Genomic DNA, 144179 nt, shown 5'->3' on the forward strand with positions numbered 1-144179 from the left:
AAATGAAAAGTGGAATAAAAAGTTTCCCAGATGAAAAAGGCTAAAAGAATACATTTACAGCAAACCAGCATTACAAGACATGCTATAGAGACTGCTTTAACAAAATGAAGAAAAAGAGAGGAAAACAGGTACAAAGGGAAAAAATCACAATGAGTAAATACCTATTAACAATAACCTTAAATGTACATGGATTAAATGCTCCATAACAAAGACGTAGTGTAGTGGATGTATACAAAAACATGGCCCACATATATGCTGTCTACAAGAGACCCACCTCAGAACAAAATATCTACACTACTGAAAATGAAGGGATAGAAAAATTATTTTAAGCAAATGACGTGAAAAAAAAGCTGGAGTAGCAATACTTATATCAGACAAAATAGATACCAACAAAGACTATAAAAAGAGACAAAGAAAGATATTTCATAATACTTAAGAGAACATTCCATCAAGAAGCTATAACCCTTGTAAACATATAAGCAACCAACATAGGAGCACCCAAATATATAAGGATAATCTTGGAAGATCACAAGAAGAATATTAACAGAAACACACTCATAGTAGAGGATTTTAACACCCCATTGTAAAAAATGGACAGATCTTCAAAGCAACGGAACACCAAGGATATTGAAGCATTGAACAACACTCTAGACCAAATGGACTTAATTGATATATGTGGAACTTTCCACACCAAAGAAGTAAAATATGTATTATTTTCAAGAGCACATGGAACATTTCAAAGATAGACCACATGGCAGGACACAAAACAAGCCTCAACAAATTCAATAAAATTAAAATTATATCAAGCAGATTCTCAGATCACAACAGCTTGAAACTGGAAAACAACCACGAGTGAAAAAATAATTCAAATTGATACAGAATGAATAACATGCTATTAAATAATAAATGGGTTAACAATGACATCAAGAAAAAAATAAAAAAGTTTCTGAAAACAAATGATGATGAACACACAACAGCCCAAAACCTATGCGACACAGCGAAGGAAGTCCTGAGAGAGAAGTTTATAGTAATACAGGCCTACCTAAAAAGGATAGAAGAATCTCGAATAAAAAATCGAACCCAACAGCTACAGGAACTAGAGGAACAACAACAAACAAAGCTCGGAGTGAGAAGAAGGAAGAAAGAAAATTATGAAGATCAGAGCAGAATTAAATGACAGAGAGATTAAACAAACAATTCAAAAAATCAATAAAACCAGGACCTGGTCCTGTGAAAAGATAAACAAAATCAACAAGACTTTCACCAGGCTCATCAAGAAAAAAAGAGAGAGGACCCAAGTAAACAGAATCAGAAATGAAAGAGGAGAAATCACAACTGATATCACAGAAATACAAAGGATTGTAGGAAATTAATATGAACAACTATATGACAAAAAACTTGACAACCTGAGTGAAATGGAAAAATTTCTGGAAACATCATTTTCCAAAACTGAATCAAGAAGAAGCAGAAAGCCTTACAGACCAATAAAAACTAATGAAATTGAAGCAGTAATAAAAATACTTCCAACACACAAAAGCCTTGGACCAGGTGGCTTCACAGACAAATTTCAAAACATTTAGGAAAGAACTAATTCCTGTCCTTCGCAAACTATTCCAAAAAATCCAAGAGTAGTGAAGACTCCCAATCTCTTTCTATGAGGCCAGTATTACTCTAGTTCCAAAACAAGGTCAAGAGCTAATAAAGGCCCAACACTGATGAACATAGATGCAAAAATCCTGAACAAAATATTGGCAAACAGGATTCAGAAACACATTAAAAAGGTCATACAACACGATCAAGTGGAATTCATCCCAGGGGTGCAAGGATGTATAATATTTGCATATCAATAAATGTCATACACCACATAAACAAAATGAAACACAAAAAGCACACGATCATATCAATAGATGCTGAAAAAGCATTTGACAAAGTAAACACCCACTTATGATGAAAACAGCAGGGTAGGAATAGAAGGGGCATACCTAAACATAATAAAGGCCATACATGAGAAATCTGAAGCCAATATCTTATTCAATGGGCAAAAACTGAGAGCATTCCCCCTGAGATCAGGAAAAAGATAAGGATGCCCACTCTCTCCACTCCTATTCAACATAGTTTTGGAAGTTCTAGCCACAGCAATCAGACAAGAAAAAGAAATAAAAGGCATCCAAATTGGAAAAGAGGAAGTAAAACTGTCATTATTTGCAGATGACATGATAGTACATGCATACATAGAAAACCCTACAGACTCCACTAAAAACTACTCTACCTAATAAGTGAGTTTGGAAAACTAGCAGGGTACAAAGTCAATATTCAGAAATCAAAGGCACTTCTGTACAACAACGACAAAATATTAGAGGTAGAAACTAGAAAAAAAAAATCCCACCTGCTATAGCAACAAGGAAAATAAAGTACTTAGGAATAAATTTAACCAAGGAGGTAAAAGACCTGTACTCAGAACACTACATAACACTGAAGAAAGAAATAAAGGAAGATACAAATAAATGAAAGCATATACCATGTTCATAGATGGGAGGAATCAACATCATTAAAATGCCCATACTTCCCAAAGCAATTTAGAAATTCAACAAAATCCCTATTAAAATATTCGTGACATATTTCACAGACCTAGGACAAATACTTTAAAATGTTATAAGGAAGAAAAACAAACAAACGAAACAAACAAGCAAACAAACAAACAAAAAACAACCCAAATGACCACAGCAATCTTGAGAAGAACAAAGTATGAGGAATCACAATACCTGATATCACACTACACGACACAAAGCCACTGTAATCAAAATAGACTGGTACTGGCATAAGATCACACATATACATCAATGGAATTGAATAGAGCCCAGGAATAAACCCAGGTCTAAATGGACAACTAATATTTGACAAAGGGTGAAGGAATGTAAAGTACAGTGAGAAGAGCCTCTTCACGAAATGGTGCTGGGAGAACTGGACAGGGACATGCAAAGAAAATGAAGCTAGACCACCAACTTACACCACACACCAGAATAAAATCAAGATGGATCAAAGACTTAAATGTAAGCTGTGACACCATAAAAGTTCTAGAGGAAAACACTGGCAGAAAAATTTCAGATATTCCACTTAGCAATATTATGCCAGAATATCTCCTAGGGCGAAAGAAATAAACAAAAGAACAAACAAATGGGACTACCTTAAACTAAAGAGTTTATGCTCAGCAAAAGAAAACATCAGGAAGATGAAAATGGGAAAACGTATTTGCCAATGATTCTTCAGACAAGGGTTTGATCTCCAAAATATATTAAAAAGTTATATGACTCAACACGTAGAAGACAATGCAATTTAAAAAGGGGGAAAGGATCTGAACAAACACTTCTCCAAAGAGGATATACACAGGGTCCATAGGCATATGAAAGAATGCTCAACATCACTAGAGAGATGCAAATTAAAACTACAATGAGATACCACCTCACAATGGTGAGAATGGCCATCATCAACAAATCAACAAAGAAGTGCTGATGAGGATTTTGAGAAAAGGTCACCTTGGTGCACTCTTGGTGGGAATGCAGATGGTGCAGCCACTATGGAAAACAGTATGGAATTTCATAAACTAAAAATGGAACTGTCTTTTGATCCAGCAATTCCATTGCTAGAATTATATCCAAAGAATCCTGAAACACAAATTCAAAAGAACCTATGCACCCCTGTGTTCATAGCAGCGCTGTTTACAATAGCCAAGTGCTGGAAACAGCGTAAGTGCCCGTCTGTAGATGAGTGGGTCAAAAAACCGTGGTACATTTACACAATGGAGTACTATGCAGCAGAAAACAAGAAGGAACTCCTACCACTTGTGACAACATGGATGGAACTTGAGAGCGTTGTGCTTAGCAAAAATAGGCCAGACAGCTAAAGACAAATACCATGTGATCCCACCTAATACAGGAACCTAATGAACAAAACAAACAAATGAGCAAAATAGAACCAAAGGCATGGAAACAAGGAACAGACTAACAGTGACTAGGTGGGGGAAGGGGAGGGACAAGTGGGGAAAGAAGGCGAAGGGCCTAGTCAAGGAACTAGTACAAATGATCCATGGACATGGACAATGAGGTGAAAATTGGCTGTGGGAGAGGAGTGGATAAAGTGAGTGGGGGAGCAATTGGGGAAAAAGTGGGACAACTGTAATAGAAAAGCAATAAATTACATATATATAAAAAGAACAGCAGAGGGCTGATGCCCACCCTGGTTGTCTATGTATCACGGGGACTTTTTGCCCTGCCTAAAGATGGTGGTCAAAAGAAGGTAAAAGACACTGGGTAACTTGCAAAAACTTTGGACACTAACACACCATAGGAAAGGCTGAAAATGGGGTCCCACAGTAAATTCTGGGCCAAGCATTTTAAATGAGAGTGGGCTAAAAGAGAAGTAACCATGATATCTGGAGTGGGAAAGGAGGTCTGCTGGAAAGTTGAAAGTAAGGTTCAGTGAGTCGCCAGAGTTGGCAGTGTGGCTTGGGACCTGCCTGGGGACCTGGATTTGAGTCTGCCTGCAGAAGATGGCAACAGAGCTGACAGAGCTGTGGGGGCCTGCCTAACCACCTGGATTCATACGATATGCTTGGAGCTGAACTGGGACTGGGAATGCCGAGCTGCAGACTTCTGTTGTTTTGAAAGACAGTACCTCTTAGTGGCATATTCTGAAACTGGCCAGGTTTGGCAAAGGAAGGTTAGACTATGTGTTTTTTTTTTTTTTTTTTTTTTTTTGTTTTTTTTTTGTTTTTGGTACTTTTAAAGGACTTAGCAGCAGAAATATGCCACTATTCTAAATCTTTAAATAAAGAAACCCTTTCAATTTTTAACTGAACTCTTGCACTGGGAGCCATGCTACATGGTGACAGGCAATAAAACCCACAGCTGTTCCAGAACAGCATTGGCAGAGTTCTGTAACAATATTGTATTCTTGGACTTGAACTGTTGTTTCTACTCCTTGTTGGATAAAACTCTTTTTTAAAAGTTCAAAATTTTGATATAGGCATTAATTATCTCATGATAGTTATTGGTGTCATTTCCTGGGCATTGATATCAGACTTGTGAAAAGGAAAAACTCTTGTTCTTTTAAATAAGTTAAATTGCCTGTGTATGTGAATATAAATTGTTTTGTTGTTAAATGCTCTAGTAGAAAGGATGAGTTACTATAAAACCTCAAAAAATATTTTATGCAAAATGTCAGTAAAAAGTAATGCTACAAATTATTTAATATCCTTTTAAAAACAGTTATACTGAGGAGATAAGTGGAGAACTTTTTAATTCAAATTGTTTTGGGTATGGATGTTCTTTCAATAAATTGTAAACTTTTCAGTTATTTGACTGAAAAACACTTGCTTAAAAAATGTTTGAGAGTCCAAGATGATGTCACACTAGGTGGAAGTGATACTCATCTCCTCAGAATAAAATGAGTTATAAATAAATTATAGAAAGACAAACCTGAACAACAAACTGAAGACCAAATGAAGAGAAATACTATAACTAGCTATTTACAGAAGAAGCCAAATGGAAACTGCTGGGAAGGACCAAGACATAAAAAGGACTGGCCCTGTACCCACATGTTGTGGCTGAGGATCAGAAGAGGTATCACAACTGCAAAGGTTTCCCTTGAAATGTGAGATCTCAATTTTATGGGGGTCTCCCTGTACTAAAGCACACAACATCTTGCTGTAAATTCAACTGCAGATTTTGTCCTCCTGGTGAGACAAATGCAAGCATTCCTAAAACAGCTAACACACAAAATCTCATTTGCAGGTCACTTACCATGGGCATGGCAAGAACAGCAGCTCATAGGGAATCAGGACCATACCAGGAGACATTGAATTGTGCGGCCTTAAACAGATAACTGGAGGAACAGTCACCAATGTCCCTGTGTTGAGATTCTCTCCCACACTGCCCATATACATCATTTTACTTGATTGGGTATTGCCTTCCACATGTTATCAGTGTGAAGAACTACACAATTTCCACCCTGCCTGCTTCCTCAGTTCCTACCTTGCTAAGCTCATACTTGGCCATGGATTGTGCTGATGGTGAGCAGCCTGGTTGCGCAATGCAGGATTTCCTGAAAAATTCAGGAAATTCTGGGCGAGCTCAAAATAGTCTAGAGACAAACGGGGAGGTACTCTATTGTGGGGTTTTGACAGAGGACTTTTTCTTCTGTATCCAGAACCAGCACACCCAGTGGCCGGAGATATCAGGGCATAACCCAATTAGCTCCAAAAGTGGCTCACTCAAAGGGAAGTTTTGGCAGCTCCTGCCCAGCAAATTGTACATGTTTGGGTCATTTCTTCCAGTCAGCCAGCCTGAAAGATGACTCAACTAATGAGAAGGTGAATAACAACCAATACTTAACTACAATGGGGTAACTTATAAATAATATACAAGGGACATTCCAGGAGGATGCCAACTGGGTGACCACAAAAGCTGTGTCACTGAATCCCATAGGACATCTATTACATGACAGGGAGACATAGAAGATGTACCTTATACATAGAAACAAGCACAGAGAGGCAGCCAAAATGGGAAGGCAAAACTATATGCCCAAATATTAACTGAAGTCTCCAGAAAAATAAACAAAACAAATGGTTGTAAGCAATTTATCAGAAACAGAGTTCAAAGTAATTGTTATAAGGATGCTAATTTAAAAAGCCGAGAGAGAACTTAGAGATAGTAAGAATACAAAAGGACCAAAAAACAGTAAAAAGGTCATGAATGGAGAACACAACATCTGACATGAAAACATACTAGGAGGAATCAAAACGTATTAGATAAAGCAGAGGCTCAAATCAGCCATTAGGATGGCAAGGAGCAAAAAACACCCAATCAGGACAGCAAAAAGGAAAAAAAAAAAAATTAGTTTCTGAGATAAAATGAGCTTTAAAATGCCTGCACCATATATGTTACAGAAAGAGAAGAAAGAACAATATATTGAGAACATACCATCTTTTTCACTCCATAAGATGCACGGACATTTCCCCCCAACTTTGGGGGTGGGGGGAGTGCATCTTATGGGGCGAATATTGCGTCACAGACCATGATGTGTATTGCTTGACCTGTCAGTGGCGGCGACAGCTGTTAGAAGAGGAAGCAGTGGGCCCAGGCAAAACCCCTGGGGTCCCACTTTACTGCTGAATCTCAGGGCATCTGCTCAGTATGAATATAGCGAAGAAACTGATATCAGTGATTGTGAGCAACTGAGCTTCATAAATTCTGACACTAGCCATGATGAGTTATTGGGGTTCCCAGAAAAATAGAGGAGTATTGAACCTTAAAGTCTCTCCTCATTTGTTAATGACAGTGATGATGGTTCTTAATACCACTGTTGACTGCTGTTCACTACGTGGTTGAAATATTATATTTTATTAAATATTTTAGGATGCCATTTGGTTCAGATTTTTTTTTTTCTTGTTCTCCTCTAACCCTAGGTGCATCTTATGGTCAGGTGCTTCTTAATAGTGTAAAAAATATAGTTATAAAAAATATAACGACTAAAAATTTACAAACCAAATGAAGAAAAAGACACACGGGTCCAGAAAACATAAGTGAGGCCCTCAAAAAGATGAAATTAAAGATGCCCACACCAAGACCCATCATAGTTAAAATCCCAAAGGTTAAAGACAAGGAGAGTAGCAAGAGATAGAGAGTTAATAAATTACAAAGGACATTCTATATGACTGTCAGCTGATTTCTGAACAGAAACATTTCAAGCTGGAAAGAATTGGTATAAAATACTTAAAGGAATGAAAAGCAAGAACCTACAACCAAGACTACTTTACCCAGCAAAGAATCATTTAAAATTTAAGATGAAATGGAGTTCCAGACAATAAAAATATGAAGTAACTAATTATAACCAAACCAATATTACAGTAACTGTCAAAGAGACTCTTTTGAAAGAAAAAAGAACGTAAGTGTTAATAAAATGGCAAGAACTATGTTCCTATCAATAATTATTTTAAACGTAAAGAGAAAGGTGCTACAATAGAAATAAAAAAGAGTAGCTGAATAAATACGATCCATATATATGCCATCTACAAGAGATATTGTTACAGAGTGGGGGTCTCCGAAAATCTCTAGATCCTGTGGGTTGGGGGATGGGGAAAAGGGAACAGCTTTTGTAGGGACTAAACACCTCACTGGCTCTGTAGAGTACAGCATCAAAGTCAGAGGGCCAGAGACCCAGATATCATCCGGCTGTGAAAAGTAGTGGAGTTTGTTTGCCAGGGAGAGATGGCTGGAGATGCACAGAACCCTTTAAAAGGCAACACACAAAATATTGTTTGCAGCCACTTACCCGGCACTCTGGCAAAGGGGAGCAGAATGGACTAGATACCCAGGAGGAGAGTTTGGGGATAGTGACTTTGGGGAGAGAACCGAGGGAGCAACTGAGGAATATCTGTGCTGAATCATCCCCTATACTGCAGAAGTCATCTTGCTTAGGCACACCACTCCCTTCCAACTTGCATCAGCCTGAGGAGAAGCAACAGCCCCGCCCACAAAACCCTGGTAGTCTCCAACAGGCTGCCTTGGCCCAGACTCGGACATAATCTGACGTCACCTGGGACAGATCCAGAGAGAGAAAACAGTGGTAAAACTAAAACCTACTCAAATTCCACCACTGTATTGTTAAAGATATGCATTATTTTCTTTCCTACACAGCTTTGTAACATCCATTTCCTTCCTTCAACTTTGTGCGTTTTAAAACACTAGCTTTATTATAGTTTATTTCAAATCACATCTAAGGCAGGACCCATTTTGCTTTCTTATTTCTTATTATCTTTTAAAAATACTATCTTCTCCCTTGCTACAACTTGTTTCCATTCCATGCTCTTACTATTTCTCCCCTTTCCAGCCCCTCAAAGTCATTTTTGTTGTCACTAGTCATCTCATACTTTCTCCCGTTTTAAAAACACAGTAATCTCTCACTTATCGCGGGTATTAAGTTCTAGACACCCCCGCAATAGGTGAAAATCCACGAAGTAGGAACCTTACATTTATTTTAGTACAGTGTGAAGTATTTTATTTTGATTTAATATTCTTTTAATGTTAGAATCACTTATTATATATTTTAATATATTTTTTGAAAAATTTTAGGCAGAACTCATTAAAATCATAAATGCTACTCATATAAATACATATACAGTACCACAAAATCCCACGATGTAGCAAAGAATCCGCGATAAGTAATTAAATATAATATTTTTTTAAATCCTGCAATACAGTGAGGCTGTGATAAGTGAACCGTGATCAGTCTTTGCTCATTGGTTGTGGACATGGTTGTTGTTGCATTTCTTCTCTTTTATTCCTAGATCTTCACTATTTTTTATTTCAAATCTCAAATTTTACCATTCCCTCTCCTACCCCACTTTGCCTTCCTCCAGACCTTTCATTTTATCAGTTTAAATATGAATTCTTCCCTGTCTTAGCCTGGGTTTGATTCCCCACTCTCATTATTCCATCTCCCTCTATTGTCTCAGAATAACTTCCCTTTTCTCTAGAAACCTCTTAAGCTTTTCTTTATTTCTTTTTTCCCTACTGTTCCCCTCCCACCTATATTAATCTTTGTTCATTGGTTGTCCATAGTGCTGTGGTGGATCTTTTTCTCCCATTTGGTTCCTGTTTTTCTTTTCATTTTATTTTAGTTCTCTCTCTCTCTTTACTTCATTGTGCTTCCTCTCCCTTTTATTTATGATGCAACTTTTACTGTCTCTCAAAGCCTTGTACCAACTTGCTACTTTTACTATTACTCCTCCATCTCCTCTCAAAATTTTTCTTTCAGTCACTCATCTCATATTTGTTTATTCTTTCTTATAAAGTCTTAATGTATTTACACTGTCATTACTACTGGCTCATTTGCTGTTGAATGTGTAATTATCGGTAGAGATTATTTTTCACATGTGGATTTCTTTCATGGGCTGTTTGGTTTGGTAGTTAAATGGATAAGAAAACATGACCCACACATATGCTGACTACAAGAGACCCACTGAAGAACAAAAGAGCTACAGAGACTGAAAATGAAGGGCTGGAAAAAGTACTTCAAACAAATGGAAAATTTTTTTTAGGGTAGCAATGTTTTTATGTGACAAAATACACTTATAAACAAAGGCCATAACAATATAAATACAAGGTCACTACATAATACTTATGACTGTAGTCCAACAAGAGAATCTAATACTTGTAAACAAATATGCACCCAACATAGGACTACCTAAATACAAAAGGAAATCTTGGAGGACTTCGAGAAGATATCAACAGCAACACAGGCATTGTAGGAGATTGTAACACCCCATTGTCAATAATGAATAGATCTTTGAAACAAAGAGTCATCAAGGATATCATGACATCAATGAACTCTAGATCAAATGGAATTAATTGATATATAAGAAGATTTCACTTTAAAGGAGAAAAAATACCACATTCTTTTCAAATGTACATAGAACATTTTCAAAGACAGAATACATGGTAAGAGTCAAAACAAGCCTCAACAAATTCAAAAATTGAAATTATATCAAAAGTCAACATCTTGGATGACAATGGTTTGAAACTAAAAACCATCCTCGAGGAAAAAACTCAAAAACTTCCAAATACCTTGAAATGTATGGGGCTTTCGACTAAGATGGAGGCCTAGACAGACTCGCTGGGTCTCCCTCCACAACTAAGAAGGAATACAACTACCACAAAACTATAGAGACAACCAGTAGTTCCAGAAAATTGAGCTGCAGGAAAGTCCAACAAAGATATGAAGAAATACTCATCCAGACAGGTAGGAGGGGTGGAGCCAGGGCAGAGAGAAAGCAGTGTGGTGGACATAGTAGCGGCATCAGTGGCAGGGCAGTGAAGTCACGTGTTTTTTTAAAAAAGGGGAGGGACACCTGGGGAGCACTCCCAGTTCTTCACCAGACCCCACAGCTCACAGTCCCAGAGCCAGGGAAAATCAAGCCTCATTGCTTCTGACTGTGCAGACCAGTGGAGGTTGGGGTGGAGGCAGAAACTCTCGGTCTCTCAGCAGAATCCACGTATTTAAAAGGCCCCCATGGTCCTAGAACATCCACAGACCTACCTACTCTGGAACAACAGCAAAGGCAGCAGCAAGAGAGGTGCCAGTCCCATACAGAAGTGAGAGAAGTGCCTGGAAAAGGGGCAAGTGCTGGGCAAGCGGCATTGTTCCCTCTCAGACCCCTCCCCCACATACAGTGCCACAACGTGGAGAAACAGGTTGCCCTGTACTGACGAATCCCTAAGGCTCTGCCCCTTACAACGTAACAGGAGTGGCAGCTCTACCTAAGACATAGAGGCAAAAAAACACAGGAGCCTGTCAAGATGAGGAGACAGAGAAGTATGGCCCAAAAAGAGAAAAGGATCAAGGTTCCAGTGGGAGAACCAAGCAACAAGGAGATAGCCAACCTAACAGATGAGAAGCCAGTCAACCTAACAGACGCAGAATTCAAAACACTAGTGATAAAGATGCTCACAGGCTTGACAGATAGGCTTGAGTACGGCAAACGCATAAGGGAAGAAGTGAAGGCTATGCTAAATGAAATGAAGGAAAATCCACACAAAACCAATGGTGAAAGCAAGGAAACTGGGGTTCAAATCAATCATTTGAAACATAAGGAAGAAAAAACAGTCAACCGGTACAGAATGAGGAAAAAAGAATTGAAAAAAATGAGGAGAGGCTTAGGAATCTCTGGGACAACTTTAAACATGTCAACATCTGAATCATATGGGTGCCAGAAGGAGAAGAGGAAGAGCAAGGAATTGAGAGCTTGTGTGGAAAAATAATGAAGAAAAACTTCCCAAATTTGGGAAAGGAAAGAGACATACAATTCCAGGAAGCACATAGAGTCCCAAACGAGCTAGACCTAACGAGGATCCCACCAAGGCACATAATAATTAAAATGCCAAAGGTGAAATATAAAGAATCTTAAAAGCAGCAAGAGAAAAGCAGAGAGTTAGCTACAAAGGGGTGCCTATAGGACTATCAGCTGATTTCTCAGAGGACACTTTGCAGGCAGGAAGGGACTGGCAAGCAGTATTCAATATGATGAAAAGCAACTTACAACCAAGATCACTCTATGCAGCAAACCTATCACTTAGAGTGGAAGGGCAGATGAAGTGCTTCCCAGAGAAGATAAAGCTAAGAAGCTCATCATCACCAAGCCTTTATTATATGAAATGTTAAAGGGACTTATTTAAGAAAAAGAAAATCAACACTATGAACATTAAAGTGACAACAAACTCACAACTATCAACAACTAAATCTAAAAAATAAAAACAAAATCCGAGGAAGCAAGTGAGAATAGAAACAGAATCACAGGTATAGGGATCATTTGGAGGGTTATCAGCTGGGAGGGGAAGGGGGAGAAATGGGGAAATGGTGCAGGGATTAAGAAGCATAATCGATTGCTACAAAATAGACAGGGGGAAGTTAAGAATAATATAGGAAAGGGTGACGTCAAAGAACTTAGGCCCTGGCTGCTGTGGCTCAGTGGATTGAGCATCAGCCTGTGAACCAAGTGTGGCTGGTTCGATTCCCAGTCAGGGCACATGACTAGGTTACACACCAGGTCCCCAGTTGGGGGCACATGAGAGGCAACTGCACATTGATGTTTCTCTCCCTCTCTTTCTCCTTTCCCTTCTCTCTAAAAACAGATAAATAAAAATTAAAATAAAATAAAATAAAAAAGTAACCCTGCTAAAAAAACTTTTTAAAAAGGGATCTTATATGCACGACCCATGGACATGAACTAAGGGGGGGTGGGATTGCTGGGGGAAGGAGGGTACTGGGCAGAGGGGACCAAAGGGGAAAAAAATAGCAACAACATAATCAATAAAACATACTCTAAAAAATTAATAGATTAACAATGAGATCAAGGAAGAAATCAAAAAATAGAAGAAATAAATGTAAAAGAACTCACAACAACCCAAACCTATGGAACACAGAGAACGCAGTCCTGAGAGGGAGGTTCATAGCAATACATGCCTACCTGGAGAAAAAAGAAAGAAAATCTCATTAAACAACCTAACCAGATGTCTGCAAGAACTAGAGGAACAACAAGCAAAGCTTAAGAGTAGAAGGAATGAAGTAATCAAGATCAAAGCAGTATCAAATGACATAGGGACCAAAAACAATTCAGAAGATAAATGAATGCAGAAGCTAATTCTTTATAAAGATGGGGAAGAAATTGAAATACCTGTATCCAGAGTCATCAAGAAAAAAAGAGAGGCCTCAAATAGATAAAATCAGAAATGAAAGAATAAATTTACAACTGATATCACAGTAATACAAAGGATTTTAAGAAATTACTATAAACAACAATATGTCAAGAATTGGAACACTTGGATGAAATGGATAAATTACTAATAATGAATCAAGAAGTAGAAAGCCTGAATAGACCAATAACAATAAGTGAAATTGAAGCAAAATTAAAAACCTGCCAGCACACAAAAGCCCTGGACTTGATGACTTCACAGGTGAATTTTTCTAAACACTTAAGGAAGATTTAACTCCTTTTCTTCAAATTATTCCAAAAAAAATTCAAGGACAGAAAAGACTCCCAAACTCTTCTTATGAGGCCAGTATCATCCTAATTGCAAAATCAGGTCAAGACAAAATAGAGTAAGAAAACTGCAGGCCAATATCTCTGATGAACATAGATGCTAAAATCCTCAACAAACCATTGGCAATCTGGATTCAGCAATACTTTAAAAGATCATAAACATGACCAAGTGCCATTCCTCCTAGGGATGCAAAAATGGTACAATATTCACACATACACACACACACACACACACACACACACACACACACATATATATAAATATATATATATATATATATATATATATATATATATGTAATACACCACATAAACAAAATGGACAAAAATAACACAATAATATCAATAGATGTGAGAACAGCATTGATAAATTCAAGTACCTATTTATTATTAAAACATTCAGTAAAGTGGGAATAGAGGGAGCATACCTCAATATACTTAAGTCCATATACAAGAAGCCTACAGCTAACACTACAGGCACCGGACAAAAACTAAAAGCTATCCCCATAAGATCAGGAACAAGACAAGGTTATTTGCTTTCACTACACTTATTCAACATTGTACTGCAAGTTCTTGCCACAGCAACAAGAAAAAGAAATAAAAGACACCAAACTGAAAATAAGGAAGGAAAATTGCCATTATTTGCAGACAACATGATAGTGCATTAGATAATCCTAGTCTCCACCAAAAACCTACTCAACTTAAAAAGTGAATTCAGCAAAATAGTGGGGCACAAAGTCAATAATCAGAAATCAAGGGCATTTTGTACACCAACAATGAAATATCAGAAAGAGATACTAGGGGAAAGAATCCCATTTACTACAGCAACAAGAAAAATAAAGTACTAGAAATGTACACTAAACCAAGGTAATAAAAAAACCTATACCCAGAAAACTACAGAACACTATAGAAAGAAATTAAGGAAGGTATAAATACAGCATATACCATGTTCATGGACTGGTAGGTTTAATATCATTAAATCTATAGATTCAACACAATTCCTAATAAATACCAACGACATATTTCACATATCTAGAACAATTATTTCAAAAATATATGTGGAACCCAAAGAGCCTCAGCAATTTTGAGAAAGAAGGACAAAGTAGGAAGGATCATAAAACCTACATCAAGCTACAGTACAAGGCCACCGTAGTTAAAACAGTCTGGTACTGACATATAACACACACATATCTCAATGGAACCGAATAGAGAGCCCAGAAATAAACCCAAGTCCCTACGGTCAATTAATATTTGACAAAGGGGGCAGGAGCATACAATGGCATAAAAATATTCTCTTCAATAAATGGTGTTGGGAGAACTGGACAGGTAACATGCAAAAAAATGAAACTAGGTGGCCAACTTATATCAGCCACCAAAATCAACTCAAAATGGATAAAAGAGTTAAATACAAGTTGTGACAATACAAAAGTCCTAGAGGGAAATGTAGGCGGTAAAATTTCAAATAGTCAACCTAATAATGTAACACTATATATCTCTTAGTGCATGGGAAATAAAGAAATGGTAGTACATCACATTAAAAAGTCTCTGCACAGCTAAAGAAACCATCACCAAATGAAAAGGAAATTGACTATATGAGAGAACATATTTGCCAATGATACCTCAGACAAGGTTTGATCTCCAAAATAAATGAAGAACTCATACAACTCAATACCATGAAGATAAACAATTCAACTAAAAATGGGCAAAGGATCTAAACAAACACTTCTCCAAGGAGGACATACAGAGGGCCCATCAGCATATGAAAGAATGCTCAACATCACTAGCCATCAGAGAGATGCAAATTAAAACCACAATGACTTCCGACCAAGATAGAGGCTTAGACTGACATGCTCTGTCTTCCTCTACAACTAAGTAGAAATACAACTACCTCAAAACCAAAGATAACCAGAAATTCCAGAAAATAAAACTACATGGAAGCCCAACATATGAAGTTACAAACCAGCCATGCTCATCTGGACAGTTAGGAGGGGCGAAATCGGAATCAGGACAAAAAGGCCAGGCTGAGCTGTTCATTGTAGGAGCGGGGACAGTGGCGAGACTGTGAGAAACGCCAGGGGAGCAATCCTGGCTGCAGTCGAGACCCAGCAGCTCGCTATTCCAATGCTGGGGAAGGCAGACCCCCTCCACCCCCGCATTGCCTTGGACGGTGAGGCCGTGGGGAAGGAGCCTCCCGGTTTCTCAGCAGAGAGTAATGGCAGGAATCCATCTTGGACCCCCTCCCCACACAAAGCGCCACAGGGCAGTGAAAAGGGTCGCCGGTCGCCAGGTAGTGACGAGTGCACAGGGCGCTGCCCCCTACAGCCCACCCAGGAAACAAAGCTAAACAGAAAACTGAGAGGATGAAGCAGACCATGATCGAAATCCCGGTGACACAGCTCACCAGGCAGCAGATGAGGAACGTAAACGATGAGCAAATAAGAAATCTTTCTGAGGCTCAATTCAGAGCTATAGTCATAAGGTTGCTTACAGAACTAACAAAAGATTTGGAACAAGATGGGGAAGGAATGAAAGCTAGTCATACTCAAACAAGTGGTGAGGAAATAAAAACCAGATATCAAATCAACAAATCGGAACACAGGGAAGGAACAAACAGTCAACCAGTGCAGAAAGAGGAAACAAAAAGGAATGAACACGAGGAGAGACTCAGAAACCTCTGGGACAGCTATAAGTGAATGAACGTTTGAATTATAGGATTGCCAGAGGGCAAAGAAGAACTAGAAATTTAAAAAAAAAAAAAAAGTGAAAAAATAATGAAGTAGAACTTCCCTAACTTGAGGGAGGAAATACACTTACAGGTCCAGGAAGCACAAAGAGTTCCAGAAAAACTGGGTCCAGGGAGAACCACTCCAAGACACATTATAATCAAATTGTCAAAAATTAAAGATAAAGAAAGAATCTTAAAAGCAGCAAGAGAGAAGAAGAGAATTATGTACAAAGGGGTCCCAATTAGACTATCAGCTGATTTCTCAAAGGAGACCCTGCAGACAAGAAGGGACTGGCAAGAAATATTCAAAGTAATGAGAATCAAAAACCTACAGCCACGAATACTCTATCCAGCGAAGCTGTCATTCAGAATAGAAGGGCAGAGAAAGTGCTTCCAGGACAAAGTAAAACTGAAGGAGTTCATCAGATCCAAACCACTATTATATGACATGTTAAAGGGACTGGTTTAGAAGGAGGATCAAAATTATGAACATTAAAATGAAAACTGCATCACAACAACCAACAACAGAAGCTAGGAAATCAAAACAAAGGCAAACTAAGTAGGCAACAAGAGGGGGAAAAGAAGCATAGTAGGAGGGAGTGGAGTAGATAGGAAGAAATTGAGAAGAATGATATGCACAACCAATGGACATGGACTAAAAGGGGGGGACAACTGGAGGGCGGGGGGTCACTGGGTGGAGGGGAACAGAGGGAAAAGAAATTGAGACAACTGTAACAGTATAATCAATAAAAGAAATAAGGAAAAACAAACCACAATGAGATACCATCTCACACTGGTCAGAATGGCCATCACTAACAAATCAACAAACAAGTGCTGGTGAGGATGTAGAGAAAAGGGAACCCTAGTGACTGTTGGTGGGAATATAGACTGGTGTAACCACTGTGGAAAACTATGGATTTTACTCATAAAACTAAAAATGGAACTGCCTTTTGACCCAGTGATTTCACTGCTGGGAATATAGCCTAAGAATCCCAAATCTCCAATTCAAAAGAACTTATGTACCCCTATGTTCATAGGGATGCTAGTTATAAGAGTCAAGTGCTGGAAACAGCCTAACCGCCCATCTGTAGATAAGTGGATCAAAAAACGGTGGCACATTTACACAATGGAATACTGTATATGGAACAAGAAACTCTTTTCACTACAGCATGGATGGAACTGGAGAGTATTACACTAAGTGAAATATGTCAGTCAGTAAAGAACAAATACCATTTGATCTCACCTATAAGGTGAACCTAATAAACAAAAATAAACTAAAGAGCAATATAGAACTAGAGACATGGAAATATGTAATTGACTGACAGGGACCAGAGGAGATGGGGAGGGGGATAAGCATGGAAAGAAGGGGAAGAGTCTAGCCAAAGAATTTTTTATAAATGACCCATGAACATGGACAACAGCATGGGAACTGACTGTGGAAGCAGAGGGTGAGATGGGTGGCAGAGGGCAAATGGGGAAAAATTGGGTCAACTAATAGAATTGTTACAGAAACAGGGCTGTTCCAAAAGACCCCAGAGTTTGCGGCTGGGGGATGGGGAAAAGGAAGCAGCTTTTAGAATGCCTCCACATGCCTGAGGCTGGTGGCTAGTGTCTTTTTTATGCAAAATGGCTTTAATGCATCCAACGCCTCAGGCGGATGGGAGGGGACTTGGACCAGGGGAAGGTGTGGAGAAAGCACACAGAGCCTGCGGGAGGTTCTGTGAATGGTCAGAACTGGTTACCGCACCCACTGCATCAGAGGACATAGTCAGGGACTTGAAAATAAGCGGCAGACACTTTAGGCAGGCGGACTGTGCGGATTTGACTGAGGCTGAGGCTGACTATGTGAATTTAACTGGGACTGACGCAGTTTTAAAGAAGGGATGTACCTTGCTGCTTTGAAAAGGAACAGACTGACCATGTGGATTACAAAAGGACTAACTATACAGTTTACAAGGAGGCTGAGAATCCACAGAGGTTCTTGATTAAAAGCTGGTGGACCCCATAACACAGACAAGGTCTCCCCAATCAGGATTGAATGATTGGCGGCTACTGGTAAAGCTGAACTGTGTTTGGAAAGTAGGGAAAGGGTTTCTCTGACTCTTCTAAAACTAGCCTGGTTTGGTAGGGGGGAGGCAAGGATATGTGTTTATGGGTATTTTAAAGAACATAAGACTTAACAACAGAAATCTGCAAATAACTAAATCTATATAACTGTTAAATAAACAATTCTTTTTCTTTTCTCTAAACTCTGGTATTGAGAGTTACAATTTTGGCGGCGGGCAATCGGGCCCCTAACTAAGGAGCCCGCGGATTTGTTTCCAATTGGAGCAGCCCAGAGGTTCTGTAACAGAATAACAATAAAAAATTTAAGAAACAAAAAATAAGTGAGTCTATTCTAAAAACCTTGGTGTGCTTCTTTTTACTTCCTCTATATTGCTTCATTTGATCTAATCAATACAACATTTGCTGAAGTACAAATAGGAGTTTCCTCTGGAGGGGCGGAGAGATCAGAGATGAAGCATTAGCAGCTTCTTAAATTTGACACAGTCCCATCTAATGGCAATCCTCATGCTCCCTTTGTGTCTGTGACAAAGACCACACTACCCATGCTCCTATGTAGCAGTATACATTCTCAGGCTAATTCATAAATAAACCAGTCGTTCTGGGATGACTCTTGCCCTATCACGGATATGAAGAATTTCCTTCCTACATTAACCTTAAAAATGTAGTTTCTTCAACTCCATGCCCATCACTATGATCAGCAGTTAAATATACAAAGTGAACCCAATTAAGGCAAGAAATTTCTACATTCCTTATGCACATATCAAACAGCCAATGTTACTAAAATATTATTTACTTAGCTTTATTTTAGTTTTACCATTCGATAAAAATCAGGTCTTCTCTGCCTCCATTTGATCTCACAGATTATCTTGTTCCATTACTACCAGAGTTCTGTTTATTTCTTAAAACCTTATTTTAATGCTCATTGTCTGATTATGTCCACAGCAAATATCTTGATCTCCTGTCTGTGTGATAAGTTTGTCTTTGCACCTTGGATTCTTAACAAGCAGGAAAAGAAAACTCAGGGAACACCCTACTACATCTTGGGAAAACTCCCAAATCATTATTCTTATCTTTCCTCCATCATGCTATGGCACTTCAGGTTTTGCAGCCTCTAATTTACATCCCTTTCTTTGCAATGCAAAAGGTTTCTAGCTGATGATCTGTTTAACATTAAACCACAAGTAATGTTCCTGTGCATTTCTCAAAGTGTTGGGCAAAGGAAATAAAAATTAACAGCCTAGGAATAATTTTCACCCCCACCATCAATCCCCACTGCACTTCTAAAAAGATAACTTCAGAAGTCCATTTTGGGGAAAAAGTTTAACTTTTTTTTTTTTTTTAGATTATTAGTTCTTTATTAAAAAAAGATTGGGTCATCTTTTTTGTGTTATTTTAACATTGTCTTTATATTACTAGCCAAGTGCATATTAGACTCTCAATAATTCTTATTCCTTTGAATCAAATTGAACATACAGTGCTTTAGGATCTAGAACAGCCATCCAGTTTTCCCTGGAGGTTAACTTCTGTTTTCTTTAGCGAATAATGCAGGAAGAACAAATTTACAAATATTCAAAGCCAGCACGCTCACAGAATAATAGATGATGAAATGCCAGTATCCGTTCCCTAGATGTCAGCTGCTGCACTCATTACGGAGGAAGAGCCTGAGAACTAGAGGGGTGAGGCCGTCTGATCAAGCCACAAGGCTATCATGATTTTGGGTCCTTTTCTGCTCTCACCGTCGCAACTGCTATATAATTATTTTCAAAAATACCTTCTTCTTACTCTGTAGTCATTTTTCAACAGTCTACCCAACTCTCCCACTATTGCTGATTAACAAACTCTTCTAAAAGTAAACTTTTCTTCAGCAAGCTTTCAAAAAAACATGAAAGCCTCTATTCATTTTTCCACATTTGCTTTTTGTTTTTAATTAAAATTTATATTTTAATTTTTAAATTATTTCTTCTTCTTTTTTTTTTTTTGGTTTTTCAATTACAGTTGTCCCATTTCCCCCCCATTTCTCTCCCCCACCCAGCCCACGCCCCCTGCAGCAACCATACCCCTCCCCGCTGTCCTTATCCATGAGTCATTTATACACATTTCTTGACTAAACCCCTCCCTTACTTATCCCCCTTCTCTCCCTCCCCCCCATTGACTGCTATTCTGCTCTTTGTTCTATTTAGTTCTTTTGCTTGTGTTTTTCTTTAGTTTCCTGTATTAGGTGATATCATATGGTATTTTTCTTTCTTTGCCTGGCTTATTTCACTAAGCAGAATTCTCTGTAGTTCCATCCATGTTGTTGCAAATGACAGGAGTTCCTTCTTTCTCTCCGTTACATAGTATTCCATTGTGTAAATGTACCACGGTTTTTTGATCCACTCATCTACAGATGGGCACTTAGGTTGTTTCCAGCACTTAGCTATTGTAAACAGAGCTGCAATGAACATAGGGGTGCATAAGTTCTTTTGAATTGGTGTTTCAAGATTCTTTGGGTATAATCCTAGCAGGGGAATCGCTGGTTCAAAAGGCAGTTCCATTTTTAGTTTTTTGAGGTACTTCCATACTGTTTTCCATAGTGGCTGTACCAGTCTGCATTCCCACCAACAGTGCAGTAGGGTTCCCTTTTCTCCACATCCTCTCCAGCACTTGTTGTTTGTTGATTTGTTGATGATGGCCATTTTGATTGGTGTAAAGTGGTATCTCATTGTGGTTTTTATTTGCATCTCTCTGATGGCTACTGATGTTGAGCATTTTTTCATGTGCCTATGGACCTTCTGTATGTCCTCTTTGGAGAAGTGTTTGTTCAGGTCCCTTGCCCATTTTTTAATTGGGTTTTTTGTTTTCTTGATGTTGAGTCGTATTAGCTCTTTATATATTTTGGAAATCAGTGCCCTGTCTGTGATGTCATTGGCAAATATGTTTTCCCATATGGTTGGCTTCCTTTTCATCTTGCTGATGTTTTCTTTTGCTGAGCAGAAACTCTTTAGTTTGATGTAATCCCATTTGTTTATTTTTTCTTTTATTTCTCTTGCTTTAGGAGATGTATCCATGAAGAAATTGTTACATGAGATATCTGAAATTTTCTTGCCTATGTTTTCCTCTAGAATTTTTATGGTGTCATGGCATACATTTAAGTCTTTGATCCATCTTGAGTTTATTCTCGTGTGTGGTGTAAGTTGGTGGTCTAGTTTCATTTTTTTTGCAGGTCCCTATCCAGTTCTCCCAGCACCATTTGTTGAAGAGGCTCTTCTCCTCCATTTTATGTTCCTTCCTCCTCTATCAAATATTAGTTGACCATAGAGGCCCGGGTTTATTTCTGAAATCTCTATTCTGCTCCACTGATCTATATGTCTGTTCTTATGCCAGTACCAGACTGTTTTGATTACAGTGGCTTTGTAGTATTGTTTGATATCTGGTGTTGTGATTCCTTCTGCTGTGTTCTTCTGTCTCAAGATTGCTTTTGCTATCCGGGGCCTTTTTTGGTTCCATATGAATTTATGGAGTATTTGTTTTAGGTCTGTGAAATATGTCATTGGTATTTTAATAGGGATTGCATTGAATCTGTAAATTGCTTTGGGTAGTATGGCCATTTTGATGATGTTGATTCTTCCCGTCCAAGAACATAGTATTTGCTTCCATTTATTTGTATCTTCCTTAATTTCTTTCTTCAATGTTACGTAATTTTCAGAGTACAGGTCTTTTATCTCTTTGGTTAAGTTTATTCCTAGGTACTTTATTTTTCTTGTTGCTATAGTAAATGGTATTTTCTTTTTTGTTTCTGTCTCTGTTATTTTATTGTTGGTGTACAGAAATGCCTTAGAATTCTGTATATTTATTTTGTACCCTGCTATTTTGCCAAGTTCACTTATTATATCAAGTAGTCTTTTAGTGGAGTTTATAAGTTTTTCTAGGTATACTATCATGTCATCTGCATATAATGATAGTTTTATTTCTTCTTTCCCAACTTGGATGCCTTTTATTTCTTTGTCTTGTCTGATTGCTGTGGCTAGGACTTCCAACACTACGTTGAATAGGAGTGGAGAGAGTGGAGAACCTTGTCTAGTTCCTGAATTCAGGGGGAATGCTTTCAGTTTTTTTCCATTGAGTATGATGTTGGCCTCAGGCTTCTCATATATAGCCTTGATTATGTTAAGGCATGCTCCCTCTATTCCCATTTTGCTGAGTGTTTTCATCATAAATGGGTGTTGTACTTTATCAGATGATTTTTCTGCATCTATTGATATGATCATGTGATTTTTGTCTTTCATTTTGTTTAATGATGTATTATATTTATTGATTTGCGAATATTTAACCATCCTTGCATCCTTGGGATGAATCCCACTTGATCATAATGTATGACCTTTTGAATGTGTTGCTTGATTCAATTTGCCAACATTCTGTTGAGGTTTTTAGCATTCATATTTATCAGTGATATTGGCCTGTAGTTTTCTTTCTTTGTTGTGTCTTGACCTGGTTTTGGAATTAGGATAATACTGGTTTCATAGAACAAGTTTGGGAGTCCTCACTCTTCTTCGATTTTTCGGAATAGTTTGAGAAGAGTGGGTGTTAGTTTTTCCCTAAATGTTTTGTAAAATTTGCCTGTGAAGCCATTCGGTCCAGGGCTTTTGTGCACCAGGAGTCTTTTTTATTACGGTTTCAATTTCAATCTTTGTTATTGGTCTGTTCAGGCTTTCTGCTTCTTTTTTATTTAGTTTTGGAATATTATATGTTTCTAGAAATTTGTTCGTTTCATCGAGGTTGTCAAGTTCCTTGCCATACAGTTGTTTCAGTAATTTCTTAACATACTTTGTATTTCTGTGATATCGGTTGAGATATTTCCTTTTTCATTTCTGATTTTGTTTATTTGGGTCCTCTCTCTTTTCCTTGATGAGCCTTGCTAAAGGCTTGTCGATTTTGTTTATCTTGTCAAAGAAACAGCTCCTACTTTTGTTGATCTTTTGAATTGCTTGTATTGCTATGAACTTTCCTCTCAGGACTGCTTTTGCTGTATCCCATAGATTTTGGGCTGTTGTGTGTTCATTATCATTTGTTTTCAGAAACTTATTGATTTCTTACTTGATGTCATTGTTAACCCACTCATTATTTAATGACATGTTATTGACTTCCGGCCAAGATGGAGGCTTAGACGGGCACGCTCGGTCTCCCTCTACAACTAGGGAGGAATACAACTACTTCAAAACAAAAGATAACTAGAAATTCCAGAAAATAAAACTACACGGAAGCCCAACGTACAAAGTTATAAACCAGCGGCGCCCTTTGGGCAGGTAAGAAGAGCAAAAGGGGGCGGAGCTGCTTGCGGTAGCACCAGGGACAGCGGCAGGGAGAGCAGTCTCAGCTGCAGTCGAACCCCGGCAGCTCGCGACCCCAACGCTGGGAGAAGCAGCCACCACATCACCCGGAACAGTGAGGCCCAGAGGGCGGGAGGATGGATCCCGGTCTCCTAGCAGAATAACTGCAGGAACCCATCTTGGACCCCCGCCCCCACACAAAGCGCCACGGCGCTGCGAAATAGGTTGCGGATAGCCACGGGTCGCTGGGTAGTGACGACAAAGTGCCACAGCGCGGTGAAAAAGGTTGCGGACCGCCGCTGGTCGCTGGGTTGTGAGGAGTACACAGGCACTGCCCCCTATAGCCGGCCCAAGAAAACAAAACGCATCTGTCAAAATGAGGCAGACAACTATAGAAATCCCGGTAGCGCAGCTCACCAGGCAACAGATGAAGAACCTGACAGATGAACAAATAAGAAACCTGTCAGAGGCTCAGTTCAGGGCCATTGTTATCAGGTGGCTTACAGAATTAACAAAAGATCTGGAAAAAGATGAGAAAGAATTGAAAAACACTCATACTGAAAGGAAAACCTCATGCGAGACAGATGGTGAGGAAATAAAATCCAGAGTTCAAATCAACAAACCAGAACATAGAGAAGGAACAAACAGTCAACCAATGCAGAGAGAGGAAACAGGAAGCAAGGAAAATGATGAGAAACCTCTGGGACAGCTATAAGAGATTGAATATACGAATTATCGAATTGCCAGAGGGCGAAGAAGAAGAACTAGAAACTGAAAAATTAAGTGAAAATATAATAAAGCAGAACTTCCCGAACTTGGGGAAGGAAATAGACTCACAGGTCCAGGAAGCACAGAGAGTTCCAAAACAAATGGACCCAGGGAGAACCACACAAAGACACATTATAACCAAAATGTCAAAAGTTAAAGATAAAGAGAGAATCTTAAAAGCAGCAAGAGAAAAGAAAAGAATCATGTACAAAGGGGTCCCAATTAGACTATCAGCTGACTTCTCAAGGGAGACCCTGCAGGCAAGAAGGGACTGGCAAGAAATATTCAAAGTAATGAAAATCCAAAATCTACAACCACGAATACTTTATCCAGCGAAGCTGTCATTCAGAATAGAAGTGCAGAGAAAGTGTTTCCAGAACAAAATAAAACTGAAGGAGTTCATCAGATCCAAACCACTGTTATATCAGATGTTAAAGGGACTGGTTTAGAAAAAGGAGGATCAAAACTATGAACACTAAAATGAAAACTGCAGCACAAGAACCAATAACGGAAGCTAGGGAATTGAAACAAAGGCAAACTAAACAGGCAACGAGAGTGGAAAAAGAACTATAGGTATGGGGAGCATATTGGGGGGAGGTCAGCAGGGAAGGGGAAGGGGGAGAGGGAGGGAGATGGTATAGGAATTAAGAAACATCATAGGAGGGAATGGAATAGACAGAGAGAGGTTGAGAAGAACTAAATGTACAACCAGTGGACATGGACTGAAAGGGGGGACAAGGGGAGGGAGGGGGGCCACCAGGTGGAGGGGAGCAGAGGGAAGAGAAATTGGAACAAATGTAACACTGTAATCAATAAAACACATTTAAAAAAATAAAAATAAATAAAAAAATAAAAATATCCAAGTGGAAATCCAAGGCAATTAAATACAGAAATCTGGACATCAAAGAGAAGTCAAACTTGGAGTTATAAACTTGGATATGATTAACAGAGGTTTTATTGATTCCCATTAGATGCTATAATGTGTTCCAAAACAACCTATTTTTAAACAGTTTTATTAGAAAATCCAAGGAAAGGAAAACAGAAAATCGAGTACTTCAACTATCCCAGAAAGAAACAGTTTATCTTGATGAATTAATCACTACTTCCCTCAAAAAAAAAAAAAAAAAAAAAATTTTTTTTTCCTTTTGTTACTCTGATTGGATTTTTTCTTGTATTTTGTCTTCCAAGTCACTGATTTGATTCTCTGCTTCTTCTAACCTACTTTTAATTCCTTATTGTGTATTTTTCATTATAGACATAGTATTAATTATTACTAACTGGTTCATGTACATGACTTCTGTTTTTTTCATGCTAATGTAGTTCCCACTAAGTTCCTGGTAGTTATTGATAATAAGTTACTTAAACATCCTTATTGTAGGGGCACCAAATATTCCCTGTAAAAAGTTTCAATATATAAGTATGTAAGGGCTTTAAATGTTCTTTGTAAGAAGTAGCAAGGACTTGCTAAAAGGCCTTGGAAAAAGGAATGTAAGAAGGAGTGTTATAGCAATTAGTGATTTACAAGCTAAAAGGACTTCAGCCTCTATCACCTCCCATTTGCTTGCTTGTGTCTGGTTTATAACATTTGTGAAGGTTGTGCTTTGCAGAATGTCTAGCCCTTTGAAAATAAATTGCCTCACAGGGAGTTCGTCCCTGGCTGAAGAGCTATGCTGCCGTCGAAGATAACCTTTAGCCTTGCGAATTTCTGTTCCTGTTACTGCCAAGACATTCCTGCAGTCCTGCCCAGCACCCTCTTCCTAAGACTGTTTGCCGCCAAAGAAGAAACAAAGAGACTGCACCAGTATAAAAGCCCAGCGTTTAGACTCCATTGTAGGTTGGAGCATGTTAGAGACCTGCTCAGGGTCTGCCCAACTCCTGGCCAATATTAAAAATCCTTTGCTTAACTTTATACACCGCTTCAGAGTGTTCAATCTCGCCTATGTAGCCGTAACATTATAACCATTACTTTGAACTCTATGTCTGATACCACTTTATTTAGTTTATTTTTCTGGATTCATCCTTTTCTCTTGGGGCTTTTTCTTTGTATCCGCATATTTGTTGTTAATTTGTGTTTGTTTCTATCTATAGGATAGATCTGCTTTGACTCTAAGGCTTTGTGGGTGACCAAATGTGGTAGGAATCCTGTGTGACTTAGTGGTGCATTCTCTTAGATCTCCTAAGCTGGATGCTCTAGGAATGTCTCTTGAGTACATTATGTGGGTTCTCCTGTAGTAGTTGAGTCTTGATTGTTGTTTGTCTGTTTGTGGGTGACATCTCACTTCCACCTGACTAACATGTAACATGCTGCGCCCAGGCCATTGTGCTGGACATGAGTGGCATCAGTGCACTGGTGATTATAACTGAGGGGCTCAAGACAAAAAACATTGTGCAAGCTCCTGTACACTTGCTTACAGAACAAATCAACACAAACACACAAAAAAACAAACAAAAATTTTCAACAACAAAAATGTAAAGAATGGGAGAAGAGAAAAGAAAAAAATGGGAAAAGAAAAAGTACAAGACCTAAGGAATATAAAAAGATTATGAGAGAAAAGAAGAGAAACAATAAGAATAAGGACTAGAATGTGAAAAATGAAAAAATAGGAAAAAAAGAATAAAAAAATAAGAGGATGGAGAATAAAATAAAGAGCACAGTAAGAGATATGGAAGAAAAATAGAAGAAATAGAAAAATAAAAAAATTTAAAAACTATGAACAAGAAAAAAAATGACAAAAATAATAAAAAGGAAGACAATGGAATTTGTCTCAGCAGAGATTAGTCCCTGCCTGCTGAGATCTCCCTATACACTGCTCTGATGTCTGAAGCTGGTGTGAGACAATGTCAGATACTGTCTACATCTGGCTCTTGGCAGCTTGTTCAAAACTATAAGCAATTCACAGTTTGTGTCTGCCTCTACTCAGCTTGGCTATACATAGGAGGGGCCAAGTAGTGCTCCAAGGTTGGCTTTATCTCCAGTGGGCCCTTTCTGATTCCAGCAGTAGAAGCTTTGTTGCCTTTCATGTGGGTGGCTTATCCCAGCCCTGGTGTTCCATGTTGAAGAGCCCAGGATAGGGGTCCTGGTTTAACTCCTCTCAGGGGGAAGCTCCTAAAACTGTGCTATTCCTTCACAACATTAGCCTGCCACCAGTCTTGACGTGGTTCCTTGAATAAATAGTCCTCTTCTTATAGTCTTCAATTGTTAATACCAGGTGATTGTTCCCTTGTTTAGTTTTATTTCCAGTTTGGCTCTCGGACGAGGTGTGAGAAAAAGTCTACTTCTGCTCCAGCATCATTAAAAAAACATTTTTTGTATATTTTATTGATAATGCTATTGTAGTCGTCCCAATTTTTTCCGCTTTGTCCCCTTCTGCCCTGTACCTCCCTCCCCTCCAACAACCCCACACTCTTAGTTCATATCCATGGGTCATGCATGTAAGTTATTTATCTTCTCCATTTTCTTTGTTATCCTCCTGTCTGTTTTGTACCTACAATTTATGATTCTTGGCCCTAGCAGCTTTTTTCCCCTCCTCTTGGATAATCCTCCATATAATATCCATATCTGAGGTTTTGATCCTGTTCTAGTTGTTTGCTTAGCTTATTTTTGGTTTTTAGATTCATTTGATAATACTTGTGAGTTTGTTGTCAATTTACTGTCCAAGACTATGTTGAATAAGAGTGGGGAGAATGGGTATCCTTATCTTGTTCCTGACTTAAGGGGGAATGCTTTCAGGTTTTGTCCATCGAGTATGATGTTGACTTCAGGTTTCTCGTATATGGCCTTTATTATGTTGAGGTATGCTCTTTCTAATCCCAGTTTGCTAAGTGTTTTCAATATAAATGGGTGTTGTACTTTATCAAATACTTTTTGAGCATCTATTGATATGATCATGTGATTTTTGTCTTTCATTTTGTTTATGTGGTGTATGTAGTTTATTGATTTCCAAATATTAAATCATCCTTGCATCCCTGGGATGAATCCCACTTGATAGTGATGTATGAGTTTTCTAATGTGTTGTGGATCCAGTTTGCCATTATTTTGTTGAGGATTTTAGCATCTATATTTATCAGCGATATTAGCCTATAGTTTTCTTTCTTTGTTGTGTCTTGACCTGGTTTTAGAATCAGAGTAATACTGGCTTCATAGAAAGACTTTGGGATTTTTCCTTCTTCTTGGATTTTTTGGAATAGTTTGAGAAGAGTAGGTGTTAGTTCTTCCCTAAATGTTTTATAATATTCACCTGTGAAGCCATCCAGGCCAGGGCTTTTGTGTGTCAGGAATTTTTTATTGCTGTTTCAATTTCACTCTTTGTTATCAGTCTATTCAGGCTTTCTTCTTCTTAACTCAGTTTTGGAAGATTATATGTTTTCAGAAATATGTCCATTTCATCTAGGTTGTCAAGTTTCTTGTTATACAGTTGTTTGTAGTAATTCCTTACAATCCGTTGTATTTCTGTGATATTGGCTGTGATTTCTCCTCTTTAGTTTCAGATTTGGTTATTTGAGTCCTCTCTCCTTTTTTCTTAATGAGATTGGCTAAAGGTTTGTCGATTTTGTTTATCTTTTCAAAGAACCAGCTTCTACTCTTGTTGACCTTTTGAATTGTTTGTTTAGTTTCCAAGGCATTTAATTCTGCTCTGATCTTGATGATTTCCTTCCTTCTACTCATTCTAAGCATTGTTTGTTGTTGTTGTTCTAGTTCTTGTACCTTTAGGGTTAGATTTATTTATTTGGGGTTCTTCTATCTTTTTTAGGAAGGCCTGTATTACTATGAACTGTCCCCTCAAGACTGCTTTCGCTGTATTCCTTAGGTTTTGGGCTGTTGTGTGTTCATTATCATTAGCTTCCGGAAACGTCTTAATTTCTTCCTTGATGTTCTTGTTAACCCATTTATTATTTAATAGCACGTAATTCATTCTCCATGAGTTTGAACGTCTTTGGTTTTTTTCCCTGAGGTTGCTTTCTAGTTTCAAGACATTGTGGTCTGAGAAGATGCTTGATATAATTTCAATTTTCTTGAATTTGTTGAGGCTTGTCTTGTGTCCTATCATGTGGTCTACCTTTAAAAATGTCACATGTGCATTTGAAAGAAATGTATATTTTGCTTTTTGGGGGTGAAAAGTTCTACATATATCAGTTAAGTCCATTTTGTCTAGAGTGTTGTTCAATGTCTCAATATTCTTGGTGTTTCTTTGCTTCTAAGACCTGTCCATTGTTGAAACAGGTGTTAAAATCCCCTACTATAAGTGTGTTGCTGTTGATATCCTCCTTGCAGTCTTATAGAATTTTTCTTATATATTTGGGGCTCCTATGTTGGGTGTATATATGTTTACCAGAATTATATCTTCTTGTTGGATTGTCCCCTTAAGTATTATAAAATGCCCTTCTTTTCCTCTTTTTATGACCTTTGCTGTGAAATCTGTTTTGTCTGACTTAAGTATTGCTACCCTAACTTTTTCTTCATGTCCATTTGCTTGAAATACCTTTTCCACCCCTTCACTTTCAGTCTGTGTAAATCTTTTGTTTTCTTGTAGAAAACATATATGTGGGTCATGTTTTCATTTCCATTCTGCTACCCTATGTCTTTTGATTGGTCCATTTAATCCACTTTTATTTAAGTTTATTATTGAAAGGTATTTATTCATATCTGTTTGTATCTGTGTTCCTCACCCCCTCTCTTTTTCTTTTTCTTCTTTTTCTTCAAGCATTCCCTTTAGCACATCTTCCAATGCTGGTTTGATGGAGATGTATTCTTTTAGTCATCCTTTGTCTGGGGAACTCCTTATATCACCTTCCATTTTGAAAGAGAGCCTTGCTGGGTAGAGTGTTCTTGGTTGTAGGTCTTTGAAATATTTTTTACCATTCTTTTGTGGCTTGTAGTATTCCTGTTGAGAAATCAGTTGAAGCCTTATCGGAGCTCCCATGTATGTTATTTTCTGTTTTTCTCTTGCTGCTTTTAGGATTCTCTCTTTATCTTTGAATGTTGCCATTTTAATTATGATGTGTCTTGGAGTAGGACTTTTTGGTTCATCTTCATTGGGACCCTCTGTTCTTTCTGGACTTGCATGATTTTTTTCTCTGATCAAGTTAGGAAAATTTTCTGTCATTACTTTTTCAATCAGGTTTTCTATGCCATCTTCCTCTTCTTCTCCTTCTTTTATCCCTATGATACAAATATCTTTTCATCTCACGTTGTCCTACAGTTCTCTCAAACCCTCTTTATTTTTTTCCAATATTTTTCAATCTTTTTAAATTATGTTCTATTGTTTGGGAATCTTTTCTACATTGTTCTCTAACTCACTGATCCAATTCTCTGCTTTGTTTAGCTTGCTTTTGATTGCTTCTACTGTGTTCTTCAGTTCAGAAATTGTATTCTTCATTTATTCCTGGTTCTTATTGATAGTTTCTGTCTTTTTTCATGCTAGTGTAGTTCTCCATAGTTCCTCGTAGCTTTCCTGGAGTTCTTTGTAGTTTCCTGGAGTTCTTTGCAATTCTCCTGGAGTTCGTTGTAGTTTTTCTTTGAATTTTTCAAATTCATTGGGCTTCCTTATAAAAAAATTTTTTAATGTGTTTTATTGATTATAATGTTACATTTGTCCCGATTTCCCTTCCCTTTTCTCCCCTCCATTTTTGAATTCCATGTCTGATAATTTCTTATTTCTGTTTCATCTATCTCTCTTTGGGGATTCCTTTGTCCGTTCATTGGAAGGTTGTTTCTGTGTTTCCCCATGTTAGATTCTTTTATTTTTTTTTTTTTGTTTCTTAGATTTGTCTGCTTTTATTTCTCATTTTCATTGTATGATATTTTGTATAGGAGAGCTGGGGGATTCAGTGTTGCAGTCTCTGATCTCCTGAGCTTGATGCTGTTGGGATGCCCTTTATGTTGTTTGTTTAAGCTGTCCTGTTGTATTTCAGTCACTCTTTGGTGGAAAGTCCCCTCTGCCTAGTTGATTGAGGGTCACTCTGTCTACCTTGTCTTGATTCTTTTGTTGAGATGCTGTTAAAACACAAACACATAACCCGGGCAAGAAACCCACACCCTCAATAATATTCCTTACCCAAAATCAGACCACCAGCAGCAAATGAGCCAGTATTAATATAGAAGAGGTTAAGACTATTATACTATATGAAAAACAGATAAGAGTTGTTTTGACTGAAAGAAAGATTATCTTTGAGAGGGAAGATGGTAGAATAATAATAGTAGCAAGTAACATCAAACCTAAATAAGACAGTAAGTAATATTTACATTGTATGTTGAAAAAGAGAGAGTAGAATGCAGAACGAAGTCAAGAAGTGGAAGCATATAATATTAGGTTTATATACTATGTATTTAGTGTGGAGAGAGGATAAACAAAACAGACCCCAAAAAACATTCAAGGAGAATAGAAGGGAGAGAAAGTAGAAAACAGATTAAAGAAAGAGTTTTTTCCCAGTACAACTTTTGGGCACTGTCTTCTTTTTCTAGATCTGCCCCTGGTCAAAATTTGATGGGTTTCAAATCTTCTTTTCTGGCTGGCTTGCTGTGAGGAGATCTAGCTGGATTCTGAGGCTGCTATTCTCTCACTCGTGGGCCTGCCACAGCTCTCTGCTGTGAGCCACTCTCAGTGAATCCCCTACCCTGTCCTGCAGCACCCTCCAGCCCTCCTCATGCTTGTCTAGCAATGCTGTTCTGCAGTTGAGCCAGTGTGCATGCCCATATTCCCTGCCCAGCCTCAGATCCTGTCTCTACTCTTTCTCCCAAAAAGTATCTGTGTTGCCTCCAAGCTGCAGTAGCGGCCTGCATTCCTGGCTGGTAGAGCCTTATTGTGTGCCTGCATGTACCTCTTGCCTGTCTGGGGTCCCTACCAGGTGTGCGGTTCCACCGCAGCTTTCCCGTATGGGCCCCTCTCCACGGCTCAGTTCTGCTTTTTTGTTTGGTGGAGCCTTGGTGCAAGTGCCCAGGGGGAAGGGTTGCCAGCCAAGATTGCCGGCCCAGGGATTCTTCACCTAGACTCAGTTCATACAGTTTCTCACAGTCCAAGCTGTTCACTGTCTTCCCACACCTCTAGCTCTTTCACCAAACTTACTCACTGACTCCCTCTGGGACTTTGCTGGTCAGGGTGCCTATGGCAGGAAGAAGTTTCCAAGCAGATCCTCACTAATGAGCTGGTCAGCAGCTGCCCCTTTCAGCTTGGAGAATGCGGGCCAAATTTTCTGTCCTCTCCCATGCTACTTTCATGCTCCCATCCCTGTTCATCCTATCTGAAATCCATACTCACTCACTCCAATCCGTGTTTGTACTCCAAGTCCTTCCGTGATAGGAGCAAGCAGACAAGACTGCTACGTACTCTGCCGTCATCTTATTTTCAGAATGTCAATTCTTGCCTATCATAGGCAACATAATACTAAAGACACTAGTCCTAGCAAATAGGCAAAATAAATTTTAAAATCATCAAACTGAAAAAGAAAAAATCTTAGCTTTTGTGAGAGCATGGATGGACTAACAGCATTATGCTAAGGGAAATTAACCAGTCAGAGAAAGACTAATAGCATATAATCTCATTTATATGTGAAAACTAATGAACAAAATAAACTAACAAAGTAGAGAAAGGCTCATGGACACAGAGATCAGACAGAGCTGTCAAAGAAGAGGGTTTTGGGGTGGGTAAGAAAGTTGAAGAAATTAAGCAAACAAACAAAAAAGACCCATGGTCACAGAGAACAATATGGTGATTGCCAGAGGAAAGGCAATTGGTAGAGGGAGAGGAGGATAAGGAAAACAAATGTGGGTGGAAGTAGAATTAGAGTGTGAACACACAATACAAAATACAAATTATGTATTTTAAAATTGTACACTTGAAAGCTATGTAATTTTATTAACTGATGTCACTTCAATTAATTATATTTGTTTAAAGTGAGAAGTAAAACTTTTTTCAAATGACACAAAAATTTAAAAACAACCGTATTTACAATTGACAAAAATACCTAATAATAAATGTATTCAAGGAAACAAGCTTGTACTCAAAAACTACAAGACATTTCTGAAAGAATATAAACAGATGCAAATAAATGTAAGGTTATAGTGTGCTGATAGAATTAACATAATTAAAATGTCATTACTATTATTTTTATCTTTAAGAAACTCCATACTGTTTTCCACAGGGGCTGCACCAGTCTGCATTCCCACCAACAGTGCAGTAGGGTTTGCTTTCCTCTCCATTCTTGCCAGCACTTGTTGTTTGTTGATTTGTTAACTATGGCCGTTCTCACCAGTGTGAGATGGTGTCACATTGTGGTTTTAATTTGTATCTCAGATAATTAGTTATGTTGAGAATTTTTTTATATGTCTATAGGCAATATGTATTACCCAAATATATCTACAGAGTGAATTAGATTCTTCTTTAAATGCCCCAAATAAGCAAAGCCATTTTCAGAAAAAGAACAAAGTTGAAGGCATCATGCTGCCCAATATTAAACTATACTGCAAGGCTTTAAGAATCAAAACAGCTGAGTCCTGTAATAATATAAAAAATATATATATATATAAATCAATGGAAGACAATAGAGAACCTAGTAATAAATTTTTGCCTACATATATCAATTAAGGTATGAGAAAGGAAGAAAGAATATACAATGGGGAAAATAAAGTCTGATGCTGGAAAAACTGGACAGATTCTTTACATGCAAAAATGACACTAGACCACCTGCTTACACTGTTCAAGAATGAACTCATAATGGATCAAAGACAAATATAATAAATGAAATAATGAAGCTCCTAGGAAAAAAAACACAGTTAACAATTAGATGTCGGTCTTAGCAATATGTATATTTTTTTGTGTATGTCCTCCCTGGAAAAGGCAACAAAAGCAAAAGCAAATAGGGCTTCATACTACAGAGAAAACCATCAACACGATGAAAAGTCAGTCACTTTGGGCCAAGATGGAGGTGTAGGTAGACACATTGCACCTCCCTCGCAACTAAGAAGGAATACACAACTCTCTCAAAACTAAAAAACAATGAGAATTTCCAGAAAATTGAACTACATAGAGGTTCATCAAACAAAAGAATAAAGAAGAAAAACTCTGCCAGACAGGTAGGAGTGTTACAGAAAATCCCTGGAGTTTGTGTCTGCGGGATGGGGAGAAGGAAGCAGCTTTCAGAATGCCTCCACACACCTGAGGCTGGTGGCTGGTGTCTTTCATTATGCAAAACTGCTTGGATGCTTCCGGGGCCTCAGGTGGATGGGAGGAGTCTTGGACCAGGGGCACACAGAGCCTATGTGGCGTTCTGTGAATGGTCAGAACTGTTGGTGGCACCCACTGCATCAGAGGATGCAGTCAGGGATATATAGGAAGCTGCAAACACTTTAGGGCGGCACGCTCTGGGACTGTCTCCCTCGCTGGCGGATGTTTCCAGGGGTGCTCTGGAGAAGGAGAGGAGATCCACGCGGTTTACAGAAAGAAGACAGTTTGCAAGGAGGCTGAGGATCCCGGCGGTTTTGTATTGAGAGCTGAATGGCACCACAGCACAGAAAGGACCTCCCCAATCAGATTGAATGATTGGCAGCCGCTGGTAGAGCTGAACTGTGTTTGGGAAGTAGGGAAACGGTGTTTCTGACCTTCCTAAAACTGGCTAGGTTTAGTAGGGGGGAGGCAAGGATATGTGTAACTGTTAAATAAACAATTTTCTTTTCATGTGACTGAACTATTAAGAGTTGTAATTCTGGTGGTGGGCAACCAGACCCCTAACTAAAGAGCCCATGGGTTTGTTTTCAATTGGAGCAGTCCAGGGGTTCTGTAACAGGAGGGGCAGAGATGGGACAGAGAGGATGCGGCGAGGTGGCAGCAGCAGCTCAGGCAGTTGTGCAGAGACTGAGGCCATGGCAAAAAGTTTGATCACACATTTTAAAAGTACACAGGGAAACCTAGGAAGTGATTCCAGCCCCATACAAAAGACTGCAGCTCATGGTTCCTGTGCTGGGGAAAACAGAGCCACATTCTTCTGACTGTGAAAACTAGTGGGAAGTGGAAGAGAGGAAAAAACTGCCGGTCTCTCAACAGGTGAGTGGCATAGTTCCCTCTCAGAGCCATCCCCTACATAAAGCACCACAATGTCATGAAACAGGTTACTCTGCATTGATGAATACAAAGGTACAATGGGAAAAAGGACAATGAATAAGTACCTATCAATAATAATCTTAAATGTAAATGGATTAAATGTCCCAATCAAAAACATAGGGTAGGTGGATGGATAAGAAAACATGACCCACATGTATGCTATATACAAGAGGCCCACATCAGAACAAAAGATCTACACAGACTGAAAGTGAAGGTATGGAAAAAATATATTCCAAGAAAAGGACATAAACGAAGCAGGGGAGGCACTACTTATATCCAACAAAATAGATATCAAAATAGAGACCATAAAATGACAAAGGAGACTGAATAATAACTAAAAGATTAACCATTCAAGAAGATATAATGTTTGTAAAAATATATGCACCCAACATAGAAGCACCTAACTATATAAAGGAAAGTCATGCAGTACTTCAAAGAAATATATTGACAACACATACTAAGAGGAGGGGATTTTAACATGCCAATGTGAACAATGGATAAAATTTCCAAGCAAAGAATTAACAAAAATATTGTGGCATTGTAAATACTCTAGATCAAATGGACTTCATTGATAAATAGAAAACATTTAACCCTAAGAGGCAAAATATGCATACCTTTCAAAGCACATGTAACATTTTCAAGAACAGATCACATGGTAGAACACAAAACAAAGCTTAATAAATTCAAGAAAATTAATATGATATCAATTATTGTCTTGGATAACAATGGCTTGAAACTAGAAAGCAACCCAGGTATGTGCTCTGAGCAGCAATCAAACCAGAAAGATTTTGGTTAGAAGGCCAGGACTCAATCCACTGAGCCACACCAGCCTGGGGCTCTTCCTAATATTTTTCTTACATACAAGTATTCTGCAATGAGCATGTATTTCTTTTATTATTAAAAAAATAATCAGAATATGGTATCCAAGACTGGTTCCTGGAAGAACATGGCAGGTGAGTGAGGAGAGGCTGCCCTTGCTCGCTCCTGAGACTGGTCGATAGTTTCAGGTGAATGTGGACAGAGTATCTGTTGGCATATGGATACTCACAAGAGTTGAGCCTTGGCGCTGTGGGCAGCAGAGGAGGCCACCTTTGTGCGACCTTTCTGGCAATGTGTGTGGAGGAGACACAGGAGAGGCGTGGGTTCTGGCTGGCTTGGACCCCTAGGCAGTGGCCAGAGGAGCACAAAGTTTTCTCAATGCCCCTGGGTCTCCCCTGAGGGAAGTAAGAGGTGGAGATCCAGACTGTGCCTGCCAGTGGAGCCAGGAGGTGGCCAGGTGACATCTGGCTCTGGGAGGCAGGGAGCAGCAGTTGTTTTTATTTTTTATTTTTTGTGGTTTGGTTTTTTCTTTTTCTCTTTTTCTATTTAAAAAAATTTATTGTTTTTTGCAGATAGGGAGGGAAGGCTAGGGACAGGGAGAGATCCTTGAGGAGCGTGCACACAGGAGCCCACTTGCAGGAATGTGCTAGGCCCTCATACCCACTGCCATCCAGTGGAGTGGAATGTTTCTGGCCTGCCCACATGCCAGAAGACGGATCGCTACAAGACCACACGAACACCAGCTAGTGCTGAGAGTGGTCCCAGCACGCTCACATGCTGGAGCGGGGAATCTGCTGGCGGCATGCACGCCAGTCAGCGTGGCGCAACACCTCCAGCCCACCCACCCACCAGAACAGGGAATAGCTACCAGTCCATGTGCATGCCAGCAAGCATGAGGAAAAGCCCCCACTCACTAGCATGGGAAAATGCTCCTGGCCTGACTCCCCAGCACCTTCCCACAGCCCCAGCCTGCCTGCCAGCTGGCAGAGAAAAGCTCATTACACACGCTCAACCTGGGCTGCAGCTGAAAGAAGGTGAAATGAACTAGAGGAGCTTTGGAAAACTTTGGATGCTGGCTCTGGAGAAAAAACTGGAGGAGTAGCAGACCAGATTCCAGGGCAGATTGAGCCTCAGTGCTACAGGAGAATTCTCATAAGCAGTATGCTCCCCTCCAAGAGGCATCAGCCAGAGGGAGCTCAAACACCGCCAGAAGTGGGCAGAGGGACTCTCAGCCAGCTAATTTAAAGGAAGGACCCACAAAAGAGCACACAACAAACAAAACCAAAATACTATTGGAGAGTCCAAATAAAAGACATAAAGAGCATCCCAAGAACATCAAGATAAGGAGATCAAGGAGTCTGCACCACTGAATAACACAGATTTCTACCACAGATGGTCACTCTACAAAGGCAGGAAGAAAAAGCAGATCAATCTAAGAAGCAGAAACAAGACCAGTGCCCAAAGGGGAGGCAGAATAACACCCCACCAAACAGAAACAACACCCCAAGAAAAGGAAAGGAGGAATTCCCATAAGGAGGGATAGATGAGATAGAAGCAAGCAAACTCTCAGACATGGAATTCAAAACAATAGTAATGAGGAAGCTCAATGAACTCAATAAACTCAAAGAAACTACAACAAACTCCAGAGAAACTACAAAGAACTCCAGGGAAACTACAAGGAACTCACAGAGAATTAAACAAGCATGAAAAAGGACATAGAAGCTATCAATAAGAGCCAGGAGGAAATGGAGAATACGATCTCTGAATTGAAGAACACAGTAGAAGGAATTAAAAGCAGGCTAGAGGAAGCAGAAGATCGGATCAGCGAGCTGGAGGACAACGTACACAAAAACTCCCAGACAATTCAACAAAATGAAAAAAGACTGAACAAGACTGAAGAGGTTCTAAGACAGCTGCAGGACAACATGAAAGGTAATAATATCCGTATCATAGGAATTCCAGAAGGAGAAGAAGAAGAGCAAGGGATAGAAAACCTCTTTGAGAAACTGACAGAAAACTTCCCTCACATGAGGAGAGAAAGAGTCACCAGGTAGTCCAGGAAGCACAGAGGGTCCCAATGAAGATGAACCCAAACAGGCCCACCTCAAGACACATCATAATTAAAATGGCAACATTCAAAGACAAAGAGATAATGCTAAAAGCAACAAGAGAGAAACAACTAATAACATACAAGGGAGCTCCAGTAAGGCTATCATCAGATTTCTCAGCAGAAACACTACAAGCCAGAAGGGAATGGCAAAAAATATTTCAAGCAATGAAAAACAAAGGCCTACAACCTATAATACTCTATCCAGCAAAGCTCTCATTCAAAATGGAGGTTGAAATAAGGAGCTTCCAAGACAAAAGAAGGCTAAAAAAATACCTCCCATCCAAACCAGCAATGCAAGAGTTGCTAAAGGGTCTGATTTAAGAAGATAAAGAAACAGAGAGAGACAGAGAAAAACATGAGTACAAAGGGGAAAAATGACAATGAATAAGTACTTATCAGTAATAACCTTAAATGTAAATGGATTAAACGCTCCAATTAAAAGACATAGGGTAGCTGAATGGATTAGAAAGAATGACCCGCATATATGCTGTCTACAAGAGACACACCTTAGAACAAAAGATCTACACAGACTGAAAGGGAAGGGATGGAAAAAAGTATTTCAAGTCAATGGACATGAAAAGAAAGCCAGGGTAGCAATACTTACATCGGACAAAACAGATTTCACAGCAAAGTCCATAAAAAGAGACAAAGAAGGGCATTTCATAATACTTAAGGGAAAAATCCATCAAGAAGATGTAACCCTTATAAATATATATGCACCCAACTTAGGAGCACACAAATATATAAGGAAAATTTTGAAAGACTCCAAGAAAGATATAGACAGCAACACACTCGATCTTTGAAGCAAAGAAACACTGAACAACTCTCTAGATCAAATGGACTTGGTCAATATATATAGAAGTTTTCACCGCAAAGAAGCAAAATATACATATTTCTCTAATGCACATGGAACATTTTCAAAGATAGACCACATGGTAGGACACAAAACAAGCCTCAATAAATTCAAGAAAATTGAAATTATATCAAGCATCTTCTCAGATCACAATGGCTTAAAATTGGAAATCAACCTCAAGGAAAAAACTCAAAAACATTCAAACTCATGGAGAATGAATAACATGCTATTAAATAATGAATGGGTTAACAATGACATCAAGGAAGAAATCAAAAAGTTTCTGGAAACTAATGATAATGAACACACAACAACCCAAAACCCATCGGATACAGCGAAAGCAGTCCTGAGAGGAAAGTTCATAGCAATACAGGCCTACCTAAGAAAGCTAGAAGAATCTCTAATAAAAAATTTAACCTTACAGCTACAAGAACTAGTGGAAGAAAAACAAGCAAAGCCCATATCAAGTAGAAGGAAGGAAATCATCAAGATCAGAGCAGAATTAAATGACATAGAGTCTAAAGTAACAATTCAAAAGATCAACAAAAGTAGGAGCTGGTTCTTTGAAAAGATAAACAAAATTGACAAGCTTTAACCAGGCTCATCAAGATAAAAAGAGAGAGGACCCAAATAAATAAAATCAGAAACGAAAGAGGAGAAATCACTACTGATACAACAGAAATACAAAGGATGATAATAAATTATTACGAACAACTGTATGGCAAGAAATTTGACAACCCAGAGGAAATGGACAAATTCCTGGAAACCTATAGTCTTCCCAAACTGAATCAAGAAGAAGCAGAAAGTCTGAATAGACCAATAACAGCTAGTGAAATTGAAGCAGTAATCAAAAAACTCCCAGCACACAAAAGCCCTGGACGGGATGGCTTCACAAGTGAATTCTACAAAACATTTAGGAAAGAACTAACTCCCATCCTCCTCAGACTATTCCAAAAGATACAAGAAGAGGGAAGACTCCCAAACTCGTTCTATGAACCCGGTATAACCCTAATTCCAAAACCAGGTCAAGACACAACAAAGAAAGAAAACTACAGACCAATATCGCTGATGAACATAGATGCTAAAATCCTCAACAAAATATTGGCAAACCGGATCCAGCAACACATTAGAAAGATCATACACCACCATCAAGTAGGATTCATCCCAGGGATGCAAGGATGGTTTAATATTCGCAAATCAATAAACGTGATACACCACATAAACGAAATGAAAGACAAAAACCACATGATCATATCAATAGATGCGGAAAAAGCATTTGATAAAGTACAACACCCATTTATGGTAAAAACTCTCAGCAAAATGGGAATAGAGGGAGCATACCTCAACATAATAAAGGCCATATATGAGAAACCTGAAGCCAACATCATACTCAATGGGCAAAAACTGAGAGCATTCCCCCTGAGATCAGGAACAAGACAAGGCTGTCCGCTCTCTCCACTCCTATTCAACATCGTCTTGGAAGTTCTAGCCACAGCAATCAGACAAGAAAGAGAAATAAAAGGCATCCAAATTGGAAAAGAGGAAGTAAAATTGTCATTATTTGCAGATGACTTGATAGTGTCCATAGAAAACCCTATAGACTCCACAAAAAAACTACTCAACCTAATAAGTGAATTCGGCAAAATAGCAGGATACAAAGTCAATATTAAGACATCGAAGGCATTTTTATACACCAACAATAAAAACTCAGAGATAGAAACTGAAAGAAAAATCCCATTTACCATAGCAACAAGAAAAATAAAATACCTAGGGATAAACTTAACCAAGGAGGTAAAAGACCTGTACTCAGAAAACTATATAACACTGAAGAAAGAAATTAAAGAAGATACAAATAAATGGAAGCATATACCATGCTCATGGATGGGAAGAATCAACATCATTAAAATGTCCATACTACCCAAAGCAATTTATAGATTCAATGCAATCCCTATAAAATACCAGCAACATATTTCACAGACCTACAACAGATACTTCAACAATTTATATGGAACCAAAGCAGAGCCCAAATAGCCACAGCAATTTTGAGGAAGAACACAGGAGGAGGAATCACAGTACCTGATATCAGACTATACTACAAGGCCATGGTAATCAAAACAGTCTGGTACTGGCATAAAAACAGACATATAGATCAATGGAACAGAATAGAGAGTCCCGAAATAAACCCAGGTTCATATGGTCAACTAATATTTCACAAAGGGGAAAAGAACATCAAATGGAATGAAAAGATCCTCTTCAACAAATGGTGTTGGGAGAACTGGACAGGGACATGCAAAAAAATGAAACTAGACCACCAACTTACACCATACACCAGAATAAATTCAAAATGGATCAAAGACTTAAATGTAAGCCGTGATACCATAGAAGTCCTAGAGGAAGAAATAGGCAGGAAAATCTCAGATATCCCACGTAGCAACATTTTCACTGATATAGCTCCTAAGGCAAGGGAAATAAAGGAAAGAATAACCAAATGGGACTACATCAAACTAAAAAGTTTCTGCTCAGCTAAAGAAAACATCAGCAAGATGAAAAGAAACAAACATATGGGAAAATATATTCTCCAATGACATCTCAGACAAGGGATTGATCTCCAAAATATGTAAAGAACTCATAAGACTCAACACCAAGAAGACAGACAACCCAATTAAAAAATGGGCAAAGGACCTGAACAAACACTTCTCCAAAGAAGACATACAGAGAGCCCATGGACATACGAAAGTATTCTCCACATCACTGGCCATCAGAGAGATGCAAATAAAAACCACAATGAGATACCACCTCTCACCAGTCAGAATGGCCATCATCAACAAATCAACAAACAACTTATGCTGGAGAGGATGCGAAGAAATGGGAACCCTGGTGCATTGCTGGTGGGAATGCAGACTGGTGCAGTCACTATGGAAAACAGTTTGGAATTTCCTCAGAAAACTAAAAATGGAACTGCCTTTTGAACCAGTAATTCCATTGCTAGGATTATATCCGAAAAATCCTGAAACACCAATTCAAAAGAACCTATGCGCTCCAATGTTCATGGCAGCACTATTTACAACAGCCAAGTGCTGGAAACAACCTAAATGCCCATCTGTAGATGAGTGGATCAAAAAACCGTGGTACATTTACACAATGGAGTTCTATGTAGCAGAAAGAAAGAAGGAACTTCTACCATTTGCAACAACATGGACGGAACTAGAGAAAATTATGCTTAGTGAAATAAGCCAGGCAACGGAAGAAAAATACCTTATGCTGTCACCTATTACAGGACACTAATGAACAACACAGACAAATGAGCAAAATTGAACCAGAGCTATGTAAACAAGAAGTAGACTAACTGTAACAAGGGGGGAGGGGAGGGGGAAAGAAGGGGGTAAGAAGGGGAAGGTCAAGTCAAAAACATGTATAAACGACCCACGGACATGGGTAACTGAGTCGGGACTGAATGTGGGTGAAGGGAGAGGCAGGATGCAGAGAAGCAAGAGGGGGAAAAAAGTGAGACAACTGTAATGGAAAAACAAATTTTTTTTTTTTTAGTGGGGGAGAAATAAAAATATGAAGAATGGAAATGCCAGTTCAGCGAATATTAGGACAAAGATTTTTCTTCACGTTGTATATTTTTCTCCCTATTTGAACCCTCCAGAGTTTGGCATTCTAAACAAGTAAGTAATGACATAAGTTTCTTTGCATAGAACTAATAAGACCAGTTGTTAATAGAGGTTCCTTTTTTTTTGACCAAATCTTTGACTGGAATGTCAAGCCTAAAGGAGACATGCTTGGGCTCAGGTTGTTACCAAAAAGCCCTGAGGAACGGGGAATGACTTTCAAAAGTAATAAAAGGCCGCGAGATAAAAGGCCTGGTACCATGGTTGGTTGTGCGGTCCACAGCAATCTCTCCAGGGAAGGAACGAAGGTTGTTTTCCTGAAAGATGGCTAGAAGGGACCTTACGGCACAATGAAAAACCAGAAAGACTTGGAAAGGACAGGTGTGTACAGGCAGGGATGAATGCCAGGTATGTGGCTCAGCTTCTGTGCCCTGAAGAACAGACTGAGGGTCACCCTAAATATTCCTTGGGTAAGTTCCAGCAAAGCAGAACGGAAGATCATAAGTGATCATTTGCTGCTCTTATTATGTTTATGCAAATGAACAGGATAAATTAAAAATGGACTTAATGTAGTCCCTTTAAAGACAAGGAGGGTAATCTTAGGGAGAAAAATCACTATTCAAGGAAAATCACAATGATCAGTAGTAGATTATAAAATAGGGCAACTAACCATCTTAAGTGTCCACTGTAATTGTAATTGTTTTTCAAATTATAAATTCTTTAAGCCAAATACTTAACAGAGGATGGACCATAAATCTGGCTAGCATAGCCTAATGGTGTTTTTCCTGCACAGCAGACTTAGAAAGCATGTACCCCATTAAAAAATAAATCACCGTACCCAATAATAAAAGCCCTGAATCTCGACAAAAGGAGGGAGTTTTTGGAACTGAGAGAACTCACACTGGAACCCAGGAACCATCAGGAAGAACAGAACACAATAAGATTAAGTGATAGATTACTTGAAACAAAGGGGGCACTTGAAATGAAGCAGTGTTTTTTGGACCGAATCATACTAACACGTTATATATCCAACCAACTCCAACAATGTCAGAATATGGTAAAGATTTCTTCAAAGGTCTCAGGGTTTGCAACTTGAAACACAAGTAAGGTATAATGTGAGTGTTCCAGAGAAGAGAAAGCTGAGTTTTTATAGAATAAGTACATTTTTGAGAATAGGAAATCTTGCATTATTAGCCTCTGGATTGTTCTGAGATGGTAATCCTCTACATCAGGGATCCCCAGATCCATGCTGCCAGGAAAGTTCGTTTGAGCTGCACCTCCTGCCCGTTCCCTTTATACCCTGAATCTGGGCCCTGGTGCCATCAAGGTTGGGGACTACTGCTCTATATGAGTACTGGTCTGGATAACACATATGAGGTTTTCTGGATAACGGATGTGAGATCATCTGGATATTGTAATTCAGAGTGTAATAAAAGAGTTAGCTGAGTGTTTGATGTATATCCAGGCATTGATGCAATCCTGGAAAGTTCAAATGCTTAAGTTCCCAGGATAGATAAAATAACAAAAGAATAATTTTTCATGACATTTTATTTTGGTAATATAGCAGCTTGAGCTTAGTGAATCCATTTTATGTGTTAACTCTATTCCTCAGGTGGTAATTAAGTCACAATATAAAATTATAAAATAAACATTCCACACACCTTAAATTTAGACAATATTAGAATTATATTTTAATTTTTTAAGAAAGTAAACAAGAAAAGTATTAACAAACATTATACACGTAGGGAGTCTTGTTCTTTCCCAGTACGTGAAGTTAGCTGAGCATAAGAAAAGGTGTAAAATTCCGGTAAAGTGTTAGAGGTAATGAATCAGCCAGTAACTTGTGAAACTGGAAGACAGGATTGTTACAAAGCAGATGTCTGGATTCAATCACTAGTGGCGTTACGTCAATCAGTCTGCAACTAGTACGGCAAGGCTACAGATAAGCGTTGAGTTTGTCCCTCTGCTCCTCCCTCTCCCCAGGCCCACCCTTCCCCGCCCCTCTCCTATCTTCTCCGCTCTTGGCATCCTGCTTTGTCTTGCAGTCTTCACCTCATTTCCCCATTGGAATCTCTCACTCAAACAGGTATTAATCAACTGGTAGGCATGCGTAATACATGAGGGAAGCTAGGGGGTAGAAGGAAAGTTAGGGTAAAGGTCAGGTGAAGGCTCGGAAAAATGACGTAAACGACTGCGACGGCAGTGGCTGCGACGCTATTTGCTTATGCAGGAGTGTGGTGACCTGGCCGTCTACCTAGACCTCAGTTTTTACCTTGTCCTGCACGTAGTATCTGCGATTGTTTAGTCTGCTGGGCCCCTCGCTGGAATCGCCTTAAGGTATACACTACCGGAAACGACAGAAAGCGGCCCGTATCGTCATGCCCAAGAATAAAGGTAATTCCATGGAACCACGGTCTGTTCAGTCCAGGGCCATCAACCCGTATTCTAGAATAAACAGCGTTTAACAATCTTCCTTCCCGCCCGTGGCTGGGCGATTCCGGTGTTCTGGTTTCGGGAGTGGAGTATTTTGTGTTCATGCTTGGTCACATTGGGATGGGTCCGACGCCATTTTACAGGGCCTAGTGCGGCGAGATAGTAACCCGTGCGGAGACGTGGTCCTTCCGCACTTCCCAAGACTGATCTAAATCAGTTCTTAGGTTTTAATGGTAATTTTTACTTCATTGCTTTATATATAGGCGGTTAGTTATTGTTGAAGATATTACCTCTTCCTTGTTAAGAGTACGGGATTTCTTCATGCGTAGGTTAACCTCTATACTTCAGCCCTTCAGAGTTCAACATTGTTTTTTGAAAGTGTGTTACATACTTAGAAAAGTTTTCAGCTTTCGTTTCTACTATCGTTATGCTGTAACATTTTTACCTGCCCTCATTCTAATGCAAACCGTTTGCAAACTATCGTTCTGGAGAACAAGTTTACTTGGAAGTTCCAAAACTGGACACCTAACTTATGAAAAGAAGAACAATTGCACAATCATTTCTGAAAAAATAGTATGCTTTTTTACAGACAGGAGATCTTATGACATTATAGCAACCCTTATAATGCTTCGGCGGCTGTGGTTGCGGGTGGGGCAAGGACACAAGTAGAAACCGGAAAACGACAGAATAGCACCGTTTTACACAGCCCTCAAAAAGGATTTGATAATTCATTCTTTGGACACATACCTACTTATATATTCTCTTTCTACTAAGCATGTGGCTTCTGGGTTTCTACTTTTTCCCTCTTATACCTGTCACCATTTCTCTGTGCCTGCCTTAATCAGGGCACTGCTGTCTATAGATTCTTTTTGTACCAACGATTTTACTGGTAATTATTCTGGGAGAGACTGGGAGGGTCTTTAAGTATATATTAGAAAAGGCTTATAGCTTCCTTCTAACCTGTGTGATTCATAATTAATTCACAGATGACTAAATCCTTTAAAAATATGCTCACCATTATTTGTAGTGATGAGAGCTTCAGATACACAGCTCGTTAACAAATATACTCTAAAAGGAATGGTCCTGTTTTGTGGACACTATTACTGCAACTTGACACTTAATAATTGTTTAATAAATTTTCTTGGTGTTATTTCCCTGTGCTGACTCTGACTCCATCCTTAGATAAATGTTTCCCTCTTGGTACTCTAGGACTTGAAAACCAAATTCCAAAAAAAGATCCCATTACAAAATCTCTCCAAAACACATCTCATTAACTTAAGGAAGATCGTGAATTTTGGTTTAGTTTACTTGTTGAAAAGGGGCAAGGTAAAATATCTATATATATCTACGTATATATATATATAGGTATATATAATTTATTTATTTATTTTCTATTACAGTTATCCTATTTTTCCCCCATTGCTCCCCATAACCCTGCACACCCCTTCTTCCTCAGTAAATCCCCACTTCATTGTCCATGTCCATGGGTCATTTATAGTAGTTCCTTGACTAAACTCTCCCTTTTTACCCCACTTCTCGACCCCACCCCCCACCCCCGGTCTCTGTTAGTCTGCCCCTTGTTTACATGCCTTTGGTTCAATTTTGCTCATTTCTTTGTGTTGCTCATTAGTTATCTGTATTAGGTGATATCATATGGTATTTGTCTTTCGTTGCCTGGCTTATTTCCCTAAGCATAATTCTCTCTAGTTCCATCCATGTTGTTGCAAATGGCAGGAGTTCTTTCTTTCTGCTGCATAGTATCCCATCGTGTAAATGTACCACAGTGTTTTGATCCACTCATCTACAGATGGGCACTTAGGCTGTTTCTAGCACTCGGCTACTATAAATAGCACTGCTATGAACATAGGGATGCATAGATTATTTTGAATTGGGGTTTCAGGATTCTTCGGGTATAATCCTAGCAGTGGAATCGCTGGATAAAAAGGCAGTTCCATTTTTAGTTTTCTTAGGAAATTCCATACTGTTTTCCATAGTGGCTGTAGCAGTCTGCATTCCCACCAGCAATGCACCAGGGTTCCCTTTTCTCAACATCCTCGCCAGCACTTGTTTGTTGATTTGTTGATGATGGCCATTCTGACTGGTGAGAGGTGGTATCTCATTGTGGTTTTTATTTGCATCTCCCTGATGACTAGTGATGTTGAGCATTCTTTCATATGCCTCTGGACCCTCTGTATGTCCTCTTTGGAGAAGTGTTTGTTCAGGTCCTTTGCCCATTTCTTAATTGGGTTGTCTATCTTCTTGGTGTTGAGTCATATTAGTTCTTTTTTGGAGATCAATCCCATGTCTGAGGTATCATTGGCAAATATATTTTCTCATGCTGTTGGTTCCCTTTTCATCTTGCTGTTGTTTTCTTTAGCTAAGCAGAAACTCTTTAGTTTGATGTAGTCCCATTTGTTTATTCTTCCTTTCCCCTTGCTCTAGGAGATATATCGGTGAAAATGTTGCTACGTGGGATATCTGAAATTTTCCTGCCTATGTTTTCCTCTGGGACTTTCATGGTATCACGGTTTACATTTAAGAGTTTTATCCACCTTGAGTTTATTATGGCGTCTGGTGTAAGTTGGTGGTCTACTTTCAGTTTTTTTGGCACGTCCCTGTCCAGTTCTCCCAACACCATTTGTTGAAGAGGCTCTTTTCACTCCATTTTTATGTTCCTTCCTCCCTTGTCAAATGTTAATTGACCGTAGAGATCTGGTTTTATTTCTGGGCGCTCTGTTCTGTTCCATTCATTTATATGTCTGTTCTTATGCCAGCACCAGACTGTTTTGATTACCGTGGCCTTGTAGTATAGTCTGTTATCAGGAATTGTGATTCCTCCTACTGGTTATTCTTTCTCAATATTGCTGAGGCTATTCGGGGTCTTTATTGGTTGCATATAAATTTTTGGAGTATTTTTTCTAGGTCTGTGAAATGTGTGATTGGTATTTCAGTAGAAATTGCATTGGATCTGTAAATTGCTTTGGGTACTATGGCCATTTTAATGATATTAATTCTTCCCATCCATGAACACAGTATATGCTTCCATTTGTTTGTCTTTTCCTTAATTTCTTTCTTCAGTGTTATGTAGTTTTCTGAGTACAGGTCTTTTACCTCCTTGGTTAAGTTTATTCCTAGGTACTTTATTTTTCTTGCTGCTATACTAAGTGGGATATTTTTCCCTAGTTTCTCTCTCTGATATTTTATTGGACATCCTTGTCTTGTTCCTGATCTCAGGGGGAATGCTTTTTTAGTTTTTGTCCATTGAATATGATGTTGGCTTTGGATTTCTCGTATATGGCTTTTATTATGTTGAGTTGTGTTCCCTCCATGTCTACTTTGCTGAGTGTTTTCATCATAAATGGGTTTTGTACACTATTAAATGCTTTTTCAGCATCGATATATAATTTTATATGATCAATCCTAGCATTTTTTTCAAAAGAGATTTTTAAAGTGGATTCTATTACATAACAATAATGGGGTGATTACAGTGTGGCTAGTTCAGGAGCATTCACAACAAATTATTTTTATATTTCAGGTGCACCAGAACATACAGATATAATAATGTGAAATTAAATTACTTTTTTGAACTTAAGAATTGCAACAAACAGATTCATTTAAAGCCCCCTGTGTACCTCTCTCAAACCTCTCTCCCTCTTTTTTGGAGATAATTATCTTGAATTTTATGTTTTCAATCCATATGTAAACCAGTCTGTTATCTCCTAGGTTATTTAGTTGAAAGTGTCCTTTTTAAAAGTCATAAATTTCATCATAATGTAGACATATAACTATTGCTGTTTTTCTTTTTTTGAAAATCTACACTCTGGCTGGCGGCTCAGTTGGTTAGACCATCTTCCCTGTAGGCCAAGACCACAGGAATGATCCCTTGTCAGGGCACATACAAGAAGCAGCCAGTGAATGCATAAATAAGTGGGACAACAAATTGATGTTTTCTGTCTGTCCATCTATCCTCCCCTTCCTCTCTTGCCTCTCGGCCTCCCACCTCCTCTCACTCAATTCCTCTCTCCTTCCATCCTCCTTCCTCTCTTTTTCTAAAATGAATACATTTTTAAAAATTAATTTAAAAAAATAAGGAAAATCTGAAAGTCTGATCATCATGGTATTGGTGACAGTTACCCAAGTAAGAATATAAATTACATTGTGCCATGTATTGAATAGTTACTGCTTTGGGCTCATTCTCATTCAGCTTGTTACCTATAGAAGTTTCAGAGACCAGTCTTCAGGAAAAAGGGCATCCTCTTTGGCTCATTCATGAAGAGTATTTGGGGTAATGTGCTCCTACACTTTAAAGTTGTTGCTACATGTGATTTTTAAGTTGCTACTCCTTTACAAATGGATGAACTTTTCTTGACTTATTCATTTGTTATTTATTTGAAAAAATGCCAGACTTTGATATATATATATATATATATATATAATTTAGTAATCAAAGCATTTATGATTCTTATCCTTATGGAACTGGCATGATTAAGGGCTTGAGATATTTAGATTCTGTTGATAGCTGTGAGTTTGTTGTCATTTCAATGTTTATAGTTTTGATCTTTTTTCTTAAATAACTGTTTTTTGACATTTCATATAATAATGACTTGGTGATGTACTCCTTTAGCTTTACCGTGTCTGGGGCACTCTTTACCTGCTTTTCCATTCTAATTGATAGCTTTGCCAGATACAGCAGTCTTGGTTGTAAGTCCTTGCTTTTCACCACTTTGAATATTTCTTGCCAGTCCCTTCTTGCCTGCAAACTTTCCTTTGAGAAATCAGCTGTTAGTCTTATAGGGACCTCTTGTAGTCAGTCTTATAGGGACTCCTATTACTCTCTTCTTTTCTCTTGCTTCTTTTAAGATTCTCTGTTTATATTTAACCTTTGGCATTTTAATTATGATGTGTATTGGTGTGGTTTTCTTTGGGTCTAGTTTGTTTGGGACTCTCTTTGCTTCCTGTACTTGTATGTCTGTTTCTTTCACCAAGTAAGGGAAGTTTTCACATAAACTTTTGATTTCTTGCTCTTCCTTTTCTTCTTCTGGCACCCCTATGATTTGGATGTTGGCACATTTAAAGTTGTACCAGAGGTTCCTAAACTTCTCCTTGTTTTCTTGTCGTGTACTGATTGTTTTATTTTTTCCTCATGTTCCAAATCATTGATTTGAACCCCAAATTCGTTCCTTTCACTGTTGATTTTGTGTGGATTTTCCTTTGTTTCACTTAGCATAGACTTCATTTCTTACCGTATGCATTTCCCATACCTAATCTAGTCTGTCAAATCTGTGAGCATTGTTATTACATGTTTTGAATTGTGTGTGTGTGAGGTTGGCTATCTCCTGCTCACTTAGTTCTCCCACTGGAACCTTGATCTGCCCCCTCTTTTGGACCATACTTCTCTGTCTCCTCAACCTGACAGCCTCCTGTGTTTGCCTCTGTGTCTTAGGTAGAGCTGTCATACTTGTTACACTTGATACTGTTGTAAGGGGTTGAGGCTCAGTGCAGGGCAACCAGTTTCACCCTGTTGTGGTGCTGTATTGTAGGGGAGGGATCTGATAGGGAACGTTGCTCCTTGCTCAGCACTTGCCCCTTTTCCAGGCACTTCTTCCCCTTCCTGTATGGGACTGGAATCCCTCTAGCTGTTTCCCTGGTTGTAGTTTCCAGAGTGGGTGGATTTGTAGATGTTCTAGGACCATGGGATTCTGCTGAGAGACCGGCATTTTCTTCCACCAACCTAACTCCCACTGGTTTTCGCAGAAACAATGAGGCTTTATTTTCCCTAGCACTGGAGCCATGAGCTGCATGGTTTAGTCTGGGGCTGGGATTGCTCCTCAGTTGTCCCTCCCAACATTTATAATGTGTAACTGCTCTTTCCACTGACCAGTAACAGCCACTGCCTTGTTGCTGCTGCTGCTCCCACCAGCAAAGCCACACTACTTCCTCTCCGCCCTTTCTCTGCCCCTCCTTCCTGTCTGTCTGAATGAGTATTGCTTCTTTTTTTTTTTTTTTCTTTTCTGAGTATTGCTTCTTTATATCTTCGTTGGACTTCAATACAGTTCAATTTTCTGGTAGTTGGGGTTGTTTTAGCTTTGAGGTAGTTATATTTCTTATTGTGTTGGAGGGTGGCAAAGCATGTCTACCTATGCCTACATCTTGGCCGAAAGTCTATCCTCTGGAAATATTTTATGGAATTATCTTCAGTTCAGCATTATTTAACAACAATGGAACATTAAAAGTAAACAGAGTAAAGGATTAAATATACCCTAACTGTTAAACTGTTTATAAGTCTGGGGTTATTGACATCAAAATACATTTAGGACAAATTACTTGGTGGGATTATAAAAGTGCTATTAATATTTGGAAAGCATGGTTTAATATTCACAAATCAATAAATATAATACATCACCTAAACAAAATGAAAGACAAAAATCACATGGTCATATCAATAGATGCAGAAAAAGCATTTGATAAAGTACAACACCCATTTATGATGAAAACACTCTGCAAAATGGGAATAGAGGGATCATACCTTAATATAATTAAGGCTATATATGAGAAGCCTGAAGCCAACATCATACTCAGTGGACAAAAACTGAAAGCATTCCCCCTGAAATCAGGAACTAGACAAGGCTGTCTACTCTCTCCACTTCTATTCAACATGGTGTTGGGAGTCCTAGCCACAGCAATCAGACAAGAAAAAGAAATAAAGGCACCCAAATTGGGAAAGAAGAAATAAAACTATCACTATATACAGATGACATGATAGTACCTAGAAAACCCTATAAACTCCATTAAAAGACTACTCGATATAATAAGTGGATTTGGCAAAATAGCAGGGTACAAAATAAATATACAGACATGTAAGGCATTTCTGTACACCAACAATAAAATATCAGAGACAGAGACAAAAAAGAAAATACCATTTACTATAGCAACCAGAAAAATAAAGTACATAGAAATAAACTTAACGAAAGAGATAAAAGACCTGTACACTGAGAATTACGGTACATTGAAGAAAGAAATTAAGGAAGAAACAAATAAATGGAAGCTAATACCATGTTCTTCGATGGGAAGAATCAACATCATCAAAATGGCCGTAACTGCCAAAACGATTTACAGATTCAATGCAATCCCTATTAAAATACCAATGACGTATTTCACTGACCTAGAACAAATACTCCAAAAATTCATATGGAACCAAAAAGAGACCCTGAATAGCAAAAGCAATCTTGAGACAGAAGAACACAGCAGGAGGAATCACAATACCAGACATCAAACAATACTACAAAGCCACTGTGATCAAAACAGTCTGGTACTGGCATAAGAACAGACATATAGATCAGTGGAACAGAATAGAGAGTCCAGAAATAAACCCAGGCCTCTATGGTCAACTAATCTTTGATAAAGGAGGAAGGAACATAAAATGGAGTGAGAAGAGCCTCTTTAACAAATGATGCTGGGAGAACTGGACAGGGACGTGCAAAAAAATGAAACTAGACCACCAACTTACACCACACACCAGAATAAACTCAAGATGGATCAAAGACTTAAATGTAAGCCGTGACACCATAAAAGTTCTAGAGGAAAACATAGGCAGGAAAATTTCAGATATCCCACATAACGATATCTTCACAGATACATCTCCTAAGACAAGAGAAATAAAAGAAAAAATCAACAAATGGGACTACCTCAAACTAAAAAGTTTCTGCTCAGCAAAAGAAAACATCAGCAAGATGAAAAGGAAACCAACCATGTGGGAAAACATATTTGCCAATGACATCACAGACAGGGGACTTATCTCCAAAATATATAAAGAGCTTATACGACTCAACATCAAGAAAACAACCCAATTCAAAATGGGCAAAGGACCTGAATATACACTTCTCTAAAGAGGACATACAGAAGGTCCATAGACACATGAAAAAATGCTCCATATCACTAGGCCTCAGAGAGATGCAAATAAAAACCACAATGAGATACCACTTTACACCTGTCACAATGGCCATCATCAACAAATCAACAAACAACAAGTGCTGGAGAGGATGTGGTGAAATGGGAACCCTGCTGCACTGCTGATGGGAATGCAGACTGGTGCAGCCACTGTGGGAAACAGTATGGAATTACCTCAAAAAACTAAAGATGGAACTACCTTTTGAACCAGTGATTCCACTGCTAGGATTATACCTGAAAAATCCTAAAACACTAATTCAAAAGAACTTATGCACCCCTACGTTCCTAGCAGCCCTGTTTACAATAGCTAAGTGCTGGAAACAGCCTAAGTGCCCACCTGTAGATGAGTGGGTCGAAAACTGTGGTACATTTACACAATGAAGTACTATGTAGCAGAGAGAAAGAAGGAACTCCTGCCCTTTGCGACAACATGGATGGAAGTAGAGAGAATTCTGCTTAGTGAAATAAGCCAGGCAAAGAAGAAAAATACCATATGATATCACCTAATTCAGGACACTAAAGAACAACACAAACAAACGAACTAAGTAGAACAAAGAGCAGAGTAGCAGTCAGTAGGGGGAGAGGGGGAGGGAGAGAAAGGGGATAAGTAAGGGAAGGGTCAGGTCAAGGAACGTGTATAAATGACTCATGGACATGGACAACGGGGAGGGATATGATTGTGGGAGAAGAAATTGGCTGGGTGAGGGGGAGCAATGTGGGAAAAATGGGACAACTGTGATTGAAAAACCAAGTAATAAAAGAAAAAATAAAAAAATAAAAATACAAATAAAAAAGAAATATTTGTAAAGCATAGACCATAACATTTTAATAGTGACCTCTGGTAATGGAATTTTTATTTTGTGTGCTTTTATGTAAGATATACTTTATGTCAGAACAATCCAAGTAAAAATGTCAAAACGCCTAAGGAATTGATATATCTTTATCTGATAAAGAACGAACAGCAGACTCTTGGGACATTAAAAGTGTAACTGATTGAGTAACCAAATGAGATAAATGTTTAAAAATGTTATTTAAAGTTCTGTGAATGTTATAGTACTATGTAAATAATGATATTTATTTTTAAGTGGCTTTGTAAAGTTCATGGGCCTTATTCTAGCTTGTTTCATAGTTTAGGTTTTGAAATATGGATTATTCAATTTGATACTTTTAATTCAATTTTTTACTTAATTAGGTAAAGGAGGTAAAAACAGGCGTAGAGGTAAGAATGAGAATGAATCTGAAAAAAGAGAATTGGTCTTTAAAGAGGATGGACAAGGTAAGACTTTTTAAAGTTATTAACATTATTTACTGTGAATTTTAGTCATTAGTCATAAATCTTGGGTAGTTGTTCCAGTGTCTCCTTTGTTTTTTCTCTTTTGTAATCCTTTATACTCATCCAGAATTTGTCTATTAAATAATCAATTATATACTAGTTTTGGGTAGTAGATTAATAATGGCATTTTTGTAGTTATAGATTTTATTGTTTTGTATGGAAGAGCATATCTAAATGACTGAATTTTAGCATTTAGAGCAAATTACATCTGAAAAGTTGAATGTTATACATTATTTAGTAGATTATGGATGTTTGTGAGGGTTTTTGGCCCTCAGTTCTGTGTTGCCAGTAGTATGTAATACAATAAAACAACTGAATAACTTAATAATATTGGATTAAATATGTGTGGTCCAGGATACAAAAATGAAGGTAATAAATTAACTGGAAAACTTGGTTTTTCCCTATTAAAATATCATGTTAAACTTACAGAAAAGAATTGAAATATGAGTACACAAACTTCTTTGTAGATTCTGTAATTTTTTAACATCTTCTGTTTTCTTTCTCTTTGTACATGTATACATTTTTTTCTATTTTTTAAAACTTATAGATACCTAGTTACATAAAGTTACAGATTTCAGCCTGAAATATTTCAGCATATATATCCTAAAAACAAGAAATTTTTCCTTCAGTACAATAGTGGAACTATTGCAAAAATTTTCACTTTAAAATTACACTGTTTTCTAGTACTGTTCTCTCTGCTGGATATCCAGTAGTCATATGTAGCTGTTTAAGGGAATTAAAATTCAAATTTTGAGCTGTTGATTATCATAATTTTCAATGCAGATATATAATGCTCCCATCAACAGAGAAAGTTGTAATAGATAGCACTTTAGAACAAAGCATTTGATTGCTCATGCCATACATGCAAAGCATGAAGGAGCCAACATTTTTATTAGTTATATAAAACATGTTTTCTGGTGAAAGGCAGTTACTTAGCTTTCATCTTTCTCACTTCCGTTAATGTTTGTTTTCAGGGCTGATTTTCTGTTTTTGTTTTTGTTTTTCTTATTTTCTCCCTGTTGAAGAAGTGCTGAGTAATAAGCAAGGTTTGTTGGCTGTGGTAAAAGGAACTCACTGCCATGTATCATTCACACAATGTATATCTAGTTTATATTTCAGTATAACTATAAATTTGTCCAGGCCTTCTTTGGGATTAGTTCTTACAAATTTTAGTAGTGTGAAGTGTTATAGTAATTTCCTGTTTCCCTTTCTCACTCCTCCTCCTGCTTGTTACATACCTAGAAAGAACCTGCCGCATGCTGTCCAATTCTCATATATTGTATTATCAGTCTTCTCTAGTGGCAGTGAAATGAGTTGGACTCCTAGGGACACTTGGAAATATTTTAATTAAAACATTTGGCATTTTATCAGGAACCTTTTTAAAAAGAATTTTAACTGCCATAGTATTCTAAAGTAAACAAAAGTGTATTAATAATTAACCTACTATGTCACTGAAGTTTCTCAGAGAAAGGAGAATCAAGTTTGGGCTAGTACTTATGGTGTGCAATTTGGAATGAGTCACTTTGTTGTATAATGGTAGAGCATACAGTCATGAAAACAAGAGTGAACTGATTTGCTCAAAATAAGGGGACAATTAAAATATTCCTAATAACAGAAAGCATGTCATGGAAATGCCACTTGTGACTTACTGATTTGTATATGCAATTATTTTCTTTAAAAAGAAAAGGATGAAGTGAATAAGCATAGCTGAAAGAGACCATAGGAATTGTTTTACTGGTGAGGAGTTCTCTGGTTTTCTTGGATAAAATTAGAATGTGTCACCCTGGAAGAGGTTATTTAGGGTAGAATACTTAAGCCTTTTGCTCATTATTCCTTACCTTTAAAAAAAATTGTAGTCTGATCTAAATTGAGCCGTAAAAGTGAAGTTATCAACTATGTACTAACTTTAGTTGTTAACATTTTAAGAAGGACTGGATAATAATCTCATACCCTTTCCCCATCCATTTGCTCAGAGTATGCCCAGGTAATCAAAATGTTGGGAAATGGACGACTAGAAGCAATGTGCTTTGATGGTATGAAGAGGTTATGTCATATCCGAGGAAAACTGAGAAAAAAGGTAGGTATGGAGATTTGTTTTACTTTACATTTTTAAAGGAAAATGGTTCTGCTTTAGATATATATGGGCCAAGCAATTCATTTTCTGAGTTTCCAAAGACAATCTTAAGAATAATGATCTACATGACCATATAAAAACAAGATCTTTGCTGGGAACTTTTATAATAGGAAATTCTATTTACAAAGAATTATCTGCTTCATATATCTGAACTTCTGCTAGAAATATTTACGCTGAATATAGTATTGAGGAAACAAGGAGACAAATACAGTCTACAAAACAATTCTTTATAGAAGTATACTCTTAAGAAAATATTATACCATGAAATAAAGAATAAAAGCCCAAGAATTGTTTTCAGATTAAAGGAGACTAAAGAGACTACTAATTGAATGTAGTGCATTTTCCTTGATTAAATTTTGCTTTGAGGGAAACACCTGTGCATATTAGGGAAATTTAAATTGGGATATGTTAGATGATATATTTAGTTCTTCATCACAGTTAGGCAGATTTATTAATCACGTTGATTAGAGTTTCTTCAGCTCTGATTTTATGGTGTAAAAAATTTTTTGTGTTATAATCAATTCTTTTACTAATTAATTGTAACTTTAGGACCTGAGTTTATATAGATTGGTAACTGGGTATCTGTTTATGTAGATGGCTAATTTTCATGTTTATTGACTAGTTAAATGTTATAACAGTATTTTGTGATTAAAAGTCTGTAATTTCCATGACAGATTATTACTTTTACAATTTTAAATTCCTCAAGTAGATGAAATAAAATTGTTACGTATTTTAATATCCTAAATTTAAAAATCTGAGACACGGTCCTACATAATACACTCTTTCCTAATATACTACAACTATATGTAACTAGGCATTTTCCCTTATATATTCACACCTACACACACACATACAAAATACTATAGTATATACTGTGGATTTTCCCTATTCTTAACATTTTTTTTTCCACTCTGGGTGAATAGTACATAGTTTTTGTAGGAGGAATGGTTTACCACTGCAGGTTATTATTTGTATTTATTTTGGATATGATAGGCAGTAAATTTTCTTTTATAGGTTTGGATAAATACCTCAGATATTATATTGGTTGGTCTGCGAGACTATCAGGTAACAATTACATTAACATTTGTATTGTGTACTTGTATGTAATAAGTCATTGATAGTTAAAGGGTAAAATATAAACATACTGACCAGCTCTTGCCAATTATGCCTTCATATCACTCTCATTAAAATTTACTAAGGGCAAGTTTTGTTTGAGGGTATGATATTCATAATAATTTCCATGGTTGATTAATAATTCATGTATTTAGTGGAACAACTGGTTGGCTCAGTACTGTACTTTTATTATTTTAATTTTAAGTATGAGATGCAGTTAATACTTTTTTGTAAGTTTAGGGTAAGTACCAAAGATAATTCTGTCTTCATTTACTTAAAGGCCAGTTGTATTTTAGACATTGTACCTGGTATTCTAGTATTATGACTTCCAAATGCAAGTCTGTAAAATATTAGTGATGAAGGATCAAATTTTTACTGTTCTATGGTGAAATGAGAAGATACATAGGTATTATGTGGAGTTTCCATGAAGCTTAATATTTTTCTTTACCTTTTTTGAAATGAGAGTGATAGTACATGGTAGTGGCTTTTATGCGTATTTTTACTTGTGAAAACAAAAATTTTGTTATGTTGGAATCCCATCATCAATTTTTATTTTTTACTTAAAGGACTCAAAACCCAAGTCCAAAAAACTGCTACTGTAAGAGATACAGCTAAAGTCAAACCTTCCTTGCTTCTAAAGGCTTAAAATGTGATTCAAGGGTTAGACATGTGGCTCAGTAGTTAGTACAGTGTTATATAAGTATATGCTGTAAATCTGAGATGAGCACTTAGAAAACAACATGATAGTTGCCCTCTGTGATCTCAGCCTTCAGATTATATATGCATTGAATCAAATTCACTGATTTCTGTCAATTGGAACACATCACCATATGTTTTGTCATATTGCGAGTTTGAAAGTATCACTTTTTTTTCACTGTTTAGATGTATTGCCTATATATATATATATATATTTCTTTTTTTTTCACTTGACCCTTCCCCTACTTACCCCCTTCTCTCCCTCCCCTCTCCCCTCTTGTTACTGTTAGTTTACTCCTTGTTTACATATCTCAGGTTCAATTTGCTCATTTGTTTGTGTTGTTCATTAGTTTCCTGTAATAGGTGACAGCATAAGGTATTTTTCTTCCGTTGCCTGGCTTATTTCACTAAGCATAAGTCTCTCTAGTTCCATCCATGTTGTCGCAAAGGGCAGGAGTTTCTTCTTTCTTTCTGCTGCATAGTATTCCATTGTGTAAATGTACCACAGTTTTTTGATCCACTCATCTACAGATGGGCATTTAGGTTGTTTCCAGCACTTTGCTATTGTAAACAGTGCTGCTATGAACATAGGGATGCATAGGTTCTTTTGTATTGGTGTTTCAGGATTGTTCGAATATAATCCTAGCAATAGAATTGCTGGTTCAAAAAAGCAGTTCCCTCTTTAGTTTTCTGAGGAAATTCCAAACTGTTTTCCATAGTGGCTGCACCAGTCTGCATTCCCACCAGCAATGCACCAGGGTTCCCATTTCTGTGCATCCTCTCCAGCACAAGTTGTTTGTTGATTTGCTGATAATGGCCATTCTGACTGGTGTGAGGTGGTATCTCATTGTGGTTTTTATTTGCATCTCTCTGATGGCTAGTGATGTTGAGCATTCTTTCATATGTCTATGGGCCCTCTGTATGTCTTCTTTGGACAAGTGTTTGTTCAGGTCCTTTGCCCATTTTTTAATTGGGTTGTCTGTCTTCTTGGTGTTGAGTCGTATGAATTCTTTATATATTTTGGAGATCAATCCCTTGTCTGAAATTTCATTGGCAAATATATTTTTCCATATGGTTGGTTTCTTTTTCATCTTGCTGATGTTTTCTTTAACTGAGCAGAAACTTTTTAGTTTGATGTAGTTTCATTTGTTAATTCTTTCCTTTATTTCTCTTGCCTTAGGAGATATATCAGTGAAAATGTTGCTATGTGAGATATCTGAAATTTTCCTGCCTATGTTTTCCTTTAGGACTTTTATAGTATCACGGCTTACATTTAAGTCTTTAATCCATTTTGAGTTTTTTCTGGTGTACAGTGTAAGTTGATGGTCTAGTTTTATTTTTTTGCATGTCCCTGTCCAGTTCTCCCAACACCATTTGTTGAAGAGGCTCTTTTCACTTCATTTGATGTTCCTTCCTCCTTTGTCAAATATTAGTTGACCATATAGACTTGGGTTTATTTCTGGGCTCTCTATTCTGTTCCACTGATCTATATGTCTGTTCTTATGCCAATACCAGACTGTTTTGATTACCGTGGCCTTGTAGTATAGTTTGATATCAGGTATTGTAATTCCTTCTACTGTGTTCTTTCTCAAAATTGCTGTGGCTTTTGCGCTCTTTTTAGGTTCCATATAAATTTTTGAAGTATTTGTTCTAGGTCTGTGAAAAATGTGACTGGTATTTTAATAGGGATTGCATTGAGTAGTATGGACATTTTAATGATGTTGATTCTTCCCATCCATGAGCATGGTATATGCTTCCATTTATTTGTATCTTCTTTAATTTCTTTCTTCAGTGTTATGTAGTTTTCTGAGTAGAGGTCTTTTACCTCTTTGGTTAAATTTATTTCTAGGTACTTTTTTTTTTTGTTGCTATGGTAAATGGGATTTTTCTTTCAGTTTATATCTCTGGTATTTTGTTGGTGTACAGAAATGCTTTCTATTTCTGAATATCGACTTTGTACTGTGCTATTTTGCCGAATTCACTTATTAGGTTGAGGAGTTTTTTTCTGGACTCTATAGGCTTTTCTATGGACACTATCATGTCATCTGCAAATAATGACAGTTTTACTTCCTCTTTTCCAATTTGGATGCCTTTTATTTCTCTTTCTTGTCTGATTGCTGTGGCTAGGACTTCCAAGACTACGTTTAATAGGAGTGGAGAGAGTAGACATCCTTGTCTTGTTCCTGACCTCAGGGGGAATGCTCTCAGTTTTTGCCCATTGAGTATGATGTTGGCTTCAGGTTTCTCATATATGGCCTTTATTATGTTGAGGTATGCTCCCTCTATGTCCATTTTGCTGAGTGTTTTTATCATAAATGGGTGTTGTACTTTATCAAATGCTTTTTCTGCATCTATTCATAATGATCATGCAGTTTTTGTCTTTCATTTTGTTTATGTGGTGTATTATGTTTATTGATTTGCAAGTATTACACCATCCTTACATCCCTTGGATGAATCCCACTTGATCGTGGTGTCGTCGGCAGCCGTCCGTCTCGAGAGACGATGGTGTAGCTTCTTAAGAGTCTATCTGCACCGCCGAGAATGGTTGTGCAGTCCGACTCGGGAGTGACACGGTATCTGTCTCCTCCCGTGTTGAATCGACATCTTGCGATGACGCTGGAGTGTCCTCTCCAGTGAAGCTGAAGCTACAGAGCCTGGGCAGGGTCAATACAGCTTGGCTTCAGGTGCGCCGCAGGAGTTGCCGGTGTTGACTACAACATCAAACCGCCTTAGGGACTCCGGCTCCGGATTTTCTGTCGGGGTTTACTCCCTTAGCCTTTCCCCTGAAGAGGTATGCCGCAAGGCAGCGGAGGTTTTTTGGAGTCAGAGTTTTCCTTCTCTGATCGTGGTGTATGATCTTTCAAATGTGTTAATGGATCTTGTTTGCCAATATTTTGTTAAGGGTTTTAGCATTTATGTTCAACAGCGATATTTGCCTGTAGTTTTCTTTCTTCGTTGTGTCTTGACCTGGTTTTGGAATTAGGGTTATACTGGCTTCATAGAACGAGTTTGGGAGTCTTCCCTCTTCTTGTATCTTTTGGAATAGTCTGAGGAGGATAGGAGTTAGTTCTTTCCTAAATGTTTTGTAGAATTCACCTGTGAAGCCATCTGGTCCAGGGCTTTTGTGTGCTGGGAATTTTTTAATTACTGCTTCAATTTCACTAGCTGTTATTGGTCTATTCAGACTTTCTGCCTCTTCTTGATTCAGTTTGGGAAGACTATAGTTTTCCAGGAATCTGTCCATTTCCTCTAGGTTGTCAAATTTCTTGCCATACAGTTGTTCGTAATAATTTCTTATAATTCTTTGTATTTCTGTTGTATCAGTTGTGATTTCTCCTCTTTCGTTTCTGATTTTATTTATTTGGGTTCTCTCTCTTTTTTTCTTGATAAGCCTGGCTAAAGGCTTGTCAATTTTGTTTATCTTTTCAAAGAACCAGCTCCTACTTTTGTTGATCTTTTGAATTGTTAATTTAGTCTCTGTCATTTAATTGTGCTCTGATCTTGGTGATTTCCTTCCTTCTACTTGATCTGGGCTTTGCTTGTTGTTTTTCCTCTAGTTCTTGTAGCTGTAGGGTTAAATTTTTTATTAGAGATTCTTCTAGCTTTTTTAGGTAGACCTGTATTGCTATGAACTTTCCTCTTAAGACTGCTTTCGCTGTATCCCATAGGTTTTGGGTTGTTGTGTGTTCATTATCATTGGTTTCCAGGAACTTTTTGATTTCTTCCTTGATGTCATTGTTAACCCATTCATTATTTAATAGCATGTTATTCATCCTCCATGAGTTTGAATGTTTTTGAGTTTTTTCCTTGAGGTTGATTTCCAATTTTAAGCCATTGTGATCTGAGAAGATGCTTGATATAATTTCAGTTTTTTTGAATTTGTTAAGGCTTGTTTTGTGTCCTACCATATGGCCTATCTTTGAAAATGTCCCATGTGCACTTGAGAAGAATGTATATTTTGCTTCTTTGGGATGAAAACTTCTATATATATCGACCAAGTCCATTTGATCTAGAGTGTTGTTCAGTGCCTCAATATTTTTGGTGTTTCTTTGCTTCGAAGACCTGTCCATTGTTGACAATGGGGTGTTAAAGGCCCCTACTATGAGTGTGTTGCTGTCTATATCTTTCTTGGAGTCTTTCAAAATTTTCCTTATATATTTGTGTGCTCCTAAGTTGGGTGCATATATATTTATAAGGGTTATATCTTCTTGATGGATTTTTCCCTTAAGTATTATGAAATGCCCTTCTTTGTCTCTTTTTATGGACTTTGCTGTGAAATCTGTTTTGTCCAATGTAAGTATTGCTACCCTGGCTTTCTTTCTTGTCCATTGGCTTGAAATACCTTTTTCCATTCCTTCACTTTCAGTCTGTGCAGATCTTTTGTTCTAAGGTGGGTCTCTGGTAGGCAGCATATATGTGGGTCATTCTTTCTAGTCCATTCAGCTACCCTCTGTCTTTTAATTGGAGCGTTTAATCCATTTACATTTAAGGTTATTACTGATAAGTACTTATTCATTGTACGCCCTGGCTGGTTTGGCTCAGTGGATTGAGCGTCGGCCTGCGAGCTAAGTGTCGCTGGTTTGATCTTCCAGTCAGGGCACATCAGAGAAGGAAAACTCTGACTCCAAAAAACCTCCGCTGCCTTGCGGCATACCTCTTCAGGGGAAAGGCTAAGGGAGTAAACCCCGACAGAAAATCCGGAGCCGGAGTCCCTAAGGCGGTTTGATGTTGTAGTCAACACCGGCAACTCCTGCGGCGCACCTGAAGCCAAGCTGTATTGACTCCGTCTTTCCCTTGGACCCTTCAGCTGCGAAGAGAGGGGGGGTCTGCTGCATGGGCAACAGCAGACCCTCCATATCACCCTGCCCAGGCTCTGTAGCTTCAGCTTCACTGGAGAGGGCACTCCAGTGTCATCGTAAGATGTCGATTCAACACGGAAGGAGACAAATACCGTGTCACTCCCGAGTCGGACTGCACAGCCATTCTCGGCGGTACAGATAGACTCTTAAGAAGCTACACCATCGTCTCTCGAGATGGACGGCTGCCAACGACGACTTATTCATTGTCATTTTTCCCCTTTGTACTCGTGTTCTTCTCTGTCTCTCTCTGTTTCTTCATCTTCTTAAAGCAGACCCTTTAGCCTCTCTTACATTGCTGGTTTGGTGGAGATCTATTCTTTTAGCCTTCTTTTGTCTTGGAATCTTCTTATTTCACCATCTATTTTGAATGAGAGCTTTGCTGTGTATAGTATTCTAGGTTGTAGGCCTTTGTTTTTCATTGCTTGGAATATTTTTTGCCATTCCTTTCTGGCTTGTAGTGTTTCTGCTGAGAAATCTGATGATAGCCTTATTGGAGCTCCCTTGTGTGTTATTAGTTGTTTCTCTCTTGCTGCTTTTAGGATTCTCTCTTTGTCTTTGAATGTTGCCATTTTAATTATGATGTGTCTTGAGGTGGGCCTGTTGGGGTTCATCTTCATTGGGACCCTCTGTGCCTCCTGGATTTGCGTGACTCTTTCTCTCATCATGTGAGGGAAGTTTTCTGTCATTAGTTTTTCAGAGAGGTTTTCTGTCCCTTGCTCTTCTTTTTCTCCTTCTGGAATTCCTATGGTACGGATATTATTACGTTTCATGTTGTCCTGCGGCTGTCTTAGAGCCTCTTCAGTCTTGTTCAGTCTTTTTTCATTTTGTTGCACTGTCTGTGAGTTTTTGTGTACGTTGTCCTCCAGCTCGCTGATCCGATCTTCTGCTTCCTCTAGCCTGCTTTTAATTCCTTCTACTGTGTTCTTCAATTCAGAGATCGTATTCTTCATTTCCTCCTGGCTCTGATTGATAGCTTCTATGTCCTTTTTCATGCTCGTGTAATTCTCAGTAAGTTCCTTGTAGTTTTTCTGGAGTTCCTTGTAATTTCCCTGGAATTCTTTGTCGTTTCTGCTGAGCTCATTCAGCTTCTCCAGAATCCATGTTTTGAATTCCATATCTGAGAGTTTGCTCTCCTCTATTTCATTTAGCACGCTCTCTGGGGATTCTATCTTTCCTTTCGATGGGGGGTTGTTTGTCTGTCTCCCCATTTTTGTGACTCCTATTGTTTATTGGTGCTTTTTAGAATAATCTGCATTTCCGGGATCTGCCTCTGGTAGCGTCAGATCATGTATGAGTCTGGCCCTAGGCAGCCTGTTGGAGACTTCCAGGGATCTACTGCCTTTGTCTGTCTTCTTTAGTTGTTAACCTATTCAATTTGTGAGTAGCCATCAGGCTTAAGGACCGTGGATGTTATAGCTTAATTCCTGTAGGCAGGGCTTTTCTTTTCCCTCAGGCTGATGCCACTTGGAGGGAATGGTCTGCCTGCAGTACTGGGGATGAGTTAGCACTGGACATGGTCGGTTGCTCCCCTATCTCCCTTCAAAGCCACCGCGCCAAACGCTCCCCAAGTGTCTTCAGTCCTCTCTGCCTTCCCTCTGATTGAGCCCAGGGTAAGTGGGGGCCAAAATATTTTCGTATGTGATCCACTTAAGAGCTCTTTTTCTCCTGCTGTTTCTTTCTGGCTAGCAAGAAACCCTGTGGCTTTTCACCTTTCACAGCTGGATACTATTTTACTTTCCACACTGTTGCTATAGACTGGGAATCCCAGCTCGGGCTTAGACCCTGCCCTTCTCAGGGGGAACCCCCGGCTCCTGATCTGTTTGTCAGTCCCTTCAGCTGCCACCCATTGGAGCCCAGCCAGCCCTTCCGTGTCTGTACTCCCTATCGGTCACGTTGTGATGTAGCGCCCTTTTCTGTCTCTCTGTGGCTAAAGGACTTTTTACCAGCTAGTGTTTGTTTGGTTATTCCAGATGCTTTCTCCAAAATTACGTTGTAGATCCAGACTGGTCCTGGGAGGAGGTTAGTGTCGCTTCCACTTACTCCTCTGCCCTCTTGGATCTCCGACTGTGTTGTCCTTGATGTTATTTCTTTAATCTGTCTCTTTGTATTTCAGCTACTCTTTGGTGGGTCTTTTCCTCTGGTTAGTTGATTGAGAGTCACTCTGCCCACCTTGTCTTGAGATCTTTTGTGGAGGTGCTGTTAAAACGTAATCACACAACCCAGGCAAGAAACCCACACCCTCCAATATCTTCCCCCAACTACAGTCTCACTATATATTGCAAATGAGCCCATATTAATATACTCCTGGAGATATTGAGACTCTTTTTTCATGGGAGAAACAGATAGGAGTTGTTTTAAATGAAGGAAGGGTAATTTTTGAGAGGGAAGTTGATAGAGTAATAATATTAGGAATTGGGATCAAGTTTATGTAAGACAGTAATTAGCATTTCCATTGTATGTTTGAAAAGGAGGAGAGGGTTACAGTGTGTAGTGAGAAAGCGGAAGTGTATAGTATTAGGATTATATAATCGGTGTATGCTATATGTTTAGTGTGGAAGAGAGGATAGACACAACAGACATCCAAGCAGACAGACAGCCAAAAATTGAAGCGGAGAGCTGAGGGGGTTAGAAGGTAGGAAACAGATTGAGAAAGAATTTTTCAAGAATAAAAATATAGAGTAGAAAATAGCAAGACAGGAAGGGAGAGAGGAAAGAAAGAGAGAAAGTAGAGAAGAGGAAGGTAGGAAAGAGAAAGAAAGAAGAAGGGGAGGGAGAAGAGGGTAATGAATTAAAATTTTTTAAAAAATGAAAAGATTAAAACATGATATAAAATAGTGAGATAGAAAGAAAGAGAATATATAGAGAGAGGAATAAGAGATGGGAAATGGAAGAAAAAAGTAATTGAATGGAGAGGGAGAGGGAGAGGGAGGCAAAATAAAGAAAAGTATTAATAAAATTAGAAGTACTTAGGAAGAAAGAAGAAGGTGAGGGAGGGAAAGAATAAGGGGGAGGGAAGGAAATAGAAAGGAGGAGGAGAGATTAGGGAGGGAAAAAATTGAAATTGAAGAGTTGGCAAAGGATAGGATGAAGGAGAGAAGTACAAGAGAGAGAGAAAGGAGAGAAGGGCTGGGGAGGAAACAGAAAAGGAATAAGAAGGGGAGGGAGAAGAGGAAGGGGAATAGATTAAAATTAAAATTTAAAAATTAAAAGATTAGAAAATAAAGTGGACGAGGGAGAAAGAAAGAAAGAGAGAATATATATAGGGAGAGAAGGAAAATAAGGGTAAGGGAAGAAAAAAATGAGTGGAGAGGGAAGGTAGACAAAATAAAGGAAGAAATTTAATAAAATTGAAAGTACTTAGCACGGAAGAAGGAGAGAGAGAGAGAGAGAGAGAGAGGAAACGGAGGGAGGATGAGGATAAGGGGGAGGGAAGGGGATTAGAAGAAGGGAATAGGAAGGAAAGGGAGAGAACTTAAATTTAAAAAATTAACAAAGAATAGGGTGAAGGGGAGACATGTTAAGGGGAGAGAAGGGAGGGAAGAGGAGGGGAGAAAAGGAGAGAGAATAAGAAAGGACGGGAGGGGCAGTTAGAGAGAGAGTGAGAAATAAGAGAATGAGAGGATTTTAACTCAATTCTACTTTTAGGCCCAGTCTCTGGGTATTTTTGGTTTGTTTGTTTTTTGTTTTTCCTTCCTTCCTTTCTGAGTCCGCCCCTATTCAAAATTCCATGGGTTTCACATCTTTTCTGGTTGGTTGGCTGGCTGTGGGAAGGTCCTGCTTGATTCTGGGGTTGCTAGTCTTTTATTCATGGGCCTACCGCCGCTCTGCTGTGAGCTGCGTTTAGTTGTCCCCTCCTGAGGCAGCCTCAGCCCTCCTCAGGCTTGTCCAGCTACTCCTTCCCACTCTTGGTGCAGCCTGTGCCTGCCTGCAATCCCCGCCCTGCCTCCAGTCGTGTCTCTATTCCCAGGCTACAGCTTCTGCTCTCTTCCCTGTCTATATGCCTGTGCACCCTACCTCTCTCCCTGTCTCAAGATCGTCCTTTTGTTCTGCAGGACTCTGGCACAGTAGGTCAAAGTGCCGGGCCCAGTGGCCCTTTCCTGCCCAGGGCCTCTCCCCTAGTCTGGAGCTCCACAGCTGCCTTTCCCTGTGGGCCCTTCTCCCCGCCCTAAAACCGTCTCCACTCCCAAGCCACAGCCTCTGCTCACTTCCCTGCTTATGCGCCCTGCGCGCTCTACCTCTCCTTGCCCTAAACCTGACCCTTTGTTCTGTGGGATTCTAGCTCAATTGCTCAAAGTGCTGGGGGCATGCAGTGCTCCCCTGCTCAGGAGCTCTCCCCTGGTCCAGAGTTCTGCAGCGGCTTTTCCGCGCAGGCCCGTCTCCTTGTCCCAAAACTGTCCCTTTGTTCTGTAGGGCCCTAGCGCAAGTGCTGCGCGTGCCCGGAGTGCCAAGCTTTCGGTCGGAGTTTGCAGCTGAGGAGGTTTCCCTCTAGACTCAGGTCACACAGTTTCTCCCAGTCCTGGTTGTTCACTGTTCGGTCACTCCCCTGGCTTTTTCAGCCAAATCCTCTCCTTAACTCCCTGCAAGAATTCACTTATCGGTGTGCCCCGAGCAGGGGGAGCCTCCAAGGAGCTCCAGGCTAGTGAGCTCTCAGGTGTGGTACCGCAGACGCAGCGGGTCCCGGGATGAGTCGGCTTGCAGTGTGTGGTAAACCCCTCCACCCCCCTCCACGCTGCTCCCACGCTCTCCTCCCTGTTCGTGCTAGCGGAGATCCACACTCACTCAGCCATCCTCTCTGCATTCATTCCTGGAGTCTCTCCGTAACAGGAGTGAGCAGAGAACACTACCCTACTCCGCTGCCATCTTCCCTCCACCCCACTTATATATTGCAAAATGATTTCCACCATAGCAGTAGTTAACACCTTCATTCTCATTCTCACTCTCTTTGTGTGTGTGTGTGCTGAGAACATTTAATATTTATTCTCATGTATAACTATACCCACCATGCTGTACCTTAGATTTCCAGAACTTATTCATCTTATAAGTAGAAGTTTGTACCTGTATGTAACATCTCATTTCCCTCTTTACGCAGCCCGTTTTTATGGCCTTGACTTTTTTAGATTTCACATGTCTTTCTGCCTTATTTGACTGAGCATAATGCCTTCCAGATTCAAGTATATTGTCACAAATGTCAGGACTTTTTTTTCTCATGGCTGAAAAATATAAATGTGCATGGGTGTTCATGTCTCCATGTTCAAGAGACATCTTTATCCACTCATCAGTAGACACTTATGTTCCCATGTCTTGGCTAGGAGGAACATGGAGTGCAAGTATTTTTTTGATATTCTGTTTTTCATTTCCTTTGAGTATATGCCCAGAAGTGGAATTGCCGAATCATAGAGGAGTTAAATTTTTAATCTTTTGAGGAATCTTTCTGCCATCTTTGATAGTGGCTTTGGCATTTTATATCCCAGTATATTGCCAGTATTTGTTCTCACGTGTCTTTTTGATAACAGTCTTCCTAACAACTGTGTGAAGTGATATCTTATGGTGGTTTGATTTACCTTTCCCTGATGGTAAGTGAAGTTGAGCGTTTTTTCATGTAACTGTTGGCCATTTAGATATCTTTGGACTTACGTGTGTGTTAGGACTTCTGTCCACTTTTTAATTGAATTGTTTGCCTTTTTGCTATTCTCCTGTGAGTTCCTTATGTATTTTTGGATATTAGCTCAGTATCCAATACATGGTATGAAAATAATTTCTCCCATTTTATACATTCTCTTTTCATTTTTGTTTGTTTGTTTACTTTGCTATGCAGAAACTTTTTAGTTTGATACTGGTACACATGATTTTTGCTTTTGTTTCTTATCCAAAAAATACTGGCCACATACAAGGTCAAGGAACTTTCTCCCTATATTTTCTTTCAGTCGTTTTATGGTTTCAGTTCTTGTGTTTTAAGTCTGATCAATTTCCAGTTAATTTCTTTGTGTAATATAAGGGTTCAATTTCATTTTTCTCTGTGTGTTTATAATTTCTTCAACACCATTTTTAAAGAGAATATTCTTTCCCAATTGATTATTCTTGGTTCCCTTGTCTGTTACTTGTTGACCATATATGGGAAGACTTATTTGTAGTTCCTTCATTTTGTTTCAATAGTCTGTGAGTCTGTTTTAATGCCAGTGTTATATTGTGTTGATTATAGTAGTTTTGTCGTGAGTTTGACATTAAATGTGATGTCTCCAGCTTTCTTCTTTCTCAAGATGGCTTTAGCTGTTTGGGGTCTTTGTGCTTCTTTTTTGTATGTTTATTATTTATTATTATTTTTCTTTTAAATATTAGGGGGTCGCTGGGTCGTGACGAGTACACAGGCACTGCCCCCTTATAGCCGGCCCAAGAAAACAAAACGCATCTGTCAAAATGAGGCAGACAACTATAGAAATCCCGGTGGCGCAGCTCACCAGGCAACAGATGAAGAATCTGACAGATGAACAAATAAGAAACCTGTCAGAGGCTCAGTTCAGGGCAATTGTTACCAGGTGGCTTACAGAATTAACAAAAGATCTGGAGAAAGATGAGAAAGAATCGAAAAACGCTCATAACGAAAGGAACAAAACCACATACAAGACAGATGGTGAGGAAATAAAATCCAGAGTTCATTTCAACAAACCAGAACACAGAGAAGGAACGAACAGTCAACCAGTGCAGAGAGGAAATGGGAAGCAAGGAAAATGATGAGAGGATCAGAAACCTCTGGGACAGCCATAAGAGATCCAACATATGGGTGATCGGATTGCCAGAGGGCGAAGAAGAACTAGAAATTAAAAAATTTAAGTGAAAATATAATAAAGCAGAACTTCCCGAACTTGGGGAAAGAAATAGACTCACAGGTCCAGGAAGCACAGAGAGTTCCAAAACAACTGGACCCAGGGAGAACCACACAAAGACACATTATAATCAAAATGTCGAAAGTTAAAGATAAAGAGAGAATCTTAAAAGCAGCAAGAGAGAATAAAAGAATCATGTACAAAGGGGTCCCAATTAGACTATCAGCTGACTTCTCAAGGGAGACCCTGCAGGCAAGAAGGGCCTGGCAAGAAATATTCAAAGTAATGAAAAGCAAAAACCTACAACCACGAATACTCTATCCAGCGAAATTGTCATTCAGAATAGAAGTGCAGAGAAAGTGTTTCCAGGACAAAATAAAACTGAAAGAGTTCAACAGATCCAAACCACTGTTATATGAGATGTTAAAGGGACTGGTTTAGAAAAAGGAGGATCAAAACTATGAAATCTAAAATGAAAACTGCATCACAAGAAACAACAACAGAAGCTAGGGAATTGAAGCAAAGGCAAACTAAACAGGCAACGAGAGTGGAAAAAGAACTATAGGTATGGGGAGCATATTGGGGGGAGGTCAACAGGTAGGGGGAAAGGGGAGAGGGAGGGAGATGATATAGGAATTAAGGAGCATGGTAGGAGGGAATGGAATAGACAGGAAGAGGCTGAGAAGAACTATATGCACAACTAATGGACATGGTCTAAAAGGGGGGGACAACTGGAGGGAGGGGGGGCCACCGGGTGGAGGGGAGCAGAGGGAAGGGAAATTGGGACAAATGTAACATTACAATCAATAAAACACATTAAAAAAATAATAATAGAAAAAATTAATAAACATCTTTCCTCTTTAATTATTAAAAAAAAAGAAAATTAGGGGTTTTCTATTTCTGTGAAAAATGCCATTGCAATTTTATGGAATTACATTAAATCTGTAGATTGCTTTGGGTATGCAGTAGGGCACTTAAACAAGTATTAATCCAGTTCAAGAACACTGGATATCTTTATGCCTTCAGTGTCACTCATTAGTACTTCACATTTTTTAACCAGCTCCTTGGTTGAAAACTGAGTATTTTGTTTTGAAGCTATTGTAAATGCTGTTGTTTCCTTGATTCCCTGTTTAGATAGTTGATTGCTAGAGTATAGAAGCACAACTGATTTTTGTATATGAGTTACCTTTTCTTTCAGTTTTATTTTGAATTTGTTTCAGGTGTACAGTTTAGTGGATAGACCATCATATAATTAATATAGTGTTCCTTTTGATTTTTTCAGTACCCACCTAGCACCATACATATTTTTTGCAGTATTATTGACTATATTTCATATGCTTTATATCCTCATTACTGTTTTGTAACTACTGATTTGTATTTCTTAATCCCTTCACTTGACGCTGATGTGTCTGTGAGTCTTTTTCAATTTGTTTCTTCTTTTTAAAAAAAGATTCTACTTATAAATGAAATCATATGTGTCTTTCTCTGAATGACTTATTTCATCGTTTGTTGTTCTTTTGTCCTGAAACTTTACTGAATTCATTTCTTTGTATTTATTTTTATAGACTGGATCATACATTAGTTGCTTTCTTTTTTTTTAAATTCTGGGATAACTGTGAGCTTTTTAAAATAAGTCATTTTAATGGTATAATCTTGGCTTGATATAACATAAATAACAAAAGTAGAGAGTGTTTATTAATTCCCTGCTTTCTGGGCAATGAAACGATAAATCTGAAAGGATTAATATTTTAATATTAGAATGATAGCCAACACCAGATCTTTTCATTCTTATTTTTTTGTGGATAATTCTATGCCCTTGCAACAAGGAGTGATTCAAAGATTATATTAGCAACAAAACCACTATTTGGTAGCATGTGAGCCATGCAAGTTTTTAGCCCAATTTTATGTCTACTGAGCCAGAATCTGAATTTTATCAAAATCTCTCTGTATTTTGTATGCACAGTACAGTTTAAGAAATGTTTGATACCACAGTGCAGTTGGATCACTGTGATTATTTTAGTGTACTCTTTGGAGTTAATTGTAACTTTTCTCTTGAAATGACTCAATTTTCTCTTTTCATCAACACTGTTACAGATGTCCCCTACTTCTCCCACCTTTGTTCCCTGCCACCTAGACCTGCCCCTAGGCCTCCACCACAATGTTGTGTTTGTCTATGGGCTATACATATATGCATATATATTCTTTGGATAATCTTTTTATTTTTAAAGTGTATTTTATTGATTATGTTCTTACAGTAGTTCCAATTCTTTTCCCTTTGCTTCCCTCCGCTCATAACCCACCTTCTTTCCAGCAACCCCACCCCCCTTAGTTCATATCATGGGTCGTGCGTGTAAGTTCTTTGGCTTCACCCTTTCCTATATTATTCTTAACTTCCCCCTGTCTATTTTGAAACAACCGATTATGTTTCTTAATCCCTGCACCATTTCCCCATTTCTCCCCCTCCCCCCTCCCATCTAATAACCCTCCAAATGATCCCCATACCTATGATTCTGTTCCTATTCTGGTTTGCTTAGTTGGATTTGGTTTTTATTTTTTAGATTTAGTTGTTGATAGTTGTGAGTTTGTTGTCATTTTAGTGTTCATAGTTTTGATCTTCTTTTTCTTAAGTCCCTTTGCCATTTCATTTAATAATAGCTTGGTGATGATGAGCTCCTTTAGCTTTACCTTGTCTGGGAAGCATTTCATCTGCCTTTCCTTTCCAAATGATAGCCTTGCTGGATAGAGTAATCCTCGTTGCAGGTTGCCTTTCATCGCATTGAATACTGCTTGCCAGTCCCTTCCTGCCTGCAAAATGTCCCCTGAGAAATCAACTAATAGTCCTATAGGCACCGTTTTGTAGGCAATGCTCTGCCACTCTCTTGCTACCCTCAGGACTCTGTCTTTATCTTTCACCTTTATAATCTCAATCATGATGCGTCCTGGTGTGGACCCCTCTGGGTCCACCTTGCCCGGGACCCTCTGTGCCTCCTGGACCTGTATGTCCATCTCCTTCACAAAATTTGGGAAGTTTTTTTCATTTTTTTCAAATTTTGCTTCCTCATTTTGCACTGATTGACTGTTTTTTTTTCTTATGTTCCAAATCATTGATTTGAACCCCCACTGCCTTGGACTGTGAGGTCCAGAAGGGGTGGGGATGGAGGAGGAGACTCCCGGTTTCTTGGTGGAGACTGAACAGCAGGAATCCATCTTAAACCCACACCCCCACAGAAAACACCACAGCATGGTGAGAAGGGTCGCCCAGTAGTGACGAGTGCACGGGGCTCCACCTCCTATAGCATAGGAGGTTGTGACAGCCCCGCCCAGAGAGCAAAGGTAAACACAAAACCGTAAGGATGGCACAGATCATGATAGAGATCCTGATGACACAGCTGACCAGACAGCAAATATCTAATCTAATGAAGCAGCAGATAGGAAATCTTTCTGAGGCACAGTTCAGAGTTTTGGTTATAAAAATGCTTACAGACCTAAGAGCAGATCTTAAGACGGGGAAGGAATGAAGGCTAGTCCTGCTGAAGTGAATGAAAATACATACAAACCAAATGGTGAGGGAAAGAAAACCAGGGATCAAATCAACAAATCGGAACATAGGAAAGGAACAAACAGTCAACCAGTGCAGAAAGAGGAAAAAAAATGAGGAAAATGAGGAGAGGCTCAGAAACTTATGGGACAGCAATAAGCAAACGAACATTTGAATTATAGGGTTGCCAGAAGGTGAAGTAGAAGAACTAGGAATTGAAAAATTATGTGAAAAAATAATGAAGCAGAACTTCCCTAACTTGGGGAAGGAAATACACTTACAGGTCCAGGGAGAACCACACCAAGACACATTATAATCAAAATGTCAAAAATTAAAGATAAAGAGAATCTTAAAAGCAGCAAGAGAGAAGAACAGAATTACATACAAAGGGGTCCCAATAACACTGTCAGCTGATTTCTCAAAGAAACTCTACTGGCAAGAAATATTCAAAGTAATGAAAACCAAAAACCTACAGCCACGATTACTCTGTCCAGCAAAGCTGTCATTCAGAATAGAAGGGCAGAGAAAGTGCTTCCAGGACAAAGTAAAACTGAAGTAGCTCATCACATCCAAACCACTGTTATATGAAATGTTAAAGGAGCTTATTTAGGAGAAGGAGGATCAAAACTATGAACATTAAAATGAAAACTGTATGACAACAACCAACAGAAGCTAGGGAATTGAAACAAAGGCAGACTAAGTAGGCAACGAGAGTGGGAAAAGAATTATAGGTGTGGGGAACATTATGGGGGGAGGTCAGCTGGGAGGGGGAAGGGGGGAAAGGGAGGGAGATGGTACAGGAATTAAGAAGCATAGTAGGAGGGAATGGAGTAGACAGGAAGAGGTCGAGAAGAACTATATGCCCAACCAATGGGCATGGACTAAGGGGACTTCAGAGGGTGACTGGAGGAAAGGGAGCCACTGGGTGGAGGGGAACAAAGTGAAAAGGAATTGGGACAACTGTAGCAGTATAATCAATAAAGCATATTGAAAAAAAAAAAAGTACATGGCCTTGGATGATGACCCCTTTCCACTCTGGGAATGGGGGCAGTCTACCTGCCATTGCCAGGGGTTGGAAATGATATTCTTGCATAGAGAACAGGGTCCCGGACGCCGTCACGTACCATTCTTTACCCAGTGTCTGGGATGCTTGCACTTATAATAGGTCTGATCCTTTTGCCCCTGATTCTTTTGAGGCCTCCCTGAGCTCACCTGGTGGGGCTGGTTTCCACCAAAAGCAGTACTAAAGGCCAGCTTGCTTCTCCTTTTTCTTCTTTCCATGTTTTCTTCCCTATGGTTAAGGACTAAAAAGGTTGTATTCATAAGCTGGTCTGGGGGGAAGGGGGAGGGGCTGTGGGCCCATTTATAATTTCTGTGGCTTTCTGTGAATATCAGGGATAGACTGGCTTATAAAATGTTGTCCTATCAAGGTTTGACTCTCCAGGGAGGATGGATCCATGTTCATATATTTTCAGAAGGCTTCTACTAGTCTCTTTCTCAAGAGAGTTGGGTTCTCTTCCTTGCCCTGGGCAATTTCCCTCATCTTTTCATAATTTACAGGTTTCTTGATACAATTTCTCTTTCCCCCCAGAAGGCCATCTATATTATTGCATCCCTACTCTGGATTCCCACCTGAGTATTGTATTCCCAGTTGGGATGCGTGGTCTGGGACAGCTTGGGTGGCAGGCTGGTCAATGCCAGGATTCTGGGTATGCAGCTGTTCTGCATATTTATGAGCCTTCTTCCTGATACGATTTTTCTCATCTGGGGAACAGCAGGTGGTCAGAATTATCTACAAATCCCTCCATGGCATACTAAAGGCTAAAGTAAGAGTCTGGAAATTACTAGTGACACATGAAGCGTCCTCCGAAAAACTCCCTAGCTTGTCCTTACATTGTTGTAAGTCAGTTACAGAGAAGGGCACTTGTACCCTTATAGCGTGCCTTTGGTGCCTGCTACCTCCCTCAGGGTAGGAGGATAGGAGTGGTAGGGAGATATGAAGCACCTCTCCTAGTATGTCCTACTGGGCTGAGATTTTCCCTCAGCTGGTGTCTTTGGGTAGTCCGTAGCATAAGGTGGTATAGAGGTTAATCCCTCTGAGGTAGAGGCAGAACTCTGGGGTCCCCTTAATCTCCCTTAAGCATCGATGGGGAACTAAGGACGGTATCTTCTAATTGGGCCTATAAGTTCTGTCAGGGTGGGGCCAGAGCAAAACCAGGCATCTTGGTACAGAGCATAAAGACCTTCATGTAGGGAGTTATGGATCATTTGCCTTCCCTCTGGCAGAATAGATCTAAGTGTAGTATGATATTATAACTCTTGCTCCCATTCTCAGGCCACGTCTCTCCATCCCCTAATTTATATCAGGGCAGGCAGTGTTAACAAAAGAAAACTAATCTTTAAATTTTGGGGGTCAAATTTATCCCAGTTGCTACGAATGCAACCCAGTGGTGATTTGCAAGGTATGGAAGGTGGTTCCCATCTCGACTGTGGTGATCCTAAAGAGAAGGAAAAACACTCTGTTCTTGCCTCAGGAGCCTCCCTAGTGGGCCACAGGACATCACCTGAGATCCCACTGACCTACCAGATGTCTTTGGTGAAAGAAATCCTAGTGATTGTCAGCCAACAGAATAAATCTAAAAGACTTGAGAGGATCACTACAGTCTATTTTTGTTTCTTTTCCTGTGCTCAGTTTAGATGTTCCAAGTTCCCTGGACACAATTTGCATAATTCATGGTCCTGGTGAGTGGCCAGGCTGCAAAGAAATATAGGGAGGGAACCACTCCAGCATCATTGAGCAATTGCCTGTAATCCTGAACACTCCAGACCCACTGCTCTACCCAAGTAGCTTAAATAAGTTTCCATTCCTGTATTCTCCACCTATAGAGACCCTCCTCTTTCTGTGAGCCTTCAGGTCTGGGGCAAAGGAACTATCTTACTAGCAAAATAGTTTCTGACACAGTAAACCACCAAGCAGGGCATCAAGAAGACCTTATTATAAAATGGCTCATTTTCAAATCAAAGTGGATGCTTGGGATTTCGTCTATCTAATAATTTTTATAGAGCTTTAATAAATTGTACCTGAGTCTGAAATTTCCCCAGAAGGGGTCTCAAGACATGCCTAAGAGTCCCCCCTTCAGATTGGAGGTGGATCTCATAGCAGGATCACAGACTGAGGGGGGAAGTTAAAATACTTCTATAGAGGCAGGTAGACCGCTTTAGGATTTCAGATTTAACTAACTGGGTAACAGTGGCTCCAAGTGCCATTTCTGGTAACAAATGACCAGCAGGTGCCTATTAAGTGGCTCTGGCCAGTGTTACTGTCTGTAGTGACAATATTTATACATCAAAGACATGAGTGGCTCATTCCTGCAGCTATACTTAGCAATGGGACGGTTAGTGACCCTGAAATAGATACTCTGTAAAAATACAGCAGGCACCCTTCCTACACAAAAGGCAAGAGGGGTGCAGGTACACGTATAATGGCCAAAAGTCAGCCAGAGAGGACAAGCATAAAAGACTATCTGGGTCTGAAAAGGAGACTACATAAAGAATTCATAGCTCAGGTGAGATGGTGACTGATATCCCATATGGAAGGTCAAACTATGCCTATGAGGAAGTGCCACAGGTTGGGGCATTGTCTTGTGGTTTTCACAGTGTGCCTGACAGGTGTACTGACATTTTCTGCACCTGACATGGGCTAAGGCTAACCCTGTTACACACCCATGTTATCCTATCACGGGTTACTTCAAGCTGCGGGCACCCTTGTGGCTTTTAAGTGTTCAAACCGTGCCCACAATTTAGTGGCTGACCTTCTGTCAGGGAACATCAGACTCTCCAAAATTGAATAAATGGCAATGGAAAGAGGATTTCCCTAGGTCCCAGGGCAGTAAAGGGGGCTTATCACTCCAATGTCTTCTCTTGGCAGTGACTTGCCAAAAACTTGTAGCTGGGCACCGGTAACCAGGTACTTGGTGATTATGGACAAAGAATTGAACTGAACACACACAGTTTAGGGCAGAAAGAGAGCAGATTTATTAAGTGATAGTACATTCCACAGAACATAGGAGCAGAACAACTCTGAGCAGACATTGACCTCGGACTGGAGGGATTCTATTTTTATACAGCAGATATTTCCTGGCTAATTTTGGCAGGCTTTTATTGCACATGTACAAGTAATTATATTACTTATAAGCCACTGCACATGAGGTCTCCCATGATTTACCTTGATTGGCCACTGGGAAAGGGGTTCCACAATGCTAATTTATTGTAACACTATTATAATGAAGCAGAGGTCATGTAGTGCCTTCTGCACAGGTGAAGTCATGCTTCACCATGATTCAGTGCTTTTGCAGAAAGTGGGGGAAACTGGTCTTAGAACAGGGTCTCTGTCCAGTATAGATGTCCTATGTCTTTGCCCTGGGGCCCTTCTGGAGTTTCCTCCCTCCTGACTATCTCCTGCTCAGTTGTAGAATCTCCTTCTAATAGAAAAAAAATTGAGGCAAAACCACTGCGTTCTATTTAATGCAGTATTCTCCACTTATCTTCAGGAAATATGTCTCAGTGTATATCTGAAACTTAGTTCTTCTTGGGATTATGTTAGATGATAAAATGCATGCTTGATGAGATGTAGAAAGGTGAATGAGTAAAGTAAAATAAGGGTTACTTGAACACAGAACTGTGATACCTCAACAGTAACCCAGGTGGCTACTGGCCCCTGTTTCTTTATTTTTCCTTTGTTTCTCTTGTCCAAGGTGATATATCAGCAAAAACCTTGCTACACAAGATATCTGAAATTTGACTGCCTGTTTTCTTCTAGGATTTTTATGTTTTTGTGACTTAACATTTAAGTCTTTTATTCATTTTGAGTTTATTCTTATGTGTGGAATAAGTTGGTGGACTGATTTCATTCTTTTGCATGTACCAGCTCAGTTGTCCCACCACCATTTATTGAAGATACTCTTTATTCCTTTGTATGCTCTTGTCTTCTTTAATGTATACTAATTGACCATTAAGGCGTGGGTTTGTTTCTGGGTTCTCTCTTCTGTTCCATTGGATCTGTATGTCTGTTCTTATGCCAGTACCATGCTGTATGATTATAATGCCGTTCTAGTTTAGTTTGATATCTGGGATAGTTATATCTTTCGCTTTGTCTTTTTCTCAAGATTGCGGATACTACTTGTTGTCGGTTTTGGTTCCAGAAATTTTCAGATTATTCTGTGTGGTTATTATTGGTGGTTTAATAAGAATTGTGTTGAACCTATAAATTGCTTTGGGTAGTATGGACATTTTAATGATGTTAATTCTAGCAATTCATGAACATGCGATATGCTTGCATTCATTTGTGTCTTCTCTTTCTTCAGGGTTCTGTAGTCTTTCAAATACAGGTCTTTTACCTCCTTGGTTATGCTTATTGCTATATAACTTTACACTTTTATGTTGTTGCTATGGTAGAGGTGATTATTTTCTTTATTTCTCTTTCTGAGAGTTCATTATTAGTGTATAAAAGTGTCACATATTTTTGCGTATTAATTTTGTATCCTGCTACTTGGCTGAATTCATTTATTAAATCTAGGGGTATTTTGGTGGAGAATTTAGGGTTTTCTATGTATAATATATCATCGGTGGTAGTGACAGTTTTACTTTCTCCTTTACAGTTTGGATGCGTGTCTGATTACTGTGGCTACAACCTGTAGTACTGTACGTTGATTGAGAGCGATGAAAGTGGATGTCCTTGTGTGGTATCTGACCTTAAGAGAAAAGCTTTTAGTTTTTGCCCATTGCATATCATGTTGGTTATAGGTTTTTCACCTATGGCCTTATTGTATTAAGGCATGAACCCTCTTCCCACTTTGCTGAGAAGTTTTATTATAAATGGGTCCTGGGTTTTATTGAATGCTTTTTCTGCACCTATTGATATAATTGTGCGATTTTTATCCTTCATTTTGTTTATGTGATGTGTCACATTTATTGATTTGTACATATTGTACCAACCTTCCATTCTGTGAGGGACAAGGAAACTGGTGACTCCCAAACCAGTATAAAATAATTAGCATCAAAGGACAAATGTAATCAAAGGCTCTCTGAGCCAGAGTTAACAGTATTAGCATATTTACAAATCAGGAAGGGGGCATTCTGTAGCTCAGCACACATGTTTCTGAGAACAAAGAATATCTGAGATCAAAGTGGGGGAAGATATTCATCACCAAACACAGGGAAATGGGAAAATATAGCTAGACCTAAGCCCAGCAAACAAGTTAGGAAAACTTCAAAGGAGAGCTGGAGACAGACCTATAATCAGATCACCCTTAATTAATTATCACCCTCAGTTAATTTAGCTAATCATGTTAGATTGTAACTTCGTAGTACACAGCATGGAAAAATGGAGAAGGAGAGGAGGGAGATGTGGGGAAGGGAGGGTTTTACTTGTATTAGGATAAGAACAGCCTGCTCCATCTTTTCTGCATGCACCTTTGATTTAGCTTTTTGGCTGTGTCCAGAGCTGCAGATCTGTGCATAAACAACTGCCTCTGTTACTGCTGAAGTCCTGTGTCCTGATGTTTTTATTGTGTTTATCATAATTCTGGAAATAAACCGCACTTGTTCATGGTGTATGATCTTCTTAATGTACTGTTGGACCCACTTTGTTAATATATTGTTGAGAGTCTTAGCAACTTTGTTCATAAGGAATTTGCCTATAATTTTATTTTGCTGTAGTGTCTTTATCTGGTTTTGAAATTGGGATATTGTTGGCCTCATGAGTGATCTTGGAAATCTTTCCTCCTTTTGAGTTTTTTGGAATAGCTCAGGAGGATATGTGTTGGTTCTTTGAATTTTTGGTAAAGTCATCATGTTCAGGACTTTTGTTTGCGAGTTTATTTTTTATTACTGCTGTCATATTGTTGTTATCATTCTATTCAGATTTTCTGATTCATCCTGATTGAGTTTTCAAAGAATATATGTTTCTAAGAATTTGTCCATTTCATCTAGGTTTCTTAATTTGTTGGTATATGGCTGTTTATACTGTTCTCCTATAATCTTTTGGATTTTGTGATGTCTGTTGTTTCTTTTTTTATTCTGATTTCATATATTTGGGTTCTTCCTCTTTTACCTGATAAGCCTGACTAATGGCTCATCAATCTTGTTTATCTTTCCGAGGAACCAGCTCGGTTTCATTAATGTTTTTGTGTGTGTTGTTTTTCAAATTTCTATGTTATTTACTTTTTCTCTGACCTATATTGTTTCCTTCCTTCCTTCCTTCTTATCCTGATCTGTTCTTGTTTTTCTTTTATTAATTTTTTTAGGTGTAAGGTTAGAGTGTTTATTTGAGTTTTTTGTGCTTCTTTAGGCAGGCCAATAATGCTGTGAACTTCTCTCTCATATCTGCTTTTGCTGTGTCCCATAGTGTTGGTTGTTGCATGTTCATTTAATTTATCTCCAGATATCTTTTGATTTTTTTCTTCAAACTCATTGGTAATCCATTCATTGTTTAATAACATAAAGATGTGTTTGACTGGTTTTGAGTTTATTTCATTGCAGTTCCTTTCTAGTTTAATGCTGTTGTAGTCTCAGATGCTTGATATGACGTAAGTCTTTCTGGATTTAAGACTTTTTTTTTCCCCTATTTTTGAGAATGTTACATGTGCACTTTATAATAATGTATATCATGCTTTTGGATAAAATGTTTGGTGATTATCAATTAAATTCATCTGATCTAGTGTGTCATTAAAGGTTGCTATTTCCTTGTTGATTTTTTCGGTGTTAAAGTGTTCTACTATGGCTGTCTTGTCATTTAATCCCTTGTTTTCTAATGTATTTAGGTACTCCTATATTGGATATACATATATTTACAAGGGTTATATCCTTTTTTTTTTTTTTAGTATTTGTCTTGACTTATTTTGTCTCTTGTTATGGCTTTGTTTTGAAGGGGTATTGTTTTTTTTTTTTTTTTTTTTTTTTAAATATGATTTTATATCCCTTTGTTTTCAGCCTTGTGAATCTTTTGTTCTGAGGTTGGTCTCTTGTAGACAGATCTATGGGTTAAGTTTTCTTATCCATTCAGTTATTCTGTATCTTTTGATTGGGACATTTAATCTATTTACATTTAAGGTTATTATTGATAAGCATTTTCATACAAATACTGTCTGGAAAAAGCCTGGCCATTGTTACTATAGGAGAACAGTTTGCGTGACATCAATGTAACTTGGCAGCCAAGGACAGTGGTCTGGAATGCATGTGAGTGAACAGTGATGACCTCACTGTACTAGTCAGTGGGGGTGGTAGACGTCATTGGGTGAGCATGTTTGCTGTGTGGCTGTCACGTTAAAAATGACTTGAGTCAGTAGAGTGATAAATCTGCATCACATTTTGCATTGAGTTTGAACATTGCTCTGTGGAAACTGTTCCGATGATTCAGAACTCTGCAGCTATGGACAACTAGTGATTGGCAGTTTCATCATGACAATGTGCTCACTTATGCTCACGTCTTGTGCAGTTTGGCAAAACATCAAATCATCCAGATGACTCATCTCCCCTACAGTCCATACTTGACACCCTGTGACTTCTAGCTTTTCCTAAAACTAAAATCACCTTTGAAAGGGAGAGATTTCAGATCATTGATGAGATTCAGGAAAATACAGTGGGGCAGCTGATGGTAATTGGTAGAACTGTGTGAGGTCCCACAGTGCTTATTTTGAAGGAGGCACCGGCATAATTGTCCTGTGTACATTGTTTCTCGTATCCTGTTTCTGTTTTATTTGATAAATGTCTATTTTTCATAGTATGTGGCTGTGTACCTTCTGGACAGACCTCATATAGTACTGTTTTTGTTTACGCTCTTTTTTCTTTTTCTGATTCTTTTCGTTACTGTTTTTGTTGTTGGGTGGTGTTGCTGTTGAGTTGTTTTCGGTTCTGTTTTATCTTGTTTTGTTCTCTTACCAGCTGTACAACAGTTTTCATGGTATGGACAAGGTTTGGCCTCACAGTCAACCAGTCTGAGGGTCAAATTTACTCATGTTTAGGACAAGAGCAATCACTAACCAATTGCAACCAGAGGGCCCACATAACTCACACAAGGATCATTCTTTGAGCACCCAGCTCAGTAAGGAAGCCTCACCACTAGGTCCTACATAACACCTATTACAGAAGGCTACCTCACCAATATGGGGAGTCATAGCATTTTTAGCTAATGCATAGAACAACACAAAAAGAGTCAAAATGGGGAAACAAAGAAACAGGGCAGGCCTTGGCCAGTGTGGCTCAGTTGGTTGGAGTGTATGCTCATACCTGAAGGGTTATAGGTTCAGTTCCTGCTTACAACTTATACCATAACCAGTCTGGGCATGTATGGGAGGCAACTAATCCTTGCTATCTCTTGCATCAATACTTCTCTTTCTCCCTTCCTCTCTCTCTCTCTCGAAAAGCAGTGGAAAAAATGTCCTCAGGTGAGGATTAAAAAAAAAAAAAAAAAAAGAAATAAAGAAAAAAGGTCCCAAATGAAAAAAACACGAGGAGTCTCCAGTAAAAAGATATAACTAAATAAAATGGAGATATGGAATTTATCATAACCAGTTCAAAATAATAGTTATAAGGATGCTCAGCAGCATGAAATAAAACTTAAAAACCATTAAAAACAGCCAGCTGTAAATGAAGAATGACACACCTGAAAGAAAAATCAATAGAAGTAGGTTACAAGGTAAAAAAATAAAAATTAAAAAAGTGAAATTAGAGCAGCAAAACAAAAATGAATTAAAAAGTAGGAAGGTAGTTTAAGGGATCTTTAGGACAACATTAAATGTCATAACATCTGAATCATAGGGGTACAAGAAGGGGAAGAAATAGAGCAAGAGGTGGAGAACTTTTGTTAAAAAAATATGGTGAAGGAAAAAAATCATGCAAGATCTGGAAGGACAGAAAATCACAATCAAGATGAACCTAGAGAGACTCATACCAAGATAAATCATAATTAAAATGGCAAAACTTAAAAACAGCATTTTAAATGCAGTGAGAGAGAGAATTACCTATAACAGAGTTCCCGTAAAGCAATCAGCTGATTTCTCAACAGAAACACTACAGGCCAGAAGGGACTGGTATGAAATATTCAAAGTAATGAAAAGCAAGCATCTGAAACTAAGATTACTCACTCCTGTGAGGCTCTCATTTAAAATTGAAGGTGAGCCCTGGCTGGTGTGACTCAGTGGATTAAGTGCCAGCCTGTAAACCCAAAAGGCGCTGGTTTGGTTCCCAGTCAAGGCACACCCCTGCGTTGTGGACCATGTCCCCATATGAGAGCATACAAGAGGCAACCACATATTGATGTTTCTCCACCTCTCTTTCTCCCTCCTTTCCCCTATCTCTAAAAATAAATAGGTAAAAAATACATAAAAAATAAAAGGTGAAATAAAGAACTTTACAAACTACAAAAAAAAAAAAAAAGGCTAAAGGAGTTTATTACCATCAAACAGCATGGGAAATGTGAAAGAAATTGCTATAAGAAGAAAAAATAGAGAAATATGGTATAAAGAGTAAGAGTGGCTACACAAGGTCTGTCCAGAAGGTATCTGGCCACATACAATGAAAAATAGGAGATATTTATTGAAGAAGATATGAAAACCATTATACATAGGACAGTGATGCCTCAATCCCCTTCAAAGAAGTACCTTGGAACCTCACACGGTTCTCCCAGTCAACATCAGCTTCCCCGTCGTATTTTCCTGACTCTCATCAATGGTCTGAAATCTCTCCCTTTCAAAGATGATTTTAGTTTTAGGAAAAGCCAGAAGTCACAGGATGCCAAGTATGGGCTGTAGGAAAAATGAGCCATCTGGGTAATTTGATATGTTGCCAAAAAACTACACAAGATGTGATGCATAAGTGGTCATGTTGTCATGATGCCCATAGCTGTGGTCTTCTGAATCACCTGAACAGTTTTTGTGGAGAAATGTTCAAACTCAATGCAAAATTTGATGGAGATGCATTGCTCTATTTGCTCGGTCATTTTGAATGTGACAGCTACACAGTACACATGCTCACTCAACAGCGTCTGACTAGTACAGGGAAGTCATGATTATTCATTCATATGCCTTCCAGTCCTCTCTCATTGGCAAGATTATGTTGATTGTGCACAAACCATTTTTGTTATGTTAACAATGGCTGGACTTTTCCAGGATAGATCTCATAAAAATAAGTAAGAAAAAAGAATAATAAATTATGAGACAAAAAGAATTAGTGAAGGAAAATTGGAAAAGAAATAAGGGAGGCGAAGAAGGAAAAGAAAAATTATAATAATAAAGTAATAGTAATTATTAATATAGAGACAGAAAAGTAAAATAAAATAAAAACCAGGAAAAGAAAAGTGGGTCAAAAAGAAAAGAGAAAAAAAATAAGGAAAGAGAGTATAAGGGATGTGGAAGAAAAAGAGAAGGAAAGAAAAGATTAAAAAGTATGATTCAGTTCAGAAGATTATTGCGCTTGTTCAGTCACCCTCTGAATATGCTGTCTGTGAAGGCTGTTGGATCTTACTGCTGTGTTTTGGAGGCTGGCCATTTCTGCCATTCCTGGGAAGGTTCTTTGTTGCAAGCCAGCATCAGAAGTTGTTCCCACCTGCTCTTCTCAAGCTTGTCAGGGCAGATCTTCCAGTAGAGGGTGGCTGCTCTCTTCCTCCATGGGTCTGTGCCCAGGGGAGTTTCCCGGATCTAGCAGAGGTAATTTCAGATGGGCTCAGAGATGGGTTGGGTGGACACTTTAAGTTCTTGCTGTCACTTGCATGGACTACATTTTCTGGGGAGCTCAGCTCTGCTTCCCCATAATGCAGCCCTGCAGCCCAGCACACCTGGCTCCAGATAGAAGCCTAGTTTCAGAAGCCAGCTTGAGAGCCGCAGTAGCCAGAATTCAGGTTTGTGTGGCCTGCAAGATTTAAAAAATTATCAGGCCTACAATGGCCAGCAAAAGCAGGGAATGGTCAAAACTCCCAGCTCCCCAGTTTAGAACAGACCAAATGTCCCTCACCTCTATGAGGATGGGGTGATGGTGGGGCTAAATTTCCAGCCCCGCACCATACTTTTAAATTTTTTTTCAGAACAGCAGAATGGGCAGACCAACCAATTTTGCAACTGGGGAGAGGGGTACTGCCCTTGGCACATAATGGGCAAGACCAAGCCTCTTTCGCAGGCCTCACAGTTTAGATAGACTTACTGACTCTCTGTCCAAAGTCCTTCCTGAGAATAACTGGTTCATCAGATTCATTGCTGGGTATACCAGGTGGACCCTTCGTCTATCCTCGAACTTCCACTGTTCCCCTTCTCCCCCAGCAGTCACAGATTGGAGCAAACTTCCCAAGCTGTTGTTAACAGTGGGCTAACTCTTTCCTGGGAGGGTGCAAAATGTGTCTCCTAGGTGGACTGAATCCCCACTGATGCCCACCACTGGATGCTATATGGATCCCCTCCTTATCTTGTTGCTCTCGTTTGGGGACCCCTGCATGGCACTGAGACTATATTCCCAGAAGGAGGGAGCTCCACTGCTGCATTATCCCTCCAGCTTCCCAGTTGCTCCACCTGTGGAAAGGAGTCTTCATCCTATGCTTGTCAGTTCTCATCTTCTTTCATGCTCTGATATTTCCAGATCAGCACTTTTCAGCTGGTTTTTCAAGTTGATTACTCTGCAGTTTTATGAGTCAGATTTTTCTAAATGCCAAATATGAATATATTTGGTAGTTTTCAGAGGCATTTGCATCACAAACAACACAAAGCTTTTTATTTATTTTTTTGTTTTCTGTGTGTGTTTTTATTTATTTTGCTGTTACAGTTGTCCCAATTTCTTTTCCCTTTGCTCCCCTCCACCCAGCACACCCTCCCTTCAGCAGTCTCACCCCCCTCCCCTTAGTCCATGTCCATGGGTCATACGTATAAGCTCTTCTCTACATCCCCCTGCCTATTTCTGTACCGTCATACTATGCCTAATTCCTGTATCATTTCCCTTCGCCCCACTTCCGCCTCCCAGCTGACACCCCTCCATACCTATGATTCTGTTCCTACTCTGGTTGTCTGCTTAGTTGTTCTTTGTTTCCATTCCTTAGCTTCTGTTGTTGATAGTTGTGATTTTAATGTCCATAGTTTTGATCTTTTCTTGAATAAAGTCCCTTTAATGTTTCATATAATAATGACTTGGTGATGATGAGCTCCTTTAGCTTTACCTTGTCTGGGAAGTACTTTACCTACCCTTTCATTCTAAATGATAGCTTTGTTGGATAGAGGAATCTCAATTGTGGGTTTTTGCCTCTCTGTGAATATTTCCTGCCAGTCCCTTCTTGCCTGCAGAGTTTCTTTTGAGGAATGAGCTGACAGTCTTATAAATATCCCTTTGGAGCTAATTCTCCTCTTCTCTCTTGCTGTTTTTAAGATTCTCTCTGTATCCTTCACCTTTGGCATTTTGATTATGATATGTCTTGGTGTGGTCCTCCCTGGGCCTAGTTTGTTTGGGACTGTCAGTGCTTCCTGGACCTCTACAGTATGTTCATTCCCTTCCCCAAATTTGGGAAGTTTTTCCTTCATTTTTTTTTCACATAGTTTTCCAATTTCTTCCTCTTCCTCTTCTCCTTCTGGCATCCCTATGATTTAGATGTTGGCAAGTTCAAAGCTATCCCAGAGGTTTGTAAGCCTCTCATTTTTTTTCAATTCTTGTTTCCTCCTCCTGTACTGGTTTACTGTTTGTTTCTTCCTTATGTTCCAGTTCATTGATTTGAGCCTTGGTTTCCTTTTTTTAACCACTAGTTTTGTGTGGATTTTCCTTCATTTCACTTAATGTAGCCTTCATTTCTTCACTGTCTTATTTAATCTTTTCTGTCCTGTCTGTGAGCATCTTTATCACCAGTACTTTAAACTGCATCTGCTAAATTGGCTATCTCTTTGTTAGGTTGTCTGTCTCCTCATCTGTTAGGTTTGCTATTTCCTTGTAGTTTAGTTCTCTCACTGGAACCTTGATCTAACCCCCCTTTTGGGCCATACTTCTCTGTCTTCTCATCTTGACAGCTTTCTGTGTTTTCCCCTGTCTTGATAGAGCTGTCGCACCTGTTACATTATAAGGGGCAGAGCCTTAGGTATTTGTTAGTGCTGGTGACCTGTTTCACCACGTTGTGGCACTGTATGTGGGGGAGGGGTCTGAGAGGGAACAGTGTCCCTTGCTCAGCACTCGCCCCTTTTCCAGGCACTTCTCCACCTGCCTCCTTTGAGAGACCAATAGTTTTTTCCTCGTCCCGTCCCGCCCACCCCCACCCCACCCCCATTGGTTTTCACAGTCAGAAGCGATGCAGCTCTATTTTTCCCAGAGCTGGATCAGCAAGCTACATGGTTTGCTCTGGGGCTGGGATCTGTCTGGTTTGGGGCTGGGATTGCTTCCGGGGTTTAAAATGTATGACTGCTTTTTGCCACATATACAATTGCTGTACTGCTAGCTGGACCACCAGCCCCACCGTCAGCCTCCGCTGGGGCCACCAAGCACCTCCCCTGCAGCCTCTTATGCTTCACTACTCTTTCCCTCCTGGCTCTGCCCCACCTACCGTTTTGGCTGAATATTTCTTTATTTCTTTGCTGAACTTCCCTGTAGTTTTGATTTTCTGGGTTTTTAAAAAAGTTTTGAAGTGGTTGTAAATTCCTTCTTAGTTGTGACGGAGACGCAGCATTTCTATTTATGCCTCCATCTTGGCTGAAAGTTCTCAACATAAAGCTTCTTAAATACAGATTTTTAATCTTCACTTCAGGTCTATTAGATTTCAAGAGATGGAACTATCTTTTTAAAAGTTCACAAGCAATTCTGATAAGTGAGATACCACAATGCAATTTTTTTCTATTTTTCTTTTCTTTTTTTCTTCTCATTAATATAAATTTATAAGCAATTTCCAATCCATTATCATTATTTAGTCACTTATGCAAAATGATTTCTACTTGATTAAATCCAAGGATATTTTAGGAATATAGATAGTTTGTAACAGAACAGTTAAGTGACATTTCCTTAATGTGTTTCATTTGAAAGTCATTTATGAAACAATTGGTATATTGTCATAGCCAGTTTAAAAATTGTTTGTTTATCTCTAAGGATAACAAAGCTGATGTAATTTTAAAGTACAATGCAGATGAAGCTAGAAGTTTGAAGGCATATGGCGAGCTTCCAGAACATGGTAATACCAGTTATGTTTCCTGTCTTAAAGGCATTAGTATTTATTAGTGTTATGGTGAAGCAATTTTTATAGAATTCTGTCATTTCTACATATTGTTTGTGTATGTACTTAACAAAAATTAGTTACAAGTATGCCTGTTTCTACTTCATAATTGTAATACCTTAGTAATAAAATTCTCTTTCTAATGAGTGTTCTTTGGTGAGGAGTTTTAAAGGTTTTAAGCTCTGAGCTTGTTTAAAATATCGGTGAAGGGACATTATTTTTTAATTGTCTTTAACACATCCTCAAAAGAGATGTGTCAGTTTTCCGCTATATCAGTACAACAGATATGATCCTAGGATTGATTTTTATGGAAAACATTGGTCAGTTTATCTTATATAGTAGTAGTTCAGAGTGGTGGTTTTTTTTTTCGGGGGGGTGTATTTTTTAACAGATATTTCTCTTTATTATTAACTGTTGCATTCTCACTGAAGTATACTTTAGAAGGTAAAATAAGTACCTCGTAACATCAATGAGGAAATTCACTATTTCTAAACTCACATTCTTCACTTAGAAGCTATTTTGTTTTCATTATTTTATTTTATAAAGAAAATATAAGATTTTATGTAAGCATGAAATTTTGATATAATTATTGACATTTAAAAAATATCTGGAAATCAAACCAGTATTTCCTCTTTCATTTCTGTTGCTTAGGGCAGCAATTTTCAACCAGTGTTCCACAAGAATTTTTAAAAATTGCAATATCATCCAATACAGTAGCCATCTGGTGTCAGTGAGTCAAAATCGTTCCTGTTTTATTTGTCAGGTCAGCAAAATACAGAATTTTAGGACTTAGTTTGTGTGTGTCATGAGAATAAGAAAATAATCATAATTTGACGAAGTATTTTTGACTGACATGGTGTCTTTCTAATAGTTGGTAAACGTAGTTTTCCTACTTCAGAAAACTTTGGATGTGCTAGGAAGTCTTTAACATGTCTTCACATCCTTTTTGAAGCATATATGGGAAGTGTGAGAGCCACTATGTTAGTGTAATTAGAGCCTGCTAGCCTTATAATACCTTTTCAAACAAATTAAAAATATTGTATATATACTCTTGATTATAATTACATAGCAATGAACTTTTGGAAATTTTACTATGATTTTGCTCCCTTATGAGTTCTTAGATATTAGGAATGTTTTTTATATAATGAAGTATTTCAACTGAAATAGCATTTTTAAGAGTCTTTTTTGATAGTTTAATGTCTTGTATCAGACCCTCTTTTTTAAAATAGTTAGTTCATCTGATATATGAATGTATCCTTATTGTGTCTTTAGCTAAAATCAATGAAACAGATACATTTGGGCCTGGAGATGATGATGAAATCCAGTTTGATGATATTGCAGATGACAATGAAGACATTGATGATGTAAGTAGTAGATGAACCTTGTGGTTTTTATCATTTTATTTATCTGCAAGTAAACCAGTTCTTCTCCCTAACTTCCTTTAATCTACGTATGTTCAACACTTAAATTCAGTTTATTTGAAAGCTTCTTCATGAATCTGAACATTCATTAATACTCAGGAACAACCCAGACTAACATTTTATACTTTGAAAAACTCATTATCTTTTGAAACATTTCTTTCTGAAAATATCAGTATTAGCTCTGACAGTGGGTACTCCAAAGAGTGTCTACAGAGATAACTATTAAATGTACCAATCTTGAGAATGTGTCTTCTCTCAAATGAAATATGAATATGTTAAAAGAACCTCGTTTGAATGAGTTTGCTGAAGCACTGAAATACTCTTTAAAAGCTTTATTAAAACATAACTGGTGTCAAGGTATGTGTTGTATTACATTATTTTATTTTGTTTGTTTCTTTATGTATTTTTTAGAGAGAGGGGAAGGGAGGGAGAAAGAGAGGGAGAGAAACACCAAGGTGTGGTTGCCTCTCACAGGTCCCCAACTGGGGACCTGGCCCACAACCCAGGCATGTGCCCTGACTGGAAATCGAACTGGCAACCCTTTGGTTTGCAGACTGGCACTCAGTATACTGAGCTACACCAGCCAGGGTATAACATTATTTTATTTGTCAGGTATCATTGGCCAAATTCAGCTCAAGTATAGGAAACATTTAATTAAACTATATAATCTTGGGGGCATGTATATTTTTGTACTCTTGAATTTAAAGTTCTTAAACTTCTCTGAATATCTGAAAATGTTGGTGATTGGAAAATCTGTAGATCCCTGTTCTAGGTCATTGATTTCTAATCACTTGTGGTACCAAACTTAGACTTTCCAAAGGCCTCGTACATTTGAAAAGCTCTGCTAATTTTGCTGCACAGCCTTTGTCAGAAACACAGATTCTGTGTTTTGTAAAATTCCATCTTAGTATTCCAACTTACTATATTTAGATTTGTGGTTTCTAATTTATAGTTATTACAGAGATAATTAAAAATGAGCCTAAACCTAACTGAGGTGTAAGTCATACTACTCTGCCATTATTAAGGAAATTACAGTTCTCCAAATTTATTCCGACTCTTATAAGGTCTATAACTACTGCATAAAGTAAAGGAGATGCTATTCTTCATTAAGAATAGTCTACATAACATAGTCTCAAAGACATTATAAAAATTTGGCAATTATCAGGAATTGAGAAAAAATTGATGTATCAATTTTTCTGTTGAAAACGATTTATGTTCTAGATACTCCAAGGGGGATCTTATTCAATTGACTGTTGTAAGAACTTTTTTTCGATTTATGTGATGTCCTTTCCACTTACAGATCTGAATTGAACCTAAAGGTTCAGAGCGTTGTTCTACAGTTTGGATTTTGTCCATCACCATGCAAGAAGACTAAAAGTGCAGCATGAATGTAGTTTGTTAAGGCATACTAATTTATTTTCATTGTTTTAAAAGTATTTTTATGTCTTTAAATGAAGTGTTAACACTTTATTCTTTTTATGTAGAGGGACTTAGGGTTAAAAAACCACAATGTCTGTGCTTAAAAGAAATGTTTTCCAGGTAATGGATGCTTTGAATAAATTGTCTTATCATTATGGGCAGTGGTAAGTCCTGGTTCCAACTTTTTCTTTCCAGAATATGTTCCAGTTACCTAGATTTTTTTTTGTTGTTAAAGTATAAGAAAGTTAGAAATCTACATGTAAAGTCAAGGAGATGGGCTATTTTTCTATCTCTGTAGCTGTGTTTTTATACTATGTTTCATAATAGTCTTTCCATTATTTTGTGAGCACCTTCATAAATTATTTCCCAACAGCAGATTTTAGAACATGTATTTGAGTAGCAGTTTCCAATTTATAAGATGAATAGTTTCAAAAGTTTGATCCTAATTAGTATGAAATTAACTCTAAATAGAAAGTAGTATTGTTGGCATTTTTTTTAACTTAATGTGTAGAAAATATCTTAAACAAGGCAACTTGTAATGGCAAAATAAGGAGAATAATTTATACTATACAAAAAGGTTGTGTTAAATTGCATCATTTTATTGCCAAATATATACTTGTAACGTATAGTTTTGGACTTTAATAGAGGACTAAATCACAATGTATAAATGAAAAATAATTTTATTATAAACTTGTGTAGAAAAAGAATGGAACCATAGTTAAGAAATGTAATAAAATCTTCATGGAATATATTTTGGCTATACTCTTTTGCTGCTTGTGTATTTCATTGTGTGTACCAATTTTTTGTGTATATTTTACTAGAAAGTTGCATTGTGACCTTCCTTTTTAATGTTTTGTTTGTTTTGAAAGTTATCAACCAAATAAAATGAAATGAACTGTGGCGCTAAACACTAGCCATAGTTAAATCTTATATGTACAACTTTCATAGAAAAGATTCAGTAAGTAGTTTTAGAAACATCACATTTTCCCAGAGGGTTTATTTTCAGCAGAGAAAATTAATGTAAAGAGAATACCTCTTTACCTGGTTTTAAACTATATGCATAAAAAAATTATAAATATATACATATATATATATATATATACACACACACACATACATGTATGTATGTGCATGTCCTGGGTGAGGTCATCCCATACACCAAAGAGTTGTTTTGATACCTAGTAAGGGCACATACCTCTGTTGCATGTTCAATTCTGGAAACAAATTGTACCCTCAGATTTCCCTCAAATTCTGAATTATCACACATAGGTTCTTCAACTGAGAAAATAAAATGTGTCTCAGTTTGGCTATTATTGACTTCTAATTGAAAAGATAAGCAAGTGCTATCAAAATTCTTTGGATTCTTTCCTAGCTGCATATAAGTCACCATCGTTGGAAGAAGAGATTTTGAGTATATAGAGGATCAGATTGCACCTGAGAAGTTTAAGGCACTATATTGAAGGATTATATAATTTTTCCAGCATTATCCTTGACCATCCTTTGAATACTTTGTTGAAACTGGAATCCTTTACTTTAGTCAGAGTAAAAAAACAAGTAACGTATTGACCTTCTCTATTGATGTTTTCACATTGGAGAATCTTTCCCAAGCTGCTTTGCCAGTAGTTAAGAATTCAGCCTAAGAGGCTGCAGCTGCAGGCTAAAGCTAACCTTGTAGCCTTGCAAATTTCTGTTCCTGTTACTGCCAAGACATTCCTGCAGCCCCTTCCAGCCCCCACTTCCCAAGGCTGCTTCACACCAAAGGAGAAACAAAGAAACAAACCCTTATATAAGCCCCTCCCAAAACCCATTCATGGTGGGAGCTGTGTTAAAGACCTGCTCAGGGTCTCTGCCCAACTGCCAGCAATTATTAAAATCCTTTGCTTGCTTTATACACTGCTTCAGAGTGTTCAGTCTCGCCTATGTAGCTGCAACATGAGGAAGTTTTAAACAGAAACATTCAAACTTGTCATCAGTGGCTGAGTTTCTGCATCCATAGACTGCAGAGCTGTGTCTGCAGCTGCATGCAGCCCCTTGCCTTTGAGCCTGGCAAAAGGCCACTAGTTTTTTTGTGTGGTGGTTGTTAAATTAAGGCATGACTACAGAGTTCTCAATATTAAATAAAGACAAAAAAGTGTTCGGCTATCTGGATTTATTTGTCAAGTTTTTGTGACTTTTGTTTGTTTTTCTTTTTGGTAGATAGCAGACTTTGTCTCGTGAAGGTTTTCTTTTAAAAATATTATATTTTATTGATTATGCAATTATAGTTGTCCTGGTTTTCCCCCTTTGTTCCCACTCCATCCAGCATGCCCACTCCCTCAGGCAGTCACCCCGCCATTGTTCATATCCATGGGTCATCCATATAAATTAATTGGCTACTCCATTTCCTATACTGTACATCCCATGGCTATTCTATGACTACTTGTTTATACTTTTTAATCCCCTCACCTCTTCACCAGTTACCCCACAACTCCCTCCCATCTGGCAACCATCAAAATGATCTCTATCCATAAAGCCATCTCTGTTCTTGTTTGCTTGCTTTGCTTTTTAGATTCAGTTGTTGATAGGTATGTGTTTATTGCCATTTCCTTGTTCATAGTTTTGATCTTAAGTCCGTTTAACATTTTATATAATAAAGAATTGATAATGATGAATTCTTTAGTTTTCCTTTTTTGGGAAGCTCTTTATCTGCTATTTGATTCTAAATGATATCTTTGCTGGGTAGAGTAAGCTTGGCTGTAGGTCCCTGTTTTTCATGGCTTTGAATATTTTTCCCAATCTCTTCTAGACTGCAAAGTTTCTTATGAGAAACAGTTGACAGTCTTATGGGAACTTCCATGTAGGTGAGTCTTCTTTTCTATTGCTGCTTTTAAGATTATATTTAACCTTTGGCGTTTTAACTGTGTGTTTTGGAATGGGCCTCTGCATACATCATTTTTGGGACTCTGTACCTCCTGGATTTGCATGTCTGTTTCCTTCACAAAATTAGGGAAGTTTTCTTTCATTATTTTTTAAAATAGATTTCCAATTTCTTGCTACTTCTCTTCTTCTAGAACTCCTATGATGTGTAAGTTGGATCTCTTGAAGTTTTCCAGAGACTGCTTCTACAATCCTCATTTTTTAAGGACTTTTTTTTTTTTTTTTTTATAGTTCTGATTGCTTGATTTTTTGCTTCCTATGTTCCATACCATTGATATGATTCTTGGGTTCATCCACTCTTCTGTTGTTTCCCTATAAATTGTTCTTTATTTCAATTAGTGTATTGTTTGTTTCTGATTGGATCTTTTTTATACTGTTGAAGTCCTCACTAAGTTCCTTGAGCATCATTATAACCAGTGTTTTAAACTCTGCATATGATAGATGTTTACCTCCATTCATTTACATCTTTTTATGCAGTTTTGATTTGTTTTTTCGTTTGGGCCATGTTTTTTCTTTGTTTCATCATTTTGACAGCCTTCCTATATTTGTTTCTGTATACTGGGTAGAGCTACTTTGACTCTGTGTCTTGGTAGTGTGGCCTAATATAGTAGGTGTCCTGTAGGATCAGGGCATTGACTCCCGTATCACCCAACCTGGGTACTTAAAGTGTGCCCTTCATGTGGGCTGAGTACATCCTCCTCTTGTAGTTGGTTCTTGATTACTGTTTGCAGATCAATGGGAGTGGTTTACTCAGCCCAGTCAGCTGCAAGAACTGGATATGATGACTCACCACCAGCTTCTACCCTCTGTGGAGGATTAGCTGTACATGGACATGCTGGTGGTGCTCCAACATGGTCTGTAGCTGTCCACTGCGTACATTGGCCCTGGGGTTTCTTGCCAATGCAGGCCAAGTTCAGGCCCCTCCTGTGTTTTTCCCAGGGATTCCCAGGTAAAGCCAAACTGTGAATCTCAGCTGGCTGCTGCTTCTGCCAGGCCTGGAGCTCACTGAGGCCAGCTGTTGCTTGTTTGAGGAAGTTGTGAAGCATGAGCCAAGCCCAGCCATTCATTTGAAAAAGCAGCTTGGGTGGGTGAGTAAGTTGGGTGGGTGAGCTCTGGGGATCCTCAAGGCAGTTCAAACAGTGTTAGCCAGGTTGATGGAGTCTCAGATATGGCACCAGCTTGCTGGCTTTGTGTGGGGAGGGTTTTCTAAACCAGGTTTCTGAACAAAATTTTGTTGTCCCCCACTTACTCTGTGCCCCAACAGAGGGAGGGCAGAGTGGACTGTAGACACTTGAGGAGAGATCGGGGTGGTGACTTTGGGAAGAGAACTGAGGGAGCAGCTGATGGGACCCCAGTGCTGACTCATTCCCCATATTACAGGAGCCATCTTGCTCAGGCAACCACTCCCCTCCAAGTGGAATCAGCCTGAGTGGAAACAATAGCCCCACTCACAGAAATTACTCTCCTCCAAAGAGCAGTGTTTAAGCCTGACTGCTGATTATAGAGTGATTTTTTTATAAGTATTTTATTGATTATATTGTTGAAATAGTTCCAATTTTCTCCCCTTTACTCCCCTCCACCCAGGATCTTCCTCCCCCAGCAATCCCCCCACCAAGTCCATACCCCTGGTTCGTAAAAAGTAACTACCCCTCCCTCTCAGATATTACGACACTTTGTAATCTTGTAAAGGACAATGGGTGAAGGTCTCAAGCTCCTCTAGCTGCTTCAAGCTGGACATGGTCGTCGTCCTACCTACCCTTGGGTCCAGAAAACCCTAATAAGAGTGGGGGTGTGTAGGGAAGGGTGGCCTTCCCACATGGGGAAGGATATTACAGACCCCAGGTCAGTTGGCTGTCTCCGGTCAACGGCGTGCTTGGTTTAACAGGCTGGCATCCTTGTTGTGTTCTGGGGCAACAGATTTGGCTAAAAGGGTTAAAAGACATCATTCAATCCATAACCACTAGATGACAAAAAGCAGATTAATTTTTCAATGTTCCATATTAGGGGAAAGAAAAGAAAAAGAAAAAAAAGGGCTTCTTTGGAGGAAGGTGTGCCAGGCACATCTCACCTGTCCAAAACCCTTTTGCCCATTATACTTAGTTTGGGCTGAGGGAAATAGTTTAGGTTTCCCCCCTCTCAGACCTCTGGGTCCTTTCTGTCCAAGCCATTAGGATAGAAAAGAGAAACCCGTTTTAAAGTGAAGCCCACAGACCACCCCATTCTTCACCAACCCAGTCACTTAGTTCAGCCAAACCCTTGAGTCACAGGAGGCAGCGCTGCAGAGAGGATTAAGTGAGGCTTATGCGTACAGACAATCACTCAGGTAATGCGATCATAGGCTTATGTCCTTTGAAAACAGAAAACACATGTTAATTTATGTAACATAACTCAGAAACAAGTCTCTTAAATCTGTAAGACTGTCTTATTCGGAAGACATCCAGTTGCAAGGCACTTGACATTCTACTTGCCTGCAACTTGATTATCTTTGATGATATCACAGACATGGTTTAATTTTCAAGTGAAACCATATTTTAAATGAGAAGAAACTTTTAAGACGGTTAGTTGCCCTACTTTATAGTCTACTACTGATCATTGTGATTTTCCTTGAATAGTGACTTTTCTCTCTAAGACTACCCTCCTTGTCTTTAAAGGGACTACATTAAGTCCATTTTTAATTTATCCTGTTCATTTGTATAAACACAACAAGAGCAGCAAATGGTCACTTAGGATCTTTTGTTCTGCTTTGCTGGAACTTACCCAAGGAACATTTAGGGTGACCCTCAGTCTGTTCTTCAGGGCACAGAAGCTGAGCCACATACCTGGCATTCATCCCTGCCTGTACACACCTGTCCTTTCCAAGTCTTTCTGGTTTTTCATTGTGCCTTAAGGTCCCTTCTAGCCATCTTTCAGGAAAACAACCTTCGTTCCTTCCCTGGAAAGATTGCTGTGGACCGCACAACCAACCATGGTACCAGGCCTTTTATCTCACGGGCTTTTATTACTTTTGAAAGTCATTCCCAGTTCCTCAGGGTTTTTTGGTAATATTCTGAGCCCAAGTATGTTTCCTTTAGGCTTGGCATTCCAGACTTGGTCAAAAAAAAAAAAAAGGAACCTCTATTAACAACTGGTCTTATTAGTTCTATGCAAAGAAACTTATGTCATTACTTACTTGTTTAGAATGCCAAACTCTGGAGGATTCAAATAGGGAGAAAAATATACAACGTGAAGGAAAATCTTTGTCCTAATATTCACTGAACTGGCATTTCCATTCTTCATATTTTCATTTTTCCCCCACTAAAAAAATTTTTTTGTTTGTTTTTCCATTACACTTGTCTCACTTTTTTACCCCTCTTACTTCCCTGCACTCTGTCCCTCCCTTCCCCCACATTTAGTCTCCACTCAGTTTCCCATGTCCGTGGGTCATTCATATATATATTTTTTTTTTCACTTGACCCTTCCCCTTCTTACACCCTTCTCTTCCTCCCCCCTCCCCCCTTGTTACTGTTAGTCTACTTCTTGTTTACATAGCTCTGGTTCAATTTTGCTCATTTGTTTGTGTTCATTCGTTTCCTGTAATAGGTGACAGCGTAGGGTATTTTTCTTTTGTTGCTGCCTTATTTCACTAAGCATAATTTTCTCTAGTTCCATCCATGTTGTTGCAAATGGTAGAAGTTCCTTCTTTCTTTCTGCTACATAGAATTCCATTGTGTAAATGTACCACAGTTTTTTGATCCACTCATCTACAGATGGGCATTTAGGTTGTTTCCAGCACTTGGCTGTTGTAAATAGTGCTGCTATGAACATTGGAGTGCATAGGTTCTTTTGAATTGGTGTTTCGGGATTTTTTGGATATAATCCTAGCAATGGAATTGCTGGTTCAAAAGGCAGTTCCATTTTTAGTTTTTTGAGGAAATTCCAAACTGTTTTCCACAGTGGCTGCAGCAGTCTGCTTTCCCACCAGCAATGCACCAGGTTTCCCGTTTCTCCGCATGCTCTCCAGCACAAGTTGTTTGTTGATTTGTTGATGATGGCCACTCTGACTGGTGTGAGGTGGTATCTCATTGTGGTTTTTATTTGCATATCTCTGATGGCTAGTGATGTTGAGCATACTTTCCTATGTCTATGGGCCGTCTGTATGTCCTCTTTGGAGAAGTGTTTGTTCAGGTCCTTTGCCCATTTTTTAATTGGGTTGTTTTCTTGATGTTGAGTTGTATAAGCTCTTTATATATTTTGGAGATCAGTCCCCTGTCTGTGATATCATTGGCAAATATGTTTTCCCATATCGTTGGCTTCCTTTTCATCTTGCTGATGTTTTCTTTTGCTGAGCAGAAATTTTTTAGTTTGATGTAGTCCCATTTGTTGATTTTTTCCTTTATTTCCCTTGCCTTAGGAGATATATCAGTGGAAATGTTGCTAGGTGGGATATCTGAAATTTTCCTGCCTATTTATTCCTCTAGGACTTTTATGGTGTCACGGCTTACATTTAAGTCTTTGGTCCATTTTGAGTTTATTCCGGTGTATGGTGTAAGTTGGTGGTCTAGTTTCATTTTTTTGCATGTCCCTGTCCAGTTCTCCCAACACCATTTGTTGAAGAGGCTCTTTTCACTCCATTTGATGTTCTTTCCCCCTTTGTCAAATATTAGTTGACCATATGAACCTGGGTTTATTTCTGTGCTCTCTATTCTGTTCCATTGATCTATATCTCTGTTTTTATGCCAGTACCAGACTGTTTTGATTACCGTGGCCTTGTAGTATAGTTTGATATCAGGTATTGTGATTCCTCCTACTGTGTTCTTCCTGAAAATTGCTGAGGCTATTCGGGCTCTTTTTTGGTTCCATATAAATTTTTGAAGTATTTGTTCTAGGTCTGTGAAATATGTTGCTGGTATTTTAACAGGGATTGCGTTGAATCTATAAATTGCTTTGGGTAGTATGGACATTTTAATGATGTTGATTCTTCCCATCCATGATCATAGTATATGCTTCCATTTATTTGTATCTTCTTTAATTTCTTTCTTCAGTGTTATGTAGTTTTCTGTGTACAGGTCTTTTACCTCTTTGGTTAAGTTTATTCCTAGGTATTTTATTTTTCTTGTTGCTATGGTAAATGGGATTTTTCTTTCAGTTTCTATCTCTGAGTTTTTATTGTTGGTGTATAAAAATGCCTTCGATGTCTTAATATTGACTTTGTATCCTGCTATTTTGCCGAATTCACTTATTAGGTTGAGTAGTTTTTTGTGAAGTCTAAAGGATTTTCTATGTACACTATCATGTCATCTGCAAATAATGACAGTTTTACTTCCTCTTTTCCAATTTGGATGCCGTTTATTTCTCTTTCTTGTCTGATTGCTGTGGCTAGAACTTCCAAGACTATGTGAAATAGGAGTGGAGACAGCGGACATCCTTGTCTTGTTCCTGATCTCAGGGGGAATGCTCTCAGTTTTTGCCCATTGAGTATGATGTTGGCTTCAGGTTTCTCATACATGGCCTTTATTATGTTGAGGTATGCTCCCTCTATTCCCATTTTGCTGAGAGTTTTTAATCATAAATGGGTCTTGTACTTTATCAAATGCTTTTTCCGCATCTATTGATATGATCATGTGGTTTTTGTCTTTCATTTCGTTTATGTGGTGTATCACGTTTATTGATTTGCGAATATTAAACCATCCTTGCATCCCTGGGATGAATCCTACTTGATCGTGGTGTATGATCTTTCTAATGTGTTGCTGGATCCGGTTTGCCAATATTTTGTTGAGGATTTTAGCATCTATGTTCATCAGCGATATTGGTCTGTACTTTTCTTTCTTCGTTGTGTCTTGACCTGGTTTTGGAAGTAGGGTTATACTGGCTTCATAGAATTAGTTTGGGAGTCTTCCCTCTTCTTGTATCTTTTGGAATAGTCTGAGGAGGATAGGAGTTAGTTCTTTCCTAAATGTTTTGTAGAATTCACTTGTGAAGCCATGCGGTCCTGGGCTTTTGTGTGCTGGGAGATTTTTGATTACTGCTTCAATTTCACTAGCTGTTATTGGTCTATTCAGACTTTCTGCTTCTTCTTGATTCAGTTTGGGAAGACTATATTTTTTTGCAGGAATCTGTCCATTTCCTCTAGGTTGTCAAATTTCTTGCCATACAGTTGTTCGTAATAATTTCTTATAATTCTTTGTATTTCTGTTGTATCAGTTGTGATTTCTCCTCTTTCGTTTCTGATTTTATTTATTTGGGTCCTCTCTTTTTTTCTTGATAAACCTGGCTAAAGGCTTGTCAATTTTGTTTATCTTTTCAAAGAACCAGCTTCTACTTTTGTTGATCTTTTGAATTGTTACTTTAGACTCTATGTCATTTAATTTTTCTCTGATCTTGGTGATTTCCTTCCTTCTACTTGATCTGGGCTTTGCTTGTTGTTTTTCCTCTAGTTCTTGTAGCTGTAGGGTTAAATTTTTTATTAGAGATTCTTCTAGCTTTTTTAGGTAGGCTTGTATTGCTATGAACTTTTCTCTTAAGACTGCTTTCACTGTATCCCATAGGTTTTGGGTTGTTGTGTGTTCATTATCATTGGTTTCCAGGAACTTTTTGATTTCTTCCTTGGTGTCATTGTTAACCCATTCATTATTTAATAGCATGTTATTCATTCTCCATGAGTTTGAATGTTTTTGAGTTTTTTCCTTGAGGTTGATTTCCAATTTTAAGCCATTGTGATCTGAGAAGATGCTTGATATAATTTCAATTTTCTTGAATATATTGATTCTTGTTTTGTGTCCTACCATGTGGCCTATCTTTGAAAATGTTCCATATGCACTTGAGAAATATGTATATTTTGCTTCTTTGGGGTGAAAACTTCTATATATATCGACTAAGTCCATTTGATCTAAAGTGTTGTTCAGTCGAGATCCCGGTGCGAGAGGCGGCCGCGCGGAGGGAACGGGAGCTGATCGGAGACCAAAGTCGGACGGGGATAGTGGATCTGTGAGAGACATACTAGAGGGGTTGGAACCGCGAGCGCCGCTATCACCCCATGGGGAAGAAGCAGAAAAACAAAAGTGAAGAGAGTGCCAAGGATGACATTGATCTTGATGCCTTGGCTGCAGAAATAGAAGGAGCTGGTGCTGCCAAGGAACAGGAGCCTCAGAAGTCCAAGGGGAAAAAGAAAAAGGAGAAAAAACGGCAGGACTTTGATGAAGATGATATCCTGAAAGAGCTGGAAGAATTGTCTTGGGAGGCTCAAGGCATCAAAACTGACAGAGAAACTGCTGCAGTAAAGCCAACAGAAAATAATGAAGAAGAATCCACCACAAAACAAGATAAAAAAAAGAAAGGACAGAAAGCCAAAAAACAAAGTTTTGACAATAATGATAGTGAAGAATTGGAAGATAAGGATTCAAAATCAAAAAAGACTGCAAAACCAAAAGTGGAAATGTACTCTGATAGTGATGATGATGATTTTAACAAACTTTATAAAAAAGCTAAAGGGAAAGCTCAAAAATCAAATAAAATGTGGGGATGGGTCAGAAGAGGATGAGGATAACAGTAAGACAATTAAAGAGCATTCCAGAGTAAATTCTTCAGGGGAAAGTGGCGATGAATCAGATGAATTTTTGCAGTCTAGAAAAGGACAGAAAAAACAAACAAACAAACAAAAAAAGGCAGGTACTAATGTAGAGAGTGGGAATGAAGATGAAGACTCATTCAAAATTAAGACAGTGGCCCAAAAGAAGGCAGAAAAGAAAGGGCGAGAGAGAAAAAAGCGAGAGGAAGAAAAGGCAAAACTGCAGAAGCTAAAAGAAAAAGAAGACTTAGAAACTGGTAAAAAGGATCAGAGTAAACAGAAAGAACCTCAGAAGAAATCTGAAGAGGAAACTGTAAAATCCAAAGTAACTCTTGACACTGGAGCAGCCCTTGCCTCTGACGAGAAAGGAGAGGCACCCACAGCTGCTGAAGATGACAATGAAGGAGACAAAAAGAAAAAAGATAAGAAGAAAAAGAAACTAGAAAAGGAAGACAAAGAGAAAGAGAAGAAAAAAGGACCTAGCAAAGCCACAGTTAAAGCTATGCAGGAAGCTCTGGCTAAACTTAAAGAAGAAGAGGGACAGAAGAGAGAAGAGGAAGAGCACATAAAACGGCTTGAAGAATTAGAAGCCAAGAGTAAAGAAGAGGAAAGATTGGAACAAGAAAAAAGAGAAAGGAAAAAACAGAAAGAAAAGGAAAGAAAAGAACGCTTGAAAAAAGAAGGGAAACTTTTAACTAAATCTCAGAGAGAAGCCAGAGCCAGAACTGAAGCTACCCTTAAACTTCTACAAGCTCAGGGTAAGAGAAATTCTTAAATTGGAGAATCTAGGTGCTTCTGGCATGAAGTTATGTCTTTACAATGGTCAAAAGGAGAATTGAATTGTATCAGAACAATGTCTATGAAAATGCTGTGAAAAAGTGCAATAGAGATAGGGGATATAATTTTCTTTTTTCTAAATTTACTTATTGTTTTTTTCTATTATAGTTGTCCCACTTTTTCCCCATTACTCCCCCCTGCACCGAGCCCACCCCTTCTCCCACAGTCAGTCTCCACCCTGTTGTCCATGTCCATGTCCTTGACTAACCCCCCCCCCCCAGTGGTGCTATGCACTTCCTATTGGTTCCTCTCAGGAGGCATGTGATCCAGTTGTCTCACTTCTAGTGATGCCAACAGTGATCAGTGGATTTAGCCATTAGCAGCCTTGTTCATTTTGAAAGTTCTTCATTGACTTTTTTACTTGATAATTTTAGTGTTTATTTGGTGATTATTGCCTGTATCCAGTATTTCATTAGGAATTGCAGAATTGTGATACTCTGTCATTCCTTCTGGATTTATTAGCTAGAATTTTTCTCTAAAGAAAAATTTTCCCTGAAATATAGGTACATGCAGGAAGGTCAGGATAGATGCTTAATTCTTTCCTTTTATTAACTTTCAAAGTAATAAATTGATGTCCTAAAAAAATAAATAAATAAATAAATAAAGTGTTGTTCAGTGCCTCAGTATCTTTGGTGTTTCTTTGCTTTGAAGATCTGTCCATTGTTGACAATGGGGTGTTAAAGTCCCCCACAATGAGTGTGTTTCTGTCTATATCTTTCTTGGAGTCTTTCAAAATTTTCCTTATATATTTGTGTGCTCCTAAGTTGGGTGCATATATATTTATAAGGGTTATATCTTCTTGATGGATTTTTCCCTTAAGTACTATGAAATGCCCTTCTTTATCTCTTTTTATGAACTTTGCTGTGAAATCTGTTTTGTCTGATATAAGTATTGCTACCCAGGCTTTTTTTTTCATGTCCATTTGCTTGAAGTACTTTTTTCCATCCCTTTACTTTCAGTCTGTGTAGATCTTTTGTTCTAAGGTGTGTCTCTTGTAGACAACATATATGTGGGTCATTCTTTCTAATCCATTCAGCTACCTTATGTCTTTTAATTGGAGCGTTTAATCCATTTACATTTAAGGTTATTACTGATAAGTACTTATTCATTGTCATTTTTCCCCTTTGTACTGTGTTCTTCTCTGTCTCTGTTTCTTTATCTTCTTAGAGCAGACCCTTTAACATCTCTTGCATTGCTGGTTTGGTGGAGACGTATTCTTTTAGTCTTTAAGAAACTCCTTATGTCGCCTTCCATTTTGAATGAGAGCCTTGCTGGGTAGAGTATTCTTGGTTGTCGGCCTTTGTTTTTCATTGCTTGGAATATTTTTTGCCATTCCCTTCTTGCTTGTAGTGTTTCTGCTGAGAAATCTGAGGATAGCCTTATTGGAGCTCCCTTGTATGTTATTAGTTGTTTCTCTCTTGCAGCTTTTAGAATTCTCTCTTTGTCTTTGGATGTTGCCATTTTAATTATGATGTGTCTTGAGGTGGGCCTGTTGGGGTTCATCTTCATTGGGACCCTCTGTGCTTCCTTGATTTGCGTGACTCTTTCTCTTCTCATGTGAGGGAAGTTTTCTGTCATTAGTTTTTCAAAGAGGTTTTCTATCCCTTGCTCTTCTTCTTCTCCTTCTGGAATTCCTATGATACAGATATTATTACGTTTCATGTTGTCCTGCGGCTGTCTTCGAGCCTCTTCAGTCTTGTTCAGTCTTTTTTCATTTTGTTGCATTGTCTGGGAGTTTTTGTGTACGTTGTCCTCCAGCTCGCTGATCCGATCTTCTGCTTCCTCTAGCCTACTTTTAATTCCTTCTACTGTGTTCTTCAATTCAGAGATCGTATTCTTCCTTTCCTCCTGGCTCTTATTGATAGCTTCCATGTCCTTTTTGATGCTGGTATAATTCTCAGTAAGTTCCTTATAGTCCTTCTGGAGTTCACTGTAGTTTTTCTGGAGTTCTTTGTAGTTTCCGCTGAGCTCATTTAGCTTCTCCATAATCCATGTTATAAATTCCGTATCTGATATTTCATTCCCCTCTATTTCATTTAGCACTCTTTCTGGGGATTCTACCTTTCCTTTTGATGGGGTGTTGTTTCTCTGTCTCCCCATTTTTGTGATTCCTTTGTTTGTTGGTGCTTCTTAGAACGATCTGTTCTTCCTGGATCTGCCTCTGGTAGCGTCAGATCATGTACCAGACTGGCCCTAGGCAGCCTATTGGAGACTTCCACTGACCTACTGCCTTTGTCTCTCTTCTTTAGTTGTTACTATACTCAATCTGTGGTTGGCCGTCAGTCTTACGGACCGTGGGTGTGGCTACTTAATTCCTGTATGCAGGGCTTTTATTTCCCCTTAGTATGACGCCACTTGGAGGGGAATGGTCTGTCTGCTGTACTGGGGCTGAGTCAGCACTGGCTGGTCCTGGGAGGGGGTTAGTGTATGTTCCACTTACTCCTCCGCCCTCCTGGATCTCCGTCTGCGTTGTCCTTGATGATATTTCTTTAATCTGTCTGGTTGTATTTCAGCTACTTTTTGGTGGATCTTTTTCTCTAGTTAGTTGATTGAGAGTCACTCTGCCCACCTTGTCTTGAAATCTTTTGTGAAGGTGCTGCTAAAACATAATCACACAACCCAGGCAAGAAACCCACACCCTCCAATGTCTCCCCCAAATACAATCCCACTATAGGCTGCAAATGAGCCCGTGTTCATATACTTGTGGAGATACTGGGACTCTGATTTTGTAGGAGAAACAGAAAGGAGTTGTTTTAAATGAAGGAAGGGTAATTTTTGAGCTGGAATTTGATAGAGTATTAATATTAGTGATTGCGATCAAGGTTATGTAAGAGAGCAATTAACACTTACACTGTATGTTTGAAAAGGAGGGGAGGGTTACAGTGTAGAGAGAGAAAGTGGAAGTGTATAGTATTAGGATTATATAATCGGTATATACTACATGATTAGCGTGGGAGGTAGGGTAGACACAACAGACATCCAGGTAGACAGACAGCCAGAAATTGAAAGAGAGGGCTGGGGAGGTTAGAAGGTAGGAAACAGATTGAGAGAGAATTTTTTAAGAATAAAAATACAGAGTAGAAAATAGCAAGACAGGAAGGGAGAGAGGAAAGAGAGAGAGAAAGTAGAGAAGAGAAGGGTAGGAGACAGAATGAAAGAAGAAGGGGAGGTAGAAGAGAGGGGACTGGATTGAAATTCTTTTTTTTTTACAATTATCTATTATAAAAAAGATTAGGAGATTAAGACATGATATAAAGTTTCAAGATAGAGAGAAAGGGTGAATATAGAGAGAGAGGAATAGGAGGTAGGGAAGCAAGAGGATTTGGGAGGAAATGAGCTCAGAGGAGGGAAGGAAATCAGGAGGAAGAGGATATATTAGGGAGGGGAGGATTGAAATTGAAGAGTTGACAAAAGACAGGATGAAGGAGAGAAATAGAAGAGGTAGAGAAAGAAGTGAGGGGATGGGGTAGAAAAAGAGAAGGGGTAAGAATGGGAGAGTAAAGAGAGAGGGGGATAGATTAGAATTATAATTTGAATATTAAGAGATTAGAATATAAAGTGGAATAGGGAGAGAGAGAATATGTATAGGGAGAGAAGGAAAATAGGGACAAGAGATGAAAGAAACGAATGTAGACTGAAGGGGGACAAAATAAAGAAATTTAATAAAGTTGAAGGTGCGTAGCACAGAGAAGGGAGAGGGTGAGAAAGGGAGAGAACTTAAAATTATAAAATTAACTGAGAATAGAATGAAGGGGAGACATACTAAGGGGAGAGAATGGAGGGATGAGGAGGGGAGAAAAGGAGAGAGAATAAGAAGGGACTGATGGTAGGGTTAGTTAGAGAGAGAGTGAGAGATAAAGGAATGAGGATTTTAACTCAATTCAACTTTTATGCACAGTCTCTGGGTATTTTTGGTTTGTTTGTTTTTTGGTTTTTCCTTGGTTCCTTCCTGAGTCCGCTCCTATTCAAAATTCCATGAGTTTCAAATCTTTTCTGGTTGGTTGGCTGGCTGTGGGAGGGTTCTGCTTGATTCTGAGATTGCTAGTCTTTTTTTCGTGGGCCTACCACTGCTCTGCTGTGAGCTGCGTTTAGTTGTCCCCTCCTGAGGCAGCCTCAGCCCTCCTCAGGCTTGTCTAGCTACTCCTTCCCTCTGTTGGTCCAGCCTGTGCCTGCCTGCAATCCCCACCCTGCCTCCAGTCCTGTCTCTATTCCCAGGCTACAGCTTCTGCTCTCTTCCCTGTCTATATGCCTGCGCACCCTTTCTCTATCCCTTTCTCAAGATGGTCCTTTTGTTCTGCAGGACTCTGGCACAGTCGGTCAAAGTGCCGGGCCCAGTGGCCCTTTCCTGCCCAGGGCCTCTACCCTAGTCTGGAGCTCTGCAGCGGCTTTCCTGCGTGTGCTCTTCTCCTTGCCCCAAAACTTTATTCCGAGCTACCGCTTCCGCTGGCTTCCCTGTCTATCAGCCTGCGGACTCTATCTTTCTTTCCACCACAGCATCGTCCCTTTGTTCTGTAGGATTCTAGTGTGGTCGGTCAGCGCAGCGCTCTCCTACCCCGGGGCTCTCTGCCGGTCTGGAGCTCCGCAGCAGCCCTTCCCTGCGGCCCCTTCTCCCTGCCCTAAAACCGTCTCCCCTCCAGAACCTCCGCCTCCGCTCTCTTCCCTACTTTCACACCCTGTGCGTCCTATTTCCCTCCTAGCCCCAGACCGGCCTTTTGTTCTGTGGATTCTAGCGTGACTAAAGAGCAAACACTGGTTTCAAGAACGCAGTTCTCCCCCGATCCGGAGTTCCGCAGCAGCTTTTCTGTGCTGCCGTTCTCCTTGTCCCAAAACTGCTTCTTTGTTCTGTAGGGCCCTAGCGCTAGTGCTGGGCTCACCCGGAGTGCCGAGCTTTTGGTCGGAGGTTGCAGCTGAGGATGTTTCCCTCTAGACTCCGATCACAGTCTCTCCCAGTCCTGGTTGTTCACTGTTCTCTCCCTCCTCTGCCTTTTTCGGCCAAATCCTTTCCCTAACTCCCTACAAGAATTCACTCCGGGCTAGTGAGCTCTCCAGCTTGATACTGCAAACGCATGGAGTCTCCGAATGACTCAGCCTGCAGTTTGTGATAAACCCCTCCACCCCCCTCCACGATGCTCCCACGATCTCCTCCCCGTTCACGTTATCAGATATCCACACTCACTCACTCCTCTCCGCATTTGTTCCTGGATTCTGTCCTTAACAGGAGCGAGCTGAGAACACTGTTCCTACTCCATGGCCATCTTGGTCCCCCCGCACTGAGGCACCTTTTTTTTTTATATGAGAGCCTACCTGGATAGAGTAGCTTTGGCTATAGTTTCTTGCTTCTCATTACCTGGAATATTCCATGTCGTTATATCCCAGCTAGTAGTGTTACATTGAAAAATCAGCTTATTATTCTGGGAAGATGGCGGAGGAGTGAGGGGAGGCTACACTCTCAGGCTCCTGAGACTTGTCTGTAGTTTGGACTATTTGCAGACAGAACATCTCAGTGAGCAGCTGGACCCTGGCAGGAGTCGAGCCTTGGCACTGCTGGATTAGAGAAAAACCATCTGGGAACAACCTGTTTAGTGAAGATAGTGAAAGAAGAAAAAGGGACAAAATGGGATTCCTGACTGGGGTGGTTGCCCGAGCCATGGCTGAAAGGACCCAAAGGCTTTTTGGTGACCACAGGCTTCCCCAGAGGGAAGTCAGGAGGAAAGCGGATCTCTGCCAGGTGGCAGAGACAGGTCTCGACCAGGTGGCATAGGCGCTGAAAGACAGGAGACAGCATACTGCTGAGCAAGTGAAATCGTAATTTTTTGTTTATATTTTTCTCTTGTGATCTACGGAGAAGGGGGGAAAGTTTGGAGGTGAAAGTACATTCTTGAGGAGCACAGAGGTGCGTGCGCTCACTCCCCAACCCTCCCCTTGGGTCGCGGGCGTGCATAGGGAAGTGCCATCATTCACTGGCCCAGGTGCGCAGGGCCGAAAGTTCAGGGGCCCCTCGGACACAACCCAACAGACATAAGATCAGTGCCCAAATGGGCACAGGGAGGGACCTCTGGATACACAGAAGACTGTGCGCAGTTACCCTTGGCCAGCTCCAGTGGGAGCCAGGCACAAGTGCCAGGCCAGAATGCAATGCATCCTCTCAGGCTTGGTGAGTACCCGCCCAGGCGGGTGCAGGAATGGGTGGCGGCTGTGGCGCCGTAACAGCAGGCAGCAGCGACTCACACACACTTACCCAGAGTGCTACGCTGAGGCTAGATCCCCGGCTGCCCTGGGTGAATAGGGGCGTGCAAGGAACAGCAGGCAGCGGTGACTCACAGACACTTACCCGGAGCGCTGCACTGAGGCTAGCTCCCCGGCTGCCTTGGGCGAGCAGGGGTGCACAAGTGCCAAAATACCTCTCCGACATCAATAGGCACCAATCGCTCACTTCCACTGTACACGAGTGTCTGGGGCCCAGCACTGACAGACGAGAGACCATCTCCTAGGGCACAGTGCGGCAGACCTGAGGATAATCCACGGCCACCTTGGGAAAGTCCTGGAGCACTACACGACAGGCCTGAGGTGGGTTCTCGGGCCACCTTACCCGCTCAGAGGCGTGCCTGCAAAGACACCTTGGCTAACTCCAACAGACACCGAAGGAACGTGCAGTGTGGGGGCCCACTGCTGCAAGGAACAGGAACCTCTGACCCACCTCATTAGACCAGCTGTGGGTAGAGAAAAACAGGACAACACACAAAGGCTGAATTGACATCTCCACAAAAGAATTCGAGATAAGGTGGATAGAGTGATTCTCAATCAACCAGCCAGAAGGAAGATCCTAACCAAAAGCATCTGAAATATAACCAGGCAGCATAAACAAACGACATAAAAGATACCCCAAGAACATCAGGCTCAGGAGATCAAAGAGACTGCACCACTCAAACCCCCAGATCTACCATAAAGAATCTCATACCACAAAGGTGGGAAGGCAAAGCACACAAATCCAAATAACAAAAACAAACAAGAAGAATCCAACATGGTAAGATGCAGAAACAACCTCTCAATGAAAAGAAAAGAGGAATCCCCAGAAAGAGAGGTAGAGGAATAGACATAGCCCAAATGTCAGACATGGAATTCAAAACTATGGTGATGAAGAAGCTCAATATGCTTGAAAACCTCAAAAACAACTATGACAACTTCCAAGGAAGTTACCAACAGCTCCAAGAAAATTACAGGGAACTTGCAGAGAACTACACCAGCATAAAAAGAGACATAGAAACTATCAACAAGAATGAGGAAGAAATGAAGAATGCAATCTCTGAACTGAAAAACACAGTAGAATCAGTCAAAAGCAGACTAAACAAAGCAGAGGATCACATTAGTGAGTTAGAGGATAATGTAGGTAATAATTCTCAAATGATACAGCAAAATGAAAAAAGATTGAAAAAATATGAACAAGATGTAAGGGAATTACAGGATAGCATGAGAAGAAATAATATCAGGATCATCGGAATAAGGGAGGGAGAAGAAAAGGAGCATGGCATTGAAAAACTGATAGGAGAAATAGTGACAGAAAATTTTTCGAACCTGATGAGAGAAAAACTTATGCAAGTCCAAGAAGCACTGAGAGTTCCAATAAAGAGGAACCCCCCAAAAACCCACTCCAAGGCACATCATAGTTAAAATGGCAACATTCCAAGACAAAGAGAGAATCCTAAAAGCAGCAAGAGAAAAACAGCAAATAACTTACAAGGGGGCTCCAATAAGGCTATCGACTGATTTCTCAACAGAAACATTACAAGCCAGAAGGGAATGGTCAAAAATATTTCAAGCAATGAAAAACAAAGCCCTACAACAAGAATACTCTACCCAGCAAGCCTCTCATTCAAAATAGAAGCTGAAATAAGCAGTTTCTCAGACAAAGAAAGACTAAAAGAATACATCTTCACCAAACTAGCATTGCAAGAGATGCTAAAGGGAATATTCTAAGAAAAAAAAAAAGAAAAAAACAAAAAAAGAGTAGAGGAACAGAGATACAAAGGGAAAGGAATAAATATATGTCAATAATAACCTTAAATGTAAATGGATTAAATGCTCCAATTAAAAGACACAGGGTAATGGAATGGATAAGAAAACAGGACCCACATATTTGCTGTCTACAAGAAACACACCTCAAAGCAAAAGATTTACACAGACTGAAAGTAAAGGGATATAAAAAAATATTCCAAGCAAATGGACTTGAAAAAAAAGCTGGGGTAGCAGTCCTCATATCAGACAAAATGGATTTCAAAGCAAGGGTAATAAAAAGAGACAAAGAAGGACATTTCATAATACTTAAAGGAACAATCCATCAAGAAGATATTACACTGATAAACATATATGCACCCAACATAGGAGCACCCAAATACATAAAGCAAATACTAGAAGACCACAAGAAGGATATTAACAACAACACACTCATAGTAGGGGACTTCAACACTCCATTATCAACAATACACAGATCACCCAAGCAAAGATACACCAAAGATATACAGGCATTGAGCAACACACTAAACCACATGGACTTAACTGATATATATATATAGAACTTTTAACCCCAAAGAAGCAAAATATACATTCTTTTCAAAGGCACATGGGACATTTTCAAAGATAGACCACATAATAGGACACAAAACAAGCCTCAACAAATTCAAGAAAATTGAAATCCTATCAAGCATCTTTTCAGACCACAATGCCTTGAAACTAAAAATCAACCTCAGGGAAAAAAAATCAAAGACACTCAAACTCATGGAGCATGAATAACACGCTATTAAATAATGAATGGGTTAACAATGACATCAAGGAGGAAATCAAGAAATTTATAGAAACCAATGACAATGAACACACAACAGCCCAAAACCTATGGGACACAGAAAAGCAGTCCTAAGAGGGAAGTTCATAGCGATACAGGCATATCTGAAAAGACTAGAAGAATCTCAAATAAAAAATCTAACCCTAAAGCTACAAGAACTAGAACAGCAACAACAAACAAAGCCTAGGCCAAAAAGAAGAAAGGAAATCATCAAGATCAAAGCAGAATTAAATGACATAGAAACTAAACAAACAATCCAAAAAATCAACAAAACTAGGAGCTGCTTCTTTGAAAAAATAAACAAAATCGACAAGCATCTAGCCAGGCTCATCAAGAAAAAAAGAGAGAAGACCCAAATAAACAAAATCAGAAATGAAAGAGGAGAAATCATGACTGATACAACAGAAATACAAACAATTGCAAGAAATTACTACAAACAACTGTATGGCAAGAAATTTCACAACCTAGAAGAAATGGACAAATTTCTAGAAACATATAACCTTCCAAAACTGAATCAAGAAGAAGTAGAAAGTCTCAACAGACCAATAACAAAGAAGGAAATTGAAACAGTAATAAAAAATCTCCCTGCACACAAAAGCCCTGGACCGGATGACTTCACAGGCGAATTTTACAAAACATTTAGGGAAGAACTAATGCCTACCCTACTCAAACTATTCCAAAAAATCCAAGAAGAGGGAAAAATCCCAAACTCTTTCTATGAAGCCGGTATTACCCTAATCCCAAAACCAGGTCAAGACACGACAAAGAAAGAAAACGACAGGCCGATATCACTGATGAACACAGATGCTAAAATCCTCAATAAAATTTTGACAAACATGATCCAGCAATACATCAAAAAGATCATACACCATGATCAAGTGGGATTCATCCCAGGGATGCAAGGATGGTTTAATATTCGCAAATCAATAAATATAATACATCACCTAAACAAAATGAAAGACAAAAATCACATGATCATATCTATAGATGCAGTAAAAGCATTTGATAAAGTACAACACCCATTTATGATGAAAACACTCAGCAAAATGGGAATAGAGGGAGCATACCTTCACATAATTAAGGCTATATATGAGAAGCCTGAGGCCAACATCATAGTCAATGGAAAAAAACTGAAAGCATTCCCCCTGAAATCAGGAACTAGACAAGCCTGTCCACTCTCCCCACTTCTATTCAACATAGTGTTGGAAGTCCTAGCCACAGCAATCAGACAAGACAAAGAAATAAAAGGCATCCAAATTGGGAAAGAAGAAGTAAAACTATCACTATTTGCAGACGACATGACAGTATACCTAGAAAACCCTATAAACTCCACTAAAAGACTACTCGATATAATAAGTGAACTTGGCAAAATAGCAGGGTACAAAATAAATATACAGAAATCTAAGGCATTTCTGTACACCAACAATAAAACTTCAGAGACAGAGGCAAAAAAGAAAATACCATTTACTATAGCAACAACAAAAATAAAGTACCTAGGAATAAACTTAACCAAAGAGATAAAAGACCTGTACACTGAAAATTATGCAACATTGAAGAAAGAAACTAAGGAAGATACAAATAAATGGAGGCAAATACCATGTTCTTGGATGGGAAGAATCAACATCATCAAAATGGCCATACTACCCAAAGCAATTTACAAATTCAATGCAATCCCTATTAAAATACCAATGACATATTTCACTGACCTAGAACAAATCCTCCAAAAATTCATATGGAACCAAAAAAGACCCCCAATAGCCAAAGCAATCTTGAAACAGAAGAACACAGCAGGAGGAATCATGATACCAGACATCAAACAATACTACAAAGCCACTGTGATCAAAACAGTCTGGTACTGGCATAAGAACAGACATATAGATCAGTGGAACAGAATTGAAAGCCCAGAAATAAACCCAGGCCTCTATGGTCAACTAACCTTTGATAAAGGAGTAAAGAACATAAAATGGAGTGAGAAGAGCCTCTTTAACAAATGGTGCTGGGAGAACTGGACAGGGACGTGCAAAAAAACGAAACTAGACCATCATCTTACACCACACACGAGAATAAGCTCAAGATGGATTAAAGATTTAAATGTAAGCCGTGATACCATAAAAGTCCTAGAGGAAAACATAGGCAGGAAAATTTCAGATATCACGCATAACAATATCTTCATGGATACATCTCCCAAGGCAAGCGAAATAAAGGAAAAAATCAACAAATGGGACTACATCAAACTAAAAAATTTCTGCTCAGCAAAAGAAAACATCAGCAAGATGAAAAGGAAGCCAACGATATGGGAAAACATATTTGCCAATGATATCACAGACAGGGGACTGATCTCCAAAATATATAAAGAGCTTATACAACTCAACATCAAGAAAACAACCCAATTAAAAAATGGGCAAAGGACCTGAACAAACACTTCTCCGAAGAGGACATGCAGAAGGTCCATAGGCACATGAATAAGTGCTAAACTTCATTGGCCATCAGAGAGATGCAAGTAAAAACCACAATGAGATACCACCTTACACCTCTCAGAATGGCCATCATCAACAAATCAACAAACAACAAGTGCTGGCGAGGATGTGGAGAAAAGGGAACCCTACTGCACTGTTGGTGGGAATGCAGACTGGTGCAGCCACTATGGAAAACAGAATGGAATTACCTGAAAAAATTAAAAATGGAACTGCCTTTTGAACCAGCGATTCCACTGCTAGTTTTATACCCTAAAAATCCTAAAACCCTAATTCAAAAAAACCTATGCACCCCTATGTTCATAGCAGCACTGTTTACAATAGCTAAGTGCTGGAAACAGCCTAAGTGCCCATCTGTAGATGAGTGGATCAAAAAACTGTGATACATCTACACGGTGGAATACTATGTAGCAGAAAGAAGGAACTCCTACCATTTGAGACAACAGTGTATCTGATACATTGCTTGGCTCAATTTCATTTAACTCTTTGCTCTAGATTTCTCCTTTCTTTCCAACTGGGGGTTGTCTTATTTTTTAAATATATTTAGTTTTTATATTACAGTTGCTCCACTCTTTCCCCCATTTCTCCCTCCCAACCAGCCTAACCCTTCTCACTCAGTCAATTTCCACCCTGTTGTCCATGTTCATGGGTCATTTATATTAGTTCCTTAACTAGACACTACCCCTACTTATCCCACTTCTCTCCTCTTTCTCTCCCCCTTCATTACTGTTCGTCTACTTCTTGTTTACATGCCTCTGATTCAATTTTGCTCATTTGTTTGTGTCGTTCATTAGTTTTCTGTATTAAGTGATATCATATGGTATTTTTTTAAGCATTGCCTGGCTTATTTCACTAAGCATAATTCTGTCTATTTCCATCCATGTCGTTGCAAATGGTCGGAGTTCCTCCTTCCTTTCTGCCGCATAGTATTCCATTGTGTAAATATACCACATCTTTGGATCCATTCATCTACAGATATGTGTTTAGGCTGATTCCAGTATGTGATTATTCTAAATAGCATGGACAGGATGATAGGGGTGCGTAGGTTCTTTTTAACTAGTGTTTCAAGATTCTTTGGGTATAATCCTAGCAATGAAGTTGCTGGATGAAGAGGCAGTTCCATTTTTCATTTTCTGAGGACATCCCATTATGTTTTCCATAGTGGCTGCACCAGTATGCATTCCCACCAAGAGTGCACTAGTGTTACCTTTTGTCCACATCCTTGCCAGAACTTCTTGTTGGTTGATTTGTTGTTGATCCCGTTCTGACCGATGTGAGAAGGTATCCCATTGTGGTTTTTATTTACCTCTCTCTGATGGATAGTGATGTTGAGCATTCTTTCCTATGCCTTTGCACCCTCTAAATGTTCAGGTCCTTTGCACTTTTAAATTTGATAGTCTGTCTGCTTGGTTTTGATTTGTATAACTTCTGTATATATTTTGGAGATCAATCTCTTGTTTGAGGTATCATTGGCAAATATGTTTTCCCATACATTGCCTCCCTTTTCATCTTGTTCATGTTTTTCTTTTTTTTTTGCTGAGCCGAAACTTTAATTTAATGTAGTCCTATTTAAGTATTTTATCATTCTTGAATTTATCTTGGTGTAGGGTGTCAGTTGAGGGTGTATTTTCATTTTTTTTTTGCACATCCCTGTCCATTTCTTCCAGCACAATTTGTTGAAAAGGTTTTTTCACTCAATTTTTTATTCATGCCCACTTTGTCGAATATTAGTTGACCATATAATCCTGGGTTTATATCTGGTGTCTCTATTTTGTTCCGTTGATCTATATATCAGTTTTTATGCCAGTACCAGACTATTTTAATACAGTAGCTTCGTAGTCTAGTTTGACATCAGGTATTGTGATTTCTCTTACTCTGCTGTTCTTTCTCAAGCTTTCTGTGGTTATATGAAGCTTTTTTGGTTTCATGTAAAGTATTGATTTATTTGTTTTAGGCCTGTTAAATATGTCCCTGTTACATTAATAGAAATTGCATTCAATCTATAATTTTCTTTGAGCCGTATGGACATCTTAATGATGTTGATTCTTCCCATCCATGACCATGGTATATGCTTCCATTTATTTGTAACTTTCTTAAATTTTTTTTACAGTTCAACAGTTTTTAATATATTCAGAGTTGTGCAATTATCACTACAATTATTTTAGAACATTTTTATCACCTTAAAAAGAAGCTGGTACCCTCAACCTCTTCATACTTGGGGAACTTCTACTAATATGTGTTCTCTCTTTATAGTTGCCCTATTCTTGATATGTAATATAAATAAAATAATATATGTACATGTGTTATTATGTAATTGGATTCTTTTATTTAGCATAATGTTTGATGTTGCATGTCTCCTTTCTTTTTTTTTACAATTTTGGATCTCCAAGGAGCTTCTTTTTCTTTTTTCTTATTGCCAAGTAATATTGCATTTTATAAATATACCACAGTTTATACATGCAACAACATTTGGTCATTTCTACTTTTTGACTTTATGTGGCTTTAATGCTGCTATCAACATTCATGTATAAGTTTTCATTTGTCTTACATATGTGCCTCAGAGCAGAATTCCTGGAATATATGACAACTGTTGTAACTATTTCAGAAACTTTGAGAATGGTTTTCAAAGAGCCTGTACCATTTTACAATCCCTCCAATAGAAATGAGGTTTCCAAGCTCTTTATATTCACAACAACACTTGCTATTTTCTCTTTTCTTGATTATAGCCATGCTGGTGAGTGTGCAGTGATACATCATTGTGGTTTTAATGCATTCTTCCATCATGACGAATAATGTTGAGCATCTTTTTGTGTGCTTAATGTTCATTTGTATATCTTCTTTGGAATAATATTCATTCACATTCTTTGCCCATTAAATGGGTTTACTTCACTTCCTTGATGTGTTCTTTGAAGCACAAATACTTTTAGTTTTGACTGCATTTTTACTCACATTTGATGTTGCTGATAAAGCACTTTTACAACTATGTGTGTGAAGTAGATCTACTTATGTGTATCCTACTTAAAGTTTGTTGAACTACCTTCAAAATCTCTTAAAAATGAAACTTGAATGCTTGTGTTCCCATTGCATATATGTTGACATGCTTAATGGTAACCTACATTTCTTCATGACTGTTCAATTTTCCTCAATAATTTTCCTCTTTGTTTTTTGGATTGCATGATCAGTCTTCAAGTTTGCTAATTTTTTCTTCTTTCAGCTTAATTCTGTTGAACCTTTCTGGTATATTTTTTATTTCAGTTGTACTTTTCAACTTAAGAATTTCCACTAGGTTCTTTCTTAAAAAAGAATATTTATATATTTACTGATACTTTCTGTTTATAGCAACTCTGGATATTGATATCCCCCTAACTCTTCATTTCCTGGAACTTGTAATTTATTTATTTTAAAAATTTTTTATTTTAATTTTTCTATTACAGTTGTTCCACTGTTCTGCCCATTGATTTCTTTCCACCCTGCCCACCCCTTCTCCTACATCTATCCCCACTCTGTTACATGGTTGTCCATAGGTCACTTATACTAGTTCCTTGACTAGATATTTCTTCTTCTTTCCTTCCTTCACCCCTTATCCCATCCACTGGCCACTGTCAAACTGCTCCTTGTTTACTTGTCTCTAGTTTAATTTGGCACATTTGTTTGTGTTGTTCACAAGTGTCCTGTATTCGTCTTTTACTGCTGGGATTATTTCACTAAGAATAATACTCTCCAGTTCCATCCATTTGTCCCAAATCGTAGGAGTTCCTTCTTTCTTTCTGCTGCATAGTATTCCATTGTGTAAATATACCACAATTTTTAATCCAGTCATCTACTGATGGACATTAGGATGTTTTCAAAACTTGGATATTGTGACTAGTGCTACTATGAAGATAGGGGTGCATAGGTCTTTTAAATTGATGTTTCTGGTTTCTATGGATATAATTCTCGCAATGGAATTGCAGGATCAAGAGGCGGCACCATTTTTAGTTTTTTGAGGAAATCCTATACTGTTTTCTATAGTGGTTGAACCAGTCGGCATTCCCACCAACAGTGCTCCAGGGCTCCCCTTTCTTCACATCCTTGCCAGAACTTGTTCGTTGAATTGTTGATGATGGTTTTTCTGACTGGTGTGAGGTGGTATCTCATTGTAGTTTTAATTCGCATCTCTCTGATGACTAGTGATGTTGAGCATTCTTTCATATGCCTATGGACCCTCCTTATGTCCTCTTTGAAGTAATGTCTGTTCAGGTCCTTTGCCCACTTAAATTGGATAGTCTGTCTTCTCGCATTTGAGTGATACAAGTTCTGCATCTATTTTAGAGATCAAACTTTGTCTTAAGAGACATTGGCAAATATGTTTTCCTATACAATTTTCTCCCTTTTCATATTGTTTATGTTTCTTTCTTTTTCTTTTTTGGATGAGCAGAAACTCTTTAGTTTGATGTAGTCCTATTTGTTTATACTTTCCTTATTGCTTTTGCCTTTGGAGCTGTATTGGTAAAAATATTGCTATGTGGGATATCTGAGATTTTTCTACCTCTTTTCCTCTAGGACTTATCTGGTGTCATGGTTTGCATTTAAGTCTTTTTTAATCTTGAATTTTTTCTGGTGTATGATTTAAGTTGGTGGTCTATTTTCATTTTTTTGCATGTTGTCCAGTTCTCCCAGTACCATTTTTTAAGAGGTTATTTTCTCTTCATATTTTTGTCCCTTCCCCTGTTGTCAAATATTAATTGTCCATATAGACCTGGGTTTATTTCTGGGCTCTTTATTCTGTTCCATTGATCTATATGTCTGTTCTTATGCCAGTAACAGAATATTTTGATGACAGTAGCCTTGTAGTATAGTTTGATATGAGGTATTGTGATTCTTCCTACTGTGTTCTTCTTCCTCAACATAGCTGCAGCCATTCAGGGACCTTTTTGCTTCCATAAAATTTTTTTTTAAATATTTGTTCTAGGTCTGTGAAATATTCTATTGATATTTTAATGATTGCATTAAATGTATAAATTGCTTTGGATAACATGCACATTTTAATGATGTTGATTCTTCCCAACCATGAACATGGCATAGGCTTCCATTTATTTGCATCTCCTTATTTTCTTTCTTCAGTGTCATGTAGTTTTAGAGTACAGGTATTTTGCTTTCTAGTTTAGGTTAATTCCTAAGTACTTTATGTTTTTTGTTGCTATCGTAAATGAAATCTGTTTCTTAGTTTCTGTATCTGGTATTTTATTGTTGGTGTACAGAAAAGCATTTGATTTTTGAATATTGACTTTGTACCCTGCTATTTTGCCAAATTTATTTATTAGGTTAAGTAGTTTTTTTGATGAGTTTGTGTTGTTTTCTATATACACTTTCATGCCATCTGCAAATAATGGTAGGTTTGCTTCCTCTTCTACAGTTTGGATGCATTTTATTTATTTTTCTTATACAACTTCTGTTGCTAGAAAACCTAAAACTATGTTGAATAGGAGTGAAGAGAGTTGACATCCTTGTCTTGTTTCTGATCTTAGGGGAACTGCTCTCATTTTTGCCCATTGTATGATGTTGTCTTCTGGTTTTCTCATATATAGCCTTCATTATGTTGAGCTGTGCTTCCTCTATTCCCATTTTGCTGATTATTTTTATCATAAATGGGTATTGTAATTTATCAAATGCTTTTTTATCATCTATTGATATGATAATTTTGTTTATGTGGTGTATTATGTTTTTGATTTGTGAATATTAAACCATCCTTGCATCCCTGGGATGAATCTCACTTCATCGTTGTGTATGATCTTTTTTATGTATTTCTGGATCCTGTTTGCCAATATTTTGTTGAGGATTTTAGCCTCTATGTTCATCAGTGATATTGGCCTGTAATTGTCTTTCTTTCTTGTGTCTTGACCTGGTTTAGGATTAGGGTAATACAGGCTTCACAGAAAAATTTTGGGATTCTTCTGTCTTCTTGGATTTTTTGGAATTACTTGAGAAGGGTAGGCATTAGTTCTTCCCTTAATGTTCTGTGAGATTCACCTTTAAATCTATCTGGTCTAGGGCTTTTGTGTGCCTGGAGTTTTTTGGTTACTGCTTCAAGTTCACTGCTTGTTATTGGTATTTCTGACTTTCTGCTTCTTCTTGAATCAATTTTTGAAGATTCTGTGTTTCCAAAAATTTGTCCATTTTATTCATGTTGTAAAATTTCTTGTCGCATTATTTTTATAGTAATTCCTTACAATCCTTTGTATTTTGGTGGTATTGGTTATGATTTCTCCACTTTCATTTATAATTTTGTTAATTGGGTTCTCTCTCTATTTCTTGGTGAGCCTAGTTAAAGCTTGTTGATTTTGTTTGTCTTTTCAAAGAACCATCTCCTGGTTTTATTGACCATATGATTTATTTTTAGTCTCTATGTCACTTAATTCTGCCCTGATATTGATGACTCCCTTTTGTCTACTCACTCTGGGTTTTGTCTGATGTTGTTCCTCTAGTACTTTTACTATATAATTAGATTTTATTTTATTTGAAATTATTCTATTCTCTCTAGGTGTACCTGTATTCAGATTAATTGTCCTGTCTGGATTGCTTTTCCTGTGTTCCATCGGTTTTGGACTGTTGAGTATTCACTATCATTTGTATCCAGAAACTCCTTGATTTTTTTTTCTTGATGTCATTCTTTTTTTCATCTTTCCATGTTAGGTGAACATCTGTTTGTTTTTTCCTCTAACATTTGTGAGTATGCTGCCTATGTACATAGGGTGGACCTATTTGGTAGTAGTTTTATGGGACTCAGTGATAGAGTTACTTTGTTCTCCTGATTTGTATATTCTAGGGTGGCCCTTTACTCAGTTTATGTGGGCTTTTCTATGTACTCAGGCTTAGGTTATTTGCAGCTTGTCTATTAGTTTTGTTTACCCTCTGTGTGGATGACTGGAAGTCGCCACTCCCACAACATCTTGTATGCTTTTGTATAGGTGCTGGTTAACAAAGAAAATTACCCAGAAAATCATACTCACACCAGCACAAATACTCCCTACCACATCAGTTATATCAACAGAAATTGAGAAAAAATAATATAAGTAAAGGGAGTTTAAGAAGAAAAAAATGGTCCATGAGATGATTAAGTCAAAGAAAGAAAGAAGAGAAAATTTTAAAAATAAGCAAAACAGGTGATGGCAAAATAGAGTAAGAAAAGTGGAATACTTAAGAGTTTTTGATGTACAATTTAAAGGTGACACAAATGTAATATAATTGCAGAAAAACCTCAAGAATGTCAATAACAATGACCACTAAGCAAAGATTAATAAAAGTGGAAAGAGAATATGAAAAATATACAAAAGAGAAAAGAGTATGAGCTACCATTAAAAAATTAAGTTATTTTGAAAGAATGGGGAGATATTAAGAGTAAAAAAAGAGCTAAGAAAGAGCAAAAATAATTCCTAACTCAAATAATCAAACACTGAATGAAAGCAAGTTACAGTAAGACTGGGAAAGAGTAACCTATGAGACTGGGAATTTAAAAAGTGAACAAATGGAAATATTATTGAATAAGAACAGCAATACCCATATTATCCACATGATACAAATCTCAAGTTATCAAGGTGGAAAGGAAATTAGAATATTATAAGAGGTGAAAAAGAATGTGAGAAGACCAAGGAAGAAAAATATCCTTTTGAGAGGAGAAAGGGAGAAGAAATAGTAAGAGCAAGGAATAGGAGTAAGGCATTGTGTAAGGGAAATTAAGTTTACAACAAAAGTAAGAAAAAGTATGATGAAGACAAAATGGATTAAGACAAAGGAATGGTACAATGTGATTTGAAATAACAATAAAACAAACAATAATACAAAATCTGAATAAAAATAACAAAAATAAAAACCCAATAATAGATAATTAGTTGGGATATAATTGAAGCAAAAGAAGACACATTAAAAGACGATGTGAAAAGAAGAAATAATTCAAATTTAGAAGAACAATGTGAAATTTGTCTCATCCATTTGGAGTTCACTTACGACTTCTCTTTCTGGATCACCCTCTGGTTTTTAATCAGCCCAAAGTCTCTTTGTGTCATACAACTTCTGGCAGCACCACATGTGTTACTTTCACCTACCTCTGGAGAAAGGGTCTGTCATGATTGGGAATGTGGGGCCCCTCGGTCTGCCCTGCAAGGCACTGTTCAGTCTTCTGGGGAACTTGTGGATGTGACTCACCTGTTCCTGCATGACCCATATTGGTCTGTCCCAGCTTCTTTCCAGTCATGTATAGTTTCAAATGAGCTTGCTGTTTCAAGGGAGACATCAATCTGTGTAAGAGGGACAGCTCTGTTCTGTTTAGTGTGAGGTTAGTTCTGTGTGTTAGCTGAGGCAGGGAAGGCCCCTGGATCTCTCGTTGTCCAAAACTTTCTGATTGCCCTGCTTTGCTGGCCTCAGTGAAATAGGGATGAGTGTATTTAGTCTTCCTGAGAGAAGTTCCAAATGGCCTCTTTAGGCATTCCTCTGTTGTCTTTATCTTGTAGAAATGTACCGTGCAGGGTTCTTGAGTGTTCATGCCCAGTATATTTTATAGGTATTCCCTGTTGGTGCTTTGGACACTGTAGGAGATAGGGGCTGTGAGTGACCTTTACTTCCTGGAGGTTCATCCAAGGAAGGGGATTCTGTCTGGCTTTAAATGATTTCATGTGTACAGTCACCAGTCCACTGCCCTCACAACATACAGAGACCTTCACTCTTCACTTTGCACTGCTGCTCCAGGCTTGGCCCAAGAAATACACTTGTCCACTTTTCTGATCAATCTGACCAGCTTCACTGAATGGGAGCAATCGCATCCACAAGTGATTTCCCTTGGTGGCAGGGCCACTGTATGTGGGGTCCAAGCACCGCTTGCCTCAGCTCTCTTTTTAAAGAGTCTCTGACAGATGGGAAGATGGTGGAGGAGTAAGTGGAAGCAACACTTATATCCTCCCAGAACCACTCTGGCATTACAATTTTATTGTGGTTAAACCACCCAGAATAATCAACTGAACACTAGTTGGAGAGAATACTTATAAGCATGGACAGACAGAAAATAACTTTCATCACAATGTGTCTGGTCCAGAGTGAGGAGGAGACAAAAGAGGAATGGTTGGGCTCTTATGGGTGGCAGCAGCAGGTACAAGAAAATATTTCAGAGCCAAAAGGTTACCCCCCAAAAATCTGAGGTATAAACCCCAAGTTGAGCCCACCAGCCAAAGCATCAGAACCAAGAATAAACCAAGTAGCATCTAGCTGTGAAAGGCCAAAAGCAGCATGCTTTTTTTTTTATATGGCCCAAGAGAGATGGCTAGAGACACAAAGGGAATCTTAAATGAAAAATTCACCAATTGTACTACACCAACTTACCCATTACTCTGGCAGAGGGAGTGCAGAGTGTACTAGAGACACATGAGGATACTTTGGGGTGGTAGAGTCAGGGAGAAAACTGAGAGAACAGCAGGTGAGACCCCAGTGCTGACTCATCTCCCATCCTGCAGGAGCCATTTCCACTAGCAGACCACTCTTCTGTGGCATCAGCCAGAGTGGAATCAATAGACCTGCTCCACAGAATTTAGACCGCACACCTGGTGCTTTCACCTGACTGAAGATTAGAGAGTGACTAGATTACCAACTCAAAGAAACACCCACAGGCAGTAGAATGCTGGTAGTCTTGAACAGGCTACCTAGGCCCATACTTAAACACAACAAGAGGTCATCAGGGGCAGATCAAGAAAGAGAAGAAAGTGGAAATACCCAGGTACTAGGGAGATCAATTCCACCATGGTCTTCTACATGAGTTATGTGTCTCTTGCATTTTTTTTTAACATTTATTTCTTTTACTTCAAGATTGTGCATTTTAAGTAACTTTTTTATATTATACCTTATTTCAGATCACATATTATGCTCCTCCCTTCTCTCCCTCAATTTTACCATCTGATTTACTCTTATTTTTGTTTTAAATTCTATCTTCTCTTTTGCCACAACTCATTTACATTTTGCACTTTTAGTACTTTTCCCGTCTCTAGCCTTTCAAAACCTTTTCCTTGTCATTAGTAACTTCACATTCTTTTTCCTGTTCATGAAATACATGTTTTCTCTATTTACTTTGATCAGTACTTGCTCACTGATTGTAGACATGGTGGTAATAGGGGCATTTCTGCAATTTTATTAATAGACCTTCACTGTTAGGGTATTTAAAACCTCAGATCTTATTGTCTCCCTCTCCTATTTTGTTTGTAACTTCCTCCGGCTATTTACTGATTTCATTTTAAATATGAATTTTCCCCTGTCTTAGCCTGGTTTTCAGTTTTCATTCAGCATTCTCTTTCTTTTGGACATCTCTTAAGCTTCAATTTCTTTATTTTTTACCTCTACTTCCATGAACCTATATTAATCTTAGCTCATAAGTTGTGAATAGTGCTCTGGTGAATTTTTTCTTTAATGTACTCCCACTTCTTATTTTTATTATTCTTTCTTATTTTTTGGTGGTTACATCACTATGTGTGCACACACACACACGCACACACACACAAACACACACATATCCGTTTAAACATAGTTCTATACACTTCTCTTGTTTAATAAATTTAAAAGAAACAATTATATAGATTAAGTCAACAAACTAGAAAGTCACGAAATACTCTCATGTCTTTATGGTCAATTAATATTTAACAAAAGATGTAAAGACTTAAGGTGGGGTAGAGAGTCTATTCAATTAATGCTGTTTCAGAAATTAGGCAGCTATAAATAAAACTATACCACCTTCTTACACCATACACACAAATAAAATAAAAATGGATTAAAGTCTTCAATAAGACTTGAAACCATAAATTCTAGGACAACAGGCAGTAAAACTCTCTAACATATTTTTGAGCAATAATTGTTTTGTGTATCTCCTTAAAAAAGAAAATCAAATAAAAATGTTGCTCAGCAAACATAATCATGTACAAAATGAACCTACAACCCACTAATTGGGAAACGTATTCACCGATGAGAGATATCCTGTAAATTAATAACTTATAAAGAATTTATGAGACTCATTATCCCTCAAAATAGCCACCCAATTGAAAATGGGCAAAATAATTCTTGAGTAGTGCAACTGCTGGAGCACATTACACTCAGTCACTTAGGCCTGCAGACAAAGAAGAATAAAGTGAACTAAAGGTGCTTTGGAATAGTTTTGGTGCTGGTATTGGAGAAATACCTGTGGTGCAGTGGACCAGATTCCAGTGGAGATTCATTCCCAGTGCTACGGGATAAGCCTCTTAAGCAGAATATTCCCCTCTAAGTGACATCTTCTGGAAGGTGAGCAGTAGCCCCTCCTAGAGAATTTACTCAGCCCTGCCCCCATGGTGCTTAAACCTGGCTGCAGGTCACAGAGTAACTAAGCAAAAAACACCTGAAAGAGACAAACACGTGCATAGACATTAGAAGGTTTGAATAGGCAGCCTAGATTCATACTGGGACAGGAGAGCCAGATCCAGAAAGACAAAAGAGTAGGGGGGAAAAACATACTATGAACGCTACCACGTCTGAGTGCAGAGCTTCTTCTAGATATGAACCACAAGTGTATCTGCCTTATCATTTCCATGTGGGGTCAAAGTGGCATGTCTGGTATCATGGTCTGTGTTCTAATGCCCATGAGAATTTCCACATGACTTTGCACCATAAGGACCAGTGAGCCACCACCCATCCATATTCCATCCCATGTGCAACCTGCTAGTGAAACCGTGATACATAACCTTGCTGTCAGAGCAGATGATGAGAGGGGAGGGTTCTTTGCTAAGAAGCATCTATACAGTTCCTAACTTTTCCCATTGACTTCTCTGTCCAGTTCCATGTTCCATCCATATGTGTCTCTGTCAGGATGGAATGCAATACTTTCCATGTGTTAAGCTGCCCTGGGGTTGACCCATCTGTATGCCAACATACTTCTTTATAGAGGCTTACACGGGAAGTCTGCTCAGACATTGGCCCTTTATTTTCTTGTGTCTCAAGGTATTTTACAGGTCCCAGCATTGTTGATGCTCCTAACTTAGGGGACTAAAAAACAGAGTACATCACTGTTACAAATAAGCATGCTGCTTTGCATGGTGTGTACTTGGGCTTTTTCATCCAGGCACACACCGAGACAACAACAGGATAAATTGGAGTCACCTTTATGGGGGAAACACTTATAATAGTCTCTGTACCTACAAATCATGAAAGGTAGTGTTTAGTGCTTTTTAAAAATACATATTTTTATATTTTTATTTTTAAATATGCTTTATTGATTATGATGTTCCAGTTGTCCTAGTTTCTTTTTCCTTTGTTCCCTTCCACTCAGTGACCCCCCTCCTTCCAGTTGTTCCCCCCCTTAGTCCATATCCATTGGTTGTGCATATAGTCCTTCTCAATATTTTCCTATCTACGCCACTCACTCCTACTGTGCTTCTTAATTCCTGCACCAACTTCCTCTCTTTCCTCTCTTCCCCCTCCCGACTGACCTTCCACCAAAATGTTTCCCTTACCTACAATTCTTTTCCCACTCTCATTGCCTACTTAGTCTGCCTTTGTTTCAATTCCCTAGATTTTGTTTTTGGTTGTTGAGATACAGTTTTCATTTTAATGTTCATAGTTTTGATCCTCCTTCTCCTAAACAAGTCCCTTTAACATTTCATATAACAGTGGTTTGGATCTGATGAACTCCCTCAGTTTTACTTGGTCCTGGAAGCACTTCCTCTACCCTTCTATTCTGAATGACAGCTTTGCTGGATAGAGTAATCATGGTGGTAGGATTTTGCTTTTCAATACTTTTACTATTTATTGCCAGTCTATTCTTGCCTGCAGAGTTTCTTTTGAGAAATCTGCTGATAGACTTTTTTTAATGTATTTTATTGATTATATTGTTACAATACTTCCAATTTTCTCCCCTTTACTCCCCTCCACCCAGCATCTCGCTGCCCCAGAAATCCTCCCCAATCCATACACATGGTTCATACATACAAGCTTTCCCGCTTCACCCTTTCATATATTCTTCTTCTCTCTTTTTTTATCAAACGTGTGATTAATTAATTATTTTAACAATCAAAAATAACTATCCCTCCCTCTCAGATATTAAGACCCTTTGTAATCTTATAAGGGACAATGGGTGAAGGTCTCAAGCTCCTCTAGCTGCATCAAGCTGAACATGGTAATCGTCCTACCTACCCTTGGGTCCAGAAATCCCTAATAAGAGTGGGAATGTGGAGGGGAGGCTGGCCTTCCCAAATGGGGAAGGATCGTGCAGACTCCAGGTCAGTTGGCTATCTCCAGACAATGGCGTGCTTGGTTTAACGGGCTGGCATCTTTGTTGTGTTCTGGGGGCAACAGATTTGGTGAAAAGTGTTAAAAGACATCATTCACTCCATAACTACTAGATGACAAAAGGCAGGGATTAATTTTTAAATATTCCACATTAGGGGGGAAAAAAGAGAAAGGAAAAAAAAAGAAAATGAGGGTTACTTTGGAGGATCGTGTGCTACACACATCTCACCTGTCCAAAACCCTTTTGCCCATTATACTTAGTTTGGGCTGAGGGAAATAGTTTAGGTTTCCCCCCTCTCAGACCTCTGGGTCCTTTCTGTCCAAGCCATTAGGATAGAAAAGAGAAACCTGTTTTAAAGTGAAGCCCGCAGACCACCCCATTCTTCACAAACCCAGCCATTTAGTTCAGCCAAACCCTTGAGTCACAGGAGGCAGCGCTGCAGAGAGGATTAAGTGAGGCTTATGCGTACAGACAATCACTCAGGTAATGCGATCATAGGCTTATGTCCTTTGAAAACAGAAAACAGGTGTTAATTTATGTAACATAACCCACAAACAAGTCTCTAAATCTGTAAGACTGTCTTATTGGAAAGACATCCAGTTGCAAGGCACTTGAAATTCTATTTGCCTGCAACTGGAATATCTTTGATGATATCACAGACGTGGTTTAATTTTTGAGTGAAACCACATTTTAAATGAGAAGAAACTTTTAAGACAGTTAGTTGCCCTATTTTATACTCTACTGATGATCATTGTGATTTCCCTTGAATAATGATTTTTCTCTCTAGGGTTATCCTCCTTGTCTTTAAAGGGACTACATTAAGTCCATTTTTAATTTATCCTGTTCGTTTGCATAAACATAACAAGAGCAGCAAATAATCACTTATGATCTTTAGTTCTGCTTTGCTGGAACTTACTCAAGGAATATTTGCGGTGACCCTCAGTCTGTTCTTCAGGGCACAGAAGCTGAGCCACATATCTGGCATTCATCCTTGCCTGTACACACCTGTCCTTTCCAAGTCTTTCTGGTTTTTCATTGTGCCTTAAGGTCCCTTCTAGCCATCTTTCAGGAAAACAACCTTCGTTCCTTCCCCGGAAAGATTGCTGTGGACCGCACAACCAACCATGGTACCAGGCCTTTTATCTCACGGGCTTTTATTAACATTGAAAGTCGTTCCCAGTTCCTAAGGGCTTTTTGGTAACAACCTGAGCCCAAGTATGTCTCCTTTAGGCTTGACACTCCAGTCAAAGACTTGGTCAAAAAAAAAAAAGAAAGAAAAAAGGAACCTCTATTAACAACTAGACTTATTAGTTCTATGCAAAGAAACTTATGTCGTTACCGACTTGTTTAGAATGCTGATCTCTGGAGGGATCAGATAGGGAGAAAAATATACAACGTGAAAGAAAATCTTTGTCCTAATATTCACTGAACTGGCATTTCCATTCTTCATAATTTCATTTTTCCCCCACTAAAAAAATTTTTTTGTTTGTTTTTCCATTACAGTTGTCTCACTTTTTTCCCCCTCTTGCTTCCTGCACCCTGCCCCTCCCTTCCCCCATATTCAGTCTCCACTCAGTTGCCCATGTCCGTGGGTCATTCATACATTTTTTTTTACTTGACCCTTCCCCTTCTTACCCCATTCTCTCCCTCCCCCCTCCCCCCTTGTTACTGTTTGTCTACTTCTTGTTTATATAGCCCTGGTTCAATTTTGCTCATTTGTCTGTGTTGTTCATTAGTGTCCTGTAATAGGTGACAGCATAAGGTATTTTTCATTTTTTGCCTGGCTTATTTCACTAAGCATAATTTTCTCTAGTTCCATCCATGTTGTTGCAAATGGTAGAAGTTCCTTCTTTCTTTCTGCTACATAGAACTCCATTGTGTAAATGTACCACAGTTTTTTGATCCACTCATCTCCTGATGAGCATTTAGGTTGTTTCCAGCACTTGGCTATTATAAATAGTGCTGCTATGAACATTGGAGTGCATAGGTTCTTTTGAATTGGTGTTTCAGGATTTTTTGGATATAATCCTAGCAATGGAATTGCTGGTTCAAAAGGCAGTTCCATTTTTAGTTTTTTGAGGAAATTCCAAACTGTTTTCCACAGTGGCTGCAGCAGTCTGCTTTCCCACCAGGAATGGATCAGGGTTCCCATTTCTCCGCATCCTCCCCAGTAAAAGTTGTTTGTTGATTTGTTGTTGATGGCCATTCTGACTGGTGTGAGGTGGTATCTCATTGTGGTTTTTATTTGCATCTCTCTGATGGCTAGTGATGTTGAGCATTCTTTCATATGTCTATGGGCCCTCTGCATGTCTTCTTTGGAGAAGTGTTTGTTCAGGTCCTTTGCCCATTTTTTAATTGGGTTGTCTGTCTTCTTGGTGTTGAGTCGTATGAGTTCTTTATATATTTGGGAGATCAATCCCTTGTCTGAGATGTCATTGGCGAATATATTTTCCCATATGGTTGGTTTCCTTTTCATCTTGCTGATGATTTCTTTAGCTGAGCAGAAACTTTTTAGTTTGATGTAGTCCCATTTGTTAATTCTTTCCTTTATTTTCCTTGCCTTAGGAGATATATCAGTGAAAATGTTGCTACGTGGGATATCTGAGATTTTCCTGCCTATTTTTTCCTCTAGGACTTTTATAGTATCACGGCTTACATTTAAGTCTTTGATCCATCTTGAGTTTATTCTTGTGTGCGGTGTAAGTTGGTGGTCTAGTTTCATTATTTTTTTGCATTTTTTTGCATGTCCAGTTCTCCCAACACCATTTGTTGAAGAGGCTCTTTTCACTCCATTTGATGTTCTTTCCCCCTTTGCAAAATATTAGTTGACCATATGAACCTGGGTTTATTTCTGGGCTCTCTATTCTGTTCCATTGATCTATATGTCGGTTTTTATGCCAGAACCAGACTGTTTTGATTACTGTGGCCTTGTAGTATAGTTTGATATCAGGTATTGTGATTCCTCCTACAGTGTTCTTCCTCAAAATTGCTGTGGCTATTCGGGCTCTTTTTTGGTTCCATATAAATTTTTGAAGTATCTGTTGTAGGTCTGAGAAATATGTTGCTGGTATTTTAATAGGAATTGTATTGAATCTATAAATTGCTTTGGACATTTTAATGATGTTGATTCTTCCCATCCATGAGCATGGTGTATGCTTCCATTTATTTGTATCTTTTTTTAATTTCTTTCTTCAGTGTTATGTAGTTTTCTGTGTACAGGTCTTTTACCTCCTTGGTTAAGTTTATTCCTAGGTATTTTATTTTTCTCGTTGCTCTTTAGTAAATGGGATTTTTCTTTCAGTTTCTATCTCTGAGTTTTTATTGTTGGTGTATAAAAATGCCTTCGATGTCTTAATATTGACTTTGTATCCTGCTATTTTGCCGAATTCACTTATTAGATTGAGTAGTTTTTTTGTGGAGTCTAAAGCATTTTCTATGAACACTATCATGTCATCTGCAAATAATGACAGTTTTACTTCCTCTTTTCCAATTTGGATGCCTTTTATTTCTCTTTCTTGTGTGATTGCTGTGGCTAGAGCTTCCAAGACTATGTTGAATAGGAGTGGAGACAGCGGACATCCTTTTCTTGTTCCCGATCTAAGGGGGAATGCTCTCATGTCCAGCTTGAAGCAGCTAGAGGAGCTTGAGACCTTCACCCATTGCCCTTTACAAGATTACAAAGGGTCTTAATAGCTGAGAGGGAGGGATAGTTATTTTTTAATTGTTAAAATAGTTTATTAATCACATATTTACTAAAAAAAAGAGAGGGGGGGGCCAAGATGGCCGCGGAGTAGGAACAGTGTTCTCAGCTCGCTCCTGTTAAGGAGACAATCCAGGAGGAACAAACTCGGGGAGGAATGACTGAGTGAGTGGGAATATCTGATAACGTGAACGGGGAGGAGATCGTGGGAGCATCGTGGAGGGGGGTGGAGGGGTTTATCACAAACTGCAGGCTGAGTCATTCTGAGACTCCGTGCATTTGCAGTATCAAGCCGGAGAGCTCACTAGCTGGGAGTGAATTCTTGTAGGGAGTTAGGGAGAGGATTTGGCTGAAAAAGCCAGAGGAGGGAGAGAACAGTGAACAATCAGGACTGGGAGAAACTGTGTAATCTGAATCTAGAGAGAAACATCCTCAGTTGCAACCTCCAACGGAAAGCTCGGCATCCCGGGCCTGCCCAGCACTTGCGTTAGGGCCCTACAGAACAAAGGAGCAGTTTTGGGGCAAGGAGAATGGCAGCACAGAAAAGCTGCTGTGGAACTTCGGACCGGGGGAGAACTGTGTTCTTGAAATCAGTGTTTGCTCTTTAGTCGCGCTAGAATCCCACAGAACAAAAGGCAGGTTTGGGGCTAAGAGAGAAATTGGACGTGCAGGGTGTATAAGTAGGGAAGAGAGCGGAGGCAGAGGTTCTGGAGGGGAGACGGTTTTAGGGCAAGGAGAAGGGGCCGCAGGGAAGGGCTGCTGCGGAGCTCCAGACCGGCAGAGAGCTCCGGGGAAGGAGAGTGCTGTACTGACCGACCACACTAGAGTCCCACAGAACAAAGGGACGGTGCTGTGGTGGGAAGAAAGATAGAGCGCGCAGGCCGACAGACAGGAAAGCCAGCGGAAGCGGTAGCTCGGAATAGAGAAAGTTTTGGGGCAAGGAGAAGAGCACAGGCAGGAAAGCCACTGCAAAGCTCCAGACTAGGGTAGAGGCCCTGGGCAGGAAAGGGCCACTGGGCCCGGCACTTTGACCGACTGTGCCAGAGTCCTGCAGAACAAAAGGACGATCTTGAGACAGGGAGAGAGATAGGGTGCGCAGGCATATAGACAGGAAAGAGAGCAGAAGCTGTAGCCTGGGAATAGAGACAGGACTGGAGGCAGGGCGGGGATTGCTGGCAGGCACAGGCTGGACCAACAGAGGGAAGGAGTAGCTGGACAAGCCTGAGGAGGGCTGAGGCTGCCTCAGGAGGGAACAACTAAAGGCAGCTCAAAGCAGAGCGGTGGCAGGCCCACGAAAAGAAAAGACTAGCAACCCCAGAATCAAGCAGAACCCTCCCACAGCCAGCCAACCAACCAGAAAAGATTTGAAACTCATGGAATTTTGAATAGGAGTGGACTCAGGAAGGAAGCAAGGAAAAACCAAAAAACAAACCAACCAAAAATACCTAGAGACTGTGCATAAAAGTTGAATTGAGTTAAAATCCTCATTCTTTTATCTCTCACTCTCTCTCTAACTACCCCTATCGTCAGTCCCTTCCTATTCTCACTCCTTTTCTCCCCTCCCCTTCCCTCCCTTCTCTCCCCTTAGCATTCTCCCCTCCATCCTATTCTCAGTTAATTTTATAATTTTAAGTTCTCTCCCTTTCTCACGCCCTCCTTTCTCTGCGCTACGCACCTTCAACTTTATTAAATTTCTTTCTTTATTTTGTCCCCCTTCAGTCTACATTCATTTTTCTTTCATCTCTTGTCCTTATTTTCCTTCTCTTCCTATACATAATCTCTCTCTCTCCCTATTCCACTTTATATTCTAATCTCTTAATATTCAAATTATAATTCTAATCTATCCCCCTCTCCCTTTACTCTCCCATTCTTACCCCTTCTCTTTTTCTACCCCATCCCCTCACTTCTTTCCCTACCTCTTATATTTCTCTCCTTCATCCTATCTTTTGCCAACTCTTCAATTTCAATCCTCCCCTCCCTAATATCTCCTCTTCCTCCCGATTTCCTTCCCTCCTCTGAGCTCTTTTCCTCCCAAATCCTCTTGGTTTCCTATCTCCTATTCCTCTCTCTCTATATTCACCTTTTCTCTCTATCTTGCAACTTTATATCATGTTTAAATCTCCTGATATTTTTTATAACATATAATTTAAAAAAGAATTTTAATCCAGTCCCCTCTCTTCTACCTCCCCTTCTTCTTTCGGTCTCTCTCCTACCCTTCTCTTCTCTACTTTCTCTCTCTCTTTCCTCTCTCCCTTCCTGTCTTGCTATTTTCTACTCTGTATTTTTATACTTAAAAATTCTCTCTCAATCTATTTCCTACCTTCTAACCTCCCCAGCCCTCTCTTTCAATTTCTGGCTGTCTGTCTACCTGGATGTCTGTTGTGTCTACCCTACCTCCCACGCTAATCATATAGTATATACCGATTATATAATCCTAATACTATACACTTCCACTTTCACACTCCACACTGTAACCCTCCCCTCCTTTTCAAACAGACAGTGTAAGTGTTAATTGCTCTCTTACATAACCTTGATCGCAATCACTAATATTAATACTCTATCAACTTCCAGCTCAAAAATTACCCTTCCTTCATTTAAAACAACTCCTTTCTGTTTCTCCTATGAAATCAGAGTCCCAGTATCTCCACAAGTATATGAACACGGGCTCATTTGCAGCCTATAGTGGGATTGTATTTGGGGGAGACATTGGAGGGTGTGGGTTTCTTGCCTGGGTTGTGTAATTATGTTTTAGCAGCACCTTCACAAAAGATCTCAAGACAAGGTGGGCAGAGTGACTCTCAATCAACTAATCAGAGAAAAAGATCCACCAAAAAGTAGCTGAAATACAACCAGACAGATTAAAGAAATATCATGAAGGACAACACAGACGGAGATCCAGGAGGGCGGAGGAGTAAGTGGAAGCTACACTAACCCCCTCTCAGGACCAGCCAGTGCTGACTCAGCCCCAGTACAGCAGACAGACCATCCCCTTGCAAGTGGTGTCATACTAAGGGGAAATAAAAGCCCTGCCTACAGGAATTAAGTTGCCACACCCACGGTCCTTAAGCCTGATGGCTGATCACAGATTGAGTATAGTAACAACTAAAGAAGAGATACAAAGGCAGTAGATCCCTGGAAGTCTCCAACAGGCTGCCTAGGGCCAGTCTGGTACATGATCTGACGCTACGAGAGACAGATCCAGGAAGAACTGATCATTCTAAGAAGCACCAACAAACAAAAGGAATCACAAAAATGGGGAGACAGAGAAACAACCCCCCATCAAAAGGAAAGGTAGAATCCCCAGAAAGAGTGCTAAATGAAATAGAGGGGAGCAAAATATCAGATACAGAATTTAAAACATGGGTTATGGAGAAGCTAAATGAGCTCAGCGGAAACTACAAAGAACTCCAGAAAAACTACAGTGAACTCCAGAAGAACTATAAGGAACTTACTGAGAATTATACCAGCATCAAAAAGGACATGGAAGCTATCAATAAGAGCCAGGAGGAAATTAAGAATACAATCTCTGAATTGAAGAACACAGTAGAAGGAATTAAAAGCAGGCTAGAGGAAGCAGAAGATCGGATCAGCGAGCTGGAGGACAACGTACACAAAAACTCCCAGACAATGCAACAAAATGAAAAAAGACTGAGCAAGACTGAAGAGGTTCTGAGACAGCTGCAGGACAACATGAAACGTAATAATATCCGTATCATTGGAATTCCAGAAGGAGAAGAAGAAGAGCAAGGGGTAGAAAACCTCTTTGAAAAACTAATGACAGAAAACTTCCCTCACATGAGGAGAGAAAGAGTCACGCAAATCCAGGAGGCACAGAGGGTCCCAATGAAGATGAACCCCCAACAGGCCCACCGCAAGACACATCATAATTAAAATGGCAACATCCAAAGACAAAGAGAGAATCCTAAAAGCAGCAAGAGGGAAACAACGAATAACATACAAGGGATCTCCAATAAGGCTATCCTCAGAGATCTCAGCAGAAACACTACAAGCCAGAAGGGAATGGCAAAAAATATTCCAAGCAATGAAAAACAAAGGCCTACAACCAAGAATACTCTACCCAGCAAGGCTCTCATTCAAAATGGAAGGCGAAATAAGGAGTTTCTCAGACAAAGGAAGACTAAAAGAATACGTCTCCACCAAACCAGCAATGCAAGAGATGCTAAAGGGTCTGCTCTAAGAAGATAAAGAAACAGAGAGAAACAGAGAAGAACACGAGTACAAAGGGGGAAAATGACAATGAATAAGTACTTATCAGTAATAACCTTAAACGTAAATGGATTAAACGCTCCAATTAAAAGACATAGGGTAGCTGAATGGATTAGAAAGAATGACCCACATATATGCTGTCTACAAGAGACCCACCTTAGAACAAAAGATCTACACAGACTGAAAGTAAAGGGATGGGAAAATGTATTCCAGGCAAATGGACATGAAAAAAAAGCCGGGGTAGCAATACTTATATCAGACAAAACAGATTTCACAGCAAAGTCCACAAAAAGAGACAAAGAAGGGCATTTCATAATACTTAAGGGAAAAATCCATCAAGAAGATATAACCCTTATAAATATATATGCACCCAACTTAGGAGCACACAAATATGTAAGGAAAATTTTGAAAGACTCCAAGAAAGATATAGACAGCAACACACTCATCGTAGGGGACTTTAACACCCCATTGTCAACAATGGACAGATCTTCAAAGCAAAGAAACACCAAAGATATTGAAGCACTGAACAACACTTTAGATTAAATGGACTTAGTCGATATATATAGAAGTTTACACCCCAAAGAAGCTAAATATACATATTTCTCAAGTGCACATGTAACATTTTCAAAGATAGACCACATGGTAGGACAAAAAACATGCCTCAATAAATTCAAGAAAATTGAAATTATATCAAGCATCTTCTCAGATCACAATGGCTTAAAATTGGAAATCAACCTCAAGGAAAAAACTCAAAAACATTCAAACTCATGGAGAATGAATAACATGCTATCAAATAATGAATGGGCTAACAATGACATCAAGGAAGAAATCAAAAAGTTCCTGGAAACCAATGATAATGAACACACAACAACCCAAAACCTATGCGATACAGCGAAAGCAGTCTTAAGAGGAAAGTTCATAGCAATACAAGCCTACCTAAAAAAGCTAGAAGAATCTCTAATAAAAAATTTAGCCCTACAGCTACAAGAACTAGAGGAAGAACAACAAGCAAAGCCCATATCAAGTAGAAGGAAGGAAATCATCAAGATCAGAGCAGAATTAAATGACATAGGGTCTAAAGTAACAATTCAAAAGATCAACAAAAGTAGGAGCTGGTTCTTTGAAAAGATAAACAAAATTGACAAGCCTTTAGCCAGGCTCATCAAGAAAAAAAGAGAGAGAACCCAAATAAATAAAATCAGAAATGAAAGAGGAGAAATCACAACTGATACCACAGAAATACAAAGAATTATAAGAAATTATTACGAACAACTGTATGGCAAGAAATTTGACAACCTAGAGGAAATGGACAGATTCCTGGAAAACTATAGTCTTCCCAAACTGAATCAAGAAGAAGCAGAAAGTCTGAATAGACCAATAACAGCTAGCGAAATTGGAGCAGTAATCAAAAAACTCCCAGCACACAAAAGCCCAGGACCAGATGGCTTCACAAGTGAATTCTACAAAACATTTAGGAAAGAACTAACTCCTATCTCCTCAGACTATTCCAAAAGATACAAGAAGAAGGAAGACTCCGAAACTCGTTCTATGAAGCCAGTATAATCCTAATTCCAAAACCAGGTCAAGACACAACAAAGAAAGAAAACTACAGACCAATATCGCTGATGAACATAGATGCTAAAATCCTCAACAAAATATTGGCAAACCGGATCCAGCAACACATTAGAAATATCATACACCACGATCAAGTAGGATTCATACCAGGGATGCAAGGATGGTTTAATATTCGCAAATCAATAAACGTGATACACCACATAAACGAAATGAAAGACAAAAACCACATGATCATATCAATAGATGCGGAAAAAGCATTTGATAAAGTACATCACCCATTTATGGTAAAAACTCTCAGCAAAATGGGAATAGAGGGAGCATACCTCAACATAATAAAGGCCATATATGAGAAACCTGAAGCCAACATCATACTCAATGGGCAAAAACTGAGAGCATTGCCCCTGAGATCAGGAACAAGACAAGGCTGTCCGCTCTCTCCACTCCTATTCAACATCGTCTTGGAAGTTCTAGCCACAGCAATCAGACAAGAAAGAGAAATAGAAGGCATCCAAATTGGAAAAGAGGAAATAAAACGGTCATTATTTGCAGATGACATGATAGAGTACATAGAAAATCCTTTAGACTTCACAAAAAAACTACTCAATCTAATAAGTGAATTTGGCAAAATAGCAGGATACAAAGTCAATATTAAGACATCGAAGGCATTTTTATACACCAACAATAAAAACTCAGAGATAGAAACTGAAAGAAAAATCCCATTTACCATAACAACAAGAAAAATAAAATACCTAGGAATAAACTTAACCAAAGAGGTAAAAGACCTGTACACAGAAAACTACATAACACTGAAGAAAGAAATTAAAGAAGATACAAATAAATGGAAGCATATACCATGCTCATGGATGGGAAGAATCAACATCATTAAAATGTCCATACTACCCAAAGCAATTTATAGATTCAATGCAATCCCTATTAAAATACCAGCAACATATTTCACAGACCTAGAACAAATACTTCAAAAATTTATATGGAACCAAAAAAGAGCCCGAATAGCCACAGCAATTTTGAGGCAGTACACAGTAGGAGGAATCACAATACCCGATATCAAACTATACTACAAGACCACGGTAATCAAAACAGTCTGGTACTGGCATAAAAACAGACATATAGATCAATGGAACAGAATAGAGAGCCCAGAAATAAGCCCAGGTTCATATGGTCAACTAATATTTCACAAAGGGGGAAAGAACATCAAATGGAGTGAAAAGAGCCTCTTCAACAAATGGTGTTGGGAGAACTGGACAGGGACATGCAAAAAAATGAAACTAGACCACCAGCTCACACCATACACCGGAATAAATTCAAAATGGACCAAAGATTTAAATGTAAGCCGTGACACCATAAAAGTCCTAGAGGAAAAAATAGGCAGGAAAATTTCAGATATCCCACCTAGCAACATTTTCACTGATATATCTCCTAAGGCAAGGGAAATAAAGGAAAGACTAAACAAATGGGACTACATCAAACTAAAAAGTTTCTGCTCAGCTAAAGAAAACATCAGCAAGATGCAAAGGAAACCAACCATATGGGAAAATATATTCGCCAATGACATCTCAGACAAGGGATTGATCTCCAAAATATATAAAGAACTCATACGACTCAACACCAAGAAGGCAGACAACCCAATTAAAAAATGGGCAAAGGACCTGAACAAACACTTCTCCAAAGAAGACATACAGAGGGCCCATAGACATATGAAAGTATGCTCAACATCACTAGCCATCACAGAGATGCAAATTAAAACCACAATGAGATACCACCTCACACCAGTCAAAATGGCAATCATCAACAAATCAACAAACAACTTGTGCTGGAGAGGATGCGGAGAAACGGGAACCCTGGTGCATTGCTGGTGGGAATGCAGATTGGTGCAGCCACTGTGGAAAACAGTTTGGAATTTCCTCAAAAAACTAAAAATGGAACTGCCTTTTGAACCAGCAATTCCATTGCTAGGATTATATCCAAAAAATCCCGAAACACCAATTCAAAAGAACCTATGCACTCCAATGTTCATAGCAGCACTATTTACAATAGCCAAGTGCTGGAAACAACCTAAATGCCCATCTGTAGATGAGTGGATCAAAAAACTGTGGTACATTTACACAATGGAATTCTATGTAGCAGAAAGAAAGAAGGAACTTCTACCATTTGCAACAACATGGATGGAACTAGAGAAAATTATGCTTAGTGAAATAAGCCAGGCAACAAAAGAAAAATACCTTATGCTGTCACCTCTTACAGGAAACTAATGAACAACACAAACAAATGAGCAAAATTGAACCAGAGGTATGTAAACAAGAAGTAAACTAACAGTAACAAGGGGTGCGGGGGGGAGGAAAAGAAAGGTGTAAGGGGATGGGTCAAGTTAAAAAATATATATATATATATATGAATGACCCACAGACAGGTGCAACTGAGTGGGGACTAAATGTGGGGGAGGGGAGGGACAGGGTGCAGGGAAACAAGAGGGCTAAAAAAGTGAGACAACTGTAATGCAAAAACAAAAAAAAATTTTTTTAGTGGGGGAAAAATGAAAATATGAAGAATGGAAATGCCAGTTCAGTGAATATTAGGACAAAGATTTTCCTTTACGTTGTATATTTTTCTCCCTATTTGATCCCTCCAGAGTTTGGCATTCTAAAAAAGTAAGTAATGACATAAGTTCCTTTGCATAGAACTAATAAGACCAGTTGTCAACAGAGGTTCTTTTTTTTTTTTTTTTTGACCAAGTCTTTGACTGGAATGTCAAGCCTAAAGGAAACATACTTGGGCTCAGATTGTTACCAGAAAGCCCTGAGGAACTGGGAATGACTTTCAAAGGTAATAAAAGCCCGTGAGATAACAGGCCTGGTACCATGGTTGCTTGTGCGGTCCACAGCAATCTTTCCAGGGAAGGAACGAAGGTTGTTTTCCTGAAAGATGGCTAGAAGGGACCTTAAGGCACAAGGAAAGACCAGAGAGACTTGGAAAAAACAGGTGCATACAGGCAAGGATGAATGCCAGATATGTGGCACAGCTTCTGTGCCCTGAAGAACAGACTGAAGGTCACCCCAAATATTCCTTGGGTAAGTTCCAGCAAAGCAGAACTAAAGGTCATAAGTGATCATTTGCTGCTCTTGTTATGTTTATGCAAACGAACAGGATAAATTAAAAATGGACTTAATGTAGTCCCTTTAAAGACAAGGAGGGTAACCTTAGGGAGAAAAATTATTATTCAAGGAAAATCACAATGATCATCAGTAGAGTATAAAACAGGGCAACTAACCATCTTAAAAGTTTCTTCTCCAGATTTAGAGACTTGTTTGCGGGTTATGTTACATAAATTAACACGTGTTTTTTGTTTTCAAAGGACATAAGCCTCTGATTGCATTACCTGAGTGATTATCTGTACGCATAAGCCTCACTTAATCCTCTCTGCAGCGCTGCCTCCTGAGACTCAACGGTTTGGCTGAACTAAATGGCTGGGTTTGTGAAGAATGGGGTGGTCTGTGGGCTTCACTTTAAAACGGGTTTCTATTTTCAATCCTAATGGCTTGGACAGAAAAGGCCCAGAGGTCTGAGAGGGGGAAAACCTAATCTATTTACCTCAGCCCAAACTAAGTATAATGGGCAAAAGTGTTTTGGACAGGTGAGATGTGCCTAGCACACCTTCTTACAAAGAAGCCTTTTTTTTTTTTTCCCCCCTAATATGGAACATTGAAAAATTAATCCCTGCCTTTTGTCATCTAGTAGTTATGGATTGAATGATGTCTTTTAACCCTTTTTGCCAAATCTGTTGCCCCCAGAACACAACAAGGACACCAGCCTATTAAACCAAGCACGCCGTTGACCGGAGACAGCCAACGACCTGGAGTCTGCACGATCCTTCCCCATGTGGGAAGGCCACCCTCCCCTCCACACCCCCACTCTTATTAGGGTTTTCTGGACCCAAGGGTAGGTAGGACGACGACCATGTCCAGCTTGAAGCAGCTAGAGGAGCGTGAGACCTTCGCCCATTGTCCTTTACAAGATTACAAAGGGTCCTAATATTTGAGAGGGGGGGGATAGTTAATTTTTACGAACCAGGGGTATGGACTTGGGGGTATTGCTGGGGGAGGGGGGTGCTGGGTGGAGGGGAACAAGGGGGCGAAAATTGGAACTGTTGTAACAATATAATCAATAAAAAACATTAAAAAAATAAAAAATAAAAAAAGAGAGAGAAAAGAATAATATACGAAAGGGTGAAGCGGGAAAGCTTGTATGTATGTACCATGGGTATGGACTTGGGGCAGGATTGCTGAGAGAGAGAGATGCTGGGTGGAGTGGAGTAAAGTGGAGAAAGTTGGAACTATTGTAACAATATAATTAATAAAATACATTAAAAAATACAATTAACCAGATTTTCCTTAATAGAATAACAAATAGTCATAACTAATAAAAAACATTTATTAAGAAAAATAAATAATTAAGTAAAATGTAAAAGTTTTTTTGAGGGGCTAGAGATGGGAGAAATATTAAGAGCGAAGAATGGAAATGAGTTGTAGAAGAGAGAAGATCGAATTTAAACAAAAAAGAGTAAACCAAAAGGTAAAATTGAGGGAGAAAATGGAGGAGCATATATGTGGTCTGAAATAAAGAATGACATAAAAATAGTTACTTAAAATGCACAATATGGGAGGACAACAAATGAATATTTAAAAAGATATTCAGGAGACACATAACTCATGTAGAAAGCCATAGTGGCATTTTTCTCCATAGTATCTGGGTATTACCACTTTCTTCCCTTACTTGACCTGCCCCCGATGACCTCTTCTTATGTTTTAGTATGGGCCTAGGCTGCCTGTTTGAGACTACCAGCATTCTACTGCATGTAGGAATCTCTTTCAGTTTTTAATCTAGTCACTCTCTAATCTTCAGTCAAGTGTATTCTCCAGTTGTGAGGTCTAATTCCTGTAGCGCGGTTTTATTTCTTCCACTCCGGCTGATGCCACAGAAGAGTGGTCTGCTTGAGGAAATGGTTCGTGCAGTATGGGGGCTGAGTCAGCACTGGGGTCTCATCTAAGGCTCCATCAGTTCTCTCCCTCACTCTACCGCCCCAAAGTCTCCTCTATTGTCTCTAGTCCATTCTGCCCTCCCTCTGCCAGAGTAATGGGTAAGTGGGTGTAATGCAAGTTGTGAGTGTTTCATTTAAGACTGTGACTCTAGCCATCTCTCTTGGATTATTACTTTAAAAATGCTGCTTTTGGCTTTTAACAGCTAGATGTTATTTGACTTACTCTTGGTTCTGATGCTGTAGGCTAGTGGGCCCAACTTGGGGTTTACACCTCAGATTCTCAGGAGGAACCCCTGGGGTACTGAAATATTTCCTTGCACCTGCAGCTGCCACTCATAGGAGCCCAGCCATCCCTCTTGGGTCTCCTTATCACTCTGTACCAGACACATTGTGAGGAAGCAGGGCTTTTTTCCCTGTCTGTCCATGGTTATAAGGCTTCTCTCCAATTAGTTTTCAGTTGGTTATTTCAGATGATTTCTCCACAATTAAGCTGTAATTCCAGATTGGTTCTGGGAGGAGATCAGTGTTGCTTCCACTTACTCCTCCACCATCTCCCCATCTTTCAGACAGAATTTTTTTATAAAGAGAGCTAATGTATGCTGTGCATGGACCCCATGTACAGTGGACCTGCTACCAAAGGGAAACACTTGTGGTTGTGATTGCTCCCACTCAGTGCATCTGGGCAGATTGATCAGAAAAGACCACAACAAGTGTATTTCTTGGGCCAGGCTGGAACAACAGTAGCAAGTGAAGAGTGAAGTGCTCTGTATGCGGCGAGGGCAGTGCACTGGTTACTGTACACTTAAGATTATTTAAAGCCAGGAAGGAAAGATCACTCACAGTTCCCACCTCTTTCCGTATCCAAAGTATCAACAGGGAAGATCTGCAAAATGTACCGAGGAAGCAGGCAGAGTACATTTCCACAAGATAAAGACAGCAAGAGGAATGTCTAAAGTGGCCATTTTTAACTTTTCTCAGGAAGACATAATACACTGGGTTTGACTTCACTGAAGCCAGCAAAGCATGGGGATCAGAAAGTGGTGTAGCAAGGGGAATTCTGGTCCCTACTCAGCCTGAGCTCACACACAGAGCTAACCTCACACCAAACAGGACAGAGCTGTCCCTCTTACACAGACTGATGCCTCTCTTGAAACAACTAGAGCATCAGAAACTATATGTAACTGCAAAGAACCTGGGACAGACCAAGATGGTTGCTACAGGGACAGGTGAAACACATCCACAAGTTTCCCAGAAGACTGAACAGTGTCTCCCAGGGTGGACCTACAGGCCCCACTCTCCTGACCATGACAGAAGCCTTCTCCAGAGGTAGGTGAAGGTGACATATGTGGTGCTTCCAGACGTTGTATGAAACACAGAGGGACCTTGGGCTGATTAAAAACTAGAGTCGGATCCAGAAAGAGAAGTCAGAAGTGAACTCCATATGGATGGGACAAATTTCTCTTGTTCTTTGGAATTTGCATTATTTCTTCTTTTCACATAATCTTTTAATATTTCATGTTTTGCTCCAATTATATCCCAAATAATTCTCTTTATTGGTATTTCATTTTTATTATTTTTATTCAGGTTTTGTATTATTTTTTATATTTTTATTATTACAAATCAAATACTACCATTCTCTTGTCTTAATCCATTATGCCTCCATCCTACTTTTTCTTACTTTTGTTGTAAACTTTATTTCCTTTACACATTGTCTTAGTCCTATTCTTTACTCCTACTGTTTCTCCTCTCAAACTTTTGTTTTTCTTCCTTGGTCTGCTCACATTCTTTTTCACTTTATAATATTCTCGTTTGCATTTCATAACGAGACTTGTATGGTTTGGACAATATGGGTATTGCTGTTATTTTTCAAATATATT

At 38.9% G+C, this 144179-nt stretch overlaps 1 protein-coding gene and 1 pseudogene across 4 annotated transcripts; both read left to right on the plus strand.

Annotated features, from left to right (window-relative positions):
- Positions 1-44946: 44946 nt before the first annotated feature.
- Positions 44947-92066, plus strand: LOC149990290 (eukaryotic translation initiation factor 1A, X-chromosomal-like). Of its 4 annotated transcripts, XM_090265484.1 has the most exons (8): positions 44947-45032; positions 45235-45340; positions 54519-54602; positions 56633-56736; positions 57808-57858; positions 88911-88992; positions 90307-90398; positions 91756-92066. In XM_090265484.1, exons 2-8 carry the CDS (start codon positions 45325-45327, stop codon positions 91759-91761), a joined length of 435 nt encoding a protein of 144 aa, XP_090121610.1. In that variant the 5' UTR covers positions 44947-45032; positions 45235-45324; the 3' UTR covers positions 91762-92066. The 4 variants fall into 4 exon arrangements, with proteins under 4 accessions (XP_090121610.1, XP_090121611.1, XP_090121614.1 ...); XM_090265485.1 differs by lacking the exons at positions 44947-45032; positions 91756-92066 and adding an exon at positions 89686-89797 and having other exon boundaries at positions 45119-45340; positions 90307-90368; XM_090265483.1 differs by lacking the exon at positions 44947-45032 and having other exon boundaries at positions 45131-45340.
- Positions 92067-101679: 9613 nt separating this feature from the next.
- Positions 101680-103314, plus strand: LOC149990291 (eukaryotic translation initiation factor 5B pseudogene; annotated as a pseudogene).
- The last annotated feature ends 40865 nt before the right edge of the window (positions 103315-144179 follow it).

This window comes from Furipterus horrens, unplaced genomic scaffold (genome assembly GCF_987537825.1).
Source record: "Furipterus horrens unplaced genomic scaffold, mFurHor1.1.pri manual_scaffold_19, whole genome shotgun sequence".
Taxonomy (NCBI): domain Eukaryota; kingdom Metazoa; phylum Chordata; class Mammalia; order Chiroptera; family Furipteridae; genus Furipterus; species Furipterus horrens.

What these genes read in the sequence shown, in the direction of transcription:
- LOC149990290 (XM_090265484.1), top strand. An exon ending in CTTTAAAGAGGATGGACAAG is followed by an intron (nt 54,603 to 56,632) that starts GTAAGACTTTTT and finishes CCATTTGCTCAG; the next exon opens with AGTATGCCCAGGTAATCAAA. An exon ending in GAGGAAAACTGAGAAAAAAG is followed by an intron (nt 56,737 to 57,807) that starts GTAGGTATGGAG and finishes TTTCTTTTATAG; the next exon opens with GTTTGGATAAATACCTCAGA.